At 38.7% G+C, this 144,179-nt stretch overlaps 5 protein-coding genes and 1 long non-coding RNA gene across 7 annotated transcripts in view; 5 read left to right on the forward strand and 1 right to left on the reverse strand.

Annotated features, from left to right (window-relative positions):
* The window catches only part of LOC308684841 (inhibitory synaptic factor 1), a gene marked incomplete at both ends in the record, with an annotated part of 7,073 nt that extends 6,987 nt beyond the window's left edge, over window positions 1–86 (forward strand). The window contains one exon of the mRNA XM_081356173.1: window positions 1–86. This exon is cut by the window's left edge and continues 484 nt beyond it. Within this exon, the coding sequence (XP_081212299.1) occupies window positions 1–86 (86 nt within the window).
* A 13,818-nt stretch (window positions 87–13,904) lies between these two features.
* Window positions 13,905–26,365, forward strand: ubl7a (ubiquitin-like 7a (bone marrow stromal cell-derived)). The gene is made up of 10 exons (XM_081355954.1): window positions 13,905–14,307; window positions 15,946–16,065; window positions 16,255–16,337; window positions 16,451–16,535; window positions 16,618–16,675; window positions 17,901–18,034; window positions 18,153–18,202; window positions 18,283–18,459; window positions 19,490–19,600; window positions 25,330–26,365. The coding sequence occupies exons 1-10, from the start codon at window positions 14,124–14,126 to the stop codon at window positions 25,465–25,467; spliced, it is 1,140 nt and encodes a 379-aa protein (XP_081212080.1). The 5' UTR covers window positions 13,905–14,123; the 3' UTR covers window positions 25,468–26,365.
* A 1,098-nt stretch (window positions 26,366–27,463) lies between these two features.
* Window positions 27,464–32,960, forward strand: acot19 (acyl-CoA thioesterase 19; the record flags this gene model as incomplete). The annotated part of the gene is made up of 10 exons (XM_081355871.1): window positions 27,464–27,659; window positions 27,760–27,859; window positions 29,645–29,835; window positions 31,105–31,274; window positions 31,528–31,647; window positions 31,749–31,831; window positions 31,939–32,032; window positions 32,134–32,214; window positions 32,314–32,455; window positions 32,836–32,960. The coding sequence occupies 10 exons, from the start codon at window positions 27,464–27,466 to the stop codon at window positions 32,958–32,960; spliced, it is 1,302 nt and encodes a 433-aa protein (XP_081211997.1).
* Window positions 32,961–43,130: 10,170 nt separating this feature from the next.
* lamb4 (laminin, beta 4) lies at window positions 43,131–76,115 on the forward strand. 2 transcript variants are annotated; one of them, XM_081356325.1, is made up of 36 exons: window positions 43,131–43,238; window positions 43,357–43,436; window positions 45,810–45,857; window positions 46,833–46,990; window positions 48,899–49,034; window positions 49,125–49,198; window positions 49,303–49,491; window positions 49,592–49,673; window positions 50,275–50,489; window positions 52,211–52,331; window positions 52,458–52,646; window positions 52,789–52,944; window positions 53,541–53,653; window positions 53,747–53,826; window positions 53,921–54,053; window positions 55,376–55,672; window positions 55,763–55,948; window positions 56,046–56,155; window positions 56,456–56,576; window positions 56,693–56,870; window positions 56,964–57,107; window positions 57,421–57,652; window positions 57,741–57,898; window positions 58,048–58,272; window positions 64,261–64,478; window positions 64,588–64,684; window positions 64,761–65,115; window positions 65,284–65,441; window positions 65,592–65,791; window positions 65,881–66,066; window positions 66,274–66,418; window positions 72,848–73,055; window positions 73,176–73,311; window positions 73,587–73,757; window positions 73,929–74,082; window positions 74,174–76,115. In XM_081356325.1, exons 3-36 carry the CDS (start codon window positions 45,818–45,820, stop codon window positions 74,311–74,313), a joined length of 5,505 nt encoding a protein of 1,834 aa, XP_081212451.1. In that variant the 5' UTR covers window positions 43,131–43,238; window positions 43,357–43,436; window positions 45,810–45,817; the 3' UTR covers window positions 74,314–76,115. The 2 variants fall into 2 exon arrangements, with proteins under 2 accessions (XP_081212451.1, XP_081212452.1); XM_081356326.1 differs by having other exon boundaries at window positions 49,592–49,655.
* On the reverse strand, window positions 55,366–77,766 carry LOC308684952. The gene is made up of 7 exons (XR_014029404.1): window positions 77,663–77,766; window positions 72,840–72,919; window positions 58,034–58,189; window positions 57,766–57,956; window positions 57,413–57,643; window positions 56,286–56,320; window positions 55,366–56,148 (listed from the first exon to the last, which is right to left on the reverse strand). It is a non-coding gene; the product is annotated as an uncharacterized lncRNA (long non-coding RNA).
* lamb1a (laminin, beta 1a) lies at window positions 77,018–119,597 on the forward strand. Its single transcript, XM_081356328.1, has 34 exons — window positions 77,018–77,053; window positions 77,669–77,884; window positions 78,627–78,799; window positions 79,976–80,114; window positions 83,317–83,390; window positions 84,940–85,128; window positions 85,217–85,280; window positions 85,410–85,612; window positions 87,933–88,053; window positions 92,257–92,445; window positions 93,264–93,440; window positions 93,560–93,672; window positions 94,563–94,642; window positions 95,441–95,576; window positions 95,659–95,817; window positions 96,015–96,142; window positions 98,259–98,379; window positions 98,464–98,671; window positions 100,961–101,104; window positions 102,597–102,828; window positions 102,902–103,065; window positions 103,826–104,050; window positions 105,776–105,993; window positions 106,092–106,188; window positions 111,540–111,909; window positions 112,021–112,205; window positions 112,896–113,137; window positions 113,515–113,721; window positions 114,226–114,370; window positions 114,463–114,670; window positions 117,276–117,417; window positions 117,529–117,705; window positions 117,795–117,954; window positions 118,988–119,597. Exons 2-34 carry the CDS (start codon window positions 77,857–77,859, stop codon window positions 119,125–119,127), a joined length of 5,358 nt encoding a protein of 1,785 aa, XP_081212454.1. The 5' UTR covers window positions 77,018–77,053; window positions 77,669–77,856; the 3' UTR covers window positions 119,128–119,597.
* Window positions 119,598–144,179: the final 24,582 nt, after the last annotated feature.

The following is a 144,179-nucleotide window of genomic DNA, read 5'->3' on the forward strand; positions in this document are numbered from 1 at the left end:
CGCAAACTGTTTCTGATAAAAGCACACAAACTCCCTTCCCATACATTCCAGCCAAGCAGAGAGCTTCAAGTGACTACAAGAACTAAAACTTCTGCAAGTATCCCAAAAAATGTAAAAGAATTCACCAAAAAAATAAACGTCTGTTTTTTTTTTTTTTTTGCTGTTCCGAAACCATATGACTTTCTTTGTTCTGTGAAACACAGGAGGTGAAATTTAATTTCTTGATATAATACTTTTTTTTTTTTTAAAGAGAACTATGTGAAGCTTGACAAAAAAAAGTCACCATATGACTTTTTCAAAATCTTCTGAATATATACTACTGGTCAAAAGTTTGAAATAATTAAGATTATTTTTAAATGTTTTTGAAAGTAGTATGTTATGCTCTCCAAAGCTGCATTTATATGATGAAAAATACAGTGAAACTGTAATCATGTGAAATTGTCACGATTCCCTGTGTCTGTTTCATGGAATCCTATTTTGATATTCTGTTGTCTTGCTGTGCCTGTGTTCTCTTCCCGGGATTCTTTGATTAATAGGAAATTTAAAAAACAGCATTTATTTGAAATTTAAATATTTAGTACCGTTATAAATGTATTTACTGTCACCTTATAATCCATTTAATGAGTTTTTGCTGAAGAGTATTCATTTCGTCTTCTTTTTTTAATCTTACTTACCCCGAACCTTTGAATGGCAGTGTGTCATAGTTCCCATAAAAATATTAAACAGCAAAAATGGTTTTCATATTAATAGGATTTCTTGAGCAGCAAATCAGCATTAGAATGATTTCTGAAGGATCATGTGAAGACTTAGACTGGATGCTGAAAATTCGGCTTTACCATCACAGGAATAAATTACATTTGAAAATATATTAAAATAGAAAACAGTTATTTTAATTCTAGTAATATTTCACAACATTACTGTTTTTTTACTGTATTTTTGTTCAAATAAATGCAGCCTTGGTAAGCAGAAGAGACTTCTTCAGAAACATAAAAAGCTGTTAAAAACAGTAATTGTACCAGTCTTTTGACTGGTAGTGTATTTGTTAGGTTTGAGATCAAAAGTTTAGTTAAAAAAAAAAAAAAAAAAAAATCTTAGCACTGGCGCTCATTGGTTCATTCATAAGAGAAATAGCCATTTCTGATTCATTTTTTTGTTTGATCTTTTTATCCAGTCTGAATGATTCCTTCATGAACTACTTTTATAATATTTAAAAGATACTTTCATGGTGCCTATTAAAGCTTTGGTCCACATTTATTGTAATTAATGGCAAAGAGTGATCAGCACGTCAATCAAAATATGTCCTTTGTTTTTAACAGAAGAATGAAAGTCATTGGAATGGCATGAGGGTGAGTAATAGTTTAAGTTAGTTTGAAAGGATTTTGAACTGTGCGATCTGTCGATACTTATGATAATGAATTACTGTCATTGAAAAACCTCTGTTCTCATGCAGTTTGCAGAAAACAATTTAAACATTGTTTTGATTCATTATGGAGGCATTATGCCAATATCGAAACAATCATGCATCTCGGCAGAACATTAACACCACTCCAAAGCCCCCTAATGAGTGAGAATTGGTTTCGGTCACACCCACACTGCGCAGTAGCCTAAATAGACACAGTTAAATTAAGCGAGTGGTACACTTCCCCAAAGAATTACTGGGAAATAAATAATGTGCTTTATATTAGGCTGTTTTTTTTTCTGAAAAAAAAAAAGAGTACATTATTAATAAAATGATGAATAAAACTTTCTGGCAGATGCTTCATTCCGCATCATCTTCCTCTCAGCAGGATATCAATTAATAAGCAACTGTTTTTCCTGTAATGTATGCACAAATTTACCATAGTAACTATGGCTCTGACAACAAAACTGCTGCATTAGCCATTGTCACAAAAAAAGAGAAATGACCAAAATGACAGAAAAGCTTTTTACGGTGTTTAAAGAGGATCCATTTATTAATGGTGGTTGCTAAAGTTCATATTTGCATATAAGGCTCATATAGGATCATTACTGCCATAATTAGGGTTAATGATTCGAACAATCCTCTAACTGTATTACATTTTGCTGTGCGGCTCATACTGCACTGTTTGTGCTATAGACATGAATGATATCTTCTGTGGCTTATTGAGGAAAAGTGTGTTATTACAATTCTACGTGATTAGACTTATGATTTTTGCCTTGTGGAACATAAAACTGGTAAAAAATATTCTTAGACTTGTTAAATTTAGAGACCAGAATATCATATTTTATGACCAGAATGAGCTTTTTGTGCCAGTAGGAAACCACTTGGAAACATTCTGAAAACGTAACGTTCCGCCAAGGTTCTCTCAAAGTTATGAGCAAACATTCTTCCAGTAACGGCGCTGATATATTTTTAGACATGCCAGTGCAAGTTGCGTTCAGTTAAAACCACTCAAACATGCATTGTAGTCTAATGATAATAATAAATTGAATTTGTTACATGCATATAGCGCTTTTCTCTGCACTCAAAGCACTTTACATGGAAGGGGGAATCTCCTCAACAACCACCAATGTGCAGAATCCACTAGGATAATGAGGAGACAGTGATGAAGCCAATCAGTCAATATGGGGATGATTAGGAGGCCATGATGGGAAGAGGGCAATGGGCAAATTTGGCCAGGATGCCGGGGTTACACCCCTACTCTTTTTTTGAAGGACATCCTGGGATTTTTAATGACCACAGAGAGTCAGGACCTCGGTTTAACCTCTCATCCGAAGGACGGTGCTCTTTGACAGTATAGAGTGTTAGGACCCACACAGACCACAGGGTGACCCTCACTGTTACCCTCACTAACACCTCTTCCAGCAGCAACCTAGTTTTCCCAGGAGGTCTCCCATCCAGGTACTGACCAGGCTCAACCCTGCTTAGCTTCAGTGGGCAACCAGTTTTGGGCTACAGGGTGAAATGGCTGGAGTCTAGGACTAGGCTTAAGCCTTGTCTGTTAAACCGGGGGTATGTATAATATTTACGGAAGCATCTGAAGTAACGCAGCAGACTGACTGAATTGCATCAATAAGCTCTTGGTTTAGTTGACAGACTCTAATCCTCCAGACAGTGGTGTAGCGGATGGGCACGCACTGCAGGGGTAACCGCATTAAACTCCTGCCAACCCTCCCAACATCCCCCCGGAACGAGATTTCTACCGGAACACGATTTGTACCAAGGGAGGCCACTGCCTTAGTTTTGACATAATGTGATAATGCTGACATTTACACTGGCTTACATTTTAAGAGAGAGAACATTATGTGAATAAAAATGACAAACTCTTCAAGAACGTTTCCTAAAAGGACGTCTTTGTGTGGATCAGTCCGTGTTGTGCATGTCAAATAAAATCACTGGTAATAAATAAATGTAATTTATGATGTTTTTTTGTAACAGTATTTATTCATTATTTATATATTAAAGAAACCATTATGTTATTCATGATTAAATAGTGTCGTATTATAATGGAAACTATTTTTACCGTTATTTATGCGAGGCAAAATAGTAAGAATGAAGGATCCTGAAATTCACAGCATTTCAACACCACGACCCTTTCCCAAATGGCACACTTTGTCATGAAACAGAAGGATTCACACAGGTAAAGTTATCAACAGGTTTATTTGCAGAAGTATATGATTGTAACGATGGAAGCAGGTGAGTAACTGATGAATATAGTGTTCAGGATGGATATCTGGATGAGTGATGGTCTTATCTGTTGCAGGTTCTGAAATGGAGATCGAGGCAGAGGACTGAGGACTAAGTGTTCTGGTAGGTATCGTGCAGGTAAGGAGTCCGGTAAGGAGTCAGGTAAGGAGTCAGGTAAGGAGTCAGGTAAGGAGTCAGGTAAGGAGTCAGGTAAGGAGTCAGGTAAGGAGTCAGGTAAGGATTCAGGTAAGGAGTCAGGTAAGGAGTCAGGTAAGGAGTCAGGTAAGGAGTCAGGTAAGGAGTCCGGTAAGGAGTCAGGTAAGGAGTCAGGTAAGGAGTCAGGTAAGGAGTCAGGTAAGGAGTCAGGTAAGGAGTCAGGTAAGGAGTCAGGTAAGGAGTCAGGTAAGGAGTCAGGTAAGTGTTCTTTGAGGGAACAACGAGACCAGACCATGATTAACTGCAGAGGGAAGAGTTATATAGTGCTGGAAGATGATCAGTGACGATTGGTGACAGGTGATGGTGATCTGTGATTGGGAAGTGCATTCAGGTGAGGGTCAGGGAGGATGATGGGAAATGTAGTGAGGAGGTGGTGACTAGCTGGTGACCGTGACCCACTTCATAAGCACTTATGGTCTTGTGGACTTACAATGGTCCGTTAAGCCCATGAGATCGTTGGGTGTCCAATTTGTCATTTTAGGTTTCAGAAGGGTGCTCGTGAGCGCCCCCTTTGCGGTCAATATGTGCCCTCGATGCTCACTTTTGCTGAGCCTCCACTGAACCTAGCTCAATAGCAGACTTCTTCCCGACAGTCAAAGCGGTATTTAAGCGCCATATTGCGCGTTGCACTTTCTCCCATTCATAGTAATATGAATGCACCGTCTTTATATATCTAAAGAAAATTTACAACCCACTAGCTACATTTTGCCTTAAGAACAACTGGTGCAACTGGATCAAGAAGAGGTAGTTAGGTAGTCCTAGTGTGGCTTTCGAATGGCCTCACTAGAAATGGAAACGGCTTCGGCTTTGTATACTTCCGCATTCTGCAACAGTCTGTGCATTGTCCACGTGATGTCCAATTTTTGTCTCCATGTGGACGGTGCGCGTACAGCAGCGTATGCACAAGGTGAATGTTGAGACCACAGTTGTGATGTACCGTGCAGTAGTCGAAGACTAATGAGTGCGGAAAGAGCGATACAAAACAACACGCTGTTCCAAGAACAGTAAACAAACCAGCATTTCATTCTCCATAATTTTTTGGTTCTTTGGTTAGGGTCTTTTGGTTTTTGGTTATCCATTTGTTTTGTTTTTTGTTCTAAACTTTGCATGCAATGGCGGATCCGCTAATTTTCTTTCTTCTATCCTTCAGTGCTCCCCTCTGACATCTGGTAGAGTATTGAAAAGCAATTGTATTGCGCATGTGTCAAACTCGTCCATCCGCGCTCGAGTATACTTTGAAAGACAGAGCGGAATTCTGAAAATGAAGTACACCTGGGCCTTTAGCAAAAGATTTTTTAGAACATAGTTTTATTTGCTGGGAACAGCACAGCAGAATACTAAAAAGCACTCCGAATATTTAACAACCAAAGAACAACGCCTACGCAACTACCACTCACATTTTCTTTAGGAAATTTATAAATCTGATTATATATTTACAGCTACTAATAACTCCTTTTGTGTTCTACTGAAGAAAGAAATAAAAGTTTCAAAAGACATGGCGGAGTAAATTTAGATTTTTGGGCGTACTGTCCCTTTAAGCTTCATTTTGTAAGGATAAAATGCCCAGCAGTGTCTGTAATCATAAGTGTAGACAGTATAGCGGGTCAGACGGAGGAAATTAATTAAGAGACAAGACTCACTGCCTATAGTGTCAAACACATTAGCCGTGGCGTATCTGAACTTTGACATTTCGGGCCCATTCCTTCAAAATACCTCACAAGGCCGTGATCTGAGTTCATCTGTCAGTGTGAGTGAGGTAATTTAATTGGAGTCTCAATCATAAAGCTTTACCTCGGGCCCATTTCAACTGGAGACGGCTGTTATGCAATCATCTATAATAAAAATCCAATCTTAAACTGCCTTCAAGGACCGCTGTGCAGTTCTTTTTATGGAATACCTTTTAATCCTTTATACAAGTAGAGACCAATTAAAACTAAGGAAAACACGAAGTTGAAGATTAGAGTTTAGAGGAATAGTCAAAAATGAAATTGTTGTCATCTACCACTATATAAAAAAAGTAATATTATTTTGATTCATATGGTAACATCGAAATGAACTAGAATTAATATTATTTTATGAATAAATAAATAATTATTAATATTACGTAATAAGACAGAATCAAACTGACTATTTACACCAGTGTCATTTTAGTATCGTTGATATACTATAATAGTTTTTGTTGATATTTTTCATTCGATTTTTTTTAATTAGTTAAAGTTTTAGTAATTATGTTGTTTTTTTGTAATTTTTTATTAGTTTTTGTTTTGTTTAAATGTCTATATAGTTTTTATAAAGTTTTGTATGGAGCCCCGCACATGACATGAAAAAGAAAAGAAAAAAAAGAAAAGAAAAAAAAGTACTAATTTACAACCAGATTTACTATTTAAGGGAATGAAATAGTAAATTGTGCGCACAAATTATTAAATCGAGGGATCGAATTAGTTTATCGTGCGCACAATTTAAATATTTTTTTCCTGTATGTCATGTGCGGAGATCCGTAGTTTTGGTATATTTAGCTTTAGTTATTTTTGTACTTCAACTTAAACTAAACGAAAATGAGAAATGTTGCTTTGGTAACTAGCTGAAATAAAGTTTAAGTTTAAGATTTTTACATTTATTTATTATTATTATGTCACGGTTATGCTTAGTTTCTTAGTGTTTTAGTTTGGTTCTCCTTGTTTCCTGATTCCCTGTGGTTTAATTCCTTGTTAATTTCCTGATTAGCTTCTTTGTATATATTCTCCCTGTTTTGTTCAGTTCATTGTCCGGTATCGTCTATGTTTAAGTGGTTCTTGAGGCGAGCAGGGCGTGGCAGAGAGCTGTGGGAACGGTGCGGGGCCGGTGGTGCGAGTGCTAATGAGCGTCACCGGAACGCTACACCAGTCTGGAGTCTCACAGAGAGGCTCCAGAGGAGTGATGACAGTGCAAGACGATAGAGGACCAGGTCTGGATTTGATGTTGATGTTGTTGTTTTGTTTTCATTTATACCGCAGTCGTCCGTGAGGTTCTGCTGCTTTAGTTTCCTCTTTTTCTTGCATGTCAACAAAGTTTGGATTAAAGTTTGTTGAATATTTGCCAGTTCCTGCCTCCTCCTTCTCTTATCAACATACTTTGTTACATTGGTTGCGAAACCCAGGAGGAAGGAGGAACGCGCTGTCAAAGAGCCCTCGCCACTGTGGGAAATCCGTGGTGCCATCGAGCATGGCTGAGCAGAGTCTGCCACCATGGATGCTTGAGGCAGTGGGCTTGAGAGACTTAGGCTGCGTCTCATTTCTCTGTCTTACCCCTTACTCTTACCCCTTCCCCTCGGTTTTGCATGTTCATGTGAGGGGAAGTGGTGTCCCAATTCTCATTTTGATTAAGGGCTAGGGCCAAGGCGTAGGGCTACATAGCCCTTGAAACGAAGTCTGCGGAGGACCACACTTGAAAGAGAGGGGTAGGAATTTCTCAGAAGTGAGTCGCACAAATGTATGTATTTTCAGCAGTTTAATGACACTCGTGTTTTATGATACCTTTAATAAAACGTTCAAGCGGTTTTAATTGTAATGTTTTTGCTTTGAATCACTAGTTAACCGCCAGCTAGCAGCTATGCGCTATTTGCCGATTGCTAATGTTTTGCTTATGGTGTCGCCGGCGCCGCCGTTAAATACAATGAAACAATGTCTTTGACTGATGGCACACAAGCGTGCAAAGATAAAGGGAGACCAGGCAATCGATATCACAACCCGAGACGACGGCATCTTCGTTTGTTTATGTCAACGCGTATCGCCTCTGTTGACGTAGCAGCCAGCTAGCGGAAAGGGAAGATGACGCGAACGGTAATCGAGTAGTGTGTCATTTCTTAGAGAAACGTTCTTCCCCCTACCCCCCTTCACTCGGTATCGAAGGGCAAGGGGAAGACGCAGACAAAGGGGTAGGGGAAGGGGAAGGGGTAAGACAGAGAAATGAGATTGGCCCTAACTGGGGGATGGACCACCTGGTTTATCGAGGGGCGGCTGTCATCCGAGAAGGAGCAGAAGAGTCTCTGCCGTTTGGCTGCCGTCCGCCATTATGGGGAAGAGCAGGGAACAGGGGAGGAGCATGCCAGTTCCCTGAAGCCGGAGGAGCCGTCGCCGTCTACCAGATGGTGGTTGGCCGTCCACCAAGGGCTATCCAGCACCACCACCACCACCAGGGGAACCGGACCAATATATTTTTTCTCTCTCTCTCTCTCTCTCTCTCTCTCATCTCTCTTCATCTTTCCATCTCCTTTTCTCTTGCGTCATCTGTTCTTACCGTTAGGTGCTGCGGCCTAGTAGGGGCAAGCAGGGCGAGGCCGAGAGCCGTGGGAACGGAGCAATCTCGAGTCTCACGGAGGAGCTCGGGAAGGATAAAAGGAGTAGTGACGACAGTTCAAGACGAGAGAGGACCAGGCCTGGACTTTGTGTTGTTGTTTTGTTTTAATTTATGCGGAAGTGAGGTTCTGCCACTTTACTTTCGTTTTTTTGTTACGTTTTACTTCCCGCCACTTTCTTCCCTTATAAACAAACTTCGTTACAGTTGTGTTTACTTAATCTCCTACAGTCTCCTGTGTTTTTCCATTGTGGATTTAATGAAGACTGTTTCTGTTGGATACTCCTTTGTTTCATCATGCCCTCTCTATAGCCACAGCCATAACATGGCTATTAATAAGTAATGAATTTTGTTTAAAAAAAATATATATTTTATGATTATAACCCTGGTTTACTCCATTCAAATGATTTTTTAAGGTTCAGATCAGACAGAAAAAAGTAGCTGCACTGTTTCACAATGTTGCACACTGCTTACAGAATCTTCCCTTTTAAACCAAAAGATATAATAACCAGCCCCCTGTTCATGCTGTTCTCATCACATTTCTTTTCACTGGGGATCCTTTCTCCTGATACTGGATTATTGTAGTTGCTATTAAAATGGTTACACTCAATAGTTTGATTATATTCAGTAGACTGTGGAAGTTGTGACCTGCCTGCACAGTGGCTCATGTGCCTGAAACTGTTTGTGCTGAGAATTACCTGGTGAGAGTCTGTGACAGAACACAGAACTCCACTAGTCAGTCATTTATGAATACATACTGACATGATGTAAACATCTACACTTATATTGACCTTATCTAGGTCATGGGAAAAATCATAGTGAACTGTTTTACAGAATATAAGTTACAATTCGACGTTAGGCTCAGTAATAGTTAAAGTCGACAAGAAATGGAAATTAATTTTCTAAAAGCATGTTTGGTAACATTCACTACTTGGCTACTAGGCTTAAGATATATAACGAGTTTAGATAAAAAGGTTCTCAACCTGAAGACGTTACTGTGGCTAAACCCATTAATAGATAATGTACTTCCTTGAAAATAAATTCCAGCACAGCGCTACAACAAGATGATGATGCTTTACAATGAACTCTGTTAAAAATGGCTGTTAAATATGATCTGTTCAATAAAATACCTTACTTACCAGTTGAGTAATAAAAATGCCATCTCTGTGTCTTTTACAACATTTCAAATCCCTCATTTCTCACAGTCTCGGTAAAGGCCTAGCCAATGTTGATTCTTGTTTTATTACGAGCTAAGGATAAGAAGCCTTTTGCTCTCCGTGGAAAAGCCCCTGCAGCGGAGTGACGGCACTGACAGCACTGCAGAAAACGGCGCTTTTCCCCTGCGGACATCCGGCAAATGTGTTTGATCAAATTTCACGTCTAAAAAAACGTATTTCGGAGGCGTTTATTACACAATGTCGTGCCATGAATGTGGCACATGCAGGGCTTTCCTTTCCTGCACTCCTAGGAGGAGTGTATTGCCTTCCTGGGCCGTGCTCATGCTGAAGCCGCGCTCATCAATGCGGTCTGCTCTCGCTATGCTTGTGGGCAGCTTTATTTTAAGAAAGTGACCCCATCTCTTGTGCTCTGCCATTCGATTCCCGTCAGGAGCTTGAGAGGAGTTAACGGCTGAGTCGTGGGGCAGAGCAGATGGGAGTAAGTGAGCTCACACAAGTCCATATCCCGTATACATCCCTCTCCCCACAGCAAGGATTCCCTAGGTGCTTTTCTCCCACGAAGACCAGCACCCTCGTCTGCTGCAAGCGGTTTGGTCTCTTTCTCGGGATTTCGAGGAGGAATTTTCTAATGACACTATGTCATTGGCAGCTTCTGATGCAGAGGAGTGGTCGAACTCCATGGAGGACTTTGCCCCCTGTTGCCTAAGGAGCTAGGTGATGTCATGCCTGGTCTGGACACCTAACTTATTTGTGTCCTGACCAAGGCTGATGAAGAGCTTGACTTGGAGTGGTTGGCCTCTTGTCAGCCGCCTGGGGGCCCCACAGAGAACTGTTCTGTTCTTTCCCGAAGTTCATGATGAACTGATCAAGGCTAAGGGGAGCTTCCCCCCTGGAGGAGGCCACCGCAGTGCATCTCTGCCCGCCCAAGGTTGTTCACCCCTCTCACCCGTACAGGGCCTTAGCAGCCAGAGCCTACTCCGTGACTGGTCAAGCAAGATCCGCTCTCCACTCAATGGCGATCCTTCAAGTGTTTCAAGCCTCCACACTATGGATGAGTCTGGCCCAAACCCTGCTGCTTTCAAGGAGCTGCTCAGTGCAAGTGACCTTGCCTTGTGCGCTACTAAGACAACGGCCCAGACGATCGCCTGTGTGATGGCCAGTTTGGTGGTTCTCGAGTGCCACTTATGGTTAAATTTAACGGAGATCTAGGACATGGACAAAACAGTTTCTCCCACGGGCCTGTTTGGCTCCTCTGTAGACGGCATCGCCAAACACACTGTGGCAGCCCAGAAGTGATCGCAAATTATGCACCACTTTTGAAACTTGTCAAAACGATTTGGTTCCGCTGCTTTGAGCCGCTAGAGGTCCTTGTCAACAAAGCAGCCTGTCAAGCCTGTCTGGCAGAGCAGAGCCTGAAGTCAGACAGCACCCCTGTAGTGCCAAAGCTACCCTTTCCTGTAAGCACCAGGGTCCCTGCCTAAAAAATTAACTTTGGACCCTGAGTCACAACCGAAGCATTCCTGATGCTTCAGGTGTGAAGAAGGGAAGCAAGAGTCCCGCCATGGCTGGACCACCTCCCAAGAAGTCTTGTTCTTGACCCCTAGCCCCCTGTTCAGTTCCAGGCAATGCGGACGCTTTTATAGCGAATTGAGAAATAGAAAACAAACACCTTCACAAAAGAGCTCTCCTCCTCTTCACCTGCTCTCTGGCAGCACGAGCGTCGGTCCCCCGCCCCCAGTGTTAATGATGATAATTGTGGCATCACTGGCACCACATGATATTAAGCTTGTTTTATCAGGATAATGATACTCCATTAGTTGTGTCCCAGTCACTAATCTCTTCATGCACATGGGGCTAAACTGGGACAAAAGTTTTAATGGGGTTGCATGTAATCAAACCCATTAGCCTCTCCTTCATTCATTGAATTTCCTGATTGACACATAATGTTCATTTTTTCCATAATGATCCCTTAATGCTGGTTTCCAGCCCCTTCAGAATGCTTATATTCAATTCTCATCAGAACTCTGCAGACAAGGTCTTGAGCCTAATTAATCAAATTAAAGAATCCATTCCTCAGCCTCTCCATTAATTAAGCTGTACTGTGTGATGTGAATATAAAGTGACCTTACTGGAAGAGACTCCATCAACCATCAAATCACAAACACGCTGCACGATACACATACTCTCATGTTTCTCTACAGTACTGTGACTGAGAAAAGGGCTATACTTCAAAGCAACCCAAAAAATAAATTCTGCCATTTCTAACTGACCTGTATGCCTTCTTTTCTTATAAAACACAACAGGTCTGCAATTATAATAAATGACAACTGAAGCTTTCAAGCTTCAAAAAGAATGCGGAAGTTCCTCCTGAGTTCTTCCTTTTTGTCCAACATAATTATTTTTTAAAGAGTTGAAATAGAGTATAGCCACACCGGAGGACATGTAGCCATTAGCCTGTTAGTTTTTAGCAAAAATGTAAAAGATTTCTCTCTCCTGCTACAAAAGGGACATCTAATTTCCACTTCAAAATGACCAGAGTCTGAGCGGTCATGGTGGTAGTTTGGAAGCGGACACTGTTACTCTAATCTACACCGCACAGACTTTCAGACTTGTCTTGATCTTTAAACAAGCCCAATGTACCCTTTGTAGCTGAGCCATGTTCCACTGGGTCTGGCTGAACGGGGCGTCTCTTTGCAGGGTGTGAAATGTCTGGACTCTTCCTCTATCCCTGTCATAACTGGTGTGTCCTGATTCCCTCAGGCGCTGTCAGGCGTGCAACACTGAGTGGAAGAGCTCAGCGAAGACTGGCGCTCTCTGAGAAGCGTATCCAGCCAAGAGACCATCTGTCATAGCGAATAACTGCGTGACAGCACAAATACAGTCCTTCCTCACTAAAACCCTGACTAGCACTGAAAACTGATGGATATGAGGGCTTGGAATGAAAAGAACTGATCCAAACAAAACAGTTCATGTCATAGTGGACAGGACTGAGTGAATATAAAGCAAACAACCATAGATTCACCGAAAGGCCAATCATTTGGATGGAAAGTTGTTGTATATCATGTCTAGGTGATCCAAATTGCTAATTTATCATTATTAGCAGACTGATTATCTCAATTTACCAACGGATTAGTTAGTTAGCTAGTTAGCATGGTCTAGTTTGCCCCTAGTGGTATATGCCGTAACTACACCCATGCTAAAGATGTAATAATGAGTGAAAATGGCAGAATTTAAATCACATACAGCAGGGATCAGCAACTCCGGTCCTGGAGGGCCACTGTCCTGCAGAGTTTAGCTTCAGCCCTGATAAAAACTCACCTGCCTGTATCTATCTAGTAATCCTGAAAACACTGATTGCCTTGTTCAGGTGTGTTTAATTAGGGTTGGAGCTAAACTCTGCAGGACAGTGGCCCTCCAGGACCGGAGTTGCTGATCCCTGCCATACAGTATTTACCTGGGATTCATGTGTTAAAGGTGGTATCGGTGATTTCAGGCCCAAATCGATTGTTTGGCTAAACCATTTGTTTTTGTGTGCAGATCTCAGAGCCTAGGCTGCCAACAGAGACGCGTTTTTTTTGACGCCATGCTTATTGGGCGGGCAGCTAGCGGATCATTAGGAAAGATTAGATGAATGAGATAAAAAAATTTTTGGGCCTGAAATCACTGATACCACCTTTAACAGGGAAGGGGAAATTAAATGCTAACCGCTAACGTTAAATTTGTACCCTGTATATCGTCTTTGGCAAGCTGGTTTGAGCAAAGACCAGCTAGCCTAAATGTGTTTTTTTTTTAACTGCTTGCGCATTATAAAGTCAACATGATTTATTCATTCAACTTTCAAATCATATCACGTATAAGTGAATCAGAAAATAAACAACAACAGCAAAAAATGGGGAAAAATAATATTATTAAAAATTATATTTGATATTATTAGCATTTACAAGTAAGTAGCTTTAAAAATTATTTCACTGAAAGTATTATTTTTTTATTACTATTTTCAATAAGCCTGGTTGCAGGCAGTGTTATTATATCATTGAGATACTATTATTGTTGTTTTATTACTATTTTAAATATTTTTAAATATTAATTAATTTTATAATATTATATTAATAAAGTATTTTTTTTTCATTTTATTTTACTTAACGTTTTAGTAATTTTGTTGTGTGTTTTTGTCATTTTTATTATTTTTACATGTCTATATAGTTTGTATTTTTAATTTCAGTTCATTTATTTCAATTATTTTTGAAAAACATATTTAGTTATTTTACTACATCTAGCTAAACTAAATGTAAATGAGAAATGTTGCCTTGCCAAATAGCTGAAATAAAATAAATTTATATATATATATATATCAGTTATCGTTTATTTAATTTTCTTTCAAGTTAAAAAAAATTATGTTTTTAGTTTAACAAATAAAAAAATAAAAAAACCCTGGTTGTGGGTTCTCTGAGAGATACACTTTGCTGTTTTTTTTTTTTACTTGTCTTGCTGTGATTCAGAAGTACACTGCCCCCTCTGTTCATAAGATAGTCCTACAGTCTGTGAACACACCAGGAAAACTACGATTCCCAGAACCACGATCTTTCCTGCATGACGTCATGTTGCACGGATGAAAACAATCGCTGATGATTCTATTTATTTCAATACAAAAGACAGATTGCGTTTATAAGAGTGATAGATATATTATTCGACTTTGTGCCAAATAAGAAAGCACTTCACCTGCGTGCAGCTGTAATACGTGTATTAGATCAATGGCGTCATCAGAGTGGCGTCTGTGTTTGAAGCTGGTGGATCAACCATCTCTTCCCAAGTCGGTGCTGCAGTTTCCAGAGACTGAACCTGGAGATGTTCCTCCCGGCGGTTATCGGGTCTCCACTCTCAAGCAGTTGGTGTCAGCACAGATCCCAGATGCCATACCAGATCCTGAGCTCATAGGTAACATATAATACACGCATAAGACTCATTCATAATATTGGGTGGCACAGTACGGCAGTATTAAGACTGTTACATTTCACATTATTACATGTTTAATTAACTAGTAAAAAAGAATAGAGCCCATAATGTTATAATTTGATGTGGACCTCAAAGTCAAATTAAAACCATTAAAAGTTATTACTATTTGGGTTTCATTTTGAGCTGTAAGCCCGTTGCAAGCATGTATTCCTGTAGACTAAATAGTAGTAATGCTTATTTTATATTATATTGGATTTTTATTTATATTAATCCATAGTGAATCAATTTCATTAACTATAGTTCCCTATTTGTTTCACTATAGTAACTATCTTAATAGTCACCAGTATCTATTCCAGTCACCTGTTCATGACACACTGTCTATCCCGATTGTTAGAAGTAACATTTCTCATCACTAAATAATAGTTTTTTTTTGCTTGTCATATGTAATGACTATTGAGAATGGCTACTTTATAGTTTATTTAATTAAAAATCTTACTAGTGAGTGCAATCTTACGGTTTAATAGTATGCAGAGAAATCACACAATCACTTTTTTATCAAGACTAACTATGTGAAATTACACATATTATCAATAACACACATAACATCAAATAAAGGACACATTATCTTAGGTTTGTATCCAAAGTCTATTAGAGAATTATATGTATTTGTCTATAACAGGGAGGAAATTTGTCATTAGCTTAAAAAGTTTCTGTAGTATACAATACAATACAACCACACCTGCCAATGGCCGGTGACATCAGAAAATTTACTGTCCATAATTTTTTTTTTATTTTTTTTACTGGTCATGAAAATATTTTAGCAAAAACAGGCTGTAATGACACTAACATTTTAGACGCCAGTGAAAATTCACAATTCTCTATTTCAATTTCGATACCACAGCTAAAACTACTAGCCTAACTAATAATATTAAAGACAAGTAAACAGTCAGTAATAATAAAATAAAAACAAATAATCAAATTACAAGCAAAAACACAACTAAATACAATATAACAAAGATACAAAAGAAATAAACAGTGCATTTCAGGGTTCTCAGGACGGTCTTTTTCAGGTACAGACATTTACTAAAGTAGTCAAATGTAAAATAACACTGCATAGTCTTCACTGTATAAATTAAACATCCTTATTAATTAATCCTTATTAAAGTTACAAAAGTTTATTCAACCAAGAGCAGTGAGTGATTTTTTTTCTTTATCCTTTGTTGTTTGATTAACATTAAAAACAGACCGCAGCAGGAATATTAGGCTACTGTCACTTTAAGAGCGAATGCACAATCTAATATACTGACAATGTTACACATGCGTGCCCTTTCTCAACTGTTTATGTTCACTTAAGACATAACTAACTATGTTTACTAGGATACTTGCTATTTTTTGACATCATTTTGTGTGAATTCGTCTGCTCAAGTGCAAGTAACGAAATGAGCTCTATTTTGAGTCTTCTTGTCAAGGCTTAAACTTTCGTGACATTGAAGCGCTGGCCTGTCAGCTGTCCGTTCACGTTTGTTCACGTTCATGCATTGTTAGAATTCATAAAAATGTTACCGACCATAAACCCTAGATGAATCTTGACAAGAGTTTTCCCATTATCTCCAATGACAGAATTAGTGTACTGTGGTAGAAAGCTAAAGGATGACTTGACTCTGGAGTCCTATGGGATTCAGTCTGGATCCACTGTGCACATCCTGAGAAGGTCATGGCCGGAACCTGTGATCCATCCCGGTGAGTCGATGCAGTTATTTGTTCTTCTGTTGAACACAAAAGGAGACGTCTGGCAGAATGTTCACGCTGTTCTTTTCCATATAAGTGAAAATATGTAAAGACAGAAACTGTCAAGCTCCAAAAAAGACAAAAAGCAACATAAAAGTTCCATAAACACGGTCCAATATTTATTCCTCTGTTCTTCGATAGAGCCAGTGGACAAGGCTGCAGCTGCGAGGGAATTTCGAGTCTTGCAAGCAGCTCTTCACACCAGCACTGCATACAGAGATTCGGTAGGTTGAATAGGCGGTAGTGAGTGGCATACCGATTCAGGAATGGCTATGAGTGTGTGTTGATGGTTCTGGATGCTTGGGTACTTTTTCACGCAGTTCTTCACCCATTCCAGGTGTTTAAGATGCTAAACAACAAGGAATCCCTCGACCAGATCATCGTGGCAACTCCTGGGCTGAGCAGCGATCCTGTGGCTCTTGGTACGTTCAGAAGCAGAAATGATTTGTGATGTGAGGCGCGTTAAAAACTTACAGTACTTCTGTTTATTGACTACATTTTCAGGGGTTCTTCAAGACAAAGACCTCTTCATACAGTTCACTGACCCAAGCATGCTTGACACGTGAGTGAGCCTCATTACAGTAACAATGAAATCGCTGCTTTTTCTTTACGAACTGCCCCAAATCATCCATAAAAATACTAATAAATGATTATTATTATTAATAGTAGTAGTATTAATATTAATAATAAGAAAAAAGTAAATCAATAATATTAAATGTAATTAATAATGATGATGATGATAATAGTAATGGTGATAGTAATAAAACAACTACACAAATAATAATAAATCAATTATGTTATTATTAACTATTTAGTATAAATATAATAATTATTGTTATTATTATTATTATTTATTATTATTATTATTATTGATAATACAATAATAATAAATAATTACTTTTATATGTTATTATTGTTAATAATAAAACAACAATAATGTAATAATAATTATTAATATTAATATTTATTATTTATTTAATCATATTTATTATAATAATATAAATTATGCTTTATTATACATTTTATTATTAATTATATTTATAGTAATAATAATAATAATAGTATTTATTATTATAATATTTATAATAATTAATAATAATTATATAATTAATATTTAAAAACTGTTATTAATTAACTCATCAATATTAATACAACAATTTGTATTACTCTTAATAATAATATTAATATAAATCAACAATGTTATTCATATAATAATATAATAATCAATCAATAATATTATCATTAATCATGTTATTATTATATGAATAATAATAATAATTATTATAAAACAATATTAATATAATAATTATTAAAAGCAGCAGCATTATATTAATAATAATAATAAATTAATACTGTTATATGCAATTTATTATAGTAAATAATAATAATAATAATAATAATAATAAAACAACAATAATAAATCAATAATGTTATTAATTAATTGATAATATAATAATAATAATTAACTTAAAATATAATATTATTGTTATAAAACTGTCATTTTTAAAAATAAATTAATTTAGGTGGAATTTATATTTGTATATAAAACAGATTTCAAGCATTTAAGCATAAGCAGGCAAGTTTGTAAACTTTTTTTGACTGGCAGTGATTGTCTTTATAATATTTAATCTTTCCTTTTTGGCTTATGTCACATTTCAGAAGTAAAAGGGATTGTAAATGCCTTGATGTTGAACATGTGGTTTAACCGCCTCAAAATGTGACATTTGAATCATATGCCGCACTTTGGGTTAAAGAAAGTTATACCACCATCTTAACTGTCCCAGCAGTTTGGCCAATTCCCACCCGGCACTGGTAAATGCCATCATCCTGGTGTTGCACTCGGTGGCTGGCAGCGTGCCGCCCCAGCAGAGCGCCAGCTCCTCCAGAAATGTGTCTTCTAGCTCTTACAGTGACATGCCAGGTGGGTGTCCATTTAAACACAATTTAAGTGAAAAATTGCCCACCATTAACATAATGTGACAGGTCATTTTGGCGAGCCAAAGCAGATTTAATGCTTGGACCTTTTTTTTAATCTACAGGAGGTTTCCTCTTTGAAGGCATGTCTGATGATGAGGAAGATTTCCAGTCGGTTTGTTATGATTTACTGTTCTTCATTAAGAGTATGTGCATTTGCGATATTGGATCCTAAGCCTGCTTTATCATCTGTAGGTGAATCGTGGTGGGCTGTCCACTCTTGCGAGTGGTTTTGCCGGCATGAGGCCAGCTACTCTCGGTTACAATGGAGCTGTCGGCCCCAGACCAATCACTCAAAGTGAGCTGGCCACAGCTTTAGCCCTCGCCAGCACCCCCGAGAGCAGTGCTGTTACACCAACTACTGGAAACCAGGTACAGTGCACTTCAATAGACTATACATACCATTATAGGGTTTCTAAGTATATATACATAAGTATATAAGTATACATTTGAGGTTAGTAAGATTTTTTTATGTTTTTGAAAGAAGTCTCTTCTGCTCACCAAGGCTGCTTTTGTTTGATCGAAAATACAGTATTAACAGAAATATTGTAAATATTATTACAATTGAAAATAACTGTTTTCTGTTTGAATGTGTTTTAAAATGCAATTTATTCCTGTGATGACAAAGCTGGATATTCAGCATCATTACTCCAGTCTTCAGTGTCACATGATCATTCAGAAATCAGTCTAATGTGGTGATTTGCTGCTCAACATTTACTATTATTATCATTGTTGAAAACAATAATATGCTGCTTCATATTATAAGAACAGCTTTTATTTGTACTAGAAATCTTTTGTAATATTATACATTTATTTACTGTTACTTACTGTTACATCCTTGCTGAATAAAATGATTAATTTCTGTTAATCTTAAAAAAATTCATTTAATACACTGTTAAATGTAATCTTTAGCAGATCAAAAAATAAATATATATTTTTTTTACTGTTTTATTTTTGTGATGCACAAATTCTCTTGTAGTTTTTTAGAATTTTTATTTTTAATTTATTTAGACAAAGTGGTATAGAAATGAAAAAAAAAAAAATATATATTTTAATATATAAACTAATGGATAATTGTTGGAATTTTAATTGAAGTTTGTTGTGTTTGTGTTTTGTTTGTATAAAAGCTTATTTCTGCCACAGAAAAAATAAAAAGGTTTCGAGTAATTGTGAGGTTATACCTTGCAATTCAGACTTTATAACTCACAATTGCATCAGAAATGTGGGATAGAAACTTATAATAGCAAGTCTGAATTGCAAGTGGAAAAAGACAGAATTGTGAGATAAAAAGTCGCAATTACCTTTTAATTTTTAATTTATTTATTTTATTTTAAACATGTTTCCATATGTTTGAGATTTGCACACATTAATAAAAGAGCAAACACGTCTTTGTCTGTGACAGGGTCCCTCTTCAGGAGTGTCCCCTATTCCTGCAGGCACTCCTATAACAAACGACCTGTTTAACCAGGCACTGCAGCAGGCCCTGCAGGTCTCCAGCATGTCCAGCTTACATGTGAGTAACCACCAGAGATCCAGTGCCAATTTAGACCAGCATCATTATTACAGCACTTCAAACATCTAAAATAGAGATGTTCAAACAGTGTTGGGGGAAGTTACTTTTAAAAGTAATGCGTTACAATATGGTGTTACTCCCTAAAAAAGTAACTAATTGCGTTTTATGGAAAGTAATGCGCTATGTTACTGTTGCGTTATTTTTTCTTACCTGGTCTGGGCCTGCTTGTTTTACAAAAGTTCTATTTTTGGCAAATGTTAAGGCCCTTTCACACCAAAAGTGAACTGAATAAGCCTCAGGCTGAAGGAAAAGCAAATTCACACCTGAACAGTAGAGAGTGCTGCTCAAACAAACCTTTCAGCTGTGCTGCCGTTCTGAAACGCAGAAAGAAAGTTCAACACTCTGGCTGCATTTGAAACCGTATACTCACTGATTAGGTACTTAATTTCAATAAGATCTTAACGAGCACTAAAAGAATAGTTCCCTTTCATGGAGAAATGAGATCTCCGCAGAGAGACCAATCTGTGCGGTCATTAAAAATGCGGACTCTCTGTGGTCATTAAACAAATGTCTCACAAATGTCTCATTCCCAAAGAAGTAAACCAAAAGGTAATAAAGTTCCTTAGAGTTTAGAGATAACTTGCACACAGAGGAGGGTGAGTCTTCCAGGCAAATGGCATTCTGCTCCCAAAAGTTGTAAACTCTGAATGCAAATTCCCGTTGTTAGCAGATGTTTTCATGTGAAAGAAGTGTCTATATAAAGAAATGCAACGAGGCTCAAGGCGATTCTGTAACTCAGATCAGCCCATAATGTTGAAGGATCTCAAAGACTTCAGCATTATGTATTTTTCAAAATGTTGGGTTTAACCTACATCTTTTACTCTTTATCTCTGAGCATTTTATGTTATTGTATTGATTATCTTTGAACTGATTATGAAATTGGCATGATACATTTACCTGACATAATAAATTGTTACATTTGATTTTATTCTGAATTGCTCTGAAATTATTTTCTCAAGTAGATTAAGTGAAGTCTTATATTTCTACAAATCTGCGTCCAGGGTTAAGAACATACTAGATCCTAGTTTAGATGGAGCATGAGGCACATCTAGCGGGATTATAGATTCCCGACTAACTGCCACCCGGAAATGGCTGCTATGCTTTCCTGGGCCGCCGCGTGCGTCGGGCTCGAGTGGAACCTTCAACCGTGTCCCGAACCCTCACGGCTGGATGATTGGTTTCTTGGGGCGGCCCGTGCTGGTTCTCAGCGCCCCGGCCCACTGCCTTTCTTCCTGGAAGTGCATGATGAGGTGAGTAGGTCGTGGACGGCACCTCTAAATGCCCGATACCCCCTTCACCACCCTCGACGGAGGAGCAGCTAAGCGGTACACGGACATCCCACCAGTGGAGTGGTCTGTTGCGATGCAGCTGTGTCCTAAGACCACTAACACTTGGCGGAGTAATCCGCGTCTCCCCTCCCGAGCCTGCAAGTTCTCGTCTGCTCTCACAAGAAGGGCTTACAGAGCTTGTGGAGAAGCTGCTTCTGCCCTGCACGCCATGGCGCTCCTGCAAGTCTACCAGGCCAAGGCGCTCATGGAAATGCACGAGTGTGGTCTCGACCCAGGTCATATGCAGGAACTGCGCACAGTGACGGACCTTGCCTTAAGAGCCACGAAAGTCCCTGGATCGAGCGATGTCCACCATGGTGGTCCAGGAACGCCATTCTCTGGCTGAACCTGGCAGATATGCGGGAGGCTGACAAAAATCAGTTCCTTAACTCCCCTATCTCCCAGGTCGGCCTCGTCGGCAACGCCGTTGAGAATTTTGCCCAACAGTTTTTGGCGGCCCAGAAGCAGACGGAGGCTATCAAACACATCCTGCTCTGACGGCCAGCTGCTGCCTTCACCCAGCCGTCAGTCGCAACTCCTCCATCTGCTCGTCGCTGAGGGCACCCTCCTGCCACCGTCTTTTTGTTCCAGCCAGCGGTACCCAGTCAAGCCTTCCCACGCATCCTCTGTCCACCCGTGGAGCCAGGTGAGTGTTGCACCGCACACCCAGACCCCACTCCGAGCCGCCCCAGTGCCTCTCGGGTCAGGTCCCTGTCCTCCACCTCGCTGTCCCTCCTCGGGTACGTCTGTGGTTCCGTTGGTCCAGCTGGTATGGTCTCTCTGAGCCTGGCTAGCACTCCCCAGACCTTCCTGCTGGTTCATCCGCACCATCAGACTTGGCTATGCGATTCAGTTCACCCCGGCACCTTCCCAAGTTCAGGGGCATTCAGTTCACCACAGTGATGGCCACTGGTGCTCCTGTCTTACGGGCAGAGATCGAAGTCCTACTGGCAAAGGACGCGATCGAGCTGGTCCCTCCAGCCGATATGAAGGCAGGGTTCTACAGCTCCTACTTCATTGTACCCAAGGAAAGAGGGAACGGAGACGTTCGTCCCGTCGCCATGTTGTTGTACCATCGCTGTAGACGGCCGGGTCCCTGGCTCGGCTCCTTAGCGAAAACTAAAGTTGCGTTGCACCTTCTGCTCATTATATACCCGCGCTGTGTGATAGAAGCAGCTGGCGCAATTATCGCATGCCAATGTGCATTGGCTCGTTTAGTTTCTCTCGAAGTAGATTGGTCTCTCTGCGAAGATCCCATTTCTGTCGGATCCCTCGGACGAAAGTCTTCGTTCCCTCTTTCAGGGAACGTAGGTTACCATACATAACCGAGACGGTACTATATAGCCTGAAAGCGTGAAGTATGAATGCGATGTTGACGTTATCATGTGACCTACAACGTTATCACAAGCGCAACAACTCAAGTCAATAATTTGATCCTTTAAAACTCAAAATTGATCACCAAAATGACATATTTAAATGTTTTTTCCTTGAAAATTTTTTCTTCATGCCTTAAAATAGCTTGAATGTAACTCTACACCCTTGACTCATTTAGTATACGCGGTTCTATGAATATGCAAATTAGCCCCGCCTCCACTCACTCACACCAGCTCAGAGATCCACTCGCTGATGATCACACGTTGACCTGATTGGTTACAAGGTAGTTTGTGGCGTCAGAAACACCTGCGATTTTGAGACAGTCTTTGGTTCACTGCAGTTTTAAGGAGAAAATACTTTTTGTCTTTTTGCAATGATTTCAAGAAGACACAGGAATCTTTCCTCCCTTTCCTTTGTCTCCCTCTCTCTTCTTTCCTCTCTCTCACTTGCTTCCTGGTGCCATCTGTCTTCTCTTCCTCTGGCTTCACGTTCTCGTCCCTTCTCTCTCTCATTCTCTTTGTTTCTCCTTCTCCTCCATTTCTCTCCTTCTCTTCCCGCTTCCCTCTCCTCCACACCTCTGATCACATCCTCAATGTCTTTTGGTCTTTTTCTAGATGCTCTCGCTGGCTGTGGGCTCACTGAGGATGAAGAGACCACAGCAACATCGGGGCCAGATGAGGCAATAAGGGCAGGTGGAGTGATGGAGGGTCTTATCCATGGCACTATACCATTTCCAGGATTCTGCTGTGGCTCTTCATCCTCAGTGCTCACTCCAGTCTGCCTGCCTTTCCTGTACGATGTTATATAGACATTTAGTAAGCGTCTTTAATATGTTTATGGTTTATATAAATCCACTTTGGAGATGTGCGTGTCCTTACTGGAGCTCCCCTGTTAGCTATACACAATAAAATGTGTTTTTACAGCAAAATCACAACTATACTATTTAGCATCTTTACACCTTCAACAATTCAACGGTTTACTCTACAGTAGTTCAACAAATGCTATTTTAACATAAGGCACCGTGTTTACTCACATTTAAAAACACCCGCTTCCCTGATCTCTGCGATGTTCGATTATGATGTAGGCTATCCTCTCCCGTGGCCTCCTGGGAAGGCTGGGATAGAAAAGTATCCATCAATGAGTGCTTCAGAATCTGGGCCATCTCGGTAATTCTCGCCTACTGTTTTATGAATACTGAGAATTCGGACATACTATTCGTTCGCCTACTGCTTTTTGCTTACTATATAGTAGGGAAGTATGCGGTTTCGAACACAGCCTCTTCAGCAATAAAAACAACAAAATGAAACACAAATGTGATGTTTAACTAAAATCATTTTTGCTTTTTTGTATGGTTGAAATTGATCATCAAAGGTCAGCAGCAAAGACATTGGTTAATAAAGTGAGATTACATATATAAAGTGTATTTGTGCTATTTAGCATTTTTATTCATTGCAGGTTTGTGTAATATTCTTAGTTTACATTTTTGTGTTTTTTATCAAATTTGAGGAAGCCTGAATCTGTTTTTGTGCAAGTGAGATGAGTAAATGCCTGCTCACATTTAGACTAAAACTACAATAACATCAAGTTCACACACAATGACTCTGCATTGAAATCGTTGATTTCTCACAACATGGAGACAGAAAGGCTGTCAGTCAATACATGAGAGTAACTTGTGTTACTTATTTAAAAAAGTAACTCTGATATTTTGTTGTACATTTAAAATGAATGCATTACTTTACTAGTTACTTGAAAAAAGTAATCTGATTATTACTATTGTTACCCCCAAAACTGCTTCCAAAGACTGCCAGCACAGCTTGTTTTGCACACATCTTCTATGCATTAAGGTCCGAACACAATATGATTGAATCTTTTTGAAAGATTTAGATCGTGTTCACACTTGCCAGGTTTGGTTTGATTAAAATGATCTCTGGTGCGATTGCTGTGTAAAGGTCCATACACACCGGGACGAATATCGGCGCGCGTTATTCGCCAGTGTTTCTCAACGCGTTTTTTGTGTTCACACCCAAGCGATTTTCGCTGACGATGAGCCGAGTGAACATGCAAATTCATTCCCTGACATTAGATGGCGCTTAATACCACTCCATAACAGTTCTCTTTTATCAAGATTTTTGTAGTCGCTTTCGCGTTTGTCATAGTTCTTTTTGTTCCGACACCAACGAGAGCAGCAGCTCTACATTCATCTTGCCTTGCATCTTCCTCGTCTTATTTCTTCCCGGCAGTGTTTAGACGCTACTCGGCGTATATCTTCTTCGCCGTTACGTATGTGTGCTCGGCAAGACCGTTTTGTGTTTGAGCGCCCCCAAGTTGTGTTTTACTGTAACTTCAGAAGCTCCAGACACGTGAGCCAAAGCGCCAATCTCATTGGTCGGATAGTTTTTGACGCGGCGCGTCAAACCAAAAAAACGAACCTAAGGCGTTTTTTAAAAAATGACGCTTTTACGCGTGGCGTTTTTCGCGCCGGTGTGCACACTCACATTGGCGCCCTTTGTTTAGTTACGAGGCGTTAAACGTCGGCGAATATCGCGCGCGAAATTCGTCCTGGTGTGAACAGGCCTTTAGTGCGGTTCATTTGAATAAGTGTGAACGTTGCAATGATATTTTGACTCCTTTATACATTTTATAAGCTCTTCACAAGCTCACAGCTGGTCAAAATACCATCATATGTACGCACATACAACAAGAGCATTTATCGCAGCATTCAGCATTGTTTTGGATGTTTGGCAAGTAAAAAAAAAAAAAAAACATCATAAAAGCCATTTTTTTGTTTTGTATATTTAGGTTCGGTCTTAAAAATCACAGTGTGAATGCTGAGCGAACCAGGACTGAATCATGTATCATTTTCTGTTTTGGTCCGGATCAAAAAAAACAAGTGAACCAAACTACAAGTGTGAACACACAAAGTGATGTTGCTGATTCTGGAGTGACTCTCTTTCATTCTGTGTGTAGAATCAGTGGCAGTCGCAGCTCCAGCAGCTGCGGGACATGGGCATCCGTGATGAGGAGCTCATCCTGAGAGCCCTGCAGGCCACGGGCGGAGACATCCAAGCGGCCCTGGAGCTCATATTCGCTGGAGGTGCACCATGAGTCAGTTCACTGAAGAAACATTAGTATGATGTCACAACCAAGGCTCCCTGCATTCCAAGGCAGATTTACCACTACATATTCAATATTTTAACTACCTATTTGATAGTGTGATTTATCTTTAACTTATATTTAAGTTGTATTTGTCAATATGTACATTGAAAGCGGTGCTATCAGCTGTTTTAAAGAGTAGTTACTGTATTTGTGGAAGCTGGTTTCCGCCACGAAAAAATAAAATAAAAAAATAATTGATAATTCGAATTGAACATTTATAAAAACAGAAAAAGACATTTCTCTCACAGTTGTGAATTTTTATCTCACAATTCTGACTTTTTTCTTCGCAGTTGTGGGTTTATATCTCACAAACTCAAAATTGCGAGATATAAACTTGCAATTGCAAGAAAAACGTCAGAATTATATCTATTTTCTGAGGGAAAAAAGTCTCAAGAAAAAAAGTTGAGGGCCTATGCTACAATTGATCACATTTGTACATTCCTACTGTGTTAACTGTTTATATGTGTTTGTTCTATTATCCTGGCAAATATTGATAACTAAAAGCTACCATTTGCCTGTTCAGACAATCCTTGTTATGTTTTGTTTTGTCATTTATTAAAATGTTCCATGAATACCATAAAATTGGTTTCACTGTAGTTGTCTGTTAGGGTGAAAGTCTATTTTCTAAATGCATCTTAATGATCTTATTGTGAATGATTCATCCATGTTTCATTTTATTTATTTTTTTATTTTTTTGGGAAATTGTAATTTTTTATTAAAATTAATGGAAGCCCATTTCTTCCACATAAGAAAAATCATTAAAAAATCATTTGAAAAAATCATGCTCCTGTAAATCATAATAATGACATGAGAAGATGTAATTTATGAGATAAAAGTCAAAATTATGAGATAAAAAAACTAGATTATGACATACTATGACAAAAAATTGTATGACAGAAAGTAATCATTTAGATTTTTTATTTTTATCTCATTATGTTGGCATGAGTCTCATAATTATGACTTAGTATGTCAATTTCGACTTTATTTCATAATTTCGACATTTGTCATAATTGTGACTTGGTATGCCATTATTTCGACTTTTAATGTCATAATTAAGATTTGCTAAAGTATGTTTTTTTTAGCTTCCATAAAAATGTCATATCTTCCGAGAATGATTGACTTTGTGATGGTAAATGTGACAGTTTTTTGATAACATTTTAACTGTTTACTGACTGATAGACAAAGATCAGTGGAAAGTAGCACACAAATCAACAATAAAATAAATATCAATAAAAAATAAGTACATTTTTAAAGTACAAATTATGAATATTGTAGTATAAATAAAACATACTTTCAATATTTGAAAGAAAAGCAGTGATAGTTGCATTGAACTGTATCAGTGAACAGAATATCAATCCATCTTTCATGATTACACCTGTTATTTTATTCCTAGTAAAATGTGTTTTTCTAACCAATTATACCACAAATTGCAGAAAAAAAATAAAATAAGAAAAATCTCAATAAATCCCAAAAATCACCATAATAATACAATTTATATAAATATTATTCAGTTAAGAAACGTGTTGTCAATTATTTGAGTTTAATTTATTTGTTTTAGGTGGTAGGCCTAACAGTAGCCTAAATAATAAACAATTTCCCCATGACAAAACTTATAAATGAATTTCCCTTTTTTTTCCTATACAGACCTTATTATATTGTACATCTTAGGTCAGTGTTCTAAAATTAGTTTTTTATGATAGATATCCTGTCACTTTGGTCAAACTCTCTAGCCTATACAAGGCATTTATCATCAATCTCAATAACCGTTTATGTTTTTATGGGCTTAATGTTTATCGAAGAACCTCAGAACAAACCATATATGGAGTTGTCTGTGTGGACTGGTACCCTATAGGACAATAACCAGGTTAAACGTCTTATAAAAGCCTTGTCACAGTTTGTGTTCAGACATATTTAGCGACTCCAGTTTCAACTTTAAAGGTATAAAATGGCCAAGACAGATTCGAGTCCTTTACTTTCTATTCATCCTTCAACTTGCTTGGTTGATGAAAAATTTGAGGTGGAAGTTCAGCACTTGCCTGCCGATTCCAAGATCACTCTTCACGCGCTGATTCACTCTGACGATGGAGACGACTGGGAAGCGTTCGGCCACTACACCAGTGACTCTTCAGGGACCGTTAAGGGTACAGTACTTCATTTTAAACTCACATACAAATACACGTTTGTGTCTTTTGACGCATTTTTTTTTAATCATAATGGCTTCACTGAATTATTATTACTCAGTTTCCAGAGATAAAAGTCTTGGTGGGACATTTGAGGGAGTTGAAGCCATGGCTCTGCTGTGGAGTATGAGACCTGTTCCTGAAAGTAAACCAGGTCGCCTGTAAGTAAATAAAGAGAAAGATAAAGAGATAAACAACTGCACTACCTTTTTATTGCACGAGTGAACTCATTATTTAAAGGGACAGTTCACCATAAAATGAAAATTCATTGTTTCATTGTTTAGTCCCCAAATGTCGTTCCAAAAACTATGCTATTATTTATTTATTTTTTTCTGAGGAAAAACAAAATGAGAATTGTGTCATAAAGATTACATTTATTGAATTTTCTCTGGAGAAATCCATCCATTAAAATAGGAATCCACGTGTTTTGGAATTTCATGTGCGGCAAATGATTTCCCCTCGCAGATTTTTCAACAGGTTCACCATGTTGACCAACAGAAAGATGTTTGGTTTGAAAGTGACCTCTGTGTGAGCCGTGTGTATCGGATGTAGGCCAGTTAGAGCTTTGCAGGTAAACCTTACTCACCTGGCCTCAAGAGGTACGCTAGTGACTGAGGTCTTAAGCGTCCTTGTTAGTGCGCACACCTCCCACGCCAGAGATCCAATCCCGCTCAAAGCGGGTCGATTATGATGGTTTGTCACGTCACATGTCCATAGGCTGAAGCTATGCAGTCTTTACCGGAAACAGAAATGATTAGTTCACCTAAGTTGCGTCCCAAATGACGCACTAAATGAACAAACTATGTGCGTTGTAAGGAGGTTTGGGAATTATTAACTAATTTCTGTATCCAATATGGCCGTCACGTGACAAAGGAACGAACGACTCAGACCCGAAGATTAAAGGTGCGTCCCAATTTGCGTACTTATGCACTATTCTATGTTTGTTTTTAGTATAAATAGTGCGAGTAGTGTTCACACTTAAAATTCCACATAGAATAAGTACACTTTAAATATCCGGATGATGCACTTAACTCTTTCCCCACCACCGTTTTTGAAAAAAAAGTTGCCAGCCATGGCCAGCATTTTTGATGATTTTCATGCTGTTTAATGTTGATGATTGCGTTTTTTACATATGCATCTTCGTATGTATGATATCGCTTGTTTCTGCTTCTTCTTTGCCTGTGTATTGATCAGGAGATTCAGTACTCTTTCAGAAGATATGTCATAGCGCCCCCTACCATATAACAGTGAAAACATGGACAGCCGAAATTTTTTGTCAATTTCCGTCAATGGCGGGGAAAAATTTAATTAACGGAAAAATCAAAGTGTTGAATGCTGGACACTTCATGCACTCGACTGTCGCAGCTTTAATTATGTAGCGAAGGGGGAGGGGCTATCAGACAAAATAACAATTTATAGACTACACGGATGAGTACATAGTGCATAAGTACATAGTGCAAAAGTGCATAGTGTATAGTGCGTCATTTGGGACGCAACTTAGGTGAACTAATCATTTCTGTTTCATGTACAGACTGCATAGCCTTAGCCTATGGGCCTGTGACGTGACAAAAGGATGAACAAATCGAACCCGAAGACTCGAGAAGTGTATTAATAATTGATCAAATCACTTTCTGAGACAACTCGCTGTTCATGAGTGATATTAAAGATTAGTTGAAAATTAACGAATTGTTCACCGACACTATAGAGGATCACATTAGCGAAAAAAAAAAAAAAAAAGAAGTGTATTGTCTAATAGTGAAGCGGTGTATGAAGCACACCTCAAACACAAGCCAAACAGCTTTCTGATAATGAATCAACGCTGTGAATTTGCGACGAAATTGAATCTGCGCTCGGAAATGACATGAATATCTATGGAAATGACTGGATTTCGCCCGTGTAAATGTGCCGTAAAAGCTCATTTAGTGTATCCTGATTTGAATTGACAGATTTAAGAAGAAAAATGTCCAGACACCAGTTAAAGTGGTGTTTTCTGTGCATGAAGGACACCTTGCTAAGGGCTTCAAGCATCGCACACCCCTCACATCAGCTACCGCTGAACGCTGGTATTTGGCTCCTGATGTCCGGAGGGTTGAAGTCGCAGAGCGCGGGATAAAGGGGACACTCTTCATTCCTCCAGGTATGGATTAATGATTAGATGTCGTCTTTGCCCACATATTGGTCTATCATTCATTAGTATATATTATAGGCTAATTGAATTGTGATAATTGAAATCATTTTTATTTATCTTTAATTATAATACTATCAATTAGCCTGGCAAGCCAGACCTACATCAAGATGTTAGGTCTGGAAACTCACCATAGACACGGCTCATTCCGAGGGGCGGGATAAACGGCTGTCTTTCAAATTCCCTCTGCACGCAATAGGACAGCGCTTCAACCAACCAGAGCGTTTTCCCAACAGCGGAGATTAGTTGATAGATTCAACTTTTGCCATATCTGGCCGGCAAAATGACGAACACATCTTCCTTTTTTCAAGAATGATTTAAGTGCCGTTCTTTGCTCTTTTCTCAAAGAAAAACTTAACTCCAAGTCCTCCAGAGTCGCGGCCAAAGCCGATTCGAAAGAACGTTGTTCTCCATCAGCAGCCGTCATTCTTTGTTTTCAAGTGGCAGCCGTCGCAACTCTGTCGTCATATGTTAAGCCCGCCCCCGCCTACTCTATACACGACGTGATTGGCCTGACCCAATTTAGGTTTTTGCAGCTAGAAGGTCTATTGAGAGTTGCTAGACCCCCCTGGCTGCGAAATACATTTTGCTGCCGCTAGGGTGCGTCTAGATTTCTAGGCTAACTTTCAATATAAAATAATAATAAAATAAAAATGATAATATAAAACAAAAATAAGCTACATATAATAATGCACAAAATTGTTAATTTAATATTTTATATATTTATTTATTTTATCAAATTAATTTACACAGCCATTCAAATGTTTTGGTCAGTAAATTTTTTTAGCAATGAAGCATTAAATTGATCAAACGTGATAGTAAAGAACTTTCTATTCATCAAAGAATCCTGACATTTTTCTTTTTATCACAGTTTCCACAAAAATAATAAACAGCTGTTTTCAACATAATAATACAGATTATTACAACATTACAATAAGAAGAATAGTTATTTTATCTCGCGTATTAAATCGTATTAATTTTAACGAACTGACAGCATGCGGTCAGAATATAAGTTATGTTTAAATACACCTCAGTGCTATGAAGGATTCAATCCAAGTCATACAGAAACAGCACATGAAATATGTATTTTTCTTGTGCCACGAGAGATGCACTTATTTTAAAACCGACCTACCCTGTAACCTTGTACATCATTGTACATTCTGTCTACATTTATAGAGGCTTAAGGGACTTCATTTATATGCATGTGTGTTTGTAATGCAGGTTCTGGACCCTTTCCTGCTGTCCTGGACCTTTTGGGCGGGCAGGGGGGTCGTGTTGAGTATCATTCAGCGCTCCTGGCTTCCCACGGCTATGTCTCACTGGCCCTGGAATACATCGGGCTCCTGAATGCTGCAGGAAAACTACAGCACATGGACAACACCTACTTTGAGGTACATGTGTGCTACAAAACAAATAAAATATATATTTATGGTGCTTTTTGTGTATACGCAAATGCTGCATTAAATTGTTCAGAAGTGACTGTTTGTACTTTGTACTTATCAATGGATTAAAATGAATCTTACATCTAATTTGTTCATTAATTTTACATTTCATACAATTGTATTCATGCATTACGGAGGGTAAGAAGGTATATACTGTAATATACACCTTGAAAGTATTTAAAGCATGTCAAATCATTTTCAGACTGCCTTTACATTGCTAAAAAAACACCCTAAAGTTTGTCCTGACAAAGTAGCTGTGATGGGGATGTCATTTGGGGTCCCTGTAACTCTGGGTTTGACGGCATACTCAGAAATCATGGAGGTGAATACGTCTTAAGTTCTCATTTACATCAATGCATTCTAGATTTGATGCAAATTCAGTGATGCAATGTGTTTAATTTGCTTTCTGTTCTTAACTCTCAGCCCAAGTGTGTGGTTTGTGTGAGTGGGAGTCACATAATGCCGCTCAAAGGATCTTTGGCGGATGTCTATGCAGCACTGCAACAGTAAGAAACACAATTTTCCCATTACAGGCACGATTAGGATGCATTACGTTATACCAAATGTATGCTAATGATTAACTGTTAACAATTGTCATTCTGTCAATGCCAAGGAACGTAGAAAAAATCCGCTATGATGACAAGATGAGAATAATTTGGCGGGATCTGTTGTTGCCAATACCAGTTGACCCTTCCAAGAAAGTTGAGGTATGAAAATGATTCAATCGCTGGGAAAATGGTATAGAAAATGCAATTTTTTTACTATAAAGTAGTATGTGCTTAACAGCGGTGGGTTTTGTTTTCACCAGATGGGCAAAATCAAATGTCCTGTTTTATTGATCGCTGGTGAGGATGATCAAAACTGGCCAGCATCAGAATCTGCAGCGGATGTGAGTCGATAAGTTTCGTACATTCAAATGTTTGTCTTTAGCACGTTCATTTAATCTCAGGTCAGTCATGATGCTCAGATCTAATGGCCTCCTCCGCAGATGAAGAGGATGATGGAGAAGGCTGGGAACGCTCATCTCCTAACTGTTCTCTCGTACCCTGGAACGGGTCATCTTATTGAACCGCCCTACAGCCCCCACGTCCGTTTCAGTGACTTCAAGTTACTGGAGGCAAAAACCAAAGGTTAAAGTCTGAAACATCAATAAAACAGTTCACTGAGTTTGAGCTATCTAGCCCTTGTATTATGGTCAATTCTGGGTCAGATCATTATTTTCTGTGTTGAAAGTACTTTGCAGACAGACAGACAGACAAATAGATAGATAGATAGACAGATAGACAGACAGACAGATAGATATATAGACAGACAGAATGATAGAAAGATAGACAGATAGATAGATAGATAGATAGATAGATAGATAGACAGACAGATAGACAGACAGACAGACAGACAGACAGATAGATAGATAGATAGATAGATAGATAGATAGATAGATGTGTGTGTGTGTGTGTGTGTGTGTGTGTTGTATTTGAGGATGTTGAAGTGACTGGTGTGTGTATTGCAGTGATGATTCTTTGGGGAGGAGAGACGGCGCCTCACAGTCGAGCTCAGGAGGAGTCCTGGCAGAAAACACTCGCTTTCCTAGAGGAGCATCTCTGTGACAGCAGCAGAGAACTTACACCATGCTAATCATCATATGTGTGTGTGTGTGTATACATATATATCTCCATTGTGGAGATTGTTCAATAATTACTAGAAATTAAAATAACATATTACACTTATGCTAATATATAAACCTTGGAATGGTTTATATGGAAAATAAGCTGCTAATCATAAAATTAAAGCACAATTTATTAAACAAAATAATTTATCTTTACATTTAGACAACTTATTGAAGAACTTTGTAAGTATAATTTACAAAGAGCACTGAAGTATAAAAATAATAATAATAATTTCTCATTTTTTACATTTTCAGTTAATCAAAGTTCCATTACAACAGATGTAACAAGTTATATGATGGTGCAATTAAAAATGCCAACACCTAGCATACTCTTCGGTTTCAGTTATTTGTTAGTTGAGCTTAATCATGGACTGGCAATCGAGCATCTCAGTAATTAAAGACATGTTCAGAAATACACTGGCCTCTGAATTCCACTCATGCACGGATGCCAAGGCTCCTTTCCAGCCTCTACACCAGTCAGAAAGTGTGCTGTCTCGGTGGGCTTCTTCATCAAAACATCAGGGAAATCAATGAAATGTTTATGTGTTTTTATTTATTTCATTTTTGTCTAACTTCAATTGATAAGTTCTGTGATTTCTTCTTTTGATACCAAAAAAACTGTCACAAACTCTCGCTGTGACGAGGATCAAAGCATGATGTGTGAAGCTGCTGCCAGCTCCAGACAGGCCTGCCAGAACATCTTACACGAGCAAATCTGGATCCTCGGCATTAGCTATTTCACTTCGTGGAGCTATTGATGTTGATGCCAAACAGTGATGATAACATTTGTCTCGTTTGTTAACGTCCAGAATGAGATTGATATCAGGAGTGACAATTCTCATAATCACAGCTGTGCTTTTGTAGTGTGTTCTTCTTCAAAAGTAAATAAATAAAGAAAACCAACACAATGATTTTTCTTTTCTTCCATAAATATCAGGTTGGGGCCGCATTGGCTGGTTTTTATTGCACCAGTCTGTCACGTATTTTCAGTGTTAGGCGTAATTACAAAGTAGCCTACATAAGTTACGTCATCAGATTACTTTTTTCAAGTAATTAGAAAAAGCAACGATTACTTTTAAATGTACAGCAAAATATCTGAGTTACTTTTTCAAATAATGTTTTCCCATGTATTGACTGACAGCCTTCTGTCCCCATGAGAGGAATCGTGAGTAAGTGCAGAGGCGTTGTGTGTGAACTTGATGTTATTGCAGTTTTAGACTAAATGTGAGCAGGCATTTACTCACCTCACTTGCACAAAAACATTCAGTATTCCTCAAAACTATTAAAACAGCGAAAATGCAAACTCAGAATATTATACAAACTTGCAATAATGAAAACATAAAACACATATACTTTATGCATTTAATCTAACCGATATCTTTGCTGCTGACCTTTTATGGTCCAATTCAACTATGCTAATAAGCAAAAATTACAGTATTAAATATCACATTTGAGTTTCTTTTTTTTTTTTATTTTTTTTTTATTACTGAAGTAAGAGTGTGCTTAAACACACGTGTGTTGAACTCTCCTCTCCTTCATCGCAGAACAGCGGAAAGGTTTGTTTGAGTGGCGCCCTCTACTGTACAGACGTGTATTTGCATTTCCTTCAGCCTGAGGCTTATTCATATCACTGGTGTGAAAGGGCCTTTAGATTTGTCAAACTTTTTTGTTATTAAAAAACAAACAAGCAAGCGCAGTTCAGGTGAGAAAAAGTAACACAAAAGTAATGTAACGCATTACTTTCCATACACAGTAACTAAGTAACGCAATTAGTTGCTTTTTTGGGAGTATCACAAAACGCAGTATACTTTTAAAAGTATCTTTCCCCAACACTGCGTATTTTAAATATTATACATTTAAATTACAATATTTGTTTGTATATTACCATTTTACTATTTTTTTTGCATTAGATGTTTCATTTCATAACTATTTTATTGTTTCAATTTAATTCAGTAGCTTCTGTATTAAAGATTTTAAGATTTATACAAAAATGGGATTTAAAAAATAAAAATACCAGAGAAATTCACTGGAGTAAAAATGTGACAACTAGCCCTAGTCTCATAACAGTAAAAAAATAAAATAAAATAAAATCAATAAATACAATTTGATTATTTTTAAAGTATTTTTATTATATCAAAATGAGCATTTTTAATTTAATGTAATGCATTTTAATAACATTATATTTATCAAAATATTATTTTAATCATATGAAGCAGACCGAGGAATGCTGAGAACAATACACTGTAAAAAAATTCTTTACACGAACTTAAAATAATTTAAGCAATTTCAACTTTTTAACCCTTGTGTGGTGTTCACAACCCAATTACTCCTGTGGTGTTCCCGGTCAAAAATGACCGGACTATAAAAAATAACTTATAAATCACTTGTTATGCAATATTATCACCCAATATCGGATTCAATCTTTTTGTCCACTTGTTCTCTTTCAGTTAGGACTGGTTTTATATTTCTATTTGCATCTGATTAATTGTAGGCCTCATTTATTTGATAGTAGGCATCTAATTTTTTGAGTAAAAAAAACATTATTTTTGAATAATTTTAGAAATATTAAATGAAATCTAAAGAAAATTGGCACTGTTGATCACACTAGTCTACTTTAATATTTCACCAGGAATTTTGTTTTGAAAAACTTTTATTTTGTACAAAATGGCACATTGTCACACTTGTGGTGTTCCCGGTCAAAAATGACCGGACTACAAAAAATAGCTTATAAATCACTCATTATGCAATATTATCACCCAATATTGGATTCAATCTTTTTGTCTACTTGTTCTCTTTCAGTTATGACTGGTTTTATATTTCTATTTGCATCTGATTAATTGTAGGCCTCATTTATTTGATAGTAGGCATCTCATTTTTTGAGTTAAAAAAACATTATTTTTGAATAATTTTGGAAATATTAAATGAAATCTGAAGAAAATTGGCACTGTTAAACACACCAGTCTACTTTAATATTTCACCAGGAATTTTGTTTTTAAAAACTTTTATTTTGTACAAAATGGCACATTGTCACACTTGTGGTGTTCCCGGTCAAAAATGACCGGACTACAAAAAATAGCTTATAAATCACTCATTATGCAATATTATCACCCAATATTGGATTCAATCTTTTTGTCCACTTGTTCTCTTTCAGTTAGGACTGGTTTTATATTTCTATTTGCATCTGATTAATTGTAGGCCTCATTTATTTGATAGTAGGCATCTCATTTTTTGAGTAAAAAAAACATTATTTTTGAATAATTTTGGAAATATTAAATGAAATCTAAAGAAAATTGGCACTGTTGATCACACTAGTCTACTTTAATATTTCACCAGGAATTTTGTTTTGAAAAACTTTTATTTTGTACAAAATGGCACATTGTCACACTTGTGGTGTTCCCGGTCAAAAATGACCGGACTACAAAAAATAGCTTATAAATCACTCATTATGCAATATTATCACCCAATATTGGATTCAATCTTTTTGTCCACTTGTTCTCTTCCAATTATGACTGGTTTTATATTTCTATTTGCATCTGATTAATTGTAGGCCTCATTTATTTGATAGTAGGCATCTCATTTTTTGAGTAAAAAAAACATTATTTTTTAAATAATTTTGGAAAAATAAAATAAAATCTGAAGAAAATTGGCATTGATGATCACACTAGTCTACTTTAATTTTTCACCAGGAATTGTGTTTTAAAAAACTTTTATTTTGTACAAAATAGCACAGAGTTACACTTGTGTTGTTCCACTGGGCCATTGAGGGCCACTGTTTCAATTGGCCATTGAAAGTGAATGGGAGAGACATGTGTTAGAAGTCCACGAGGAATATCTTTACATCTGAGTGATGGATTATGGTGAGTTTGGGCTCTTTTAAATCTTAACAATCTCATGTAAATAATGATGTGCCATTTTCCACAATTTATGCATGCTTCATTGAGTTATGAGTTAAAACGCGACATAAGTGCTAGGCTACAACTATATTCAAGGCTCTGTGAGCGCATGTGGGGGTTTGTGTGTTACAACTCAATTAGGAATATCTTTAGATCTGAGTGATGGATTATGCTGAGTTTGGGCTCTTTTTAATAGTGATAGTCTGCTGAAAATAATGATGTACAGTTTTCTACGAACTGTGCATGCTTCGTGAAGTTATGAGCGAAAACCAAACGCGAGTGCTTCATGAGTATATACTTGGCTAGGTGCGTCTGTGGTATTTTCTGTGTTAGAACGCCATGAGGAATATCTTTAGATCTGATTGATGGAATATATTGAGTTTGGGCTCTTTTTAATCGTGAGCTCCTGCTGTAAATAACGATGTGCTATTTTTCATGATCAATATAATTTTCATGAAAATACGAGTAAAAAGGCCAAGTCTAAGCTACCTTGATTGGCTACGTGAGTCTGTGCGTCTGTGATATTTTTTTGTGTTAGAACTCCATGAGGAATATCTTTAGTTCTGAGTGATGGATTATGTTGAGTTTGAACTCATTTTAATTGTAAGCATCTGCTGTAAATAATGATGTGTCATTTTCCACAATCGGAGCATGTTTCATGAAGTTACGATCGGAAATGTGTCTAAAATTAAGCATCCATACATGGTTTACACATGGGTCTCTTGAAGGGCTTCTTTTAGAAAAACCTCGCTCAAGTTTAGTAAAAAAGCCTGAAACAATTATGCTTGTTGTATTCTACTCATTGAGACCTTTCAAATGACATATGACACAGGACTATCAGAGCTGTATGATGTATTTGACATATTGCTGAATGTAATACAAAAAAGTAGTTTATAAATTATGATTTTTTTTATTTTTATTTATCAGCAAATAACTCAGCACTACTTAGGAGTTTATCAAATTGGCTACATTCATTGTAAATGTCAGACTCTAAGCTTTCAAATGACACCTATTTTAAGTTGATCAAGGTAATAGTTTTGAAAAATATTATGATTATTTATTTCGCAGCTAGGTGGCGCCTGCGGGGGGTACACTCAGTTTTAGAGGGATAACTCAGCAGATGTTAGGAGTTGATCAAAGTGATTAGATCCATTAAAAAGCTGAGATTCTAAGCTTTAAAATGATACATATTTTGTGTTGTTCCATTCATTGGTTGCATTGGTCTCTCCCATTCACTTTCAATGGCCCATTGAAACAATGGCCCACAATGGCCCTCAATGGCCCAGTGGAACACCACAAGTGTAACTCTGTGCCATATTGTACAAAATAAAAGTTTTTCAAAACACAATTCCTGGTGAAAAATTAAAGTAGACTAGTGTGATCAACAGTGGCAATTTTCTTCAAATTTTTTTTTTTTTCCCCTAAATTATTCAAAAATAATGTTTTTTTTACTCAAAAATTGAGATGCCTTCTCTCAAATAAATGAGGCCTACAATTAATCAGATGCAAATAGAAATATAAAACCAGTCCTAATTGAAAGAGAACAAGTGGACAAAAAGATTGAATCCAATATTGGGTGATAATATTGCATAATGATTGATTTATAAGCTATTTTTTGTAGTCCGGTCATTTTTGACCGGGAACACCACAAGTGTGACAATGTGCCATTTTGTACAAAATAAAAGTTTTTCAAAACAAAATTCCTGGTTAAATATTAAAGTAGACTAGTGTGATCAACAGTGGCAATTTTCTTCAGAATTTATTTAAAATTTCCAAAATTATTCAAAAATAATGTTTTTTTTACTCAAAAAATTAGATGCCTACTCTCAAATAAATGAGGCCTACGATTAATCAGATGCAAATAGAAATATAAAACCAGTCCTAATTGAAAGAGAACAAGTTGACAAAAAGATTGAATCCAATATCGGGTGATAATATAGCATAACAACTGATTTATAAGCTATTTTTTGTAGTCCGGTCATTTTTGACCGGGAACACCACAAGAGTGACAAGGTGACAAAACTCCCCCTAAAAAATTAATAAAATTGTCACAAAACATTTCAGAAGTAGTTATACCATTTGTGAATAAAGTCACTAAGTTTCAGTACAAAGCGATAACATTAACTAGTATTTTCAGGAAAAAGAAAATCTTCTCCGGGTCAAAATGACCCGAACACCATAAAATAAGTTATACGTGATTCAACTTGATTTTTTTTATCAAAAATCATTGAAAGTTTTTAAGCTGAAATAGGTGGAAATTGTTTACAGTGTAAATCTACGTGTTTACAACACTAAGCATATTATTGTTTTTTCCTCCAACTTGATTAATGTTTACAGTCAAATGCATTTATCAGATATTTTTCTTTCTTGTCTTTTAGCAGTGAATTTTTCTTTAACTAAAGATTAGACACATCCCGCAGTCTTCATACTCGCATGTTTTGATTTGCTAAGGAAGTGTGAGCTGGTAATCCAAAGTGCTTTTGTATTAAAAAAGATGAGAGAATCATGTCTCATAAAATATCTAAAACCTTTTAACTTATTCCAGACGGCATCTTCAAATAATTGACTAACTGCAAGATGGCAAACAAACAACAAAGCGGCGATTAAGACTAATAAACTCACTGCAAGTCGGATATGTAATCTGATGTTGTGGTGATTTGCATTTAAGCAAATTTGCGGTGTAGCCCTGGTCAACAATACCTTATTGCTTTGAATATATATCTATACATATAATAAATTGAATAGGACAAATCAGTGCCTTTATTTAATACCTCAACTGCCATTCCAAATATGGCAGAGTTGCTTAAGATTTGCTGCAAAGATTTTTGATTGGTACATTTGCATTTTGTCTGGGTCTGTAAACGTCTACAGATGCCAAAAACACCCTCAAGGTGATGAGCGAGGAGAGAGAGAGAGAGAGAGAGAGAGAGAGAGAGAGAGAGAGAGAGAGAGAGAGAGAGAGAGAGAGAGAGAGAGAGAGAGAGAGAGAGAGAGAGAGAGAGAGAGAGAGAGAGAGAGAGAGAGAGAGAGAGAGAGAGAGAGAGAGAGAGAGAGAGAGAGAGAGAGAGAGAGAGAGAGAGAGAGAGAGAGAGAGAGTGTATTACACTGTCTTACATTGGTATGAGAGGTTGGTATGTGGTTGCTAACCACAGCTGTTGACTTTGAGATCATAAAAATCTTTTAAAAAGTTTAAAAATTTATTTCTGATTTGTAGCCAAGATGCGTTGTGTTTATCAGTATCGGTACACAGCCACTGGCGTAAATTTTATTCGGGTAATAATTTGTAGCAATAAAGAAGATGATGTTCGAGAGATTCTTGTCCTAAATGTGCCTTAAAACTGCGTTTACCCCTATAAAGAAATGTTACTTTTTGATTGATATGTTTAAAGTTATGTACACAGATGAAGACACATAGCTGTGGGAAATAGGTATTTCTAATGGCATCTGTAACCAAAAATGTTTGCAGCAATCCATGCAAAATAAGTTAAAAGTTCATAACTGCTTTAAAAAAAAACATTTTTATAAATGTTATTTATAAAATAAAATAAATACATATATATTTTTTTATAAATACTCTTTGTATCAAGTAAACTGTTCAAGTGCCTTTCATGGGATTTTGTTGCGTTTGCAAATAATATGACTTAGGAGAAAAAGTTTGAAAAGGACACCAAATAGTGGTTTTCTCTTGCCCTGGGCTGACCTTTAACCTTTAAGAAAATTCTTGTCTTCCGTTACAGACACTTTTAAAAGCACAATAAAAAACTGAAAGGGCTTATTTGTTGAAATTTAATATAAATTTAAATAGGCATGAAAGTGTCATATGTCTATGTACAAATGTCCATTAGTCCATTAGTCCAAATTCTTCTTATTAAAAATTGTAATTTAAAATGTAATTATAAATATCTTTACTGTTAATAGAAATCTGAACATTGGATAAAGCAGGTTCATAATTCTATTGTTGATATTTTAGAGTTAAAGGTTTTTACAGAGGATTTTAGATAGGCTATCTGTTTTTATCACCCCATAAATAAATAAAAATAGCCAGAAAAAATAAACATTTTCGTCATATATTTAGGAATTAAATATTGTAAAAGTCAGTAGAATGTTATACACACCCTTCTGTAAAAAAAAGAAGAAGAAAAAGAAATCCATTTTGTATATTTTCACTAGTCTAAAAGAAAAAAACTTTAAAAAAAACATCTGGATTTGCCTGTAGTGTCTTGCCTTTTCTTTCTACAAATTTGGCAGTTTATGCCATTTTTTTGCATAGTAAAATAAAACCTGTAGCAGTAGTTTGCCTTGAATTTTGTCAGATAATCAAGTTTAGTGTTTTGTTCTTCCCTCATATTTAATAAAATATTGTCGTCATATTTTGATGGTTTAATCAAACCTCTAGGGCCATTAAAAACAAATATCCCCTCCATGTCAGGTTTGGTGTGTTCTAGTCAAAACACACGAGGAAGTACTAATTCTACCAAGTTTTTAATGATTAAACCAAAATGCAGGAGAACACACAGAAATACAAAAGAGCATGAACACACTCAAAGTAAAGACGACACCGAACAACGAACAGAAGGAACTAAGGGCTTAAATAAACGGTAGATAATCAACAGAACATGAAACAGGTGCGTAACTCAAATCAGTAACCAAGGTAACTTGCAATGACAGGGAACACAGGCAAACAGGAACAGAACAAATCCAAACTGAGGGTATGTTTACACGACAACGATGTTCTAAACACGAAAACGTTTTTCCTTTGTGTTTTTCGTGTACAGACAACAACTTATCAAAATGGTCACCGTTCACAAGGATCTGCGAAAACGACCAAAAATGCTATATTATAGGGCTGGGTAAAAAATTCTCATTTTTACGAAACAATATCGATTCTTAAATCCCAAGAATCGATTAGTCATCCTGTTTTCAGTTGATGAATGAATGGAACATTGTTGCTCGCATCCCATCCAATAAATCGCAATAATTTGAGCTTTGTTATTATTGATATGAAACAAAGTCTCAGATTTCAAATTACGTCCATTTTCTTACGAAATTCAAAAACATAATTACCGTTTTGGCGCTGTGGCGTGAGATCGCGCAGCTCAGCAGCGAGGAGCGCACATGATCTTCTCTTCCGCCTTAATAATACCAGTTACAGCGCGAATTAACATGAATGAGCATCTGAAAGTGTGTTAAAAGATAGAGTGCAACTTATCGAAGTCCGTATCATGTGACATGGAATCGCTCAATAAGTGTTTCAACTGTGGAAAGACGTTAAACAATGACATGTAACGTCACATTTACCTCAGAAAAACCATATCCAGTGACCATAAACTCGTTAGTCAGCTAGAAAAATTAACTCTACACTGTAAAACCCAACAAGTTAACTCAACTCAAACCGATTGAGGAAACTGATTGCGGCAAACCATTTACTTATATTTAACTTTAACTTATATATATATATATATATTGAGTCATCAATATGTCAATAGTTTGCGGCCCCCAAACGCCGCTGTCATGTAAATGAACAACCAAACCACATAAAAGTTTTCAGTATAGGCCTATTTAGTTGAAAATGGTGTTGTGTAAACGACCCCTAAAACACAATCAAACTAATCACTTTTGGCCGCTACTGTTTATACATATTGTTTATATTCAGCTAAATTAAATCTTTACATCTATATAACACTATTTTTGTATTATTTGTTGCTTAGGACACCAAGTTAGACAGCCACTGAAAATAGGTGCATGAAACTACCAAGCGTTTTATCTAAAGCATTTGCATTTTTCCCAGTGAATGATTTTTACAATGATTTTTGGTAGATGTCCTGAATTATTAATCAAGTTCTCACTAGCCTGTATCATTCAGCATAATACGTTCCCAAACATTCATTGCATTCTTTCTTCCGAAGAACTGCATTGTTAGTAGACACACCTTCTAAAGCAGTAGTAGACTATAAAGCATTAATCTAAGCAAGTAAACTCATGTTGCTTCAGATTCAGCTTCTGGTCAAGCACATTTCTATAGTCTGATGTGAAGAGAGTGTGTCCTGCAATGAATCTACCATCTCATACAGAATGCTGTATTCTGTACATGACAAGCATAAATCAGCTTTCAATGCAACATAATCCCTTTTTTCTCACACAGCCTTGGGGCTTTTCTTCCTTCTCTCTCTCTCACACACACACACGGGAGCTCAGGTGTGTCTTTACAAGCTTCAACTTTCAGAGTTATTGCTGCACAATCCATGACTGGCAGCTACAGGAACGCGCGTACCCACAAGCCCGAGACCACAACACGGTGAGATTATCAGCAGAAGACCCCGTCGAATCAACTTTAAACTATCCGTCCTGGTCAGTGTAAGTGAGATTGTGGAATCGTTGAGTCATTTTTTTGTGTAACCAGCTGTGCTGCAGTTTTAAGAATAATACAATGAGGTGTAAAGTTAAAGTCAGCGCTTTGAATTGTTCTCTATAGAATATTGGACTATGATGGATCTTCGGTAGAAGTTCATTCAAGTCTTCAACCACATGCTATTTGTCTTCAAATCTGCTAAGGTATGTGTAAATATTCTGTTACAGCTGATGTAATGATTTCTTTAGTATACTTTTTGGTAACCATTGTGGGATGCACTGTTATTTTAGTATCATTCAAATACTATTGTAGTTTTTATTCAAATTTTAAATTAGTTTTTATTTTCCATTGTACCTTTTTGTGTAATTTTTATTGTTAATGGGCAATTTTTTTATGTTAGCAACTTTTATTTTATAATTTATTTTATTGCATTTTAAAACTATGGAAGCTTGTTTCCGCCACAAAAAAAAAAAAGATAATTGCGACTTTTTATCTCACAATTGTGAGTTTACATCTCGCAATTCTGACTTTATTTCTCAGAATTGCGAGATATAAAGTCAGAATTGCGTGAAATAAAGTCGCAATTGCGTGTTTTAAAGTCAGAATTGGGAGATATAAAGTCAGAATTGCATGATATAAAGTCGCAATTGCGTGTTATAAAGTCAGAATTGTGAGATATAAACTATTCTAAGGTAAAAAAAAAAGTCTGTCTTTTTTTTCTTTAGAATTGGACTTTATATCTCAGAATTCTGAGAAAAGATGTCAGAATTGCGAGATATAAACTCGCAATTATGTGTTATAAAGTCAGAATTGCGTGATAAGTCAGAATTCTGAGATATAAAGTCAGAATTGCGTGATATAAAGTCGCAATTGCAAGAAAAAAAGTCAGAATTCTGACTTTATAAGACGCAATTGCGACTTTATATCACGCAATTCTGACTTTATATCTCAGAATTCTGACTTTATTTCACGCAATTCGGACTTCATATCTCGCAATTCTGAGAAATAAAGTCAGAATTGCGAGATGTAAACTCGCAATTGTGAGATAAAAAGTCACAATTATCTTTTAAAATGTTTTATTCAGTGGTGGAAACAAGCTTTATAAAACAGTAAGTAATTAGTTATATTTTTACACTATAATTTAGTTGTATTTTAAAATGTAGTTTTATGTTTAGTAAGTTTATTTAAATTTTTTTATAATTTAGTTGTTTTGATGTTTTAGTAAATAACATTTATTTTACTTAATATAGTAATTTAGTTTTTACTTAAAAGAAAAATCAGCAAAATTACTGTAGTGGCCAAAAGTGATGTCCGGCCTAAGAAAACTGACATCTTCACCCTTTATTCAAATATTATTTAAATATGATTTTTGTAAAGCATATTGTAGTTGTGCTTTGAATCAATTGTTTTATTTGTGATAACGCAGTAAAACATGCCAAATTGTGTGGACATCATTTTTGGACAGGAAATTATGAACATGCAAAAACAAGAGAGAACCAACAAAATATTAATAACTGATTATGTTGTAGTAAATGTATGCTTTTTCCTGTCAGCTTTTTGTTTTTCTATGCATTTTTTTTTTTTTTTGCATAGTAAAATAAAATCTGTAGCTATAGTTTGCCTTTTTTGCCAAATAATTTTAGTCAGATTAATACCTTAACCAAGTTAAGTTTTGTTCTTCCATCATATTTAAAAAATATAAAATATTTTCCTCATATTTTGATGGTTTATTTATTTATTTAGTAGGGACATTAAAAACAATTATCCCCTCCGGACATCACTTTTTGTATGTCTGAAAAATAAAAAGTGAAAAAACATGTATTGAAAAGAAAACTGAGGGATAAACTGTCCTGTCCAGATAAAATAAGTAACATTATATTAAATTTGAGCACAATTTGATTGACTTTACTGTAGTACCATCTAGTCTGATGGCAGGACGTAGTTGCATGGCAATTACATAAATGTCCAATTTTTCCTGTTGTTGCAGGATCTTCTGTGTTACTTTGGCTAAAAGCAAACTAAGGCTTGAATGATTATCTTGTTGTTGCATGTTTTAAATTGCTGTTTCGTCACACACAAGACTTGAACAGCAGCCCTCCTGTAAGTTTGGGCTGTAGTCGAATAAATACATTGTGGCTTTCTTGAATGAAGTTTGACTTTGTGGTGAATGATCTACTCTGTTAAAAAGACTCTTTGTTGTGTGTCATAGATCTACTGATAGAAAAATGCTCAAATTACAGGCTCATCTCACACTACTGTAGTCAATGAATGTCTTTTAGAGCAGTGGTTCTTAAATGGTTTTGCTTCAGGAATTAGATTTTATATTAAACATTAAGTGGACTCCCAACAGAGTCCCAAAATTGAAAGTGCTGAGAGCCTGTAAGTCATAGGTGTCCAGCTGATTGCTTATACTTGAAATTTACTCCTTTTAGACACCTTGCTTTAAACCAGTAGCAAACCTTGAGGCAAGGGCTTTGTTTATTGAGACATATTTCTCACATTGATTTTGTATCACATTCCTCCTCCATTCATTCATCCATCTTTTCTCTCCCCTCGTGCACCCATCTGTCCTATAGGCCCAGCAATGCAGATCCGATGGGAGACATCAGTGTTCCTGCTTCTCTGTAAGTCTGCTCATGTCTTTGACATTGCTGGAAGCTGACAGTGAAATTACCCTATATGAGGCCAATCATATAGGAAACGTGTGATCACTTGCCAACTTTGGATTGAAAATCTGCTATAATACTGTACTTCACATGTAAACTTTTTGTCTTTCAAGTTTCGTTTTTATTTTTGAAACTTTTTGAGCTGCAGTCTAGTTTCGAGAGAGAAATGAGGGATTATGTCCTTATATAATTATTTATAATTAGTATATATATTATAATTATGTGCTGTAGAGTTGACGTATTTTTGCAGGCCAAATTTTCGAATTCCACAAATTTTGTACAATTATCCAACGGAAAAAGCCACCTAGAAAAATCCTATTGGGATTTTGTTGAAGGAACCAGGGTGATGCTAACTTCTGCAAACAAAAATACTTGTTTATTGAATAGTTCACTATATTTTAAACAAGAGCACTCTTTCTCATGTGATATTGCTTAAATATAATCGCTATCAACTTAAGACGATGGGTGCTTTCTAAACACAAGAACTTTGAAAACATATCTTTTGCATCAAATCAGTGGTTCAAAGTCATGTGATTTCAGCAAATGAGGCTTCGTTACTTCTTGAAACGTTTCAGAATTCCAATAGTTCACGCTAGATGACAATTGGTTTGTCATTATATGTTTGGTCTGTACTCTCATTGGATTTATAGCTTCATGGCCAACAGATGTTTTGGTCCCTTTTACTGGGGAGAAGTATATATTTTACATGTGTATATCTGCTAAGCTTATTTGTTTATAGTGCACACTAGCATAGAGAGGTCATCAAAGTGAACATACATTGACTAAAATAGTTAATTTAATGGGAGGGGCATTCTAATTGAGCATTTGATTGGACACAAATGTACAGGACGAGTCATCAATATGCAGCTAACTTCATTACTTGAGGTTTAGTTAATGTGAAATCTGAAATAACTGAGCATTTGTGATTTATAGTGATAGCAGCTCCAGTCCGCCTCCAGGATGAATGTGTGGGGAATTCGTGTTATCCTAACCTCGGTGACCTCATGGTGGGCCGTGCCGCCCAACTCACTGCTTCTTCAACCTGTGGCCTCTACAGGCCGCAAAACTATTGTATCCTGGGATACCTGGAGGTCAGTTGTAAAAATTGCAACACTTCAAGGGGTCTGAATGTCAGTGAGGGGCAAGTGTTTTAAAAAAATGTATGTCTTCAGAGTATTAAACCAGAAATGAAAATAGAGTTGCTTGCTCCCAGAACATCGCTTGTTGTGTTTTGCAGGGAAAGATTCTCTGGGATTTGGTACTACACTTCACTTTGAAACTTGGAAAAATACTTTGAAAATTGTCTTTAAAACCTGACGAAAATACATTACCCTCTGGAATCTGAGTACAGTGAAGCAGTATTTGCATAACGTCTTCCCAATCCAAACTACCCAGAATACAGTTCCATCCCAAAATAGTCCCTTTTCAGCACCCACACTAAGATAAAAGAGACATGCTTTTTCCCTTTTTTTTTTCAGTGTGGATTGACAGCACTCTGGCCAACCCTTTGGCTAATACATACTACAGACAAGTTCTGATGTGCCTTCCTGAGCTGTCATATAGGTCATTACCTCTTCTCTGCCACAAGACTAATTTATGCCCATATTCCCCTTTCCTCCCGCCCCATACCTTCAGCCTTGTCTATACAGGTGATAAAGCTGGTATGTGGGTGTGTCATTTAGCACTCATTTTGTATATTTACAGTACTTTTCTTGGCCTGAAGAGACCACCGCAATGGTGCTTCCAATAACAGGCAATATAAATAAAAGGAAGCTGCAAAAAACACTGAATGCATTTCGGTTGGTTTCTCAGGTGTTAAAATTAGATTATTAATGTGATGGACAGCTCTTGTTCGTACATGCCCGCAACTCAGACGTACCCCTTGCATATCCCCCCTCATTGTCCCTACAATATTCTGCCTTACTTCAGAAAATGCTTTTGAATTTTTGCCAGGAGACACTAATTATATAGAATAATACATTACTGTGTAGGAGCTTCTGCGACTTACTCCCAGCTGTATGAAGGAATAATTCACTTGGAAAATCCTATCTTTATTTGTTCATTTTCTCATGTTGTTCCAAACCCATAGAAGTTTCTTTTTTCAATGGAAGACAAAAGGTGATTTTTTTTCTTCTTCTGAAGAAGAACATCCTGGTGGGTCTTTCCCATAAAATGAAATTGAATGAGGATGGTGTCTGTCAAGCTCCAAAGAACCCCATAAAAGTAGTTTATAAGACTCTAAGCGCTATATTCCAATTCTTCTGAAACTTTTCACTGGTTTTGTGTGAAGAATAGTATGAAATGTAAGTCATTAATCACTGAAAATCTTGCCATCCGCCCTTACTGTCCTTGGCGAGTTCATGAGGGAAGTAGTCATGTTCATTCTCAATCAGATCTTTTCAATAAATCAGTTGATCCTGTTTACTAATTGATCTGGGGTGTGCCAAATATAGAAGATCTGTCATTTACCTTGTCATTCATAACATAGTCCAACTGTTTCCAGAAACCATAGTTCCAACATCCAAACATCATCGCAAATTTGTGTGATTGACCTGTGGTTAGAAGCATAGTTTCTTGTTAGTATGGCATGTGGACTTTTCCACAGATCATTCCTTTGAGCAAAATAATCGGTATCTTTCATTCCATACATTTCCACACAGTTTCACCACTTGATAGACATCATTAATAACAGTTATATTTTTTAACCAATGGGATGTGCAACAAAGTTACTATGGTTTTGGGAAATAGTTGTGACTAGCAACTTAATTTCTCTAACAATGCATCGTTTTATGGTAGTTGAACAGCGAGTTACATTGCTGTACGAGAAACGCACCGCTGAATTATTCATTTATGAATCTGATTCAGTTCTCAAGTTCAGCAGGCATAACATCCCAATGGAAAACTGGTGAACAACCACTTAAATTTCGTTGTTCAACACACTAAAATTGTTACATATTGCCATTTAATAGATTCTATTGCACTTTATCTAAACAATTTAGAATGATCGCAAGTGCTTCACCTGTGACTCCAGGAGCCCCTACAATCTCCTCCGCAATCCCAACAGCCACCGCATAGAGAACATCATCACCACCTTCCAACCCGAACGCAAGATGAGGTGGTGGCAGTCTGAGAATGGTGTGTAACGTCTTCGCATGAAGTCAATGGACTCTTTGTCATTAAATCCTTGTTGGTATCCTGAATTTAGACTTAATTTTAAAATCCTAGGTTTGCATGAAGTCAGCATTCAGTTGGATCTGGAAGCAATGTTTCAGTTTAGTCATTTGATATTGACATTCAAGGTACATTCAGCTCTTCCCATATGACAAATCTTATTCAAATAATTGAATTAATTGATATTTGGCATGTGATTGAGCGAACTATTTGATAACACGCTCTCAAACAGAGTTTCCGACCTGCTGCCATGTTGGTTGAGAGGTCAAAAGACTTCGGGAGAACCTGGAAGGTTTTCCGTTACTTCGCAGAGGACTGTGCCAACTCATTCCCCGGCGTCTCTGAGGAGCCAGCAGACAGTCTTGATGACCTCATCTGTGACAGTCGCTACTCTGGGGCAGAGCCATCCTCCGATGGAGAGGTACAGTACCAGAGCAATCCTGAAGTAATCCAACCTCTTCAATGACTTACATTTAACATACATTCATTTCAGGTTAATTCTTACTGTGCTTTCCATCCAGGTGGTGTTAAAAGCCTTGGATCCAAGTTTTGACATCCATGATCCATACGACTCTACTATACAAGGTTCATGTCTCATTGAAGGTGTTGTTTGTTTTAGAAATAACACAGTAATTTAGATGTCAAGCCAGGATGATGCCTAAAGGCATGTCCAACAAGTGAAGGGCCTTGATATCTAGATGATGAGCTCATAGTGTGCTAGACACATTTAAAATTTACACTGTTTAAACATGTCATATCATAGTCTGTTTCACTGGTTCTCACCTGGGCTTTTTTCAGGACCCAGATTAATTAGAGATGCAGTTATATTAAAATAGTATCAATAAGCCAAAAATTATAATGGCCGATAATCGACATGGCCGATATTAAAATTCCATATTTTGTCTAAATTAAAAATAACAACTAAAACTAAAAGCTACAAAATAATTTAGATGTCAAAACTTTATAGTGTACAGTAAAAAGAAAATGCATATTAATTTTGAGGTTTGCTAAAGATTAAAGAGAATTAATAAAATATGTATTTTTTTAAACTAACTTTAAGTGAGGAAATCTAAACATAAAAATAGAGGAAATGAGCTGCACAATTAAATATCCAATACTGATAAGTGAAAAAATTGTAATATTGGCCAATAACAGATAAAGTGCCGTTATATCATTAATATCAGTTACTTCTTATGGTCCTCAGAGCTGATCACCCTGACGAACCTGCGAGTAAACTTTACCCGTTTGATCACCCTGGGCGACACGTTGCTCACGCGACGGAGGAGGAACCCACAGGATAAGTATTATTATGCCCTCTATGAGATGGTCGTTCGGGGAACCTGCTTCTGCAATGGCCATGCCAGTCAGTGCGTTCCCGTGGATGGCACACGTGGAGACACCTTCAGTGAGCCTGGCATGGTGAGCATACTCCTGCAAGAAAGAAAAATCACATATGAGATCTCCTTAATGTCTGAACTGTTTCTCCTAGACAGCAGTGGTTTAAATGGAGATTAATGGAGGCATTACTTTTCTTGAGACCCCATATAGTCTCTCATGTATCTTCTTGACACTTTCAGAATGTCTCATACTGTGCTCAGATAGCACAGTCATGAAAAGTATATATGAACTCAAACATACAAAAATGCTGTATAAAATACCACAATAACTTTATCTCTCCTAAACAGTGAGATGTAACACTCACCCATTACTTGTAAATGAAATCCATCCTCCGATCCTTTCTGACGAAATGTTCAATGACCTCCTCATGCAGTTGTGTGTCCCGCTTAAGATGAATGAGCAGCTCCTTCTCTATGGAAATAGATGCCAGTGCAGAGAGTCATGTTTGTCCAGTTGTATTCCATGAATACGTTTTGATGCGCTTAAGAGCTGAGAAAGATTGCTCAACTGATGCGGTGGACACTAGTAGAGTCACGATCAAGCATGTGAGGGCATAAAGCTGTGACATGCTGACTGCAAGCCAGTGCTGTGTGTAGCTGTCTGTAGTGTGCGCACACGTCTGTTCGGCCTCTGCCTGCGCTCGGCTGTCCCGCAGCCTCTGCTGTCCTCTCATAGATGGCATCAAATTATCCACGCTCATCTTCAAGAATCTGGCAAAAATCTGCAATTCTGGACAGACTGAATTGCACATCTAAGCTCTTATTTTGCAGTATTCCGAAGAGCACATCAGCGAAGTCAAAAATGTCGAGCTTTTCAATTGTGACAAGTGTCCTGATGCACAATGTACCGTTTCACGGTCAAAATCCTCTGCGTGATCGAGGATGTGCTGGAAAAGCCTGACCAACTCAGCTCTTTTGTCATGGACCGTGCCCACCAACCTGGAGTTAAAGTTGCATCTCACCCGAGAGACCCGTGGCAGCCACCTCTCGCAAAACTCATCCAGCAGTTTTGTGCGCTTGGGAGAACGTGTAAAAAATGCAGACAATCCACCCAGATTCACAAAAAAAATCTTGCAATCCTTAATTTTTGATGCTCCCTGAGACATCACAAGATTTAATGTGTGTGCATAACAGTGCACAAAAAGAGCCCGAGGAATGTCTTCTTTTACCCGCGCATGCACTCCATTAAGTCTGGATGCCATTACAGCGGCTCCGTCATAACACTGTGCCACTAACTTTGTTTTGCAATCGTAGCTTCCCAACACTTAAGTACTGAAGCTGCTAGATCATGAGCTCGTTTTTTTCCTGTGACATCCTCAAACTTTAAAAATCTTTCTTTTACTCCGATGTCAGTAACATACCGGAGTACAAATGACAGCTGTGCAGCGTTGCTGCAATCGGTGGTCTCATCCACCATAACTGCGACAAACTTGGTGTTGGTAATCTCTTTTTTGATGGAATCATTTAGCACCTCAGCAACAGCATTTATGAGATCGTTCGGAATTTTCCCCGATGTTCCCATAAAAACGGTGGCCGTGGCAAGGTGGTGTCGCAAGTCAGCATCGTATTCTGATAGCAGAGACAGTAACTTCAAGTAATTACCTCGATTCTGCGACTCATTCCCCTGAAAGACCATTCTTGCTGTCCCAAAAAGATGACACAATCAATGAGGTGCTTCCACATGCTTTATAATAATTGTGTCTGTTTTTTTATGACCCTGATATTCACCTCTTTTTGCTCAAGGTGCACGGTAGATGTGTTTGCCAACACAACACCGTAGGGTACAACTGTGAGCTCTGTCAAGACTTCTACCATGACGCCCCCTGGAGGCCAGGGGGAAAAACAGACTCAGATGTTTGCAGAAGTAAGCATACTCAGCCAGACTATTGATAAAGATTAGATAATAATAAATAAAATCTTAGCACACACATCAAAACACACTGGGAGTAGCAATAAAAAGCCATATGTAACTCCTCTTTTAATGTTTCAGGATGTAACTGTCATGGCCATTCAGAGAAGTGTCACTTTGACCTAGCACGCTATCTGGCCACTGGTGGGGTTAGTGGTGGTGTGTGTGATGACTGCAGGAATAACCGTGTAGGATCTCAGTGTGAGCTGTGTGGGCCGTATTACTACCAGGACCCTCAACGTTCTGTGGACGACCCCAACGCCTGTATACGTGAGTGAAAAAATCCTCTAGACTTACAAATAATTTATTCCACTGTATGTTTTACATTGTTGACCTCTAAAGTAATACTTCAGGAAGAGATGCTACTAAGAGGTTTCTAAAATGTCTCTATTTTGTTCTATTCTATGCCCAGCTTGTGAATGTGATCCTGATGGCTCAGTGGACCGTGGTGCGTGTGATCCAGTGACTGGCCAGTGTGTGTGTAAACAGAATGTTGAAGGAGAACGCTGTGACCGCTGCAAGTTTGGGTTCTACGGGTTCAACCGGGACGACCCTGGCGGCTGTCAGTGTAAGTGTTCATTCAACCACAAAATGGAACTTTACAGAGACATTTCATACTCAATAGCGTGAAAAACTGAGTTTGAATAGCTAAAAGTCGGACTTACGGTTAAGTCCATCCATCTAATCTGGTGTCAAGCATACCTGCTGCAAAATCAAGTAAACCAACATGAATTCCAAGTTGGTCCAGGCTTGTTAGAGCTGGTCTAGCTGGTGGACCATCATAGTCAAGTCACATTTATTTATAGCGCTTTATACAATACAGATTGTTTCAAAGCAGCTTTACAGTAAATAACAGGAAAATTATGAGTTCTCCTCTGGCCAGTGAACAAACATTGTGTGATTATGATTCAGATCGGGATAGCATAGTCATGCTGTTCTCAAGCAAAACTGGTATAGCCAGTTACCAGAACCTCATACTGGTCCCAGCATGCAAAACTTACCTTATGCTGGTGACCAGCAATGATGGATTTTTCAGCAGGGATGTAAGGTCACAAGGTCAGGAGTTTTGAATATCTGAAAGTCTTTGTATTCACCTACTTACAAAATGTATGCATTCACCTAAGCTTTTATCATGTCTTTCTTCATTTATGTGTACATATCCAGTGTGCAGGTGTAATTTCATGGGAACGATACGCACGGACAACCCTTGTGATCAGACCACAGGAAGGTGTATTTGTGAGCACTTTGCTTACGGCCCACAGTGTGACCAGTGTCTGGTGAGCTGAACCTCTCCATCAGACCACAGCGTCTAAACTAAATAATTTACACTTGAAAATTTTAATGTTCTACAATGATTTCCAATTTCCTAGCCAGGTTACTGGGGTCTGGGAAACACAGTCTATGGCTGCTTACCTTGTGACTGTGACGTTGGAGGGGCCCTGAGATCTGAGTAAGATTCTCAGCAAACCACTTACCTCTGCAGCAAACCACATACCTCTAATTAATTGTTTACAAGACAGTATATGCATATACTGTTTACACAGATGTTCCTCTGTGGATGGCCAGTGTGAATGCAGGCCTAACATGGTGGGCCACAAATGTAGTGATCCAGCCCCTGGATATTTCCTGGCTCCTCTTGATTTCTATATTTATGAGGCTGAGAATGCAGTGCCTCTGGTGAGAGATTGTGATTGGCTGGATGTGATTTCTGTACTAATTTATATTCTATATTTGCGGTCACACTAGACTTTGAGCATGCAAAGTTTCTATGGACACTAAAATGGTCACAATATGCCATTTTTAAACACATAATTCAACATATACTACATCTAAAGTATAAAGTGAAGTACAATCTACTTCACTTAATTGCAACGCCACAATCCAACAAATTTAAAGTTTGCATTCTTTTAATTCAGCTAATTAACCGGTGTAACCCCGGTGTCCTGGCCACATTCCACACATTGGCCCTTACCAATCATGGCCTCCTAATAATCCCCTTACATTGAATTGGCTCTATCACTCTCTCTCCTCTCTCCACCTATAGCTGGCGTGTGGTGAGCGCACTGGCGCCGTTGTTCTGTGGCTGCCGTCGCATCATCCAAGTGGATGCTGCACACTGGTGGTGGTTGAGGAGAGACCCCTGATATGATTGTAAAGCGCTTTGGGTGTACAGTAGTACATATGAAAGCGCTATATAAATGCCTCATTCTATTCTATTCTATTCTAATATGTCATGCCATGACATGTGATGTCTTTTGGTCACACGTCTTCATATCATATGAATTCACAGGGAAGAGTTCAACACACTTGGAATTTAAAACAACCAAATTCGCATGAGCTTACATTTCCTGTCTCCCACATTTGGATACATACACTGAAAAAAAATATTCGTTGAATTTAATCAATTTTTATATGGTAAGTGGTTGCACACAATTGATTTAAGCTACATTTAAACAAATGCATTAAGTTGAACTAAAATTTAATAAGTTAAACTTAATACATTTGTTTAAATGTAGCTAAAATCAATAGTGTGTAACCACTTAACATAAAAAAAAATATTAAATTCAACAATAATTTTTTTTTCAGTGTATGAATGGAAGTCAAAGGAATGAAAAGTGTTGTGTGACCGCAACTTTATTCAATTCATAAGAATTAAGAGACCCCATGAATGTGTCAAGGTCAAAAAATCTCATAAAATAAAGATAATTTTACCTTTGTATGGCAAGTTTAGTTAAGGCTAAAACATACATTTATTTAGGTATTTATAATTCATGTTATTTTTATAAATATTTTTACCTTGAAAATATATTTTAAAACTTTTTTTTTTAATAGGTGTGCACTTGTATTTGGTATAAGGAAAATATGTTATTACTTTTTCCTTCTTGTTACACCACATTATAATTTTACAGTCATTAAAATTTTTAATTTTATATTTAAACATTTTAAGGTGATTTAACAGAAAAAAATTAAATACTTCAGCTTTCATTTTCTGCTTCCAGTCGGCAAATTCTCCATTTATTCAGGCCCCAACAACAGTCTACCTTCCAGAACAGATACCTGAACGACCAGCCAAGCTCCCTCTATGTCCCTTTGGTCCGAAACCCTCCCCAATACCTAATAAAGAACCTGAACCCCAAACGGTGAAGCCAACTTCGACCCCATACAACCCCCATGTCACCTTGCCCGTCTGTGAACACTACTTCAGAGAGAGGGGTTATGACTTCAAGATTAGTAATGGAAGGGTTGTGGTGTACAAACCTGAGAAACGGAAAAGACGAAGACGAAGACAAGGCCAGGTGAAGCTTGAAATGACAGATAAACAAACTGTCCAAGTTATAATGCTATAGAATTGAATCTGATTGTCTTACTTGGTTGTTCCCATGCAGAGGACAATCCCCTTTGAACCAGGCTCATCTCTACAGATCATCCTGCGAGAACGTGTCTCAGATCAGTCTGTCACTTGGACTGGACCAGGTTTTGTCCGAGTTCAGGATGGGGAAGGACTCAGATTTACTGTCAGCAATATACCAGCAGCTCTTGATTACTATGTAGTTATCCGCTATGAACCAGAGGTCAGCCAGTCCTTTCAATCAATATTTGAATATCAACGTTTGTTTGAAATGTTTTGGTCTATTTCACATTTATGTATTCTAAAATTTATCTTTGCAGTCCACCGAGGATTGGACAGCTATTGTGAACGTTGTCCCACTTGGATCAGGGGATGGACGTTGTCAGAATGACCCATCCGACAAAGTGTTTACTCTTTCAGGCTCTGGAAGGTGAGAAGATTTTTGTTGGGTTTATTTTTTAATGTATATAACACATATATTATTAGGTTTCTGTCGACTGATAGTTTACTAAGGTTATATTTCACTCAAAAATTAGTTTACTTACACATAGTTTACTTACCCTCACAATGTCCCAAACATATGAAATTCTTTCTTCTGTAGAATGGAAAAGAAGACATTTTTAAGTGTTTAAAAAATATTTTTTTGGAATCCAACTTTCATACTCCTCTATGTACTATGTTTGTACTATTCTTAACCATAAATACCAAATAACATTTTTAATATATACAGGACAGCCACTCTGGATCTACCAGTGTGCCTCAATGATGGTAGTAATTACTATGTGGACGTCGCTTTTAGAAAGCAGCACAAAGCAGGCCCTCAGACCAGCTCATACATCCTGATTGACTCTGTAAGATTTCAACCAATCCAAATCATTCAAAATGATAAAATAAAAAACTACAAAACAAATTGCTTTTGTTTCGTATATTTACCATACTTATTTACCCCTATTAACTTTCACCATAGCTGGGCCTCATTCCCAAAGTGGACTCCCTCCCAAACGTCTGTTCGCAGTCACATCTATCTCAGTTTCAGCAATACCGCTGTATTGAGTTGGGAGCACAGGCAGGAGAGCAAACCCCATCTGAAGTATGTGAGAAGCATATTGGAAGCATGTCTGCCTTTATTCACAATGGTGCAGTTGGTGAGTATTATCTAAAGGTACACCACTGATATACACAAGATTCAAATTCCATGTTACTATATGTATACAATGTGTATCTGTATAAATCAACAGCTTGCAACTGTCATCAAGTTGGAGCGTTTAGTTCATCATGCAGTAAATTCGGTGGACAGTGTCAATGCAAACCTAATGTTATTGGCCGTTGCTGTGATTCCTGTGCTCCTGTGATGTACAGGCTTGGACCCAATGGCTGCTCACGTAAGCCATATTCTCTCATGTCATCTCAGGCATATTGTGACAATCTATATTTCAAAGTTGACATGAAATAATCTGACTTAAATTGCTACTGTCCTGATATTATGAGTTCAACAATTCTCTTAAAATATCAGATATTTTGATCTTTTATGACATGGTATAATTCAGGTTTAGTTTTAGATCATTTAAACTTATTTTGAAAATAAACATTTCAAATCCATATGAAATGTGAAAACAAACAAAACATTTTTAAGAACATGGCACTTGTGCTAAATTTTTTATCTTGGACATTCGTATTTTTCATTGACCTTTTTAGCATGTGACTGTGATCCATCTGGCTCTACCGCTGAACTGTGTGACGAGACAACTGGTCAGTGCCCGTGTCGAGATGGTGTAACTGGCCGTCGATGTGATAAATGTTACCCTGGATACTATGGGTTTCCCCTGTGTAGACAATGCCAATGCAACAGGTTGGCTGACATCTGTGACCCCATCACTGGAGACTGTTTGTACTGCAGGGAACACTCCACGGGACCAAACTGTGAAAGGTAAGGGAGGATTTGAGATCAAATTGTTTCAATCAAAATAAATAATATTCACTGGAATTTAGATGCTAATGGTCTTTTTCTGTCCCAGCTGTAAAGATGGTTATGTTGGTGACCCTGTCTCTGGGCAGCCATGTGAGCCATGCTTATGTCCAGATGTGGATGGAAGTGGACGTTTCTTTGCCATTTCCTGCAACAAGGATCCGTACTCCGGAGCCCCAAACTGTGAATGTCTGCCTGGACATACAGGTCCTTGTTCACGTTCATTCATAGCATTTCCGAGACCATCAAAGAGTCTTCCAGTAACCTGTTTGATGTAACGCACAGTTAGGGAACTAAAGATACAACACTGTTTAAAAAAATCACTTATTTTATAAATCTTACCCTTTCTCTTGCAGGCCAACACTGTGACTCCTGCGCTCCTGGTTATTACGGTGACCTGAGGTTGCCAGGTGGCCGATGCGAGGAGTGCTGTTGCAACAATAACATTGATTCTCGAGATGGTGATGCATGTGATGCTGTGACTGGCGAGTGTTTGCGCTGCATACACAACACAGAAGGGCCGCGATGTCAGAGCTGCAAAATTGGATACTATGGAAATGCACTTGCTCAAGACTGCAAAGGTAAAGGTTTTGAAATGTTTTAAACTCAAATGACAGTCATCGAAAATCAATGTGGCCCTTTCAGTTTTTCAAATAAATTGTCAAAGGGTAAAAACGCTTAATGTGCTCAAACCAAGTAGAACCAAATTTCTTATGTTTCCCTTTCTACAAGCAAAACATGACACTGCAAAAGGGAAAGACAATGTGATTAAACTTTTTATCCCATTCATAACTGATGAAGAGAAAACTGTTAATGTGGCCCAGAATATAAACATACACATTTTAATGTTTATGTCTTGATGAAATGAAAGTAGCAATAAATATTTTCTTCCGTATTGTGATGTACATCCACATGTAAGGGATAATTCAAATTAAAAGGTAAGACGGGATTTAGTAGGTGTGTATTTGGTTATAGATTGGATTTTGAATTGTGGGCACTGCATCCAAAAATGAATGCGAGCTCAGGGAACGGCAACTGGCGGCCCGCGGGCCAAAACTGGCCCGCCAGCAATATTTTCTGGCCCGCCGGATTATTATGGAAGTCCTAAATGCTGCACAAAACTCTTCCAATACTTGAGAAAAGCCGTAGTCGCGCGGCGATTTCACCGCCGCATACTGTGTGAAACACACATAGGGAATCATGCGGCGCGGGATTACATTTTAAAGTATAACTGTACGTTCAAACTGGACGCGAATAGCGCGTCAAATTCGCGCCTGCCACGTCTAGTTACGCTTGACCACTTTGTGTCCATTCGCGCGTCAAAAGACTGTAGCGGTCAGAACTCTGGTGTACTTTGGACGGAGCGGGCGGTCTGACTGACAATAGCCCATTCCAACACCTTTTGACAGCGTATCCGCACTTAATTCGGACCTGTAGGCTACACCTAGCTCTGAGGAGCTGTTTGGTACTGAAACCATTGTCAGCCAACAACATTCTTTTTTTGCAACAGGGTTTTTCCTGCATAGACAATTATGAGGCGGCCGCCTCCGTCAAATTTCGTGCCGCCTCCGCCTCTCGACAAAACTCGGACAGACAGACAGTCACGTGCTCATACACTTTTTCCACTGTGACGGTTCTGTTGCGGTTCCCGCTTTTTCCACTGTGACGGTTCTGTTGCGGTTCCCGCTTGTGTCCATAGTGCTGCACGGATCATAATCCGCGGGCCGAGCGGGCCAAGTAATAACAACATTCCATTCAATCAAAGGTGGAAGACAGATAAATCATTATAATGTGTTGAGTGTAATAAAGACACGGAACTCCCATCATGGTAACTTACCTAATGTACGGACGGTAACAGCGCTGTTGAGGTTCGCGCCGTTATTTATAACATATTAATTATAATATATTAGTTATATAGGCTACACACGACCAGAGTTCCGTTTTCCTGAATGCCATCACGATTGAAACCGAGATATTGATTTCATAACAGTTAAACAAATAGTTAAAATTAAGTTACTTACATTTTTAGACGCAATGACTGTTTTTGTTCTGTTTCAGCAGCGAAAATAGTTCCAAACAATAGAAACATAGAGCATCTCACAGCAACACGCATCTATGATTCATTACTGAATGATTCAGCGTTTTGAACTAATCACTCGAGTCAAAGATTCAATTACCCATTATTAAACCGCCTCATTCTGAATAAATCAGCCGTTTGAACGAATCGTTTAAATGAATGACTCAATGACTCGCTCATTAAGACGGCCGCCTGCCGCCTCCTACTGGCGGTTTAGTTTCATAAAGTAGCATTCTTTTCAACATTCCTTAAAAAATATTTAAACAATCTCTTAATCTCATTTAATACAGTTATAATTTTTCAATGTAAATTATTTAATTTGATTGGTAACAGCCTAGTGTCTTATTATTTTAATTGAATGTATTGATAAAATGTAAGCATTTGAAATGAAATTTAGAGCATACATTAAATAAAATTAGGGGAAAATGCTCTTTATAAAAGGTACAAAAATTATTCCGATAAGAGTGTTTTCAAAAATGAAACATTGACAATTTAAGTTTAAAGGGAGTAAAGCCTCTGTTTAGGCTATAAAGGAAATGTAATTTTGCCAAAAGAACTTTTAATTTAAATAAATGTTAATTTTAAATCAGCCTACTTCAGTGTGATATGTTACCATATTATCATGCTTAATTGAATAATTGTAATGTGATGATCAGATGCAGATATCTAAATCAAAGAATATGGGTGGTTGGCGGGTGGATTATTATTCATTTTTAACAACAGATTCGAGTGACTCAAAGTGCACCAGATTAAGGAATTTATCTTTAAAATGTACAAAATTTTCTCCCGGGGGGGCATGCCCCCGGACCCCCCTAGTGTTACGATTTTACCACCTCCGCCTCATTTTGAGCCAGGAAAAACCCTGTGCAAGGATGTTTGAAATAGTTCGGCAGAAAATAGCCTACTTCATTTGTCAGTAGGGCAATATGATTTTCGTTTAGGTTGCTTAGAAATTTGAGTGATAGGCTGCTTTTGTCCTATTTAATTTATGTTATTTATATTTCATAATTTTTTTCTTTGGCATTTTTTTCTCTGCTGACAGTAGGCCTACAATGTTAAAATAGCGTAATATTTATATTGACAGACCTCCTTAAACCTTAGGTGTGTATGTGTGTGTCCCGAATAAATAATAATAATAAAAAAGGAATAAAGTTCCAAAGTCGGACTGTAAGCGAATGAGGCATGATTCACACCTTTATTAAAATGGCTGTAATCTGTTACCACAATAGTACTTGATCTGTTTTAAATTATTTCCTTGATATATGCTTAAGGTGTTAAATTCAAAATAAAAAATCAAAATTAAAATTAGTCTAATCCAGTAATAAATTTTTTCTATTTTTGATCTGAGTACAATCAGAAAACCCGTCGTTATTTGTTTTTTCATTTTAGTTCAGGAAATAAATAATGGAAAAACAAGTAGTTTTTCATCTTTTTATTTTTGGTTTTAATTTGAAAAAACGATTGAACGAATGATCCACGGACAGTGACGGACCCATCATATTCTGCGATTATAGGCCTATATAAGAGTATTTAATTTGTATCCATAGGCCTACTCTGTGTAGCTGGCCCGCCACCTACTGGCAAAAAAAAATATTGGCCCTCGGCCAAAGTTACTTGCCGACCCCTGTTGTAGTTGATTGCAGAGATGTGAGTTTTGAGTGGACTAAATTACTGGCATATGTCACACATATGTAAAAGAAAAAGAAAGTTGTTTTGACCATAAGATCAAGTTATGACATGCTGATTAACCATTACAAGGTCAAAAAATACAAATTTATAACATGCATTTACAAAATAGATGGGGTGAAAATGCGTTTCTTTCTATGGGGGACAAAATGCTTAAAGTCCCTCTGTGGTGGAAATCCAGCTTTTAATATTGTTTGTATGTCTATGTGGTGTTTTAATATGCTTTAAGCCAAACCATGTGCAAATTCATGTCAGCACCATTGCTGAGTATTTCCTCCTTAAAACTGCAGTGTGAACCAAATACAGTCTCAAAAACGCGGTTTGAAATCGCTGGCGTTTCTGACGTCACAAACGTTGACCTGTAACCAATCAGGTCAACGTGTGATCGTCAACAAATTGATCTATCAGCTGTGTGTGTGATTGGAGGCGGGGCTAATTTGCATATACTAAATCCAGCAAGGGTGTAGAGCAGTGGTCTTCACTATTTTTTTTATGAGAGCCAAATTGATTGGACAAAGTCAGTGGGAGAGCCATTTTTAAAGAATAAAAAATGACATCTAGTCATAAACACTATGTCTGCTTATCAATCTATCACCCCTGAACAGTCAATATGCAATGCAATAAATACAAAAGGGTGAAAAAAAATACTCTTTATGATTTACCAGTCAAATTTGTAACTGAGACAAGATGATTTCCCTTAATGACAAAAAAAGGAGGATTTCCAGAATATATTCATCCCAGAATGAACTTAAGTTATTTTTTTCTACATTAGCCCATCATGTATCTCACCATCCAAGAGCACATGCAACGTTAAGAGCTGGAAAGACCACCATAACTGGCAACTCTGCAGAGACTGGATATGTTTACATAAACAACTTTTGTTTCAATCGGACTGAATTCATTCTGATTGATGAATCTGAATGTATTGTAGTTTACATGAAAGCTAAACATCGTGATGTGATACATGATCGGGTGATGTGCACGTTTATAAGTCAAAATATTAAAATCGGAATATATTTTTTTGACATGCGCACACTGCACAAATATAGTTTCACGCTGTTGTCGCTTAATAACCTTTCTCCTACATTGTAGGGGTGGGAATCACCAGAGGCACCACGATACGATATTATCCCGATACTTAGGTCACGATACGATATTATTGCGATTTTAAACATATTGCGATATTCTGCAATATATCGCAATTTATTACCTTTTTCCAACTTCAAATTATGTCCGCAAAGGAAAACTGTCAACATCTGTTTGTTCATGTCACATCAATTTTATTGCCGCAAAATGTGATTGTCAAGCGGACTAACTAAAAAACACTTACATGAACCTGTGATAACGTGCAAACTGGGTGCCGGTGAGGTGAGAAGTTCGAGCTCGGCCAGATTCGGCTCAAAGTCGTTCATCTTTGGATGCGGCGCCGCGCGCGTTGTTACAAAATCTGCCATGCACACCGCCAGGCGAAATGGGCCCTTGCGCATCCAACGCGCGCGACCGCCCACACCGCAATGACGTAATTTTTGCCGCGCGCACCTTCGCGCTCGTGCGGATGTGTCGAGTATAAATCAGGCATTAGCGTGCTCCTTTGTGCTGTGACGATGTCTCCAGCCGTCGAGAAGACTTTCTTTCTCTGATGCTGCCATGTTTATTTTATCTACGTCCTCCTGCACGCTGACAGCAGAGTGCTGACAGTCAACCCGACAGTCACCCCGCTGACCTCACCAGAAAACAAACAGCACCATCTAGTGGACTGAATGAGCAATTGATTTTTAGCATTCTACTACCAAAGTTAAATTCTCATGTGTAATTTAAATAATAAAAGATCGATACTTGGCGCCCGTGTATCGATACAGTATTGCCACAGAAAATATCGCGATACTATGCTGTATCGATTTTTTCCCCCACCCCTACTACATTGGTTTTTTATTTGTTTTAAAATGCAGAATTAATATTTATCCAATTCTGGTCATAATTTGGAGACTATGAACATATGAACCATTGTGTCGTGCTGTTTGTATTTATCACGCAGTACAAATGCCCCAAACCAGTCGTCTGTGGATGAGAATTTGAAACAAGGACTGGTGAGCCGTTGTCCTGCTTCACTTCACAGATGTTGAGTGAAAGGAGAATTATAGAATGACAGGCTACTCATTTATATGACACTTTATTCATCAGGAAAACAGCTCGTTCAGCGCGTCATATGTCATCCTTTCAGTTTCGGTTTTCATCGATCGAGTTTGTAATGGGTTACGTTATAGCCCTACTTGTTTTTAATGTTTTTATGAAATATCTGTAGTGACTGCATGATCATATTACCATATTTTTTACCACTATGCGAGCCACAAATTAAAGCTTGGCGAGCTGCATGAGGTTCGCGAGCCGCACAATGAGCTGGTGTAGAGTTACATGTAGAGTTACATTCAGCTGGACTAACTTCAGCTGGAAAATAACTTTATTAAAGAACCGCTATAAAGCCAAAACAATCTCTGTTACCTTAAATTATACGTTTATCTCTGTAAAGCTGCTTTGAAACAATCTACATTGTTAAAAGCGCTATATAAATGAAGATGACTTGACATTCAAGCTATTTTAAAACAATTTTTGTTCAAAGAAAAAACATTTAAATATGTAATTTTGGTGATCAAAGATGAGTTTTAAGGGTCAAAAGTATTGACTACAGGGGGACTTCAACAAATTACAAATTTTGGCATCAGATATTTATTCTTGAGTCTTTCATATTTTAACATGGCACTAAAACGCCTTCATAAACAACATTGGTCTTGTTTTTATTGTATACTAGAGTGTTCTTGTGACCGGAGAGGCACAGATGACAAAAAGTGTCCAGCTGGAAGCCCCTGTTTCTGTGACCAGGAAACCGGCGAGTGCCCATGTCGCAAAGGTGTCAAAGGAGCCCTTTGTAATGAGTGTGTGGATGGATACTGGAATCTGGATGGGGAGTCTGGGTGCGAGCCTTGCAACTGTGACCCAGAACATGCTCTCAACTACGTCTGTGAAAAGGTCAATACTGTATTTTGTGTTAATATAATAATTCATACAATAAATTCACTTTTCACAATAAGTGTCTTATCACAAAGGGCTTCAACTCCTTCACTTAATGTCCTCCCAGATCACAGGCCAGTGTTTCTGCCAGTCAGAGTATGGAGGCAGAAAATGTGATGAGTGTGGGCCCAATCACTTTGGAAACCCAGATATACAGTGCATATGTAAGCTATTATATGCAGTTTATTTTCTTCCAAGTGACTGTCTGCTGACTAAAACAAAATCTCATCCTTCCTTTAGCTTGTGACTGTAACATGGAGGGCACCATTTTTCCAGCTTGCGACACTTACACCGGTGAGTGTTTGTGTAAGCCAGGGGTGACAGGGCTTTTCTGTGATGAATGTGCCCCGGGTCACAACACCAACTTTCCTGCCTGTGAACCCTGCCATGCCTGCTTCCACCTCTGGGAGAAAATCGTCTCAGATATTAGACAAGATGCTGAGAGGATAGAAACTATGATGCCTTGCCCTGAAGACTATCGGTCTCCATCTGATCTACAACACTTACAGAATTTGTTGGAGAAGTTGCAGAGTCTTCTTAACATGACTGCTCAGGATGAGCTTGAAAAACTAGAGAAGCTCTTGGCACGCATTAGGTATTGCAATGTCTTTACACAATTTAATTAACATAATACAATATTTCTAGGTCAATAATATGATGCTCATTTTATTTTAAAACTATTAATTTATTAAAATATACTGTATCCAGTAATCTTTCTACAATGAAAGCCAATATCTTGCATGGTATTCAACTAACTCCTTAGGAATGAAACGGAGACAATTGACCCACACATAATCATTATTGATCCAACCGTACTTCTCAACACTGACATCGACAACATCCGCCTTGAGTTCAATAGGCTGTTGAAGAATCTCAGAGAGAAGGCAAAAGAAGTTCCAGTGACAGACGTAAAAGCTAATGGTTTGTGTGTGAAAAGTGTTAAATCTCAATGAATACCACCATTAGTTGTTATGGCTGAATCATACTGTCATTTATGAACAATATCATTATAACACTTCAGTTTGGCCTTTAAAGTCATTACTATGTAACTATTGTGTGTAATTTCTTCAGATATTTTGAATAAGATCAAAAAGCTCTATGACGAATTCACTGACAGCGTGAAGAAAGTGGAAGCGGCTAAAAAGACCCAAGAAGCCTCCAGGAAGACAAGAGAGAATGCCACATTGGAACTTGCAAAGTGTCGCATAGGAGAAATGGATAAGCTGGAAAGGAAAGTGAAAGCTCTGAGCGTTGCCAAACTCAATGAGGAGGTGAATGAAGAGTAAAACTGTGGTTTTGTAAAAAAAAAAAAAAAGAAAAAAAGAAAGAAAAATCACAGTGACAAATCTTTCTGCCGTAGGTCTGTGGGGCTCCAGGTGATGTAGAATGTGAGAAAGCAAAATGTGGTGGAGCTTTGTGTGGGGTGTGCGGGGGGCCGGCCTGTATGGGGAGTTTACCCATCAGCCTCAATGCCTCCAAACTGGCAGAGGTGACCGAGAAGAACATCACTGCTCTGCGCAGTAAACTCAAAGAAGATGAGGCAAAGGCATGTCAAAAACTTACCAGGACATTCATATTCTTGCGTACTCTTATTTATAATTTTTGAATACATTTACTTTACGGTTTTGTAGTTCAAATTTTCCATATTAGGGTATCCAGAGGAACTTAAGTTGTTCTTCAGGAGCCACAATATTTTTCTTATCATTTTATCTTTAACTTGAAGACCTCATTCTGTTTTCTTTTCCATTTACAGCTCATGAACACCTCAAAAATGACTAATTACATCAGAGATCAAGCAGAGGAGCTGATGAATAAAATTAATCAGACTAAGAACAAATATGAGAAGGAAAAGACTGACACCAAGAACCTCATAGAGAAGCTCAAGGACTACCTAAGAGGTACTTCATGTAACAAATTCACTTGCTTGCTTCTGTTAAAAGCTAGCCTGGTCTTTGATCATATCCAGTCAAGAAAAGTAATTGGGTAGTTATTTTATCATATACCCACCTCAGGTCATTCTCAGACAAATCAGAAGTAGTATCTTCATTTTGTGGAGGGCAGAAGCAAAAGCAGAGCTCCAAGCTTCTCTTTTTCATTCTACAAAAGTAGACAGTAGCTGCGTTTCCATTACCCTTCAAATTGTGCAAATTGAAATTGCGAATTGAAAATACACTCAATGGAAACGCATCAATTTCGCAAAAACTCCCATTTATAGCAAAAAAGTTTTTACGCTCACATGAGGTGGTTTTTCCGGCAATTCGAAAAAGAAATATTTCGCAAAACTGCAATGGAAACAGTTTTTGCGCATTTACAGGTCACCTGACGTAGACGACGCGGTGTGTTTGGACAGAATAAGAGACGGAGTTCTTTATTGAATTCATAAAAGACAAAAGAATTACAGGAATACTGGATTCTAAACCTTCATATATGCCACTCACAGACACAGTATAAGGAGCTTTCCTTGTCATTAATGCTTGGATAACACGCCTACGTTTCCTTCCATTAATAATAATAAGGTCTAGTGCGGTACGTGGCTGTGATATATATAAACTTACCACCGTCCGCCGTCATTACGCAATAGTTTATTATCGATATTTAGAAAAAAATCTCAAAAGTTTTGCGCAAATCTTTAATGGAAACGCGGCTACTGACAAGTGTCAATGACAAAAGTATCATTGATATTCCTTGATCATGTGAATTGAGGAATTTAACTTACCCTCAAATCTTATTCACACTTGTGCTAACCTAGTGTTTTACAAAACATCTTTTCCTAATTCAATACAATAAATATTTTAATATGAATGAACGGTTGTTAATGCATCTGTTTAGACCGACACAAACGCAATGTTTTTTTAACATCCAATAATCTCCATGCTGGGCCTGTGGTGTTCTGATCTTTTTTCAATCACACTGAAAAACAGATTAGAGTTTTTGGTCACATGCTCAGATCCGCTGCTGTTACATAAAGCTATGACTTGGTGACTCTCATGAACACACTATTTTGTTAAGCAGCAATGAGGAGAAATAATCCGGCTTTTTTTTCCTCTTTACTCTTATATTCGGTATCACAGTAGTGAATAAAAATATCTGAATGACTGTTTGAAAACATGTAAATACGGTTCGACTTTCATTTTTCACCATGACAGTGGGTATCAGAAACGTCTCGGTTACATATGGTAACTCTCGTTCCATGAAGGAGGGAACAGAAAAGTACGTTGTGACAGACGAATAGAAATCTCACTAGAGAGGCCAATCTACTTTGAGTGAAACTAAACGAGCCAATGCACATTGGCATGCAATCTTTTGCAACAGCTGCTCTGCCACGCAACACAGGTATATAACGAGCAGCAGGTGCGATTGCTCTTCAGTTTTTTGCTGAGGAGCCGAGCCGGTGACCTGGCTGCCCCAGCGGGCCGCAGCAGATGTGGCTACGGGACGTATGTCTCCATTCCCTCCTTCAGGGAACAAGGGTTACCATATGTAACCGAGACATTCCCTATCAGTCGGTCACTCTCTACGTACATCGTAACCAACGGATAGGAATCCACAGCTAGAGTTCTCAATGGGCCTGAAAATTACAACCCGACCCGAACCGGCCTGTGGCTTTTAAAGCCCGGACCCGATGTAACCCGACACTTCAACGTGAATTATCTGCCCGAACCCGACCCGCGGCCCGACGATAATTTTTTTCTTTCTCTCATACACATATTATCATGACCAGCAGACGGAAATTCAAATCAACCTTTAATTTTCACGCCTTTTAACAATACAAACAACTTTCCAGACCTCTGATTTTCCCACTCCTGTACTAGCGACGGTGAATTCACCTGCGGCAAGTTTACTTTTCACCAACTCCATCTTCTTCTCCAGGCTAAAGGCGTGCACGCAGCAGCGTCAGGTCTGCCCCCGCCCCTCTCCATGATGCACGTTGCACGCATCAGCCAGACTTTCTTAACGGTGAACAGCAGCGATGATTAATAAATGTTTTTTTTGTTTGTTTTGTTTTTCACTGAGCAGAAAAGATTAAGCCCGAGGTCCGACCCGACCCGAGTCATTTGCTTATATTTTCGGCGAGTCCCGTCGGGTTTGTCGGGCCGACCCGACCCGTTGAGAACTCTATCCACAGCTGCTGACCCCATCCAGCGCCCTGTGCAAGCTGATTTCCCCTTCTTGCCTGGAAGGACATTAGGAGAAGTCTTACACAGAGTGTATCTGTTACTGTTGTTGCTGATAAGCCATACAGTGAGATTTTTGGATAACACTGGGAAAGCGTACCCTTTCTGTTAGGAAGGGAAACGCTGCGGATCCCACATTCTTCCCCGAAGGAGTTGTGTGGAGATATATATGGACTAACCCAAAGCTCAAATCTGTGGTTTATTGATAAAGATAGCGCCTATTTAAAAAATGTACCTGACATTTTCGGAGTTGTGAGATCCATGTGATCACCGGGCGCTCAGCGCTCATGTATCCCACCTGGAACAGCCTTACCTCGGCTAGTGCTTCTAACGTTTGCCGCAGGCTCTGATGTCTCTAGTCTAGTTGTTAAACATGAGATATAATTTGTCTTGTGTATATCTAATGGGTGATCTTTGTCTCATTAATCTATAATTTCTTCCCTGTCAAATAGTTTTGGCTGAGGGCAAAGTGAAGTTTCATAACTTTATATATTTAGGCTATTTAACGAGCGCCTTTTACGTTGTAGCTTTTTATACCTTTTAGGCTACTTATACTTTTATAAAAGCTATTATTGATCAATAAAACTGATTTTTTTATTTTATATAGCCTATGTAAGAATATTTTAAAATATAAAATATTTTAATATACATTCTCTGTACTATTTGCATTGCACTGTAGTTGAACCATATCATATGTATTATCATAAAGAATCCATCAGTTATTTTTGTTATTGCTAAAATCGGGTCATGCTTTTTCCACAATAAGAAAACTTTATTTCATTGAATGTGAAACTTAAATTATATCTTAGTATGGGGGTCTTCACAATTCTTATCCAAGAATAAAAAGCCAAATGCATGACAAGCCTGAGGTTTGACAATTCCTTATTATAAAAGTACTTTATAAGTCTAACTATCGAGATTTTAAATGACTAGAGATTTTAAATGACTTTTTGTTCACCACGTACAAACCACTGAAATAGGTTGATAAATCTAAACATTATTTTTGTTTTTAATCCAGAGAGGCCACAGCTCACCCGTTTACTTGCATTTGATTACAGCGTAGTCTTGCCCTCAGCAATATGGCGGAGGTGTTGACGTATCGCAGCAACGTTCCAAAGCTGGCAATAGGGCGTCTATGTATTTATTATGTCTATGGTGGTAAGTACCTCTGGGGGTAAGTCACCTAGAACCTCCGCGTCCCGTCTAGGGAACACACATGGAGTTGGAGGTCTAGGAACCATGCAGGAGGAGCAGACTGAGGTGCCGCAGACAATGGGGTGGAGGCAGCTGACCTCCGTGGAAGGATGGGATTAATTACCTCAGTCTGCTTTTTTACAGCCGAGAACTGCTGGGCGAAGTTCTTGACCACGTTAAGGAGTTAAGAAACCTGACTTTGCCTCCCTCATGTCAGCAAGACACAGCCAGAGATGGCATTCCTGGACCACCATTGTGGACATCGCACGACCCACGACCGCACGGTCACCTTCGTCGCATGAAGTGCGAGGTCCGTCGTGGCATGAAGTTCCTGAAGAACTTTGGGGTTCATGACCACCCTCGTGCAGGTCCTTCAGTGCCTTGGCCTGATGGACCTGCAACAACGCCATAGCGTGTATGGCAGAGGCAGCTTCCCCACATGCCTTGTAAGCCTTGCCGGTTAAGTCCGACGAGTACTTACAGGCCCGGGAAGGGAGACACAGTTGCATGGCAACGGCCCGCTCCACTAGCCGTCCCATCATCAAGGGTGGTGAGGAAGGGAGGAGCCTCCTGGACGGTTTCTGGCAGTGAAAGGTACCGTCCACAACCCAGTGAGCTCCTTATGCTGCCCCTGGAAGAAAGGCACCGGGGTGGGTTGCTGAGAACCAGTGCGCGCGCCACCCCGAGATACCAATCGTCCAGCCTTGAGGGCTCGGGACACGGTGGAGGGTTCCATACGAGCCCGATCCTGTTGGCGGCCCAGGAAAGCATGGCCATCAACCCCGGGTCCGACTCGGGCACCGCTGTCACGTCTGACCCACCCTCCAATGCAGCGATCGACATCTGTTCATCATGGGGAGCGCTGAAGGAAACGACTGGTACACACCTCGTGGATGGTCAAGCATCCAGGTAACGGATAATTCAGGTAACGACTGCATCCAGAAACACAATTAAAAAGACGCGCAATACCCCTGTAAGCTCTTTTAAGGACTGCTCTCTCTGGTGCTGAAGCATGCAGGGGAACGGTCGCAGCGAACATGAACAAGAATGTGCACCTGTTGTGCACGGTCTCTCTCGCTGGCAATCTTACCAGCCATAAGAACAGCCTTTCAGCGCTCTCACGGCTCACCTTACCAGCTGTAAAAACAGCTTTTTTGTTTAGCTCAATAAAAAAAAAAAAAAAAAAAAGATAGAGAGAGAGAGAGAAAGAAATTCACCACGCTGCGACGCTATATCGCCCGCACCAGACTGGAGAGGTCCCGTTGAGAGCTTGTTTGTTCTCGTAATTCTCTTCTTTCAGTAGAGTACACAGCATCGAAGTGTAATCGCTCCTGTAATCGCACTTGCTGCTTGTTATACCCGCGCTGCATGGCAGAGCAGCTGTTGCAATTGACTGCATGCCAATGTGCATTGGCTCGTTTAGTTTCACTCTAAGTAGATTGGCCTCTCTAGCGAGATTCTTATTCATCGGTCGTGACTAGGGGTGGGGGGAAAATTCGATTCTTAGATGAATCGCGATTCGGGACGTGGACGATTCTGAATCGATTCACAAATGTCAAAAAACGATTTTCTAAAAAAAAAAAATTCTAATAACGTAACATTGACGGAACGCAAAAGGCGGAACTCTGAAGCGGATGTGCACGTGCGCGGACAGTCTGTGGCGTGCACATAACAGAGACGCGCACATAACGGACGCATGATGGCTAAGCGCCAAATGTGCAATGCCAGTCACAAAAAGTTACATTTTGACGGTAAGTAACTCTCTGCAGATGTTCATTCACTTTCTTTGTATAAGCTGTTTTTGATTGTGGTATACAGCAAACATTTCAAGTCATAACTCTTTATTATTTAGTTGTGTAGCCTACTATAAGTCAAGAGCGACTTGTATTCAGAATATGCAGTCCACAAGCATTATACGTTATGATAGCTTCTGGTACATAATTCTATATTTTTGAACGAAAACTGTTTGTGAATTTGCTACAGCAAAATGTTTTTTTTTTTGTATGAAGGATTATATTGCTAATTGGAAATAACAAGAGGATGTTGGTTAGAAGTCTATTATTAAATGCTACTATGCTAGAGATTCAGAATATGCTGAAGTTTGTATTAATTTACTACAAGTATGCTGCTAGTACAAGCACACATTTCTTTTCCTGTTGGTTCTCAGCAATGTTGGGACATATCCTGGCAAATGTAACCTTACAGTTGACTTGCCAAATCACTTCCATTTGTTTTATTAATAAAATTAATATAGGAAGTATTAGAAGTAAGTTCGTTATGGGTCATCATAAATACTTTGCTTTAAAAGTACCAAGTAAAAACATTTTTTCAATGTTTTTGATAAAAGGCACTTCCCTGAGAATTGAACTTAATAAATGTGAAAAAGACACTTTAATGTCTGTCATTATGTTTGTCATTCTGTATAGCAAAGCAGATGAGAGTAGATCATGACCAGAAACCTGATTAGAAGTCATTATGAATAAAATCGAATTGTTTTGAATCGAAAATCTTTTTGAATCGAAAATCGATTTTGTTTCGAATCGTGGCCTCAAGAATCGGAATCGAATCGAATCGTGAGATGGTAAAAGATTCCCACCCCTAGTCGTGACGTACGTCGATAGTGACCGACTGATAGGGAACAGAAAGTTGTGCACTGCTGCCTTTTGTGTACCGCTGTAATTCTGCTTTACCATTAGAGCCACCTACTGTTAGAGATTAAATTTGCGTTCTTATTTAGCCCATCAGCAAATATTTTCACATTAGTCTGAACAGACAAAACACGTGAAAATCGATCCAAATTTCTGTGCTAAAAACAGCTTCATTCTGTCAAATGTCTCCAGAACATTTGGTGTGGCAAGAGGAATTTTAAGATGAAACGACTACTTAAGTTTACATATACAATAAAATGAAAATGTAAATTGTAAAATGTAAATTTAGTTGAGTGTTGTACCTCAACAGATGAGATGGTGAGGCCAGAAGACATCGAGAAACTGGCCAATGCTGTGTTGTCCATTCAGCTACCCAAGTCCCCTGATGAGATCAAGGACATGATTGAGAACATAAAGAAGATCTTGGCAAACATCACAGACTTCAACGATGATCTAGAGCACTTAGAAAAACAAGCCAAAATTGCAGAAGACCTGAAAGAGAAGGCCAAAGAAATCTTGTGAGGCTGTAGTAATGAATTCTGTCTCACATCTGTAGTTTAAACTATTTCAGTGTGCTTTATAAAGCTAAACCTGTCGTCACCAGCATCACTAATCATGTTTGGTTGTTGTATAACCAGGAACAGAACCAAGGCAATTGATGTAAGGGAGATAGAGAAAGTACTGAATGATACAGAAGAGCTCAATGACAAGATAGCCAATGATCTGGATGAGGCTGATGAAAACAATTACGCTATCCGTGGCAAAGTTAATGAGGTAATGATTTATTTTGCTATACAATGCATGCATGTTTAAGGAATCTTTCAATGAGTGATTCTGTCATTCACTCACTTCCATGTCATTTAGACCTGTATGGTGTAATTTCTCCACGCATTATGAAGTCAGACATGTGGTCCACACCATTTTATTTTCAGTGATCTATCCCTTTAAAATGAATATGAAATTATAGTTTATTTTGCTCTCAGTGTTATCACCTATTTTATCACCAATATACTGCTTAATAACAATATTTTCTCATCAATGTAAATTAGACTGAACCTAAACTGAAAAACATTGAGGACAATTTGAATTCGACTCGAGCCAAAAAGTTACTGGATGAAATCCAGGCCTTGAAGAATAAGACAGAGATGAACAGAGCTCAGGGGAAGGAGGCCAAAGATGCTGCCAATGCAGCTCTCGCCAGTGCCAAAGATGTCAACGATGTAAGTCTTACAAGTACATATATTTTATGTAAATATGCAGTATGTCGGATGTACAAACATAGTTACTGTTTAAAAGTATAATAGTAGTAACTGGAAAGATGTTGCAGCTGCCTTTATTTAGCTAACCTTAACCAGTTCTGTTAAGAGTTGATTGCTTTTCTACATTTACAGGATCTTGAGGAACTGAAAGAGCAGTTTGAAAAATTAAAACTGAATAGCACAAACCAGAATGTTAATGAAGAGGTTAATGAACGTCTAAAGAACATCACAATGGAGGCAGAGACGCTGGCTAAATATGTGGAAGATAAAATGAAGAACATTGAAGGTACAATATCAAAACAGAGCAGTATACATCTGGATTTAATGGTATGACGGATTTCGATATGTGAAATGTTTCTTTATCCTTGGTGTTTCAGACTTGGAGAAAAGGATTCTGGATGCAACTGAAAAAAGAGAGGAAAGGATGAAAGATTTGGAGGCACTCCAGAAGGAGGCAGATTATTTGAAGAACTTTATTGTTGACAAAGTGGAAAAATATGGTCTGTGCTCCACTTAAGCCTGCAAGGGTTTCCCATCCTCAAAATTAGAGGAAGCATTTTTAGTGTTTGCCATGGGAGAATGCTGAAGGTTGCAGGACAAAACTGCCTCGGACTAGGATTATGGGATAAATGCAGCTCTTTTATCTTGATCATTTAAGACAGGGTTCCTCAAATCCGGTCCTGGAGCGCCACTGTGGTGCAGAGTTTTGCTCAAACACTCATCAAACTCACATACCTGCAATTTTCTTGTAACTCTGAAGAGCTTGACTAGCTTGTTCAGGTGTGTTTGATCAGGGTTGGAACTAAACTCTGCAGGGCAGTGGCCCTCCGGGACCGGATTTGAGGAACCCTGATTTAAGGATTTGCCGAATCTGGTGCTACAAACCAGGAATGCTTTATGGTTCTGTCCATTTTTTAATCTGATGTTTTTCTTTAAGTATTTTCTTTAAAGTATATTTTTTTTTGCAAATTATGGACAGTCCTGTGTTTGACAATGTCATATAGGGAATGTACAACCCTGACTGTCCACTAGAGGACGCAAGAGTAAAATTAAAAATGCCAACTACATTACACAAACCATGCAGCATTGTTTCCTGCACTGCTTGAATCTACAGTGGCACAGCAAAACAAATTATAATTTACTCAAGTTATGAGTTTGTTGAATTGAATGAGATTGCATTGACCTGGATTACCTTGCTCCTTTTACTTCATCCTGCATTAAGAACTTAGGTGTTTTCTGGGATCAGAACCTCAAATTATTTGAAAAACAAATAAATGCGGTGATTAGTTCCTGTTTCTTCCAGCTACGTCTTCTCTCTAAGATTAAATCCTCTCTGTCTGAGAAAACCTTAGAGATTGCTATCCATGCGCTCATTACATCTAATTTGGATTACTGCAACTCTCTTTACTATGGCATGACCAAATACTCTATTGCTCGTCTCCAATTAGTACAAAATGCCGCTGCAAAGTTCCTCAAAAGAAAACGTAAATTTGATCACATTTCTCCAATTTTGAAATCGCTGCATTGGCTACCTGTGCATTTTAGAATTGAGTTTAAAATTCTTCTCTTTGTTTTTAAATCCTTAAATATTCTAGCACCGAGCTATTTGTCTGAGCTACTCTGTCCACACAATCCCATACGAAATCTGAGGTCTGGTGATAAGGGACTTTTATCTGTCCCCAGATCACAATTAAAGAATAGAGGAGATAGAGCCTTTGCTATTGCCGGCCCTAGGCTGTGGAACAGCCTTCCGGTCTACATCAGATCGGCGCAGTCTTTAATTGTTTTTAAATCTTCTCTTAAAACCTACTTTTTTTCTTTAGCTTTTAATTCATTGTGAGCTTCTATCATGAACGTGTGGTTTTGCCCTGGTCTTTGGTCAGCCATGTTTTTAAATGTGCTATATAAATAAGAACAAACTTGAAACTTGAATTGAATGAGATAAATAATGACAAAAATAATGACGACAAAACCTATTTTTCAAGTGAGTTGTCCTCACTGAGTAACAATGATTCTTATGAGCCAGGTTTTAAAATTAATCATTCAAAAAGACTCATGAATTTAACGTTTGATTTAGACTTGACGAATCAGAGATGCATATTCAATTACTGATTGATTCAGATTAGCTTAGTCTGAGCTATTTAAGCATATTCCTACGCTTCCTCCAACAGTTCAAATGCTTTTAAGTATTTCCATTGTTTTTGGTTCATGTTTAAGTAATTAAAACCTCTATAGATTAAAAATCTACTTCAGCATTACTTCCAGAGTTCATCTCTACATCTGCTCCATGCGCAATAAGATAAGTCAGTCAAGTTTAGACGCCTGCTGCTTGTGGAATGTGTTTGTTTGTCTCTCGCAGGAGGTGGAGGGTCTGTGCTTTTGTCCTGCGGTGTTAATAGCCTCTCTGTTTACTGTTGAATTGCAAAACCAAAGGTAAAGGCCCACTGATGTTATTTCATTGATCTGTCTGAGTGGATCTTCCCCCATTTTTAGCTACTTAAGTGTTGTTGAGACATTTTATCTGAGATAATTTCATCTTCACTTGTTTTTAAGCAATAAAAAAATGAAATGGTGCAGTTGTTACCTTATAGTTATTTCTACCTGAACTGATTCTTAAAAATGACTTTTAGGAGTAACCTGTAGTCAGGTTAATTCAGATATATTAAATAGTGTTTTTTTTTTTTTTACTTGAATAAAACTAGTTAATTTAGGTGTTACAACCTGAAGTAATTTTTTTTAGTTACCTGACTGAACGTTTTTTTTTTCTGGTGTAGGTCAGAAAGTCTGTTGAAGGGGTAAACTGTGTCTTTCTGGTTTCCGAAGGATCTACAGATATTGTGTCACCTCACCTAATCTCTTCCTGAAGTTTACAAAGAGAAAACAAAGAAAAACGCTATGTGAATTGGTTACAGGATGTAGGGTAAAATGACCTAAAGGAATCAAATGTGCTTTGGTGAACATGCCCTCCATATACATAACTGACCACTTTTTATTGCCTTAGGAATACATTGATAATCAAAAGCTCTGGGTTACTTCTTAATGTCTAAAATTACAGAGTATTGTTTTTCTCTGCCTTGTCATTTGGATTATTTCACTAATTTAGCTCATCCGAGACAACAATTAGTTTTACATGAACCTCCTGCTCTTTGACTCACCTTTAAACTGTCTAATTACTAAGGAATCCTCCCTTATTTAAGGCCATTTCACTGATCACTCCCATTTCACATGCCAGTTCATTTCAGCATTCATCATTGAAAGTAAGAATAGCTGTTAACATAATTGTTGTTAAGACTTTGCAATTATTATTGAGAGATTGTGGGAACATTTTATAGGCCATTTTATTTTAATCTTTTAATAATGCAAAAACTGATGAGTGTTTTTGTTTTTATCTTAACACTAACAAAAAGTACCATTGTGCTACCATGATTTTCTGGGACATGTAGTCTACTATATTAATAACTTGGAGTACCATGCTAATACCGTGGTGCATGAATATAGCACATGATATAGGCTAATTAAACATGGTAAGCCACAGTAGGTACATTACGGTAAATATCTTACATTTTGTTGGTATTTCAAATATTGAAATACAAATGGAAAAATATTTGCCTGTACGGCAAAAAATATGACTATATTACTCTTTTTTTTTTTTTGTCACAAACCCAAACAATTCCACCCGAGGGTAAATCTTTGCCGAGTCCATACCGTTTCAAATCTCACAAAAGGCAGGTTTTCCTCAGTGTATGCAAATGCTTACAATCAGTGTTTGTCATTTGACGTGTACATACATTAGTCTACTTAGACTTACACTTATAGTACTCTTTTAATTCGTTTTATCTCTTTTTGTCCGACCGTTGCTTGCTTACCTCAAGACCACCTTCATGAATTCAATGGGGGAGGGCGCGAATTGACGCATGCGCAGAAGATTAGCGGCGGAGGAGAAAAAGTTTCTCGCAGTTCCAGCTGCAGTAGCAGACATCAGCTCAGTCTGCATTGATCATCAGACTCAGTTCAAAACCAGGATTACTGCTCACACAGGCTGAAGAAAGAATCTAGAAACATGCTGTTACAGCTCGCAGCCCTTCTAAGTAAGTTTCATTTTAATTTGGTTGAGGCAAAGTCACATGAGGTTTTCCCAATTTTAACTGCCACAAAGCATGGGTTCTCAAACTTAAAGCAGTTATATTTTTGCAATTTATTTACTTAAAGTAATTTTACAAAATATATGTATACACCTTTGCACGTTCACCTGTGATGTATGTTTTGTTTTTATTACACTTAAATTAACTTTTTTTTTCCATTTAGGCTACTTTTTTAATTAATATAATTGTATAATTAAATTTAAATTTAATTTCAACTAACTGCTATACAACCAGTTGAATCATATTTAGAAAGCATATAGGCCAATTTATATTTATGTGGATATGGGGTTTTCAAAAGGGGGTTTTCGCAGAAGAACCATTTTGTGGTCCCTTAAATAACTTTTAACTGAACCATTCTTAAAAGAACCATGTTTTTTCTTAGTGTGAACAACATTTTAATAATCTGAAGAATAATTTCCAATATAAAGAATCTTTTTTTTGCAATGGCAAGATTCCATGGATGTTAAAGGTTATTCATGGACATAAATGCCATAAAGATCCTTTATTTTTTCGTGTATGTATGTTAAAATGGCACATTTAGCAGCCTGGCTGATATGTTGGTCTAACATCACTCACTCTTTTGAGCTTTTCTAAAACTTAAAGGACCTTGAAAATACAAGCAAACAAAGTCCATATGATATTTCGTTTCATTAGTACAAATGCATATAAAAGTTTTTCTTCCACAAAGTTCTAGGGGCATGGGCTCTTGCGGATGTGCCTGAGCTGGGAGATGTTTGCACAGAGGGGAGCTGTTATCCTGCCACAGGAGATCTTCTCATTGGAAGAGCTGACCAACTCTCGGCCACCTCAACATGCGGACTCCATAAACCTGAGCCCTTTTGTATCGTCAGTCATTTGCAGGTAACCTATGTGCTGCATCTCAAAACCCTTTTGGATAAATGCAGATGTTTTGCTATTAAAAGTCTCAGAAACATTGACTTTGAATGATGAGCTAACATCATTCCAAAGTGGTGGAAATTATAAGGACTTAATTTTTCAGGTTGCAAAGATAAGCATTAATTTAATGTTAATGTCATGATGTCAATTGAAATATGTTCATTCGAAATTACAACTGCACCCCTGATAATTATAGTTCAATACCACAATTGAGAATTTATGTGTTTTATTTCTCCCAACACCCCTCGGGGCTTTTATCTGGAACATCTTCAGAAAGAGCTTTATTGCAGTCCTGTTATTTCATGTGGGTGTTTTTGGAACATGAAGTTATGTTTGTCTGTAGAGATTTGTTTCAGGACCTGTGACCTTTGAATGTCTAGACGACTTCTTTCTAGACAAAATGTCTTAAAATGTTTTACGTAGGACCATTGAAAATGTTATGAGGGTCTTCTGAATCTTCAAAACGGCTACCTGCAGGTTTATAGAGGTTCATTGATGCTATGTTTGAGTTATAATCACTCATGTTACAACATAACAGAGAAAATTGCTTCTAAGTCTTGTCTTGAGACCAAAAATTTGCTTTAAACCATTGTATCAGTTCTTTTGATCACCAGTCTTCAGTTTACCTTCATCTCTTCACGTTTAATCATTTAGAGCTAGGTGGTGTCATCAAAGACAAACCTTTGCAGTGCAATATTTTGAGTTAGAGCTCATGGCATGCATACAGTCATTAAAATGGTGGTGGTGGTGATGTCATCCTTCCCTCGTGAGGTCAAATGGCGGTTATGAGGTGGAAGTAGACAGGAAATCATTTTAATGTGCTGGCCACAATTACAACTCCATATATGTCCAAACTCCAAGCTAATTCCCATCAAGAGAACTAAATTGCTTTAATAGGTTTTTAATGAAGAGAAAAATGTCCCAAAGCAACTCTTAACATCTGGAGAGCACATGAAACCAATGCTTTCTGTAGGTCATCAGACTTTGAAAAAGCTGTGTAATGTAAATCAGACCAAGTGGGTTGACTTGCTTTGGTATCTCGGAGACCTTTACAGTCAGTCATTCATTTCATTTGGAGAACTTCTTGTGTCACAAGAATGCAATTGACATTATCTGGTTTTCCCACCCCCTCTATCACAGGAAGAGAAGAAGTGCTTTGTGTGCGATTCCAGGGAGACCTACGATGAGAGTATGCACCAAGTAACCAGCCACGGAATTGAAAATGTTGTGACTACGTTTGCTCCGAACCGCCTCAAGACTTGGTGGCAGTCGGAAAATGGTGAGTTGAGCTGTGACTCCAAACAAGACAATTGCTCATCTTTTTTCCTTTTCAGTACCAATGTTCAGTACCATTTGAAGTGTTTGCTCAGTCAAGAGGGGCTTTCGCACCGGATAGTTCTAGGAACTTAGTTCTAGGAACTAACCACCAGGGTGGTTCCACGAAAACTAATGGTTCCCGTTAAAGTAACCCGTTGCATTCGCACCGCCAGTAGGAACTCTGAAGTGACGTAAGCCGCGCTCGTTCTTGTGACTTTTATTTTGACAGCGCGGGCGGCGGACCTTTATTTTGAGAACGCCACAGTCTGAGCAAACAAACAGTGCTTGCATTCTCCGTGTTATTAGATAGAACTATTATACATAAAAGTAGACCGTATATGAAAAGTTATAAGCGTATGCCATGTGGTTGATATCCAGTGTTGCTAGCTGAGCAGAAATGCATGATCATGTTTCGCTTGGTCCCTTCAAAGTTGCGTTGGATTTTCTCCTTATCGTAAAGGTTAAGAGGCCCATCAATCACTTTTTTCCATGTTCGTAGAGTTAGTTTCTGGAGTAAATATATAGGCTATAATCTGTGTGTTTACATGGCTTTTTTTTTGTTTAAATGGCAGGTGCTGGTGTTTCACGTGCTTTCGGACAATCCGCTAACATTAACGTCACAGATAGTTCCTATTGTGCTGGTTTAGACCCTACTCTGAAGTAGGAGCTAAATTAGTTGGTAAAAAATAACTCCAAAAGAGTTCCTACACCTAAAATTTTTCCTAGTTCGTGCGGTGCGAACACGCCGACATCCGGGTACTTCCGCTAATAGTTCTAGGAACTATTAAAAGGTTCCTCCGTTGAGAAAGCCCCTAAAGTATGAAAGACTGCACTATCTGTATAGTTCTCATAGGAACTTAGGAAGGCAGTGAAACACTTATTATAGGGAACTCTCTCTCATTAGTGTGTCCTTTAGTTCCCCTATAATCAGACCAATGGAGGCACTAACAACTTCAAAGCAGTTGTGTAATTGCTGACCAGTTAAGGTGATGACCCGTCTTTAAAGTGTGGAATGACAACTCTTTTTCCCTTGGGAAAGAGTTTTCTTCCTGCTGATAGTGTTGAAAGAATATTTAATTCAAAAATGTTATACTGGTTTGAAACAGAATGAGATAAATGGCAACATTTTTTAAAAAAGTATCAAATTTATTCTTATAATGTACTAGTACATAAATAAATATATATATATATATATATAGTCAACTAAATCAAAGTCATCTGACTGAACCAATATACAGAAAAAACATAAAAAAGAGGAAAGACACTCAACAGACCAGTAATTCAATAAGTCTCTTAAAGGTGCAGTGTGTGATTTTTAGCAACATTTAGTGGTGAGGTTGCGAATCGTAAGCAACAGAAGTTACGGTGGCCGGCAGGAAAAGATGTCGTCGTCTGAGACAGCAGAGAGTAGCCAATTAAGCAATGAGGTTTCTTTACAAAGACGAAGTAAGAAATTAGGTTTACTTAAAGGGATAGTTCACCCAAAAATGAAAATTAGCTCATGATTTACTCACCCTGAAGCCATCCTAGGTGTATATGACATTCTTCTTTCAGACGAATACAATCTGAGTTATATTAAAAAATGTCCAGGCTCGTCCAAGCTTGATAATGGGAGTGAATGGCTGTTTGTTTTTGGAAACATCTATTCATGATTAAAGTGCTCTACTACATGGCTCTGCGGGGGTTAATAAAGGTCTTCTGAAGTAAAGTGAAGTGAAGCGATGCGTTCGTGCAAGAAAAATATCCATATTTAAAAATGTATCGACTAAACATACACACACAAAAACAGTTTTCAAAATCATATTCAACATGAATACATTGGGTACATTTCTAAGATCTTTTACACATAATACGCATGCGCATGACGTCACCATTTTCACAGATTAGCGTTTTAGTAGTTTACACTGAGACTATAGCCTATAATTTTCAGAAACCTGCACTTTGAAACCCGTTTTCAAAAGTTTACATTTTTAGGCCCCCGAATCATTGTCGTGTAAATGAAAGGCCAAAACGCATAATTTTTTTTTTTCATTATTAGTTGAAAACAATGTTGTGTAAACAGCCCCTAAGACAAGTATATTTTACCTGGGAATGCTCCCATTATATACGCCCAATGAAGCCACTCAGATGAGTTATGAAACAACTTTAGCCAAAAAGAAAGGTTCCGCTGTTTCAAGCTGTTAGAATGTACAGTTTCTACAAGCCATATGTTCCTCAATTACATGAACAGACAGCGGAAATGGAAATCCAGAGATTTACTGGTTATTGCAGTGGAGGACTGTGAAATGTAGCGGGACAGGAAACAAGGGACCATGAATGCAACCAGAGAAGCCTGTGAATGCATGGTTTAGGAGAGAGTATGTAGGAGGACAGAGAAATACTTACCCATGAGAGATAAAGCTGCCAACTGGACCAAAGGCCTGAGAATACCGGGGGGAAACTCCTATTTAATTAAAGATATGACTCTGTTTATTCTTATATTTGATGTGTGTAGACCCTCAAAGCACTTTACCAATAAAAAAGCAGTGTAAGTATAGAGCAGCAGAGTTCTGAAGTACTATTAGAGCAATTGTGCATTGCTTTCTAATGAGTACAAGCTGCAGATGTTCCTGGTGAAATTGTGTAATTTGTACTGAAACTAAGTATAACTCCTATTTTTTTTATTTTTTTTAGTAACTCCAAAACAGAGCTTCAAATTAGTGAACCAACTTTAGGAAGCTGATGAGGAGAGCTAATAAGCATGACCTCAGACTTTAGAAAAATTTAGGTCATCCATATTTTTATCTCAAAAATGCAGTGTGAGAGAAAAGAAACATTTTGACCATGCAGGTTTAGAGTGGATATACTGTAAATCTGAGTATTGTCTGTGTAAAATTGATAATTAAGCCTGAGCAATCAAAAAGGAAATATGCTAAAATAAATACTAAAAAGTAAGGGGCCTATAATTGAACCCTGAGGGACACCAGCAGGGAAAGAGCAAATCTCAGACCCGAAACCACTTTAAAAACTGGAAAGAATGGAAATGTTCTTCATGGAACCATAGAGGCCAATAAAGAAGTTTTTAGAGTGATATCTGGCAGTTAACAAATGGAAGTGCATTAATAATTGTGGAGAAATACAACCCTTTGACTGGACTCTTTCTTGATGTCTTTCCTCTTTCTCAGGCCTGGAGAACGTCACAATCCAGTTGAACCTTGAGGCAGAGTTCCACTTCACCCACCTCATCATGACCTTTAAAGTAAGTGCTTAGGGGACGCAGGCAGTTGGTGATGTGCGTTTAGGGGGAAGGTGTCGCCACAGCCCCAGGCTGAGGCGAGATTTGAGGTCGTTAAGAGAGAATGTGGGAAGGTAAGGGGGGGTTGATGTGGATTTTGCTGGCAGGAGGGGAAGTGTTGCTTAGTGTGTGGGAGCCGTGGGAGGTCTGGGATAAACCCAGCTGTGCAGCCGACTGAGACCGATGGAATGCTTCAGCTAAAGATTACATTTCGGCATGATCTCACTTCAGCAATATAGTTAAAAGATATCAGAGAGCACAGATTAAATGACTGGCTTCAAGAGAACAATAGTGCTCATGTGATGTTCATTGCAGAGATTGTTGTGAAATGGCTCTGAACAAGACACAAGTCACTGTTTTTTTTTATATAATATAAAATAATATCATATCATATATAATAGATAATAATATCCAATTCCATGTTTCTAACAGTACAATGTCTTGCCTTTTAACATTATATCTTAAAAAATCAAACCAAAAACAACAAATAAACAGCAAATTATTACAAATGATGAAACTAGTGATAATATCAGGGTCATTATTGTTAACTAAAACCATAAAATACATTTTGTTACTTAAAATAAGTGTTTAATTTAAAAAAAAATTAAATATAAAAGCATACTTGTTTTAGTTCAGCTTATTTTGGTTTAGTTTTACTTGAAGTACCAAAATAACTAAAACAAATAAACTAATAACTAATAAAAATAACAAACACACGACAAAATTACTAAAACTTGAACAATTTTTTTTAAAATTAGATTATAATCTAATTCAAAACATTAACAAAAACTAAAATAGTATATCAATCATTATAAAACAACAATAATATATCACTTCCATATTGGTCAATATTATTTTTCTGGTTAATTTAATAGCACTTAAATGTAATCCTTATCCAATTTAAAATAATTATCCATTTTTAAATGATGCATTGTATTGAGATATCTAAATTTACTTGTAGCATTTAAAATGACTTATTTTAACTTTACTGTAATTTTTAATGTCATCCATTTATTAGTTATTGGGCATAACATGAATTTAATTATCAGCTTATTGTATAGGTCAGAATTTTTATATCAGTGATTCCGTAAAAAAAAAAATTATAATAAATGTCACGTGTTGGCAAGATTTAGTGAGATGGAAACTTCAAAGATGCACTTTAATACACGGTAATGTTCATGCTAATCAAATACAAAGTAGTTACAAAATGGGTAACAATTTTAAGGTGACGTAGTTACATGTTGCATGGACTTACTATCGTAATACCTAATAAATTATGCATAATTACAATCAACTAACCCTAACCGTAACCCTAAGTACATGCCGTTAATTAATATTACTCAATACTAATTTGTGTAAATACCCTGTAACAGCTTCACCTTAAAATAAAGTATAAACAAAAAATAAGTATAGATATTATGTAAGGATCAATCCTGGTGATACGGGATATCATCAATATTGGAAGTATTGATCCCAAGCTTGCAATGTCCTATTCTGCTCTCTCTCTCTATAGACATTTCGACCGGCTGCCATGGTGATCGAGCGTTCTTCGGATTTTGGCAAGACTTGGCAAGTGTATCGTTATTTTGCTTATGACTGCGAATCCTCCTTCCCCTTCATCTCTCAAGGACCCATGACCAAAGTGGATGATGTTATCTGCGATTCTCGCTACTCTGACATTGAACCCTCAACTGAGGGCGAGGTGAGCGTCTGGAAATTTACTGCACGTCTGGTGAATGCTTCCTTAAATACTGGATTTTTCATTGACTCTGTTCCTTTTGGTTCTGAAGGTCATCTTTAGGGTTTTGGATCCAGTCTTCAGGATTGATGATCCCTACAGCCCCAGAATCCAAAGTAAGGACACAAATGAAACACAAGCAGTGACCTTTTCTTAAAAAAAACATACATCTTTATCGTTAAGACCAAACAAATGGTTGTATTTCTAACTTCTTGCTTTCTATAATTTACGTTTCCCTACTATAGACATGTTAAAGATCACTAATCTGAGAGTGAAGTTCACCAGGCTGCACACTCTCGGGGACAACCTTCTGGACTCACGTATAGAGATCAAGGAGAAGTACTACTACTCAATCTACGACATGGTGGTCAGAGGAAACTGTTTTTGCTATGGACACGCATCTGAATGCGCCCCCGTCGATGGAGCTGAAGAGGCCATGGAGGGCATGGTATGTAGTTTTATCAAGCTATGCAAAAGCCATTTGTTATTGTAATTTAAAGCACCACTATTTTGCTATTTTAAAGGCTCCTAGTTTTGTTTTAAATGTCTCCTACAATAGGTTTACATGCACCCAAGGTCAAAAACTCTTTAATTTTCTCATAAAATACATTGTAGCATCAACTCTTTTCTCAGAGTGTCTGAAACGGTTCAATAAAGGATTCTGTCTCTCTAAACCCCTTCTGTCTGAGAGCTTACTCTGCTTTAATAGGTCAGATAGCCCAGTCTGTGATCGGTCTACTCTGCTTTGATTGGTCAGATGGCCCAGTCTGTTGTGATTGGTCTACTCTGGTTTGATTGGTCAGATGGCCCAGTCTGTTGTGATTGGTCTACTCTGCTTTGATTGGTCAGATGGCCCAGTCTGTTGTGATTGGTCTACTCTGCTTTGATTGGTCAGATGGCCCAGTCTGTTGTGATTGGTCTACTCTGGTTTGATTGGTCAGATGGCCCAGTCTGTTGTGATTGGTCTACTCTGCTTTGATTGGTCAGATGGCCCAGTCTGTTGTGATTGGTCTACTCTGCTTTGATTGGTCAGATGGCCCATTCTGTTGTGATTGGTCTACTCTGCTTTGATTGCTCAGATGGCCCAGTCTGTTGTGATTGGTCTACTCTGCTCTGATTGGTCAGATGCCTCTTACATAGCGTGTCAGAAAAGAAAAACCCATTATCATATCTGAATTTCAGCTCTGGATCTTCCTCAGCGTTTGATACACAGCGATACGAACAGTAACAATGGCGTCGGTTTTGTCATATATAAATTTGAGCTCCAGTCCTCATCTTTTGGAAGTGCATGGAAACAGCATCTTCTCGACATGACAACATGAACCAAAATCTTCAAGTCTCAACTACAACAGTGTTTTGAGGGTCAAAGTACATGTTTTTCGCGGGCAGCCAATGGAGACCATAGATAGACTGACATTATACAAATTTGTTTCAAACCTACGCAGATTGGAGCTGGAAGTAAAACTGGAATTCCTGAAGACTCGTTTCAGGCTGTTCAGAAATGGTTCTTTCTTTTGTGGGACAATAATTCCACTTATCTGCCCTTCGATCTTTGAAACTTTGCAAAACTTTTACATTCACAAACAGCTATATTACACACTACATGAAAGGTATTATCCTAAAAAGCATAATATCCAGGGGCGCGTTAAGTAAGTTATTAGTATTTTTTTATATAGTTCACTATTATTAGTTTTAGATAAAATTATATTTATATATTGTAATATTTATATTACTTATTGTTATATTTAATTTATACTAATTGTGTTTTTGACTATTTTCAGTGCATTACTCCCAGCTCCATTTAACACTTTTTATCACATCACAAATGGCAAGAAATTATGAAAATGTAATTATATGATAATGAATAGGAAATAAATACAGCAAATTTAAACTAGTTTTTGATTTATGCCAAATGTAAATGCAGCAGACATTTTTGTGGCTTTTTTAATCCTGGTTTGAATAAAACATCTCACACACATGTGTCACGGAAAGAAATCTTTTGAACTTCCATCACAGTCTGCTGCTAATTCAGTCTGGATCTGTTTCACGTTAGTATGAAAGTATGTGGACCGCCTCATGGTTTCATTATTGAATTGTTTACAGCGCAAATAATCATGTGGCAGAGAAAATGCACGCAGAGGGTCTTGTCGAGTGTCTTGTTTACAAACCTTTTTTGGTTTTTCATTTTTGTTTGTAGTATGTGTTTTTAGTGTTTTATAGCAATGATTTTTAGAGACAAAAACTAAATACACCCAAAGGAACAAGGTTCCTGTTTAGTCTGCTGTCTCCTCTGTTTGCACTTTGTCTGAAATGCGTCTCAGTCTGTAGCTGCCCTTACAAAAGTAATGAACTGAAAATACATCAAGATCTCAATCTCGGGACATTTTTTTGCATTGAAGTGACCCTAGATTTTCTCCAGGTACGAAGCAGTTCTATGAAAACTCACATAGACTGTGTCTAGATCTGCGTATGTTCCAGAGCTGGAGTTTGTTTAATATAGACCAGATGCATCCAGTATAAACATCTCCTGTTGCCATCTGGTTTAGGGACGGATTTGTATGTTCTGAGCAACTGCATCTTTTAAGTTTTTATTGTAAGAAGAAGCTTTTCAGGGTCTGAGTTAGAAGTTGGCTCTCTCCAAATTTTCATCTTCTCTTCTGTTTATATTTTTTTTGGTGCTTTTAAACATCCAAATAGAATCAGTTTGATTAGAATTATTTTGAGTGTTTTGTTATCGGTTATCATTATTATGTCTGCTTTTGCCGTAGGTCCATGGCCATTGTATGTGTAATCATAACACCATGGGTCTGAACTGTGAGCGCTGTCAGGAGTTTTACCATGACCTGCCTTGGAGGCCCGCCGAGGGACGTAACACCAACGCCTGTAAAAGTATGATGTTATGCTACATTATATCATGGGCTAATGAAATCGTGCACATTTTTTGTCAGGATCTATTAATTTATCTAAAAATTACTTTCTATGACACAACAAGGTTAGTTCAGGTTATACTACAGGGCCGTTGAATGCTTGAATCTGATTGGTTGACGAACGTTCTAAGGTGTGCATTATTTTCAGGGAAACGCACAGCTAAAGTAGTTCCAGGCAGGTCTTGACCGCATTACAGTTCCATATCACTTCGCGTAGTTAACGGTAATAACGGAAAATAGGATACAATTCATAACAAGAAAAAAACATTTAGCCGCATGAGCTTGATCTGGAATTTTCAATGTCTAGCTTCACAATCAATGGAAACATGCAGTTTAATTTGAACAAATAAAGTATATTCCTATCTATAATCAATAGAAAATTAAACTGAATATAGGCTAAATAAATGGATAATCCTGCAGCACGGATTATTATTGCAGATAATATAACAAATAAATAATTATTGATAGGCCTACTTGTTAAAAGGGCTTTGTGTTTCATTTATTTGGCTAGTCTGTCATCTGTCAATAATAGGAAAAAAAAAAAAGAATGAATTCGAATTAATTAAAAGGAATTGAATTAATAAATAAATAATAATATTGACGCACATGCTTTTCTGTCTCATTATTGCAACATCTCTCTCTCTAATAACTGCATTAATAACTGGGGACACACTTTAAGGCCGGTTATGAATGTAATTTGATACGTATGACTGATCATGCCCAAACGCGTGTTCAGCGCGTTCAGTCTGTGTTCAGAGTCGGTGTTTAAAATCTGCTGCAGTCGATGAAAACAGTCAGAGAATGTGTCAGCTAGTCGTGTGTCCCCAGCATTAGTCTGCTATCAGTGGCTCAAACCTCCGTTACTAACTCTAAAATGACGTTTTGGAATTAGCAACGGAGGCATTGGTTTAGATGCGTAAGAAATTAGTCCTACATACAAGAGCGTTTTAATGACAAAAACTTTACAAACGTCTTGAAATACATAATCTGAACAATGTTTCGAGGTGTGGTAACTGTAGTATAAGCGGATCGCTTCGCGTCGTGACCGCATTACCACCTCGGGTGTGCATTATTTTTCTAATAATTCAACGGCCTGTCGTCAATTATTCCTTACTTATACAATGTAATGTGGTTTAAACCCAAAAACTTAATATTTATGAGTTATCAATGAATATATATATATATATATATATATATATATATATATATATATATATATATATATATATATATATACAATACTGTGCAAAAGTCTTAGGCATGTTAATATGGCCCCCATTATAGTTTTTAAACAACAATGTTGTAGTTCTTTGTTGTTGTTTAAAAGCTGTTGTTTAAAAACAGTGTTGTTTAAAAGCTATAATGCAGTAAAATTTGTACAACAAAGAACTACAACATTGTTGTTTAAAAACTATAATGCAGTGAAATTTGTACAACAAAGTACTACAACAGTGTTGTTTAAAAACTATAATGCAGTGAAATTTGTGCAACAAAGAACTACAACAATGTTGTTTAAAAACTATAATGCAGTAAAATTTGTACAACAAAGAACTACAACAGTGTTGTTTAAAAACTATAATGCAGTAAAAATTTGTGCAACAAAGAACTACAACAATGTTGTTTAAAAACTATAATGCAGTAAAATTTGTACAACAAAGAACTACAACAGTGTTGTTTAAAAACTATAATGCAGTAAAATTTTTACAACAAAGAACTACAACAGTGTTGTTTAAAAACTATAATGCAGTAAAAATTTGTGCAACAAAGAACTACAACAATGTTGTTTAAAAACCATAATGCAGTAAAATTTGTACAACAAATAACTACAACAGTGTTGTTTAAAAACTATAATGCAGTAAAATTTTTACAACAAAGAACTACAACAAATTTGTTTAAAAACCATAATGCAGTAAAATATGTACAACAAAGAACTACAACAGTGTTTAAAAACTATAATGCAGTAAAATTTTTACAACAAAGAACTACAACAGTGTTGTTTAAAAACTATAATGCAGTAAAAATTTGTGCAACAAAGAACTACAACAATGTTGTTTAAAAACCATAATGCAGTAAAATTTTACAACAAAGAACTACAACAGTGTTTAAAAACTATAATGCAGTAAAATTTGTGCAACAAAGAACTACAACAATGTTGTTTAAAAACTATAATGCAGTAAAATTTGTACAACAAAGAACTACAACAGTGTTGTTTAAAAACTATAATGCAGTGAAATTTGTGCAACAAAGAACTACAACAATGTTGTTTAAAAACTATAATGCAGTAAAATTTGTACAACAAAGAACTACAACAATGTTGTTTAAAAACTATAATGCAGTAAAATTTGTACAACAAAGAACTACAACAAATTTGTTTAAAAACCATAATGCAGTAAAATTTGTACAACAAAGAACTACAACAGTGTTGTTTAAAAACTATAATGCAGTAAAAATTTGTGCAACAAAGAACTACAACAATGTTGTTTAAAAACCACAATGCAGTAAAATTTGTACAACAAAGAACTACAACAGTGTTGTTTAAAAACTATAATGCAGTAAAATTTGTGCAACAAAGAACTACAACAATGTTGTTTAAAAACCATAATGCAGTAAAATTTGTACAACAAAGAACTACAACAGTGTTGTTTAAAAACTATAATGCAGTAAAATTTTTACAACAAAGAACTACAACAAATTTGTTTAAAAACCATAATGCAGTAAAATTTGTACAACAAAGAACTACAACAGTGTTGTTTAAAAACTATAATGCAGTAAAATTTTTACAACAAAGAACTACAACAGTGTTGTTTAAAAACTATAATGCAGTAAAAATTTGTGCAACAAAGAACTACAACAATGTTGTTTAAAAACCATAATGCAGTAAAATTTTACAACAAAGAACTACAACAGTGTTTAAAAACTATAATGCAGTAAAATTTGTGCAACAAAGAACTACAACAATGTTGTTTAAATACTATAATGCAGTAAAATTTGTACAACAAAGAACTACAACAGTGTTGTTTAAAAACTATAATGCAGTGAAATTTGTGCAACAAAGAACTACAACAATGTTGTTTAAAAACTATAATGCAGTAAAATTTGTACAACAAAGAACTACAACAATGTTGTTTAAAAACTATAATGCAGTAAAATTTGTACAACAAAGAAATACAAAAATGTTGTTTAAAAAGCATAATGCAGTAAAATTTGTACAACAAAGAACTACAACAAATTTGTTTAAAAACCATAATGCAGTAAAATTTGTACAACAAAGAACTACAACAGTGTTGTTTAAAAACTATAATGCAGTAAAAATTTGTGCAACAAAGAACTACAACAATGTTGTTTAAAAACCACAATGCAGTAAAATTTGTACAACAAAGAACTACAACAGTGTTGTTTAAAAACTATAATGCAGTAAAATTTGTGCAACAAAGAACTACAACAATGTTGTTTAAAAACTATAATGCAGTAAAATTTGTACAACAAAGAACTACAACAGTGTTGTTTAAAAACTATAATGCAGTAAAATTTGTACAACAAAGAACTACAACATTGTTGTTTAAAAACTATAATGCAGTGAAAATTTGCGCAACAAAGAACTACAACAGTGTTGTTTAAAAGCTATAATGCAGTAAAATTTGTGCAACAAAGAACTACAACATTGTTGTTTAAAAGCTATAATGCAGTAAAATTTGCGCAACAAAGAACTACAACAGTGTTGTTTAAAAGCTATAATGCAGTAAAATTTGCGCAACAAAGAACTACAACAGTGTTGTTTAAAAGCTATAATGCAGTAAAATTTTTACAACAAAGAACTACAACAGTGTTGTTTAAAAACTATAATGCAGTAAAATTTTTACAACAAAGAACTACAACAGTGTTGTTTAAAAACTATAATGCAGTAAAATTTGTGCAACAAAGAACTACAACAGTGTTGTTTAAAAACTATAATGCAGTAAAATTTGTGCAACAAAGAACTACAACAGTGTTGTTTAAAAGCTATAATGCAGTAAAATTTGTGCAACAATGTTGTAGTTCTTTGTTGTACAAATTTTACTGCATTATAGTTTTTAAACAGCGTTGTTATAGTTTGTTGCACAAGTGTTACTCTGCTATCTACCATTATCTGCATTATCTCATTAACATTTTCTTGCTTCTTTTACAGAGTGCAACTGCAATCATCACTCTGATTCCTGTCATTTCGACATGGCCGTGTTTCAGGCCTCGGGTAACGTGAGCGGTGGTGTGTGCGACGGCTGCGAGCACAACACCATGGGTCACAAGTGCGAGCAGTGCAAGCCATTCTTCTACCAACATCCGGAGAAAGACATCCGCGACCCCAACATCTGCGAGCGTACGTGTCCCCTCTCATTTCCTCTCCTATCATGTCCTCTGAGCTCCCCCCCCATTCATACAGCTACTTCCCCTCTACCTGTCTGGTCTAGTTTGGGATGTGATTCTGGTCCAGCTGTTTCTTTGTTTGTCTCTGCTTGTGGAGATTTGGGGAGTTGAAACACCTGGGCTTTGAAGTAGTCCATCACCACAGAGCTCCGCCCTTTTTCAAAGCACACGGGTCTAAGGTTTCACATTCCTCTTTTGTTGCGGTGACTGAGGTTTTTAGTTTGAATCCTTTGACCACAAAGCAGAAATGCAGTGTCAAATTACATTTTTAACATTTCAAATTGCATGAATTATCATTGTTTAATGCATTATGACCAAACATGAATTAAAAAAAATACACCACCTGTCAAAAGTTTGGAATACCTTTTAAAAGAAGTCTCTTTTGCTCATCAAAGCTGCATTTATTTGATCAAAAATACAGTATTGTGAAATTTTAATAATACTTTTTGAAATTACTGTTTGTGAAATAACTGTTTTCTATTTGAATATATTGTAAAACTCAATATATTCAGTGTCACATTAATGTTAACAAACTAAATTTTATTATGTGGTACCAATAGATTGTTGTGCTGATGGGGAGCTTTGTAATAGACAGTTTTATTACTTTTGAAAAACTGTACTATTATATATAATGAGATGCAGCTAATTAAAATGTTCTTGTGCCTGCATTGATATACCATAAGATCTAGCATGGCTTTGTTTGTTAGTTTTCCCAGCTGTCTACAGTTCCTACCATTGTCTTTAAGTATGCTGTCTGAATTTCTTTTCCAGCCTGTAACTGTGATCCGGTCGGCTCTCTGAACGGTGGAGTTTGTGATCCGCTGACAGACGTGTCTCTCGGGCTGATTTCGGGTCAGTGCCGCTGTAAGCCTAATGTGGAAGGAGAGCGCTGTGACCAGTGCAAACAGGGCCATTACGGACTCAGCGACGACCCTCTGGGATGCCAGCGTAAGTCGATGCCTCACACAATAAAGCGACTAATCAGTCTAAATCCAAATCATTTGTCAATGTGAAAATAAGGTCTTCACGACTGTAAAGAAAGCTATTCTTGTGTTGTTGTTACCCAGCATGCACATGCAATGCTTTGGGGACAGTTCCAGGTGGAAGCCCATGCGATACAGACTCAGGAAACTGCTATTGTAAACGTCTGGTTACCGGAAGGAATTGTGACCAGTGTCTGGTGGGTGTTCTGCTTATTTATGAGTCAATTCATATGTCTATAAAAGTATAAATTATTTTATTTTAAAAACGTAATATTTTACTTTTATGGTAAGTAATGTGACACTTGCAATAAAGCAATAAGCACCAAGAAGCCCTGACTTACAGTGAACAGATAATTATTGTTAGACATGACACGGAGCAGCTTCAAAGTATAAAAATATTTACTTTAATATTTGGACGTAGTGGTGCAGTAATACTGATGTAATGAGGTCACAGGTGTATGTTTGTAGAGTAATTTACAACGGCTTTGAATACGGACCGGATTAAACAATCTGAATCAAGGACCGGAACTGCCCGTATACAAAAGTTTTTGCCAGTGCTTTGATTTGATTGGCTGGTCATTCATTATAATAGCTCTTTTGCTCATGTAATATTGCTTAAAGGTGCAGTAAGCTATTTCAGAAAAACGCTGTTGAAAGTGGATCAGACCAAGCACCAAAACTCACTTGTTGCTAATCAGCAGTAAGGGGCGTGTCCACTCATGAGGGGGGAGGGGCCTGTGCTGCATGTTCATGAATTTGTGGGCGGAGCTATCAAGATAGGGGTGTGATCCTTTTGGGTAGGGGCCTTTATATGTTATTATATTTATACGTTAAATTTGTTTTGGTGATTTCAAATATTAACAGTGATTCTCAGAAAATGCTTACAGCACCTTTAATTTTTTTATTCTATTATTATTGCATTAAATATATAATTTTTTTATTTTTTACAGATTTCCATCATTTTGTTGTGCAAAAATGTGATCTCTTGCCTAGTTTAAGAACTGCTGTTTACATTTTTCTTCTTGTGAGGTCTGTCTGTTGAAATGGTCTTTTAACAAGGCTCTCTCTTTCTCTCTCTCTCTCATAGCCTCAGCACTGGGGTCTCAGTAACGATATGGATGGCTGCAGACCATGTGATTGTGATCATGGTGGTGCAATCAACAACCAGTGAGTAAAACTACTCCTTCTGTATGAAGTTCTACTTTCTGCCTTTACTGTCTTAAATACGATTGGTTATTGATTGGATTATGTAGTTAACGTTACTTTTAAATTGTTCTTAACTAATCGCTTTTTGCGAAATGTTTTTAAACGTATTTTTGCCCGTATTTTACTACTCTGCAAACTGTGCAGCTCAGACTGAAATTATTATATTTTTTCAGAATTTATATAGCATGCCCAGGAAGTGTCGTAATGTGGTGTTTATTTTATTAATCAATTTCTTGGTTACACAGTTCTGTATTGTCATATTCAGTTGAATGTTCTTATTGAATGTGAATAAATTAATTTACTTTACAAGTAATTCTGTGACTTTCCATACTTTTTTTGATGTGAAAGGATGTGAGAGGTCTTAAATTACATTCATAATGGTCTTTAAAAGTACAGAAACAACTCACATATTCTTCAGAAAAACTTACTTTTTACTCCTATTGCACTGTCCTTCTAACAAGTGGTATCAGCCTGTTGAGAAACTACTGGCAGGAGGCCTGAAAAAGCAATGAAAAAGAATGTTTCTTAGTCCCAGATTAAGCCCTGAACTGGCAATATCGTCCAATAAGAAACCCCCATTTACATAAATTACAAAGGCAGGCTTTAACCGCAGTCCAACAATCAGTTGGGTGCCGTTCCTCACAGGTTTTGTATCTTGACTATGTGTGCGTGTGTCAGCGTGGAATATTTCCTCCTGAGCTATTTTTCTCAAGACCATTCAGACGAACCATCTAAACCTCTTAACCTCTCATTTCCCAGTTGTTCTCCTGAAACGGGCCAGTGTCAGTGTCGCGAGCACATGTTTGGCAGGCGCTGCGACCAGGTGGAATCTGGTTTTTACTTCATCGCTCTGGACCACTACACTTATGAAGCAGAGGACGCCAAATTTGGACCAGTAGGTGTCTTCATTATTCCCATTTATCAAAGTCCTCGTTTGACTCAGTGGTTGACCCAATTATCTCTCCGTCTCTCTGCAGGGTGTGACCGTTGTCCCGAGAACACACCCTCAGGACAGATCCCCTACTTGGACTGGCATTGGTTTTGTGAATGTTCCTGAAGGTGCCTATCTTGAATTCAGCATTGACAACATTCCCTACTCTATGGAGTATGACATCATCATCCGATATGAACCTCAGGTGACTTCCTCTACTAATCTTTAGAGTCAAATGTCAATATGAGTATTACACAGTGTAATTAATATGACCCAAATGTAGTTCTAACTGAAGCCAGCTGGGACATGTTTCATCAGTCCTCTCTTGAGTTCAAGGGTAAGCAGGCATCTTCAGCAGACATACATCATTACATCATCTTTTTGCCCTTTCATGGTCTGTAGCTGCCAGAGCAGTGGGAAGAAGTGTTGATGACTGTCATCAGGCCTCGCGTCATTACCGCCGACAGCCGCTGTGCCAACACAATGCCCGATGATGACAACCAGATGGTGTCTCTGCATCCTGGATCCAGGTATGTGCTATGCTTGAAATCACATACTGTTTGAGTAGGTTCACTTGAGTTGAGTTTACTTTGCGACTGTTAAAAAAGTACATTCTATATAGTGTGAATTTGGAGAGTATGAATGAAATTCATTCGCCATGTTGTTACTGTCATGTGACCTATGGCGTCAGTTGCGTCGCTTTCACTTCCATTCACAAATCCTGTCCCGTGGCCTCATGGGATAGTAAAGTGTCCATGGAATGTGCACTTCAGAATCTCGACAGAAGTAGTAGGTCATCAAGGTACTTTTCGCCATCTATTATTTGGACATACTACCCTGTTGGTGTAGTTTTTTCACATACTATATAGTAGGGAAGTATTCGATTTCTGATGCATCATGAGAGAAGAAAGAAAAAACACCTGATGCACATTCGCTTTCATCACCACAACAATAATGACAGACCAGCTCTGTGCTGCATAACTAGTGTGCTTCCTACATAGGAAGTATTTCAAGTCATAATACTGTAGATTTGCTCCTGATGCAAAGGCTGCAGGGTTATTATGGTTAACTTCAACTAAAATTATTAAAAACACTTTTGGTAATTGAAATAAAGCCAAAACAAAATAAATATATTAGATGAAAACTTGGAAATGTTGCTTTGACAGCTAACTGAAATAAGTTTAAGCTGAAGCACTAAAATTACTAACTGAAAATAAACAGAAGCTAAACCTGAATTAAAACTGAAAAAAAATAAAATAAATTCAGCCTAAATAGTAATATTAACAAAAAAAAAAAAAAATACAAATTGACAACTGAAAATATAAAATAAAAGCTTATTAAAAATACACATTAATAACTATACTAGTATAGACCTTATGTAGTCCAGCCCCCTTTTCAGCGCTCTGCTCGTTGTCTTTTGACTTCCGGTCTGTATTTTCACAGCGATCTTGCGTATTTATGAATGAACGGCTTGTTTTAAAATCTTCCCGGTCTACTGACATTTGTTTAGACATCTGCTTTAAACATTACAATCCTCATGATAACTTTCATTAACTTTACATTAAGTAAATCCACTTCAAAAGCTAATTACTCCTGGATAGCAACGCCATTGAAATATACATAGCGACCGCAAAAACAGAAGTACAAAGACAATATTCTAAAGATGGCGGCACCCTCGTTTCTCTGGCGCATAAGGTCTATATAAACAATAATAAAATAACACTGAAAGGATGTTGCTAATGGTAATGAGCAACATTAAGGCAGCATCTCATTGTTGTCACGGGTGGTTGCAGGAAGGCAGACGAAGACTAAGATTACAGTTTCAACACAAAGTTTTAATGATTACAGGCAGAGCAACATACACTATAAACATAAACATGAAGAACTTAAGTAGTGACTTAAACAAAATTATTAATCAAACACAGTTGAACTCAACTAACTAATAATGACAGTGACCATGGCAACTAGGAAGTGCGGGAATACAAAGGAAAACAGGAACTGAGGAAAAACAAACTAAAAGTCAATGAACTGAGTGAAACTGAACATAAATGTGACGCATGTATCCTTTACATAGAATGCATTTCCACAAATCCATAGAAATGCTGATTATAGATATATTTATTTAATACAAAACCTAATAATAAATAAACAAAAAATAGTTACATCTAATTAAAACTCAAGATTTATGTGCAATAATTTTTTATGCTTATTTAAGGATCACGCTGTTAGCTTAGCAACATGCTAATGTAAAACTCCCTTGAAATCAATTGTGAGCTGAGTCTGTTTGTGTAACACAGAGTTCCTTGCCTGTGTAGAACATTCCAGATCAGTCATTATGAGGTGTCACTTCAGTTAGGGTGCTGCTTCAAGGTGCAATCCCATTGGTGAAATTTAGGCAAAAAAAAGTTTTATTGTCTGTTGTCAAGTGTAGTGTATGTAGTGCAGCTCACAAAGAAGTCACTTTCAAACCAAATGCAGCACATTCACGTGACCAACTTCTGCGAAATCTGCATGGAGAAATCTCCTATTGAAATTACTTGCTTTTGACCATGATAATATGCCGAACAATGTTAACTGTGTATAGAAGGCAGCTCACCAATGTCTTTGAGTGTTGAGAAATTGAATTCTCTTGGTTTTACCCATCAGGTATGTGGTGCTGCCCAGGCCTGTGTGTTTTGAAGAGGGCTTGAACTACACCGTGCGCTTGAGTCTGTCTCTATACTCGGCTCTCAGCGATATGCAGTCGCCATACACGCTCATCGACTCGGTAAGCTTTACCCTCAAAACAGAAAGGCTCAATTGCATTGGAATCCTCAAATGCTGATCGTTCGATTTCAATCCTTGCCCTCAGATCGTCCTCATGCCACACTGCAAAAACCTGGATATTTTCTCTGGCTCTGGATCAGAGGCTGGGGATTTGGTGACCAACAGCGCCTGGGAAACCTTCCAGCGTTACCGCTGTTTGGAGAACAGCCAAGCTGTGGTGAAAACCCCCATGACCGACATCTGCAGAAATTACATCTTCAGTGTGTCGGCTCTTCTGCACCAGGGAGTTAAAGGTACACAATCTACACAAATTCAAATTATTAGTTATGTTTGCTAAGAATTTCCCTCAGAAAATAAAAAAAATCTAGTTCTACACTAAAAAAGTTGCTGCCTTGAACATTTAAGTTGATTGTACTTAAAAATGTAAGTAATTTCAACTTAAATTACATAAAACTGACTTGAAATGAGTTGAATCTTGTATAACTTTTAAAAAAAGTTCAAAGTTCTTTTTTGTAAATGTAAAAACAAATGTTGTCATAACTTATTTATCATAATTTTTTACACTGTATAATCAAATGTGGCATTTCGACTTGATCTGTTGTTTAAAGTGCACACACGTACAGATGCTCACTCTGTCATCATCGCATGAGATTGGCTCCATTCTCTAACCACATAAGCATCCCCTTTTCCCTTTATGATAGACGTGCCAGTCTTCATTCTGTCATCATTCATTCAGCTTTCATTTTCCTCCGTCAGCAGAGGTGCTTTCCTGCCTCATGTCAGAGCTTGTAACGGGGCCTCAGGCGTAATTATACTGCCTTGCATGCTTCCTGTCTGAGACTTTACAATTTCATCGACTGTCAGGGCAAGAAGAAAAGCAAAAGACATGGCTAGAGGCATAAATCAGAACAAAAGCTTTGCTGACTATAAATATCGGTGTGAAAACGTTCACCTCCACATGACAAAATCAAACATATCAAAACACAGTACTACTAGAAAAATGTGTTCGTCATACTTTAAGATGCTTTGAAACTGTAACTTGTCAAGCTTCATGCGATACTTAATGTAAAAACTACAGTCAAACTCCTTTCTAGGAAAAGTAAGCTACAGTTCAAGGCTACAGATACAGATAATAGAGACATTGAAGCTATTTAAAGAGACAATCTTTTTAAATATATAACCGATCTGATAATAAATCTGATGATATAATTTAACTAGAGCAGTATATTACACAGAATGGCAAATTAATGGTAGTTTTTGAATAAACAGTATCAAGTATGGCGACTACATTAAACTTGAATAGACAAATTTACACCAATTGTAGCAAATAAAACTGTTTTAATATTGTCTGTGATTTATATTTAGCAGGAAAATGGTCTTATAGTTGGTGAGATCAATTAATTCAGATAAAAAAAAAAAAAAATGAAAATGAAAACAAATTTATTTTTAAACCTAGAAGTTTAATTGTGTTTTACTTTTTGTACCAAACATGTAATCTACCTGGCAAAAATGATAAAAAAAATTCAGAAATGTTGTTTTTTCTGAAAAAAAGAAGAAAAAAATGCATGCAAAATACATAAATCCAGAGATATATCGCATATCATCAAAAGATCATAAAACATTGAGATTATTTTATACCGTCTGACATTCTAGAAGGCGTTTGTGCCTTAATTTGCTGGACTGTAAAGCTCCACTTGGCATAAAAGCCATCGACTTTGCATCTTCTGGCACTACAAGTGCAGCTTGTTACTAGAAAAGCTATACTATTTTTGAAGCAAAAATACTGTCCCCCTTATATGAAAAAGTGGTTACATTTGTGGTGTTGCTACTTTTCTCCTCAGTGTCTCATTATTACTGCTATAGCAAACCTCTAGTACTGAAGCTTGGTTTAAAGAACTAGAAAAAAAATCTTACAGATTCTTTTGGCCTGCACCAGTGACTTCTCTCTTCTTTCATGGTGTCATGACATGCCAAGTCACTAAACAAGCATTTTTATGCAGGCTATTTTAACTCAGAGCCTCTGAGGTGTCGAGTTTAACTTCGGTCACCATGATTTTGCCAAGTAAGACATGTTCCTGGTTTAACATATTTTGTTGATCCTGGAACAACATTCCTGTCTGAAAATGTAGTCCTAACCCTATCCCTACCCATAACTTATCCCTAAAATCAGAGGGAAATGATAGGTGAATAACACTGAAGAAGCACCTAACCCTGGTTGTAAGCCTTTACTTGACATCAACTGTAAACCTTTCCCTCATATTTGATTGGTTGATTGGAATGTTGTTCCTGGATCCAAGGATTTTGATCCCTGATCATGTTCTACTTTGTAAACCCATGTTCACCTTTAACTTTGGTGAATTATCTCAGTGTGATTTATGAGGTGTGCACATCCACCAGAGAGAATGGATAACAAAACTAATATCCAATAAAAAAAAAAACTTAAATATCAGAAAAGAATGATTGGTCGATCTCAAGAATGCAGAGAAAATATGGATAACTCAGTGAAAAGGAAAATTAAGCTCAAACAGATTAATTCAATTCTGTTAATATTGCTAATATTGAATATATTTCTCTTCTCTCAGCCTGCCAGTGTGACCCGCAGGGCTCTCTCAGCACTGTTTGTGACCCCAGCGGTGGGCAGTGCCAGTGTCGCCCCAACGTGGTTGGCAGGAACTGCGACAAGTGCGCCCCGTCTACCTTCCTATTTGGGCCGCAAGGCTGCAGGCGTAAGTACAACTTGCCAGGGGACTCTTTTTCACAAAAACTTTGCTATATTTACAATGTTAAACTATTTCGATATGTATCAATACTGAAATATCTGAAACAGTTCCAATACTCCTTTTCTGCAGTATCGATACACTGATACCATCTGCACATTCTCCCTCTCTCTTCCCTCTGATGGCGAATTGACACACCTGTCACTCATTCGTCTCATTCGCTCTGGCTTGAATATTGCTTGTATTAAGCATAATTTTAGTAATTCCCACAGGTTTCGCGCTCACAGCATAAGCACACACACCACTGACCTATATAAGTGGCGCTCTCATAAAGCCGTCTCTCAAACAGCTCGCGAGTACCAAATTTACTTCTTTTTTGTGGCTTATTGCGCTTAAACGGTCAAATACATTCAAAATTATGTCAAAATGCCAGTCTTGCCGAGTATTCAGGTAAATGCAGTCAGTTTTGGAACGTAAATAGTTGAGAGAAAACGCATGCTGTGTAACAGTATATTGGATCAGTGCATAAACTCTTAAAGTGACAGCAGCCTAATAAACCTCGCTGCTCTTTATTGAATAACATTTGTAACTTTAATTGTAAGCATGAAAGGGATAGTTCACCCAAAAATGAAAATTCTGTCAGTAATTACTCACCCTCATGTTGTTCCAACCCCGTAAGACCTTCGTTCATCTTCGGAACACAAATTAAGATATTGTTGATTAAATCTGAGTGCTGGATCACTCCTCCATAGGCTTCTAAGGGACTGAAACTTGCTGGCCCAGAAAATGTATTAAAGAGATCGTTAATATAGTCCAAGTGACTCCAGTGGCTCAATCTTAAGTTTATAAAGCGACGAGAATACTTTTTGTGCGCAAAAACAAACAAAAATAACGACTTTATTCCACTTTTCATTTCCTTCTCTCTGGGCCTCGAGTCTTTTCACGTAGTGTTTAAGCGTAGCGCGTCTGTGTTGCACGCGCTACGCTTAAACACTACGTGAAAAGAATTTTTACAACGAAAACTATCCAGTGTTATTTTACATTTGATTACTTTTATTTCTGTAGTATTTCATACCTGAATACTACTGTTACCTGAAAAACTTAAAGCCATGTTTATTTCATTTGTCTCTTTATTCTGTTGTATTTATTTGTGCTATCGTTTGCAATTTGTTTATTTGTTCTTATTTTATTACTGACTGTTTACTTGTCTTGTAAATGTATTTCAGTGATTCACATAAAGCTTCCCTGTGCTGTGTAAGCTATAACAACAAAATTACCCAAATTATCAAATAATTATGATATAATAACAAATTATCTGTATGGCGGTATATATGGCAGTTTTCCCCATGGTATCAAAAAAGGTATCGGATATCAATATTTTTCAAGGTATCGTATCAAAATCAGTATCGTGACAACATTAGTCTTTAATATAGATTGCACCATGTATAGACGATTCCTAAAATGTCTTTCACAAGTGTAATTCTGTTCTCTTGTTATTTAGCATGTGATTGCAGTCCTGAAGGGTCTGTCCACTCTTTCTGCCACGAGGCCACGGGTCAGTGTGAATGTATTCCCGGAGCGTATGGGCGGCAGTGTGAGCGCTGTCTCCCGGGACACTGGGGTTTCCCTAACTGTCGCCCCTGCACTTGCAACGGCCACGCTGAGCAGTGTGACCCGCACACCGGACAGTGTCTGTCCTGCAGGGACCACACCACTGGCCACAACTGCGAGAGGTTAGTTACTGTTTTCTTTGTTCAACGTTATAGGTTGAAATAAAGGCTTTTACTCATCAAATCACTTCCGCAGGTGTTTGAACGGCTACTATGGTGACCCTGTCCTGGGCTCTGGAGACCACTGCCGCCCCTGCATGTGTCCCGACGGTCCCGGCAGCGGCCGACAGTTCTCCGGCGCTTGTTATAAGAGTCTCGATTCCAACCAGGTGTTCTGTGTCTGCAACCAGGGACATAAAGGTAAACACCACACATCTTACTTGATTTATAACCGCATCTGTCATCATGACACACGCTAGAACTTGTCATATAAGTTTAGAATCTTCCAGATTTTTTATGTTTTTGAAAGAAGTCTCTTCTGCTCACTCAGGCTGCATTTATTTAATCAAGAACACAGTTAAACTGTAACATTGTGAAATATTATTACCATTTAAAATAACTGATGATAATATGAAATGTTTCTTGAGCAACAAATCATTATATTAGAATGATTTCTGAAGGATCATGTGACACTGAAGACCGAGTAATGATGCTGAAAATACAGCTTTGATCACAGGAATTAATTACATTTTAAAATATATGCAAATAGAAAACAGTTATTTTAAAATGTAATTTATTCCTGTAATCAAAGCTGTATTTTCAGCATCATTACTTAAGTAAAAGGCTTAAATGTTATTACATTTTAAAATATATGCAAATAGAAAACCGTTATTTTAAATTGTAAAATATTTTACAATAATATTATTTTTACTGTATTTCTGGTCAAATAAATGCAGACTTGATTAGCATGAGATTTCCTTTGATTTAAAAAAAAAAAAGATTCCAACCTTTTGTAACGTCGTAGTGTATGTGGAAGAATATATATATATATATATATATATATATATATATATATATATATATATATTTGTCTTGAAATATGTTTTTTTTTTTTTATCTTGCAAGATGTAATTTTTTTGTAGTGAAAGCTGTAATTTAACACATCTCATGTCGCCCATAGGTGCCAGGTGTGAAGAATGCGCCCCTGGTTATTACGGAAACCCTCACGAAGTGGGCGGAGAATGCCGCTCCTGTCAGTGCAATAACAACATTGACATGCAGGACCCGGGGTCCTGTGACGCCCGCACGGGCACCTGTCTCAAATGCCTGTACCACACGGAGGGCGAGGACTGCAACCGTTGCAAGCTTGGTTATTACGGCAATGCACTGACCCAGAGTTGCAGAAGTAAGTTTTTGAAGAAGTCAGGTTCAGTACTGAACATTTCCAAAAAATATGATCCAAACATTTTATTACATATTTTTGGCATTTAAAATTGAGTTATTCAGTGATATAGATATTTTGGGTGATACCAATTATTATTGCCATTACAATGCCTGATTAATACATATTTTTATTTTAAACATGAAATTGTACAATTGAAAAGTTTAGTTTTTGAAATCTAGTTTAACTCTTTCCTCGCCAGCCTTTTTTTTTATTTTTTGTTTTAAAGGTGAACTAAGTAACTTTTTTACCTTAACTGAACAGCTTCGGAGTCATTGGAATGGTTATATTACTTATTTCGGGTTGAATGGTGGTCGTTTTGCACCCCCCTGGTGCCCGTGAGCGGAAAATTCGCACTTGCAACTTTGAGACGGCGGGCCGCCGGCAGCCGCGGCAGGAAGTATCGCGTGATATCGGGTCTCGCGATGTAAACAATTGCTTTACAGCCAAAATAAATCTGCTCAAATACTGTCATTATTGCGCTCCCTCACGCTGTCCAAACCCGAATGAAGAAGACGTTTTAAAGAATGTCCCATCTGCTTTGATGTCGTTGATCTATAGCCTCTGGTGTCTGAGAATCACCAAAGAGTTTTTACAACAGTGTTGTCAAATATCTATTCCGAAGCTGTGGGGGGAGCTCTAGAGAGAAACCTGCGAGCAAAAAGCGAGAATACAGCGAAGAAATCCCGAAGCTACTGAGTGCTGCTTTAAGTTGCCAGTCAGTGTCAACTTAAAAATTTTCACAAAAGTTTTATGGCCCCAGAATATTTAGTTGTATGAATATCTGAACATACAGCTTTTTTTTCTTTTGTTTTATGCTGAAAGCTTCATGTCTAATAAAAAAAAAAAAATAAAATCAACAAAAAGCTGAGAAAATCGTATTTTTGTCAAAGACTTTGTCCAGAACAGATTCAAAACGATGATCAAAACACAGATGGAGTAGATTGCTTCGAGTCCATCAACACCTACACAGTCGTTAAACCTTCCTGGGTCGACATTTCATTCTGTAACGTTAGGCAGTTTTGATTTATAAGCTGTTTAATATTTGATGATTTCTTCTATTAGAGATGGTCTAATTATTGGGAGATACGTGGCTCTACCATTGGAGAAAGCATAAAGGCTAACTTGGATCATGTGTGCCTGGATAACCAATCACATTACAGCCTTGACGTTATTGAAGTTGTGCGACAGTCAATCACTGTTTCCGGATCCAGTAATACCTGTAGTGCAAATGTCTGTGACTTCTCTTATAAAACAACATTTTATTCCGGCGTAAACTCTATAAGTAGATCAATCCAAAACTAATGTTTAAGAGCAAACATGTTGAAGATTAGTTGATAGGCCTCTCCTCCATTGACGTCTCCTTCCCTTAGCCTGCTAACGCTGTGTTACGCTTTTTTCTGCTAAGGTTCCAGGCTTGCCTTCAAGTGTCTTTGGATCTATCGCTTGTTTCTGCTTCTTCTTCGTCTGTTTTGATCCGCACATTCTGTACTCTTTCAGAAGATGTTTAATAGCGCCCCCTACCGTATGCCGGAAAATTACATCAGTGACGGGGAAAGAGTTAAAGGCTTTTTTACTAGTATATAAAAAACAATTAAAAGGTCATTTAAAATTGTGCATCTTGTGTAAGTATGGATTTGATTCTTGGCCCCTGAGTTTTCAAAAATGTTGTCCTCTTCTTTCTCACAGAGTGTGTTTGTAATAATATGGGCACTGCTAAGGAGACGTGCCCTTCTCAGGGGGACTGCAACTGTGACTTAAACAGCGGACAGTGCCAATGTCTTCCCAACGTGGTGGGCCAGCACTGCGATCAGTGCGCTCCGGACACTTGGAACATGGCCAGCGGGAAAGGCTGCGAGGCCTGCGACTGCGACCTCAACCATTCCTTCGGCTCCTCCTGCAATGAGGTTAGACCATATTCACAGCCATCGCATGTTTGGGATAGTAACAAAGTACACATTTTCAGTTGGATTCATTTGTGTTTTTTTTATCCTCTGTGCTTTAGATGATGGGCCAGTGCTCTTGTAAACCTGGGTTTGGTGGCAGAACCTGCCGAGAGTGTAGAGAACTGTTCTGGGGGAACCCTGAGGTCAGATGCCACGGTGAGTTCAGAAAATAATGAAAAATATTAATGCATTAAATTACCCAGTGAATTATGGTAATCTTTTATAATATTTGCAGTGCATTTAACTTTAATAATGGGACGTATTTCTCCAGGAAATAATATATTATGGGGCATTATTTTGTTAATTTTATTTTGAAAATATTTATAAAATTAGGCTATTATATGAATGATTTAAAAATGATTTATATTATTATTTAACTTATATTATATTATAAACCATTTCAAAAGTTTAGGGTCTAAGATTTTTGATTCACTTTTATTCAATTAATCAAAAGTGTCAGTAAGAACATTTATAATGCTCCTCTGTGTATTATTGGTTTTAATATTATTTATATCATTATTTGTTTTAATTTTTAGTATATTATTTCCACTATCATCTCAAAAGTTTGGGTTCATAAGACTTTTGAAAGAATTTCATACTTTTTTTCAGCAAGGATGCATTAAATTGACTAAAAAGTGACAAATACATTTACATGCATGCTATTTAAACTTTCTGTTCATCAACGAATCTTGAAAAAAATGTATCACGGTTTCTACAAAAATATTAAGCGTACTAAATATTAAAAATAACACAAGTGTTTTCAATATTGCTGATGATAATAATAAATGTTTCTTGAGCATTAAATAAGCATATTAGAATGATTATTGAAGGATCATGTGACACTGAAGCCTGGAGTAATGATGCTGAAAATTCAGCTTTATTAAAAAAATATTAAAATAGAAAAACTATTTTAAAATGTAATAATATTTTATAATATTTTTGATCGAATAAATGCAACCTCGGTGAACATAAGAGACTTCTTTCAAAAACGATAAGAAATCTTACCCCAATTCGCCCTCAAAGTTTTGAATGATTAAAAATATACTGTATATTATTGAAGTTTATATTGTAATTAATATATTTTTCCCCCACCCATGTAGTCTCGGTTATAACAGTAGTCTGTACTTTTTATCTTCAGAATGATTAAATAAATTTAGTTTAAAAGAAAGTAAACCTTAAATTTTAATTATCACTGCTGTGCTGAACATTAAACAAACCCAAAGAACACAACTAAACACATTTTGCTGACAATGGAAACACGCCAATGGTGAGCTCTGCCAAAACTCTAAACCATAAAAACTGTAGGCAACCCAGTTTTGTAGGAATGTGTAGCAGAATGGAAAAGCCCTCGTCCCACTCTGATTCGCCCCAGATGTGCGTGACCATGACAAGCTCGTGGGGGGATCTGTCGAAGCCTCGCAATATCCTCTCTACTCCCACAATGCACCTTTGTATTCGTGGGCTTTCCCCTTATGGGTGTCTGCCGCAGTACCCCTTCACAGAAAAGAGTTTTTGTCCTCTCTCTGACTGTGTTTGTGGCTGTGCAGAACATATCTTTGAAAATCTATTTGAACTTTTCTGGTGCTTTAATGGAAAGTGCTTTTGACGGGGTTAGATTCTCACTGAGCGTCTACTATCTACTGATCTCCTTCAAGATGGTTGTGAAGCTTTTCATTAGAACTTCTAATCTCTGCTCATTTAACAGCTCATAATCAAGGATGATGTATGTCAAATATGACACCATCAGCATTTCCAATAAGTTGTCGAAAGAGATTTTCAGTGAATAACATTTTGGTCTGTTTCACAGAAATCCGCACAAGCCATATAAACAGTTTTATGCTACGTTTTTGGAATGACACAAAGGAAATTAAATGCAGATTTATTTATTTTTTGCTAAAACTAGTACTTTATTTACCCATTTTTATTTACCCATCTTCAGCGGAGCAGGTTTTGGACTCTCTTTGAGCAGAAAAGGCGGTTTGCTAACCAAGATTTTTTCCACCCCCACACTCCTCCGTTTGTTTAAAGAGTCCGGATGGAGCAGGAAGCCCCCTGTGTTCCTCTAAGATCCAGTTACCCCTCTATAACCCTTCTGTTGACTCGCCCTCAACATGCTCTTCCCTTTCCCAACACAGGACTGAGCGTCTGTTCAGTTTGAGCTGTGCTTTGTGTGGTTTCCTCTTAAATACTAGTTTGATAATCTTGTGAAATCCCAAGCTTTGAGCTTTGTCCAACCACATGTGATGTGTTTAGAGATTTTGTAGGTTGTAGTTTATCTTGTACATTTTGTCTCTGGTTTGCTCTTCAATCAAGAATTCTGATCGGTTATGGCACTTCAGTTTTAGAGTTTTTAAGTTCAGACTAGTGGATAAGCTTTTTAGTATAGCTTTTAAAGGTGATATGCATGTATGTATGTATGTGTATACAGATATATTATGGAAACAAAAACTCGCGATTCATGATGGTTTTGAATTGCTTGAAATATGATTTGAATCACTTCAAAAAAGGAAGATACAGTTGTATACTGCGACATGTGCAGTGCAAGTCTGTTATATAAACTACATAAAATTATAATTGTGTGCTTGGGACATGGCCTTTATTGGTAAGACTTTTGTTTTTGTAATCAGGCTCTCAAAAGTTATGTAAAATTTGGATTTGGATTTAGATTTATCGGCCAATATATCAGGTATCGGCTTTCAAATATAAAGAATTATCAGTTATCGTATCGGCCAATTTTCCTATCGGTGCATCCCTAAGTAAAACAATTTTGGGAACATTTTCCTTGAATGCCATTTAAACTCTAAAAGCCCTTGTGAAAGGAATGATACATTTACAATTATTCATTTTGCAGACGCTTTTAATCGAAGCGACTTTCAAAGGAGGAATACAGCAAGCGATTCATTGTGAAGAGGCAAAAAACACAAGAAGTGATAAAAATACAAAGTTTCAGACTTTTCTTCATAAGAAAGAATAGGAAGGGATTAAAGGAGAGTGAAAGCAAAGCATAGATTTTTTTTTTTAGCTGGATAGCTTTCCTCCCATGCATTTTTACAATAACCTTATCTGCATGGCGATGAAAAACAGATGTAAGGGATACATACCTTCGTTCATCGGATAGCCATGTAAAACTATATCTGTGAATAAAAACCTACTGACAGTTAGATTAGAATTGCAGGTCTTTAGTTGGTTTGAGATTTAATTCATTGACAGAAAAAGGATATTGCTCATGCAGCGGGAGCTGGCCTCGTGGCTGGTTACTGTTTACACTACTCTGGCAAATACATCACTAACCCAGAAGTTGGTACGCTTTTAAAGGCATAATTTCCGAGAGCTTGTTAACACCGTCATGAATGTTTAACAGCAGTAAAACGGACTTTGTTAATAGGGTGGTCTAGGCTGGGAGACTGTGGTTCCTCTTCTCGACTGGCGTGTGAGATGTTAAAGATTTACATCCCCATGCCTTAGCCATGTACGACTGTGTAAAGTAAACGATTGCGGAGTACACAAGCGCATTGCATTCAATCTTCAAGAAGCATGTTTATTTTAGGCCTACTTTAAAAGGGTTAATTTAATTCTCAAGCCAGGTTTTAAACAATAAAATGCAGATGTGTTCCTAGACAGTAAAAGCACGTCGTAGTGTTTTTGTCTGTTCTAAGAGTGTAAATTGCTACAAAATCACCATCACAAAAACTCCTATGCCAGTCGCCGTCTCCAGGGGTCACATTCACGGTATTGTCCCAACAAGATACACCCCTGGTGCCGCCTGAGGCCCCCTGGATAATGGCAGGGATTAACCTCCGAGATAATTCCCTATCTCTAGTACCTTGTATGCATTAGTGCCCTTAGGTGAAGGAGTCTTTTCCCGTGGAATGTGTGTGTAATCACTACACACTGGAATGCGTTTTAAGTAAATGAACAGTCCCAGACAGGGTCCCCATTCAAGTATTGTATGTGTCACATGTATTGTCCTGAATTCCTGGTTACTTATCTACCCAGAAAGACACGGGCTCTGTTCCAACTCCTAATGAGCTACCAGTACCAACCTATCTAGGTAGCATCATTTTCTTGCCCTCTGATGCCAGATTGGCACTACAAAGCTGTACAACTTAAAGTATGGTACCAGAATTGACGCAAGATTTATGGACACATTTTTAGAAGATGAAAAGTTATTTTTAAACAAATTAATGTTTTAGGAAAGTTTTAGAATGAGGAAAATGTCCATTTAGGGTTTTATGAGTACAATAATTGAATATTACCAAAAGTAAAAAAATAAAAATAATACACTGACTAATTCAGACAAGAAATAATGATTTTCAGATATATAAGACACTTTTTACAGAAAATATTATATTTTTTATGGCCTGTAACATCTTGTTATACATGACAACGAGTAACAAATAATTAAAATAATTCAAAATATAACCATTTGAAAAAATAATGACTTTGGAAAGCAAACGTTATTAACTAGGTTTTGGAAGAGCGCTAAATGGTTATTTTGATAATTGAATAAAAAAAAATAGAAACGGGTTTCAGATTCTTGTGAATCTAAAAAGAGATTTTTTTGGGTGAAATAGGTCTTGATGAAGGTTAACAAGGTTGTTATACCTCTTAGAATGTTCTGTGGATGAGTGTGTTTGTTTAAGGGCCTCACGTTAGGTCATTCCTGATGTGGTGTTTGCCAAGTGTCTCGTCTGTCATTGTGGGCAGTTACTGCCTTTTGTTCACCAAACACTCTGAAACAACGCTAGCAGTGCAGCACTAAAGTGGGCAAACAGTCTTTTCCTTCATGCTTCCACTCCCACCTCGATCACTCACTCTTTAAACTCCAGCCTAATAAGGTCACTGGAACTCAAAATTTGCAGCTGTTGATAGAAAATGCCAGTAAATGAGCTGCTGTCTTACAAATCTTGCACAGGTTTAACATTTCAATTCTTTCAGCCTTACAGATTTTTCTTTTTCTGATGTCGATCTCAATCTACATAAATCTGGCCAAGCTTTTACTAATTTATTATTTAACCAATGCAAAGCACACCACATCATTGTTGAATTCTTAAGTTTTTAACCAATGTTGTGTATATATATGTGTGTGTTTATATATATATATATATATAACACACACATTTACATTTGTTATACATGTAAAAAATACTAATTTGTAAATTAATTAAATTATATTTTTTAATTAATTATTTTTAAGTTAAACTTTTATTTTTATACTTTTGGTGTTCATTTTACTTTAAATTTAAGAAATTGTTATTTGCTTTTGTGATTTTTATTTTATTTTATTATTTATTATTTTTTGAATATTACTATTTAGGTTTAATTTAACGAGTTAGTAGTTATATTGCTTCAAATTAAACTAATTTTAGAATTTATTTAGTTTAAATCTTTCAGATAATATTTTTATTGTATTTAAGCTTTATTTCAATTACCAAAAATGTTTTTAATAGTTTTAAGCAATGATAATAACTGTACTTAAACCTCCGTGTTCCTGTGTATTTTCTCAGCATGTGACTGTGACCCGAGAGGCATCGCGGAGCAGCAGTGCAACAAGGCCACTGGTCACTGCGTGTGTGTGGAGGGTGTTTCCGGTCCCCGATGTGACACATGCGCTCGAGGCTACACGGGCGACTTCCCACAGTGCGAGCGATGCCATCAGTGCTTTGCCGAATGGGACGTAATTGTAGGCGACCTCACCAATCAGACCCACAGACTGGTCCAGAAGGTCAATACCATCAAAGCCACTGGCATTACTGGACCCTACCAGGCCACCATCAATAACGTTGAAAGCAGCGCCAACTCCATCCGCAACATCCTCGCCCAGAATCCAGCCACTCAGCCTCTAACGGAGATCCAGGGACTTCTCGAACAAGCTACGTAAGTTACATCCTTACTTAGGGATGTGGAAAGCAAGTGCAGATCCTTCTTATTAGTTCACATTGAGAGATCTTTGACTCTTCTCATAAGAATAATCCTCTTTCTCTAAAGTGCCTTGATGGCTGAAATGAACACCAACCTTAATCTGACCGAGGAGACCTTGTCCGAGATCTCATCTGACAACAACAGCACGGACACCAAACTGAACTCCCTCAAAGAAGAAGCTCAGAAACTAGAACAGACGGTGAAAGACCTGCAGAAACAGGTGGAGTTTGTGAAGAATTCAGACATTCGAGGTGAGTAACATAACATAAAAGGGGCCATATTTTAACGATCTAAGCGCATGGTCTAAAGCGCACGGCGCAAGTGCATTTACGGCGTGTCCGAATCCACTTTTGTTAGTTTAACGATGAGGAAAATGGTCGGCGCTCCCGGCGCATGGTCTAAAAGGGTTGTCCCTATTCTCTTAATGAGTAATGGGTGTGTTTTGGGCGTAACGTGCAAAAAAATAATCAGAGTTTCATCTCCCATTCCCTTTAAAAGCCAGTTGCTCTCGCGCCATGACGGATTCGCTATTTACATGGCTGAATTTGCAAGCGGAAAGACTGAACGTTTCTCTAGTGAGGGAATGGATCTGCTCGTGCGCGAAGTTAAAGCGTGCAAGCAGAACATCTATGGGACAAGCCCACCATACCTTTGTACACAATATTAATCTTTTACATTGTAATACTTTTATTTTTAATATGTGTCATGTTTGTGTGCTGCTGCGCATCCCTGTGTGTAATAAGCAGATTGTGCATGCGTTGTGGACCCGCCTATAGGAGCATATTACTAATGCGCACTTTAAATGACAAAAAAAAAAATACTGCACCATTGACTTTAGACCAGGTTTTAGTTGGTCAATGGCGCAGTCTATTTCAGTGTCCTCAAAATAGCTTTTCTTGACCAGGAAAATCCATCATTTCACCATCTTTTTCGGTCTACAGGGGCCAGAGCCAGCGTGAATCGATATTACGAGCAGTCCCAGAATGCAGAGGTCCGTGCCAATGCCTCCACCAGTGACCCATACAACCTGGTCAATCAGTCTGCCGTCCTGCGGACAGAAACGGAGGACTTGATGAACCAGACCAAAGAAGAGTTCAGTCAAAGGCAGGATGAGTTTTCGACGAAACTGGACAACCTGGCAGGACAACTAGAGACTCTGGACCTGTCTGAGCTTAGCGAGAAGGTAAAGCAGTCAACAGATTTATGATCATGATCTACGCCAAGAGCTTATCTAGTCACTTGACAGCACTGAAGTTTCAGTTAGCAAAAGTTTAGTTTTTAGAAACTAATCAAGTGCAAGAAAAACTATTTTGACATCACTTTAAAATTGCCTAGATATCCTTAGACTTTTGTTCCTGATTACACAAAATCTTAAACTTTGTATTATACTTCCCAAGGTGTACAATTACATTAAAAAAGTGATTGAATTTTCAGTTTTTTTGCTTGGGCCAATAAACAAACACCCACATTTGTAACCACCCAGAACACTCTAGCATCATGCCAGTGAGTTTTGCTCATTTAAAACCTAGTTTTACCGTTGTGATCTCTCCTCGGATACAGACATGTGGTAGTCCAGCTGGCTCTGAGAACTGTGCCGACTCTCCCTGTGGAGGCCTGAGCTGTGTGGACGGGAAAGGGAACAGGAAGTGTGGAGGAGAGGGATGTGATGGCCTCGCCACGCTTGCCCACAATGCCTGGCAGAAAGCCAAGGACTTTGACCTGGAGATTATCAGCGCCATGGAGGAAGTGGACAAGCTGTCCAAAATGGTGAGGTTTCTCAGCAGACACTGTATCTGCAATTGATATGATAAAGGATTTTGCAATAATTTTCCAGAGATGTTCTGCATTTACATTCTCTATTCGGATCTTTTCACTTGTCAATTGCTGAATGCATTTTGAAGACAGACATTGGAAAAAAAAAAATTTATTGTACGATTTGCAAGGATTTCTTCTTTAGGGATCCTTTCTTTAAAGACAGGCTTGTGATCATCTAATGAACACAGTGCTGGCCTTTTCTCTGAAACATGCAGCGCGTCAGACCATATAATTATATGATTTAGTAACATTTTGATGATCGCACTAATCCATTTCACATTCTCACCACCACACGTCAAAATTAATAAAAAAAATTCCCGGCAACTGGCGAGTAACACAGTAACAATGGCAAATTTGACTCTTGTTTCGCACTTCCCTGGCTAACATGCTAGTAGTGTCCTGCAGATGGTGGGATAAATCACATCCATGTAAAGAGTCCTTAATATGTTTGTTCAGGTGTCAGAGGCAAAGGTGAAAGCAGACGAAGCTAAGTTAAATGCTCAGGAGGTGCTGGCGAAGACCAATGAGACCAAAAAACGCGTGGACGGCAGCAACGAGGAGCTACGCCAACTCATCAAACAGATCCGAGACTTCCTCACTCGTAAGACACACTTAGCAAGTTTCCTTGAGCTAAGTTGCTTGGATGGTGAAAAGTGGCTTGAATTTCAACTCCTACTGTGTCTGTTTCTTCAGAAGATGGAGCGGACCTGGAAAGCATCGAGGCTGTGGCCAATGAAGTTCTGCAGATGCAGATGCCCACCACACCAGCCCAGCTGCAGAACCTGACAGCGGAGATCAGGGAGCGCGTGGGCAGCTTGACAGATGTGGAGGACATCCTTAACCAGAGCGCCAATGACATCATGAGAGCAGAAAGCTTGCTGGAACAAGCCCGCAAGGCCAGGTCTGAGATATATTCAATCCCTGAGAACAGATTGAGACATTTGAACAGGCACCTGTCACAAATCAGCTACACAAAAACCTTTTATTCTTCTACTACTTTTCTATGAGGTTTGCCATTTTTGCAACCTGATTATCAATATTTGCCATTTTGCATGCTAGGTTATTTTTTGTCGATTTTAATAGTTCTTATAACAAAAAAAATTGGATTTGTGCCTTAGTACTTTAAAAAGTAATGGGACATTAAAGCAGAGGTTCTCAACTTTTTTGACTCGAAGGCGCTTCATTGTCCAACATAATTTTCAATGCTCTCTCCCCTTTCCTACATTTTTTCATTAGAAAACTGGGATATTGCCATTTTAAATTCATTTTTTGATTTCGATTTATACAGCTACTATAAGTAAATCCAACCTTACTCGAATACATTCAGTACACTCACGCTAAGCAGTGTGTACTATATAGCAAATCTCAACCGCTTGATTGTTATATCATTGGAAAATGTTGGATAAATTATATTTAGTTCATATAGAACAACCTACATTTGCCTGCGTACATACAGTATGTTCACATAAAAGATTCTGCTATATATAATCTTGACTGCTTGGTTATTTATATCGTTGCAAAAAAGTAACTAGATTATCACCCAGCTCTTTATATAAAATTGGATATACATTATATTAAGCTTTATTTGCATATATACAGTACACTAATGTAAAGCGATATATACTATATAGCAAATCTCAACTCGCTGATTTTTTTAGAAAATTTAGCTACATTGTCGCCCAGCTCTGTATATAAAGTTGAATATATGATATCGAACTTCATCCGCATACATACAGCACACTCACGCAAAGCAGTATATCCTACTACACTCACCTAAAGGATTATTAGGAACACCATACTAACACTGTGTTTGACCCCCTTTCGCCTTCAGAACTGCCTTAATTCTACGTGGCATTGATTCAACAAGGTGCTGAAAGCATTCTTTAGAAATGTTGGCCCATATTGATAGGATAGCATCTTGCAGTCGATGGAGCTTTGTGGGATGCACATCCAGGGCACGAAGCTCCCGTTCCACCACATCCCAAAGATGCTCTATTGGGTTGAGATCTGGTGACTGTGGGGGCCATTTTAGTACAGTGAACTCATTGTCATGTTCAAGAAACCAATTTGAAATGATTCGAGCTTTGTGACATGGTGCATTATCCTGCTGGAAATAGCCATCAGAGGATGGGTACATGGTGGTCATAAAGGGATGGACATGGTCAAAAACAATGCTCAGGTAGGCCGTGGCATTTAAACGATGCCCAATTGGCACTAAGGGGCCTAAAGTGTGCTAAGAAAACATCCCCCACACCATTACACCACCACCACCAGCCTGCACAGTGGTAACAAGTCATGATGGATCCATGTTCTCATTCTGTTTACGCCAAATTCTGACTCTACCATCTGAATGTCTCAACAGAAATTGAGACTCATCAGACCAGGCAACATTTTTCCAGTCTTCCACTGTCCAATTTTGGTGAGCTCGTGCAAATTGTAGCCTCTTTTTCCTATTTGTAGTGGAGATGAGTGGTACCCGGTGGGGTCTTCTGCTGTTGTAGCCCATCCGCCTCAAGGTTGTGCGTGTTGTGGCTTCACAAATGCTTTGCTGCATACCTCGGTTGTAACGAGTGGTTATTTCAGTCAAAGTTGCTCTTCTATCAGCTTGAATCAGTCGGCCCATTCTCCTCTGACCTCTAGCATCAACAAGGCATTTTCGCCCACAGGACTGCCGCATACTGGATGTTCTTCCCTTTTCACACCATTCTTTGTAAACCCTAGAAATGGTTGTGCGTGAAAATCCCAGTAACTGAGCAGATTGTGAAATACTCAGACTGGCCCGTCTGGCACCAACAACCATGCCACGCTCAAAATTGCTTAAATCACCTTTCTTTCCCATTCTGACATTCAGTTTGGAGTTCAGGAGATTGTCTTGACCAGGACCACACCCCTAAATGCATTGGAGCAACTGCCATGTGATTGGTTGATTAGATAATTGCATTAATGAGAAATTGAACAGGTGTTCCTAATTATCCTTTAGGTGAGTGTATATTGCAAATCTCAACAACATGAATGATTGTATCTTTGCAAAGCATAAACTATATTATCACTTATCTCTAATCTGCTAAATGCAACTTTAAAGCATGTTGATATTAAGATATTATAATCATTAACAACATGATTGTCAGTAAAGCTGCTTTGAAACACTCTGTGTTGTGAAAAGAGCTACAGTATATAAATCAATTTGACTCGACTTGATTCCAGAAGTTTCTGTATGTTCTTCAATAAAACCAATAATCATTGAATGGGGAAAAATAAATATGATTTCATCTTGATTTTTTTGGGGTGTGTGTGTGTGTGTGGGGGGGGTAGTATTTAGTTAATTTATTACAATTTGTTCATTTCAATACATTTAGGTTATCATGCGACTCCTTTGAGTGTTTGTTGAGGCCCCCTAGTGAGCTCCTGATGCATCAATGTGTACCATATCTGTGGAATGTGGCAGTATTGCCACCTACTGCCCAGTTCATTGAACAACACGTTTGTTTGTTCTCTATTTTTCACAGGAAGGAGGCGTCAGATGTCAAAGACACAGCTGAGATGGTGAAGGAGGCCTTGCAGCAGGCTGAACGTGCTCAGAGTTCTGTAACCGAGGCCTTGAAACAGGCCACTGCTGACATCAAGGGAACACAAGACCTACTGGTCTCGGTAAGTCTACACTGGATTTTATCACCACTCAACAACTGAGTTCAAGACTTGTTTTAGACATGAACAATTTGCTGCTTTTGAATGAATCTAAATTACTCTTTTGTACAAAAGGTGGAGTCAGAGACATCCGACTCAGAGCTAAAACTGAGTAACGCCACCCGAAGGCTCCTGAAGCTGGAAAGCGATGTAGCTCTGCTGAAAGAAAAGGCTCTCAACACCTCTACAAGCGCCAACAGCACAGAGAAAGAGGCTGATAGCATTAACGCACTGGCCGAGCAGCTCAAAAAGGTGCCTGTAATATATGGACGTTACGTCATTTTTGGTATTAACTGTTTTGCGTTTGTAACCTCTTATGTTGTGGTCGACCGTTTATGCAGGATCTGGATTCAGAGCTGAAAGACAAGTACAGTACTGTTGAAGAGCTGATCACACAGAAGGCTGAAGGAGTGACAGAGGCCAAGAAAAGAGCAGACGAACTCCAAAAGGAAGCCAAAAATCTGTTGCTACAGGCCAGCGAGAAACTTCAGCTTCTGAAAAGTAAGTCGATAGCGCATTTCTAATTGCTAATTGCGAAGCAAATATTACAAATATATCCATGAAATAAGCGCAACTGCAACATCAGCTTTCACACATTTCACTGGGTAACAGAGCTGCGACTATAAACCTCAATGTTTAAAAAGTTTTAACCTAGAAATCACTTTAAAGGTGCATTGCGCAAGTCTCTGAGTTTTTGCAGAACTATGCCCCCTCTGGCGACAAGCGAAACTGCAACACTGCAACTGAACGCACATGACGTCACGCCCAGTCTCAAATTCCGATCCGAATCCCTCTTATTTATTTTACTGTACAGGATTATAGAGGCAATCGCAGTGATCAGAGAAGGGCTCATTCAGCCCATCAGGCAATTGTTTAAGCATGTATGGGTTAGAAAAACGGGTATTTTTAACATGAAATGTTGCGCAATGCACCTTTAAAGTAGCGATGCACTGAAAAATAACAATTCTGGGCTGAAACCCAAAATTCAGGATGCACTTGGGCGAAAACCGAAAGTTTATTTGATAATCAAATAATTAATCATTCATTTAATAATCAACACTAAAAAAAAAAGAGTTGTATAAACATTTAAAATCACATATTAGGCAGTTTTTATATCAACTTTTAATAATAGAATTATATTTCTTCTAATGAAGACATTACTAACAATAAAAATATAATGAATATGTAATTCAGTGCATCGAAACACTAATTGAGCGGATACAAAAGAATGCCAAAACGACATTTATTAAAATATAAAATCCACATAATTTAAAAATTGAGACTCCATTTTATATTAAAAGTAACAAAGCTTATTAAAAAACAGATTAACAAAACAGATGCTGAACACTGTCAAAACGCGACATGCTAATTAAACGTCACTGTTTCGGTCAAAATAATTTCGGCCAAAATCTAAAATCTTTGGTAGGCAAAATTTCGGTGCATCACTAGTTTAAAAAGAACTATCATACAACTGTTTTCAATTTAGATTTTAGTGTTCTCAATTAGGAAGAGCTAAACTTCTGTTGTTTTGCAGATCTTGAGAAGAGCTACGATGAAAATCAGAAGCTGCTGGAGGACAAGGCCAATGAGCTGGTGGATCTGGAGAAGGCTGTGAAAGAACTGCTTCAGGAGATCAGTCACAAAGTTACCGTCTACAGCACCTGTCTGTTTTAACGCTACTACTGGCTGCATTAGGAAAATAAATTATATTAACTTTTTTGTGAGTTTTACAACTGTTACAGCTACAACTTTACCCACACATTTATCTTTGTCACTGTATGGAAGGGTGTTGCACACTTTTGCGACCACAAGGGAATGTAATTTGGATTTTAAAATAAAAGAGTGAATGTAAGATATGCCCAACATAACTATGAGACTGCAATTACAATGACCTCATTGTTTCGATTTAGGATAAAAGTTGTTGAAATAAGAAGTAAAATAATGTAAATATGCCTCAAATTTTCTACTTTTCTGTCACAGATATCTGGATCAATTTATAAATGCCATGAAAAAGAAATCAGAATAAACTCAAGTTTATTACTTAATACTACAGTGTGAAATTGTGTCGTCGTTTTCATTCCCTCAACACATCCTTGAGTTTATAAAATACAATCTGAGCATTCTAATTAAACTTTATAAGATGGAAATAACAGTCGAGACTTATGTATTGTGGAAGAATCACTCCTTAATCCAAATTTTTTTTACTTGGTTTATGCTACTTGTTTTATTTCTGTAACAGTGGTATGGTGGACCTGGGTCATGGCCGTAGAGCGGAGATGGACCTGTACTGTGGCGATGTGGAGAATCATCAATGTCATTAAAATAACCAGATCATAAGAGCCATTTGCCCGTGAATCAGACCTCACTGGAAGCTCTATATATTTTTGAATCAGAATAAAGAGCCAGCTCAAGACTCAAAATAATTCTCCCTACATTAAATTTTGTAGGGGAATTTTCCACCGTTGCCTTTGGCTTGCTCACTGGGGGTCTTAATTGCATCGCCATCTTACCCCACTCAGCCCTAGTCAGCGACGACCCTGAGGGCTCTATCTTGCACCCAGCGCAATTGACTTTGTACACAGACGCATGTATCATTCCTATTTTTCACCCAACGCACAGCGGACTTTTCCCTGCACAGACGCATGTCGGTAAATTAGGGAGTGAACTTGCGCTCCCGGGGGGCGGTTCAGCGAAAAGAGCAGGCGTGTTCCGGCGCAAACGTTCCCTGGTGCTATTTTGCAGTTCCAGAAAACAATCCCGCCACAGACCAGGAAAAACCTAGTCTAAAGTCAGTGGCGCGTTTTCAGAGGCGCGTTCAGATGCTATTTTAAGGGCGCATGCTCGGCCATAATCAATAAAGAGTGTGCACAACGCACATACACTTTGCTTCTCTTATCTACACACAGAACCAGCAGTTGCCATTTTTGCAATCCATACATAACTACAAGGAAAAATATTCCACGTGAGGGAAATCATTGTGGTGCCCTTGAAAATGTGAAAAAAATAGGCATAAATCTAGCTTACACATTTACCAAAATTATTATACGCCCGTTTAACTGAACCTAATTTGGGTGGGTTTCTCCCATCCCCATACAATGTCACTTCTCTGTGTTTTTACGGCCCTGGCAAATCCGCCGTTATAATAGCAATCCGCCATGGAACAAGCACGCCTGCTCTTAAAGGGAATGTGAGATGATGCTCTGATTGGTTTATTTCACGTTACGCCCAAACCACACCTATGAGTAATGAAGCTACTTCAGACCAACTCGTTTTAGATTTGCGAGATCCGTCCACAAAGTTACTTGCGTTTCAGATCGTTAAAATAGGGCCCTGAATATACCTGTACTGTGGTCATGGCATTGAGATGGTCCTTTGGTCTGCTGTGGCACAAATGGAGGCCTTGGCTGTGAGCGCTGCACTGTAACGCACTGAGGACTGTCTGGGTTTGCCTCACACCGAGGGGTGCCTGGGTTTGTAATCTTAAATGCAATCTAAGTTGATTTTAATAAAAAGCATCTAGGCTTGGGTTTGGCTGTGACAGATCCGCAAAGAGCTTAGGTTGGAACAGGAACCTTAGGACCAGTGCCCGTGAGAGGAGGTGCATCCCAACTTGCTTACACACTACTCTGCCATTTTGTAATATAAATACTATTGAGTAATGTGTTCGCACTAAAAATTCCAGCAAGAAGTGCACTTCAAGTATCCGGATAATGCAAACTGAAAAAAGAAAGTGTGGAATGTAGGGCAATGAACTTTATGCAAGGCCGCTTCTGCATTTAGCCTCAGTGGCAACTTCCTGTCCAGTGCAGCGCAGTGTATGGAAATTGTGAGAAAACTAAGCAAAAAATGAAAGCTTGAGGAAGTGTTGAGGGTCTATCAGGCTCTGATGCTGAATGACAAAAATCAAGTTACTACATTGCCTTTTTAGGGCACTGTTGTCCTTAATGATTTCAGCAGCCATACAACTACAACCATAATTTACTAGATAGTGGAGGTAAAATCATCTGGATTTGTTGGGCATAAAATAATATTTAACTTACAATGCAAAAATGCATTATGTAAAATAATGAATAATGACTATATGAATATATTAATGACTTTAGCAACACATATTTATAAGTAAGAGATCAAGTACTAAATAAAATTATAAAAATTATAGAAAAATATGAAAATTGCTTTTGTTAACACTAAGGAACCAAAAACTGTATTTGTTTGATTACTGTGTAGCCTACTGTTAGTGGCAAGACGCACAGCACCACCTTGTGTCTGTACAATCATACTGCAAACTTCAACCGATATGTATTTCAATTGGTCCAGCCATGTAAAATTACAAGCAACAAACCTTTTGAATTGATGAGAAGTGATCTGAAAAATGTTTCTTTCTAACAGTGGATATTTGAAGCATAAATAGCAGTAAAAACAGGTACAAATCTAAATCAACATAATCCGAATATTACGGTTACTAAAGCAACTCGACTTCACTATTCTTCACTATTAATTCACTCACTAATAGTGAGAATTGTAGGCCTACAAAAAGAAACACATAAATATCCAAAACTGATATATCCTAATCGCCCACACACTTTATAGTCCTATTTAAAAAAAAATAAAAATAAAACAACAGGTGCAAAGATAACCTGTTATTTAGAGTAAAAACTTAGACATGGTGTGTGAAAAACCACAAAAAAATCAAGAGAACTGAATCTTTTTTTTTTTTGTTGTTGCTGGTGAAGCTGGAAGTTATTGATCTGTTATCCCACATGTGCTATACTACTTTTAAACAAAAAAAGAAAGTAGCCTATACTTCTCCAGTTATGGATGATAAAAATTTATTTGTTAAAGGGATAGTTCTCCCAAAACTGAAAATTCTGTCATCATTTAGCCTACTCACCCTATGTTGTTCCAAACCCGTAAGACTTTCGCTCATCTTCGGAACACAAATGAAGATATTTTTAATGAACTCTGAGAGATTTCTGTCCCTCCATTGACAGCTACACAACTACCACTTTGACACTTCAAAAAGTTCATGAAGAGAACGTAAAACTAATCCATATGAAGAATCGCATGCGCAGGGTAAGATTTGTGAAAGTGTACATAAGATTGCAAGCATAAATTAAGTTTGCATACGCAAGAGAAGATTGTAAAGGTGTAAATCGCCTTTAACGTGTAAGAACATTTTTTTTGAAGCATTTTACTGTTATTCGTTAGCCTGGCAAGCCAGACCTACATCAAGATGTTAGGTCTGGAAACTCACCATAGTCACGGCTCAATCCGAGGGGCGGGATAAACGGCTGTCTTTCAAATTCCCTCTGCACACAATAGGACAGCGCTTCAACCAACCAGAGCGTTTTCCCAACAGCGGAGCTTAGTTGATAGATTCAACCATAGATATCATATAAAGGCTAGATGTCTTAAGGCGGAGTCACTTCCGGCATCAATATCACTCTATACACAACGTGATTGGCCTGACCCAATCTGGGTTTTTGCAGCGAGAAGGTTTATTGAGAGTTGCTAGACTACCCTGGCTGCGAAATACATTTTGCTGCCGCTAGGGTGCGTCTAGATTTCTAGGCTAGTTATTCGTAAGAGTAATGCATGTATTGTGAAACTGCAGCTTCGTGCTAACGCAAAATAAATAGGATCTGTATTCTTCTGACTTCCATTTTTCCACACTTACACTTTTGGCACGTTTTTTTTTGCACAAATATGACCAAAGGCACTGCAAGCCTGTGAACAGCTATTTGCAACCAAAAACATCAGTCGGGAACTGCACAACAGATTATTTGTGTAAAATCAAACTTTGTGTAAATAATAAGCTGTTGCAAATGCCTAAATTACTTATTGTGTGCATCTTGTGTGCACTTACAATACAATACAATATTTCCATGCCTCTGGGTCTGTCTGCTATGGTGTTGGTTGTGATCCAGTCTATGGCGACCAGGAAGAGGATAGGGGAGATGATGCACCCTTGTCTCACTCCGGACTGCACAGGAAACCACTCAGAGAGGTGATTTCCCATAATAACACTACACTTAAAATGTTCATAGAATGTTTTTATGATTGAGATGATCTTTGATGGTATTCCATAGGAGTGCAGTATCTTCCAGAGGGTGTGTCGATGGACACTGTCGAAGGCCTTCCTGAAGTCCACGAAGTTGATGTAGAGGGGTGTATTCCATCCCAAGCACTGCTCTATGATGTTACGCTAAGCAAATATCTGGTCCATACATCCTCTTCCCTTCCTGAAGCCTACTTGCTCATGTCTAATCCTGGTGTCAATGGCTGTCTCCATGCGGTTGAGAAGGACTCTGCAGAACACCTTGCTTGGGATAGACAGAAGAGTAATTCCACGCCAGTTGTCACAGTTCTTAATGTTGCCTTTCTTGGGGACTTTGACAATGAGGCCTTTGGACAAATCTTCAGGGATGGTGTTACTGTTCCAGATGTTTTGGAATAGGTCCGTCAGCACTCTTGTTGATGTTAGAATGTCAACCTTGAGCATCTCGGCATGAATAGCATCTATGCCACATGCCTTGCCACTTTTCAGGGTTTGGATGGCAGCTTTAACTTCAGCAGAGTCAGGGGGGTTGATGTTGATTTCCAGGATACCATCTGTTGTTGTGATGTTGGTTGGTTGTTCAGGCTCAGGGAGGTTGAGTACTTCCTGGAAGTGTTGAACCCATCTGACTGCTTGTTCACTCTCTGATGTACAGATGTTGCCATTCTTGTCCCTAACATGGGTAGTTTGGTTTGTGCATCTGCTGCAGAGTCTTGTACACTGTGCCCAGTTTTCCATAGGCTGAAGCTTTCTCGGCGTCACTTGCCAGGTGTTCAACAAAGACCCTTTTGTCTTTTCTAGCACTCCTCTTCACCTCTCTGTCCTTGTTTTTATAGGACACCTAGGTTTTCTCGAGGAGTCGTTGGGACTTGGTGTTCAGCATCATTGCCTTCAGCTATTTCCTCTCTTCGATTTTCAGCCAAGTTGACCTGTGCAAACTTTAGAAATGAAGTTTTATTCACGGCCGGGAGATCACTGGCCACAACAACCAAGTGAGTCTCCTGCAAACACAGCAAAGCTTCAATTAACTCTGTTCAGAGAACATTTGGTCCCTCTCTAAAGAGAGTTAAAATAACTCTAAACAGAGTTAAAGTTAATGAGATACTTAAGTGATTAATTAAGTGATGATTGGGCATTAATGATGAACACCTGCTGTTAACAAGTTCTCAGCAGAGGAGGATTAAACAACTCCATAAACAGCATTACCAGCTTCACTTATTACTAACCAGGGGTGCGTTTCCTGAAAGCATCGTTGGCCAACTATGGTCGCAAGTTCATCGCAATGTCCACTGAACTCTATTGGTAACGACGGAACTTGCGACCATAGTTGGCCAACGATGTTTTCAGGAAACACACCCCAGACTGACTTTATTTCTGTCAGACGTCTACAGAAGGTCTTATTGAGAATTAACAGAGGTTTAGATGTTGATGATTTATTGAAAATGTATGATCACTGTTATAGTGATAAGTGTTTCCTTCAGTTGGGCAGTTTGACTTTTCTTGCAAGTTTGTGGTTTTTGTAACAGCTTTTACCAAAACACGTAATTTGTAACAAAGAAAGCCAAAAAAATGATCAGGTGATATTTTTAACAGCAGATAATTAAAAAATGCACTAATATCATCACTGTCCAAAAGTGGTCATTTGATGTTAATAGATTATATTCACTAACAATACTCTCTTGCCACAGATTGGACATTTTGAATTTTTTAAATACATATAGGGGATTTTTTTTTAAAACAAAGACATCAAGAATCAGCTTATAAATCTCAACAATGGTGACATGCTTCAATGCATGCGTCATCACAAGATCAGGTCGCAAGTGGGCAGCTGATTCGTCTGTTGCACAAGCTGAGAGCATGCTGAAGCTACGTGATGTCATTGGAGCACCATGCTCTGGAAGACAGGGCCTTGGAACCTCACATTTCCAACAGTGGAGGAAGGCAGGAACCAGTGAAAGAAGAGCCATGATCCAAGAGCAGGTACGGAACCTGGAAGAGGAAGGACGAAGATCAAGGGCAGTGGACCTAGCTTCTCAAGGGGCCTGGACCAGATGGGATCTTCCCAAGAGGAAGATTACCTGGGCGGACCTATGGAGACTGGAACCGTTCCGAATCTCCTTCCTGTTGAGGTCAGTGTATGACACACTTCCAACCCCAACAAACTTGCACAAGTGGGGCATGAGAGAGGACCCATTGTGCAAGCTTTGTGGGGAGAGGGGCACCATGGCACACATCCTGGCCGGGTGTAAAACAGCACTCACCCAGGGAAGGTACAGGTGGCGCCACGATAGGGTGCTCACGACACTCGCCAACACCTTAGAGCAGGAGAGGAAAAAGAAACGCCAGCCTCTTCGGAAAACAACTTCAATCCAGTTTGTAAGGGAGGGGGAAAAGCCACCAACCACAGCAACAACAAGAACCAGTCTGCTACAAAAGGCCCAATCATGGGAAATGAAGGTCGACCTGAGAGGAAGGCTGCAATTCCCCCAGTTTGTTCAGACAACCCTGAGGCCGGATGTGGTATTGTGGTCTGAAGAGGGAAAAAAGATCATCCTCATAGAACTTACAGTCCCATGGGAAGAGGGATGTGAACAGGCCTTTGAAAGAAAGAACGCCAAATACCAAGACCTGCTGCACGACTGCAGGGGGAAAGGATGGCAGGCTTGGCTGTTCCCGGCCGAGGTTGGCTGTAGAGGGTTCCCTGCTCAGTCAGTGTGGAGAATGCTAACAGCTATTGGAATAACAGGGAAGGAGAGAAAGGCAGCAGCTCGCAGGATGGGGGAGGCAGCGGAAAGAGCCTCTTGCTGGTTATGGAGCAAGAGGGAGGAGTTGAGCTGGAAGCCAGGAGGGGAAGATGGGCAGTGACTTGGCCACCACTGCCGACCCACCTTCGGGAGGGTGTTGCGGATAAGGGTCGAAACACCCAATGAACGAGGGGTACCGCCTGATGACATCAACCCCTCCTGGCCAAGGCTACATTCACTTAAGGTGAATGAAGGGGAGAAGCATTTTCGAATGTATTTGTAACTTAGAAACTCTGGGTAACCAGTGACTCCCAGGAAAGTCTGGGTGGCAACCGAGGAAGTTTGGTGACGCTGGAAAGACAGCTGACCTCCAGGAAAGACTGGCGTGGGTGTGTGAGGTTAGCAACCTCATCCACAGCACTCGCAAGAGGGCACCAACTCAAGCTACAGAAAGTATTACAGAGCAATACCCCCAGAGTCACCCGAGAGGGGGGGAGGATGAGAGACTCGTCAGGACAGACATAACGGTAACGGCCAGGAATGAAATACGGACACAGAGACGGCTCACCCAAACAACTTTAACCGGGAGGGCATTGGAAGTAAAGTGTCATTGCGGAAAGACCTGCAAGAATAAAAGAGGGCTTAAGATACACCAAAGCCGAACCAACTGTGGAAAAGAGGGGTCACAGGAGCAGCGCACAGCGGTAGCACCTGGTGAGACGCAGGAGAGTTCCAGGCAGGAAGCACCCCACAGTACTGGAGATCTCTCAGCACCTGTGTCACCTCAAGACCTCAGGAGGGACCCACCTGATGCCACCCCAGGGAGCCAACCCCACCCTGCGAGGGAACAGATCAAATGGCCCAAGATGAGCGATAACAAAGAGTGGTACCAACTAGACCAAGACCTCGACAAAGTGCTAGAAGCCACACTAGCAGGGACGGCTGAGCAGAAAGTCAATACTCTCACAACAATAACCTATAACCTGGCAAGGGAGCGCTTTGGAATTCAGGAGAAGAAAATCAACATCAAGTCCGCACATCAGCCAAACAGAAGAGAGAGGGAAATTCGTCGACTGAGGGGAGAAATCAAGATTCTCACCAAGCAGTTCAAAAGAGCCCTTGCTGATGAAAGGGAAGGCATCAAGGACCTGACGAGTCAACTCCGGGAGCGCCTCTGCAGACTCCGAAAAGCAGAAAGCACTCGGAAGAAGAGGAAGGATAGGGAGAACAAAAGATCCCAGTTCACCAAAGACCCCTTCAGATTCACCAGAACACTGTTGGGTGAAGCAAAATCTGGAAGGCTGACCAGCCCCAAAGGAGATGTGGAGGCGTTCTTGAGGGAGACCCACAATGACACCTCTAGAAACCAGGCCCTGGACGCCAACCCAAGCATCAGCAGTATAAAGATCCCAGAAAAAGAGCTCAACGTCAGTGAACCATCCTGGAGGGAAGTCCAAGAGGTGGTGAAGAAGGCCAGAACAGGGTCTGCCCCCGGCCCAAGCTGTATACCCTACAAGGTATATAAGAAATGCCCAATGCTTCTCCGGATGCTGTGGAAGCTGTTCCGGAGGATCTGGAGAAAAGGTATCATTCCATCAGGCTGGAAGAAGGCAGAGGGCTGTTTTGTGCCAAAGGAAGAGAACTCCTCAACCATTGACCAATTTAGAACAATCTCACTGCTAAGTGTAGAAGGCAAGATCTTCTTTTCTGTACTGGCCAAGAGGATGACCTCGTACATGACAGAGAATGGATACATCAACACTGCCATCCAGAAAGGTGGAATTCCAGGCTTCTCTGGATGCCTGGAACACATCGGAGTTCTCAGTCAGATGATCCGTGAGGCTAAAGCCAGCAAGGGCAACCTGACTGTTGTCTGGTTGGATTTGGCCAATGCCTATGGATCAATCCCGCACGCCCTCATCCATGCAGCATTAGACCACTACCACATCCCGCAGCACATCAAAAGAATGATCACCAGCTACTTTGGTGGAATCCAGCTACGATTCAAGACGGCCAATTTTACAACTCAGTGGCAAAACCTGGAAAAAGGTATCGTAACTGGCTGTACAATCTCTCCTATCCTATTCGTCATGGGAATGAACCTCCTAATAACAGCTGCGGAGAAGGAAGCACGGGGTCCAAAAATGGAGTCAGGCATCCGACAACCCCCAATAAGAGGTTACATGGACGACCTTACCGTGACGACCACAACCCACGTGGAGGCGAGGTGGGTGCTAACTGTTCTGGGCCACATGGTAACGTGGGCCAGAATGAAGTTTAAGCCAAAGAAATCCAGGAGTTTGGTGATCAGGAACGGGAAGTTGACCAACAGGTTCAAGATGCATGTGCAAGGGGAAGTGATTCCATCACTAGAGGAGAATCCAATCAAGTGCCTCGGAAAGTGGTTCGATGACTCACTTACTGACAGGAAAAATATAGCCAGTACGGAAAAGCAGATGGAGGAATGGCTGAGGAGGATCGAAAAATCAGGGCTCCCTGGAAAGTTTAAAGCTTGGCTCTATCAATACGGACTTTTGCCAAGACTCATGTGGTTGCTGACTGTGTATGAGGTCCCGATGACATGCGTTGAAGGAGTGGAGAGGAAGATCAATAAGTACCTCCGAAAGTGGTTGGGAATCCCTCCAAGCTTCACTTCAGTAGGCCTCTACATAAGATCAGGGCAGCTCCAACTTCCTCTGTCATCCGTAGTTGAGGAATTCAAAGTCGCAAAGTGCAGAGTCGTAATGACATATAGAGACTCACAGGATGAACAAGTCAGACATGCAGGCGTCATCACAAGATCAGGTCGCAAGTGGGCAGCTGATTCGTCTGTTGCACAAGCTGAGAGCATGCTGAAGCTACGTGATGTCATTGGAGCACCATGCTCTGGAAGACAGGGCCTTGGAACCTCACATTTCCAACAGTGGAGGAAGGCAGGAACCAGTGAAAGAAGAGCCATGATCCAAGAGCAGGTACGGAACCTGGAAGAGGAAGGACGAAGATCAAGGGCAGTGGACCTAGCTTCTCAAGGGGCCTGGACCAGATGGGATCTTCCCAAGAGGAAGATTACCTGGGCGGACCTATGGAGACTGGAACCGTTCCGAATCTCCTTCCTGTTGAGGTCAGTGTATGACACACTTCCAACCCCAACAAACTTGCACAAGTGGGGCATGAGAGAGGACCCATTGTGCAAGCTTTGTGGGGAGAGGGGCACCATGGCACACATCCTGGCCGGGTGTAAAACAGCACTCACCCAGGGAAGGTACAGGTGGCGCCACGATAGGGTGCTCACGACACTCGCCAACACCTTAGAGCAGGAGAGGAAAAAGAAACGCCAGCCTCTTCGGAAAACAACTTCAATCCAGTTTGTAAGGGAGGGGGAAAAGCCACCAACCACAGCAACAACAAGAACCAGTCTGCTACAAAAGGCCCAATCATGGGAAATGAAGGTCGACCTGAGAGGAAGGCTGCAATTCCCCCAGTTTGTTCAGACAACCCTGAGGCCGGATGTGGTATTGTGGTCTGAAGAGGGAAAAAAGATCATCCTCATAGAACTTACAGTCCCATGGGAAGAGGGATGTGAACAGGCCTTTGAAAGAAAGAACGCCAAATACCAAGACCTGCTGCACGACTGCAGGGGGAAAGGATGGCAGGCTTGGCTGTTCCCGGCCGAGGTTGGCTGTAGAGGGTTCCCTGCTCAGTCAGTGTGGAGAATGCTAACAGCTATTGGAATAACAGGGAAGGAGAGAAAGGCAGCAGCTCGCAGGATGGGGGAGGCAGCGGAAAGAGCCTCTTGCTGGTTATGGAGCAAGAGGGAGGAGTTGAGCTGGAAGCCAGGAGGGGAAGATGGGCAGTGACTTGGCCACCACTGCCGACCCACCTTCGGGAGGGTGTTGCGGATAAGGGTCGAAACACCCAATGAACGAGGGGTACCGCCTGATGACATCAACCCGTCCTGGCCAAGGCTACATTCACTTAAGGTGAATGAAGGGGAGAAGCATTTTCGAATGTATTTGTAACATGCTGGGAGCCACAATAGTATAAAATTCATGGCTCCCAGGATGCATTGCGGCATGAAACATGAAACATACAGGGGACTTTTTTTTTTTTTTTTTTAAACAAAGACATCAAGAATCAGCTTATGAATCTCAACAATGGTGACATGCTTCATGCTGCAATGCATGCTGGGAGCCACAATAGTATAAAACTCATGGCTCCCAGGATGCATTGCGGCATGAAACATGTCACCATTGTTGAGATTCATAAGCTGATTCTTGATATCTGTGTCTTAGAAAGAAAAATCCCCTATTATGTATTTAAAAAATTCAAAATGTCCAATCCGTGGCAAGAGAGTGTTGTTAGTGAATATAATCTATTAACATCAAATGACCACTTTTGGACAGTGATGATATAAGCGCATCACTCTATTTTTTGTTGTTGAAAACTAGATCACCTGAACATCTTTGCATCTGGCATTCTTCACAACAAATTACATGTTTTGGTAAAAGCTGTTACAAAAACCACAAACACTAAAAAAAAATAAGTTAGAGTCAAACTGCCCAACTAAAGGAAACACTCATCACGATAATGGTGATCATACATTTTCAATAAATCGTCAACATCTAAACCTCTGTTAATTCTCAATACAAACTTCTGTAAACGTATGACAGAAATAAAGTCAATCTGGTTAAAAATAAGTGAAGCTGGTAATGCTGTTTATGGAGTTGTTTAATCCTCCTCTGCTGAGAACTTGTTAACAGCAGGTGTTCATCATTAATGCCCAATCCTCACTTAATTAATCACTTAAGTATCTCATTAACTTTAACTCTGAGTTATTTTAACTCTCTGTAGAGAGGAACCAAATGTTCTCTGAACAGAGTTAATTTAACTCTGGGGATTTTGCTGTGCAGTTGAGTAAAAATCAATGTAACTCAAGTCTTCTTCACTGTGATTTGTTCTGGTCATTGGTTTGAAATGATCTAAGCTAGTCATATGACTGTTAGTTCTACTGTGTTAAGCACTTTTTGGTTAAGTATATGGCCTTTGACCTGAGCATCCTTAGTCTGCATTTCTCTGTACATTTAATGTTGAAAATACCCATTACATAAAATATTTCTATCACAACAGGCTTTCAGTAGTAAAAGTAAGTAAGTAAAATTTATTTGTATAGCACATTTCACAGATAAAAATCACAAAGTGCTTCACAACAAAAGGAGGAATACACAACATCTATAAATACATTACAATACATAATCAAAAATGAATAACAAAAGCAAAAAATTAAAACAGAAATACACATAAGACCGGCCTAACCACCCTACAGTCTAGCTAAAAGCCTCTTTAAATAGAAGAGTTTCCAACTGTGTTTTAAAATTTTCCACTGAATCCAAGCAGCGTATGGAAGGAGGCAATGTGTTCCACAGCCTAGGTGCCACAGCTTGAAACGAACGGTCCCCTCTAGTTTTAAAATGTGTGTGGGGGGCAACTAAAAATCTCTGACCTGTTGATCTCAGACTATGTGAGGACGTACACAGCTGTATCAGGTCAGAGATATAAGGGGGCGCCTGTCCTTGTAGGGCTCTAAAAGTAAGAACCAAAATTTTAAAGTGCATTCTAAATTGCACTGGTAACCAATGAAGTGAAGCTAAGACAGGTGTGATGTGTGCCCTTTTACTGGTGTGGGTTAAAAGTCTTGCAGCAGAATTCTGGACAGTCTGGAGGCGACAAAAATCTTTCTTAATAAGACAAATAAAAACTCAGTAGGCTTAAAAGTAGACTTAACTCAGTAGGCTTAAAAGAGCAGTACAACTGAATGTCGTCTGAATACAAATGATAAGAAACATCAGTAAACTGGCCAATTATCTGTCCTAGAGGCAGTATGTACAGAAGGATAGAATCGGTCCCAGGACAGAACCCTGAGGTACGCCACCCGATAAACCTGCAGTATGATCTGATTAAAAAAACACTAAAACTTCTACTGGAAAGGTAAGAGGAAAACCATTTTAAAGCTGATCCAGATATCCCTACTAGATCCTGAAGTTTATTAATCAAAATATTATGATCAAAAGTGTCAAAAGCAGATGTAAGGTCCAATAAAATGAACACTGTATGCTTCCCAGAATCAGCTGACATCAAAATATCACTCGAAACTTTAATTAGTGCAGTTTCCGTTGAATGTTTTTTTCGGAAACCTGGCTGATATTTGTCAAAAATATCATTTATCTCTAAGAAAGTAGTAAGCTGCTCTGCTACCACTTCTCTAAAATCTTAGCCATAAAAGGGAATTTAGATATAGGCCTATAATTCAAGGTTGCGATGGGTCTAAACTGGGCTTTTTAAGAACAGGTTCAACAATAGCATGTTTAAAAAAGTTAGGAACCACACTAGTTAAAAGAGGGGCCAATACTATCAAAAACCTGCTTAAACAGCATAGTCGGGAGAACGTCACTGTGACAAGAAGAAGGTTTCAACTCATCTAGCAGAGTGGTGACCTCATGTAATGTCACTAGATAAAGGAGAAACACGGATGGGAAAGAGCCAAAAGTACATGCCTTGATACAAGCAGGTGAAGGTAAGATACTAACTCTGATATCCCTAATCTTCTCAACAAAGAAGTTAAGGAATACATTACTGTCTGATGGAGAGAGCACTGCAATTGGAGGGATAGATGGCGAAACAATACACTGTTAAAAAAACCCCGTGAAATTTACGGTAAAAAACCGGCAGCTGTGGTTGCCAGTATTTTACCGTAAAAAATAAGGTAGCAACCTTTTATGTTTTACGGGATTTAAATTTACGGGCAAAAAAACACAATGTAAAAAAAACCCTGTGAAATTTACGGTAAAAAACGTTAGCTTGGTTGCCAGTATTTTACCGTAAAAAATATGGTAGCAACCTTACTTTGAAAAAAAAAAAAAAAAACCTTCAGCAGGATTTAAATGTGTGGTAAAAAAAAAACATCAGCTGTGGTTCCCAGTACTTCACCATAAAAAATACAGTAGGAACCTTTTAGTTTTCACGGGACAACCGTTATATTACATAATCGATATATGTTATCATTAAATTTCACTGAAGTATTAAAGGCTACTTTATATCTTTGCAATATACTGAAAACCATCATAATAACACAAATGGCAAAAAAGAAAATAAAACCACGATGATTTAAGTATACCATTAGTTATTCACAAATTGAGGTACATGGTAATATTGAGAAGGTGCACAGTGTCATACACACAAACACAAAACACCATCATGGTGACATACACACGTGACTCCAAATAATGCCATAAACACTCATTAAACAATATATGATGTAATATAAACCAAAAAAATATATTATAAACTGATAACAAAAACCAAGAAGAAACATAATTATTTAAATTAAATAGCATCAAATGTGAAGTGTCACACAGGGAATTCTGGGAATGTCCATTTAGAGAAACAACAGGAACAGAAAAAAGAGACGAGCAGAAACACAAGAACTACAACTGACTTCAGCCACAGCCTCAGATGAAATCAACTGAAGATAAAAAACATTAAATCTGTGAAGATCTCAGCAGAGGAGGATTAAACAACTCCACAAACAGCATTACCAGCTTCACTTATTACTAACCAGACTGACTTTATTTCTGACAGACGTCTACAGTTCTGTTTGAGAATTAACAGAGGTTTAGATGTTGATGATTTATTGTTTCATTTGAAGTCACCATGATGGAGATCAGTGACTGCTTTAGTTGGGGTTTTGACCCTTGACTTTCTAACTTTAGTTTTTCTCTGCCTGCTGTAACTCTGTGTTTATAAGACATGTTGATTATGGCTAGGAAATCAGAGAGAAAATGAATCGTGTGATGGCAGTTGTGAATCAATGATGGCACACACAGATATCACTGAACTCATTAAAATCCTTCTTTCTGACTTCGGTTTATGTTGTTGGTAAGTGAATCTGCATAAATGCCCAGATGTTTTGATATAATATAAAGGATTTCTTAAAAGTTGTTTAAAAAAAAAAAAACATTCTTTTAGGCACACACAGATGTCAAGATTCAGTCTATGCATCTCAACAATGGTGAGGAGCAGAATATTCAATTAGGAAAAGTAAATTACATAGACAATTCAGATCATCATTTATTCATACCGCAATGCATGATGGGAGCCATTAATGAGTTGTGATTGGTGGCAGCCACTGCAACATGCTTTATTATTGTCACCATTGTTGAGATTCACAGGCTGATTATTGATGTCTGTGTTTTAAATGAATTTATCTGAAAGTCTTTTGATCAGAACAATGTTTATTAAATATTTTGAATTATAAGTAAAGTACTGATAATCATAGACTGAAGAATCAAAAAACTGCTGCTAACAAGTTAAACCAAACTATCTCAGTAAGTTTCCTTTTTCAGATCACAGCATGATTAAGTCAAAACATAACCACCACTATAAGATAACATTTTACTTTGTTCATTTAACTGTTATAAATTAATAACAGCAAACAAATAACAGTAAATATTAAAGTAAACATATAATGGTCTAGAGCCCAACTAAAGCAAACACCCATCACCTTAATGGTAACTTACAATTTGTGATTTTCTTCTTCAGTGATTCTGGTTGTTAACATCAGGTGTCTTCAATAATGCTCAATCATCACTAAATTAATCACTTAATTATCTCCTCAGCCCTAAATGCTGCGTCATCTGAAAGCAGGTGATGGCGATTTACTACTGATCAAGGAACCGGCTTTACTGACGAGATGCGCATAACCATATCGCGATTTAAATCGCCCAGCCCTAATTGAGCCTCCAATCAATACTCATCAGTATCTCCCAGCATGCATTGCAGCAGGAATACATTATGCTGAATTGCCTTAGTATTTTCTTTTATTATTATATCTGCTTTTATTTTTGATGTTGTTTTTGTTGCAGTTTTTTAGTAGCTTGTTTTGTGATGTTCAGAGTTTTATCTGATTATTGTGTTGATTGTCACCGTTGTTGAGATTCATACGCTGAATCTTGATGTCTGTGTTGGTTTAAATCAAGCAGTAGTTTAAATCCTTTTTTCTACACCATGTATTTTTAAAGGTCTTCAGATTATCTGTTGCTTATTTACAGAAATATTATACTCAATAATATGAAATATTTATTTATAATATTATAATCAATATTATCACTTCATTCAAAGAGAGAGATAAGACTCTTTATGAGGTCAGTTAATCAGGCCACAATATGATGATTTTCTCATCATTAATCTGCCATCATCACCTGGTCACATTTTTTTCTCTGATTTTCATGCCATAACATTTGTGTTATATAACCACACTGTTAAGGCAGTCAGAGTAAATCTAAAGTTAAAAAGTCAGAGAGCCCAACTAAAGCAAACACTCGTCTCCATAATGGTAACTTCAAACTTTATCATTTTCAATAAAACATCAACGTCTAAACCTCTGGTAATTCTAAATAATTAGATTACAGGAAACCACAGCTGGCAGGTTTTTATTTTTTATTTTTTATATAAAAGTTCAGTTCAATGTTCAATGCCATAAACCCTAAAATATTACTACCGTATTTTACTGTATAAACTTTAGTTCAGTGCCGTAAAAGCAAAAACAATTCTACCGTATTTTTTACGGTAAAGTACTGGCAACCACAGCTGCCAGTTTTTTTCCGTAATATTTAGATCACTGCCGTAAAACCTAAAATATTACTACCGTATTTTTTACGGTAAATCGCTTTCAACCAGCTGCCAGTTTTTTACCGTAAACTTTAGTTCAATGCCGTAAAACATAAATATTTATACCGTATTTTTTACGGTAAAGTACTGGCAACCAGCTGGCAGTTTTTCACCGTAATTTTTAGTTCGATGATGTAAAACTTTGTAAAATTAGTAAACATTTGCTACCGTATTTTTTACGGTAAGGTACGGTAAATGCAACGCTAAGTTTTTTTTTTACAGTGTACTTCCAAAATCCGTACATTTAACAGTATATTAATGTAAAATTACATGAAATGTCCTGTGAGAGCTATTACAGTTTTTCACTGTATATAGTAAGGGTACATGCCGTTAAGGAATTAACGTTTTTTTTCCGTTGCTTTTTTACAGTTTTTTACTGTTAAAATTACGAACATTTTTAACAGTGTAGAATTGATGGTGTCAAACAAGAATTTGGGGTTTTTCTTATTAGAGTAGGGATGGGCAACTTCGGTCCTGGAGGGCCAATGTCCTACAGAGTTTAGCTCCAACCCTAATCAAACACACCTGAACAAGCTAATCGAGGTCCTCAGGATTACTAGAAAGTTACAGGCAGGTGATTTTTTTCAGGGTTGGAGCTAAACTCTGTAGGACAGTGGCCCTCTAGGACCGAAGTTGCCCATCCCTGTATTAGAGGATATTAGCAGGGAGAAGTATTTAGTTCTAGCACTTTTCAGAAGTTCATTTAGGGAAGCAGTTAATTCCCTAAGATAAAGCGTTTAGTTGTTTTCCATAAGCGCTCTATTTTCCGACGTTTACTTCTACAACTCTGGATAGATTTATTTATCCAGGGGCAAGGCTTTTTAAGAGAGACAATGTTTGATTTCACAGTTGCCACTTCATCTAAAATTGCTAAACAGTGGCTGTTAAAAGACTCAGCATACACATTTGCATCACTGCAACCCTTTAGCCGGCGTGGATCAAACAAAATAGAAAACTTCCCAGCAACATCCTGGTTAATAACTCTCCTTTGAGCCTTAATTCTCAGGGGCGGGTGGTCCCAAGGTAAGTTAACACAACTATGGTCACTCATATGTACATCCTCCACACACACATTTACTATCTCTAGACCTAACGAAAAAACAAGGTCCAGGGTGTGCCCCTTTAAATGTTTAGGTCCTGAGACATGTTACGTAAAATTAAAAGAGTCAGTAATGGATAGGAGATCTGTAGCTGCAATACATGAGATATCATCAATATGAAGATTAAAATCTCCAATAATTAAAACTTTCTCCAGCTTGATTATAGAGGATAAAAAGTCAGTAAAATCAGTAAGGAAGATGCCTGCAGGACCAGGAGGGCGGTAAATTAACACACAATAAAACATGTTAACAGACCCGACCTTAATCATCTGTGACTCAAAAGAGGAGAAGGTTTCAGAGTGAATTACTCTGCATAAGAATCTGTCATGATACACAACAGCAAGGCCGCCGCCTCGGCGTGCCGTTCGAGGTGTCCCAATCACAGAGCAGCCTGCAGGGCAGAGCTCATTTAAATGTACAGCTTCCTTATTTTTTTGCCAAGTTTCTGTAAGAAACATAAAATCCATCTTTTCCTTGGTGAACAAATCGTTGATGGCATGCGCCTTATTAGTGATGGAACGAGCATTTAACAGCGCTAAACGGAGCGATGATGACAGGCTGGCCTCCTTAATGGCAAGTTGTAGTGGCCGCAAACACCTGGTACAATCACGTGATTTCCAGCGGTGCCGTGCGGTCAATCGCTGGTCAGGCAGGTCGGTCACAGACTGCAATTTCATGCCGAACAAAGGAGACAGTATAATTCTGTCTCCACTTTTGGGAGTTTATTGAATTGCCTTTATTTCATATGTATAAGGAATGCATCAGTCAGGGAGAAATGACCTCTACGAAACAGGGAGTTATATCCCTTATACCCAAGTCAAGCAAGGACCCTTTATTACAGTTTAAATACTATAACCAGGCTTTTGAACTAAAATTTCAAAACCATAATGCCATTTATCAAAAAGCACACCCATTTCCCTAAACTATAAACACTATTCCCCTGTTTTGACACATGAGTTGGATTTGTTGAACTGTCACTCCAAAACTCTACACACAAATCCCTTCATTTCTCATTGCCTACATCATGTTGTCATGTATAAAGCACTAGCATTCAATATTGTTCACTTAAGTCAGCACAGATTCAGCTCAGTTAGCACACAATTACCCAAGTGGAAACACTAAGAGTCAATCAGAACTTTCAATAGATAGATAAAAGGGCCAGAGTCAGTTCATTGGGTTTTGGAGCAATGGATCCAGAAAGACATTAAGGAAGAGGTTGCGGACACTGGAGTGGTGGAGGAGGAGGAAGAAGAGGAAGGTGAAGGGGAAGAGCAAGGCCAAAGAGACAAGCAGTGCCACTCTAGTTGCCCATGTATTTGTATTTGTATATATGAGGGAGTCTGGGTAACGAGTACAGCCAAACACACTTGAGTCACTTCAACGTCGCCTCGATCATAAGAACCTTCCGGGAGAAAAACAGGTACAGTAGATGTACTTCAGACCAGGGGCGGACTTTACCATTAGGCAAAGGTCGGCAATTGCCTTGGGCCCCGAGCTACCTAGGGGCCCCCAAAATGCCCTATTATGCTTAAGTTTTTTATTTATTTTTTTTTTATATATTTCTAAAACTCAATTTGAGAAAAATGGCATCAATCATTAGTGTCGCAGACAGGAGCCCCCCCCCCCCCCGCCTCACTACATTGGACTATTCCATTATCTCACTTTTTTTTACTGCACATCTGCGAAAGTGACAAGGCTGTGCAAAAAGTCCGAAAAAGTGCGCGGCGCAAAAGATAAACAACACGCAGTAACAAAATAGAGCAATTGATGCCCTGAGCAAGACGAGTCTAAACGCGAAAATTTAAAGTTTCGAAGTTACCCAAGCGGCTCAAATAAAAGAAAAAAAGTGAAAAGACGCTGATAAGTATTTGGGAACGCTGCCAAAGATGACAAACTTTTTATGGCTACTGTTGGGGATACAGATCAGGAACAACAACGTCCAATGTACAGAAAAATCGTGAAGCAAAGAGGACACGGAGATCGACAGAAAAAACTGAGCAGTTTATGAATCATGATATTTAAAAAAATCTCAGCTCTCAGATTCTGTCAATTCTATTACGAAATTCAAACAATACCGTTTTGCCGTTTTACTGTAATGTGACATGACAGATTCCTATAACGGCACGTGAACTGATCATCTCTATCTAATAGTAAATAAACACAAATTAACAATGTTGAAAGATATAGGTATAACTTACCGAGATGTATATTCCTCATTCATAATATCGATCAATAAGTGTTTTTCAACCGCGGAAAGAGGTAAAACAGCTGGAGAACAATCGTCACATAACATTTACCTCAGGAAATCCATTTAATTGGCTAGAAAAAAAGAGCTATAGAGAGTATTTGGCTAAATATGTGTACTATATTACTTATTTTAACCTTAAATTATACCAGCTGAGAGGGCTTTTTTTTTTTTTTGAGAAAAAGTAACACCTGTCTTGTGAAACGTTACCTAGCCTAATATTTATCCAAATGAGTCAATATTGAATCAAATCACAAGAATTTAATCGAAATGGTGAAATTTGCCAAGCAAAAAAAACATAGCTTACCAGAAATTGCAGACATCCCAACCTGCACAAAGTCATTTCCGGGAGTCAAGAAATCTCCAACGGGGGGGGGGGGGGTATTCGGTTCGAGAAATCTCCAACGGGGGGGGGGGGGTATTCGGTTCTAATTAGTTCGGTTCGAGAAATCTCCAACGGGGGGGGGGGGGGGGGGGGGGGGGGGGTCTGATTAATTCGGCTCGAAAGTAGAGATAAAATCCCGAGGCACACACGCACACTAGCGCACACACGCAAGGTCTCTCGCTCCCTCTCTCTGCCGTGCGCGCGCTACGCTTGCGCGCTCTTGCTTCCGGGAGATTTTAACTGATTTGCGGGCATCAGGGAGCCGCTATCAATATGCGGGAGACTCCCGGAACTTCCGGGAGACTTGGGATGTCTGAAATTGTACCATGTAAACATTGTAACATGTTTCTGTTTAGGAGTAAAGAAGTGTAGCCTATGCAGGGTTTAAAGGGGACGTTTTTTTCTCCTCTCTAACCTTTACTTCCCCGTAGATTAGCTTTACCTGCCTATCCACCATTCAGTCGGTACATATTTTTTCTCGTTCTCTTTTAAAGATTGGATGGGTAGGGGCCCATAGCCTACCTTCGCCTTGGGCCCCCGATTTGCTAAATCCGCCACTGCTTCAGACTACTCTCTACTGTAACTTTTGAGTGCAGTACACTGTGCTGTTGCAACACATACACTGTAAAAAAATTCTAAACCTCCCAAATCAAAAATTTCAAGTGACCGATAACATCTACATTTTTCAATTGGCCCAAGTGAAATTCTGTAAATTATAAAATTAAATTTACAGATTTTTCCACAATGGCAACAGGTCAGCTCTTCAATGGGGTTAGCAACATTGGATTTTTTTTTCTGTAACTGTATACAGTAAATTCTTCTGTTGTTTTGTATGTAGATCACTGTATGTACAACTTTTTTTGTTGGTTGGGATGTACACTGTGTACATTGTTTTTGTGGGGAAAATAAAAGATATTTGTTACCGTGTATTTGTGTGTTCTGAGTATAAAAACAATATTCTCAAATATTTTACAACACACTTATGTATGTACTGTCTGTAGTAAGTGTAACGCTGAACAAAAAAAGGCCTAAATCATTATGATGAATGGAGAAGAAGTGTTCTCTTACGAGAGGTTCTCTCGTATTGCGTAAGTAGCTTACGCATCGGGAAAGTCTTCTTTCTTCGAGATCTGAAGCCAAAAAAAAAATTATCCTTAATTTTGTATTCATTGTCAACGCAGTGCAGCAGCCGACAGACCTAGGCAGGCTGTATAAGCGTGCTCATTGGCTGCTCGGCTGCAACTGCTTAAGCCTATCGGTGAGCGCTATGAACGCGGCAACCAATGAGGGCGCTTCGCGCCCTCCGCGCCCTTCTAACCGTCAGAATGGGCGTGGCCAGCGTGTATATATTCAGCGCTCACAGGCTAAATTTCTGATTTTCTTGTCTTCAGCGAAGCTCTTCGCATCGCTGGATCTGGAGAAGCCGCCGCCGTTGAAACCAGCGACCAGCAAGCCTAGGACAGCGCCTGAAGAAGCCGGCCGCCTTCGCCGCCTTCAGCCTTCCGTGCCTGCTACGCTATCCGGCGTCATATCCTTTTTCTCTGCTGTGTGTTCGCCTACTGCAACACACCCTCTTCTCTAAAAGAGCACGGGGCGTTTTTCTAAAAATGCCCCGTTTTTCTTGCGGCTCGTGCCACGCCGCGCTCAGCGACGGAGACCGCCATCTCATCTGCGCTCTCTGCCTGGGCCGCGATCACGCCGCCACCGCACTCTCCACGGGCGGCTGCCCCGAGTGCGAGGAACTTTCAATGTCGACCCTGCGGGCTCGGCTTGAAGTTTTCGATCAGCATGTCTCCCCGCCCGTCCCTGCTGGGCCGCGCAAGAAGAAGCGCCGCTCACAGCGACCGCCGGAGACCAACCTGGCGCACAGAATCTCGCCGGAGTCTCTCCCTCGAGCTTCTCCCTCGCCTTCCCCGCCCCCCCTCTCGGCCGCGCAGCCGCCGGCTCTCGCCCGCGCCTCCGCCGCTTCAGGGGATGAGGCGGATGATTGTGGTGAACACGCCGCGGACAGCTGTTCTCTCCTGGCCTCTGACAGTGAGGAATGGTCCACTGCCTCCTCGTCAGTCCAGGATTCAGGCCGATCTCGAGCGGGCGAGGACGCGGAGCTTTTACGCCTCCTCACGCTAGCTGTCGAACAGCTGGGCCTGGACTGGTCTTCCCCGGAAGAGCCAGCCCCGAACAGACTCGACGGCTGCTTCCTTCACCACCGCCGCCGACAGCCGGCGTCCAGAAATGCACCCTTCCTGCCGGAGCTTCACAGCGAGCTCTCGAAGTCGTGGAATGCTCCATTCTCCGCGAGAGTGTCTTCACATGCCTCATCGACGCTCTCACAAGTTGACGGCTCCGCTGAGAAGGGGTATAATTCCATCCCCCCTGTGGAGGAGGCGGTCGCAGCGCACCTTTGCCCGCCCTCTCGTTGGTGCTCAAAGGCTGCCCTCCCGTCCAAAGCATGCAGGACCACTTCAGCCCTCGTCGGCCGCGCTTTCGCCGCCGCGGGGCAGGCCGCATCAGCACTCCACTCTATGGCAGTACTGCAGGTTCTCCAGGCTAACCTCCTCCGTGATCTGGACGAGAAGCGCTCGGAGCCTGCTTCCCTTACGGATTTGAGGAGCGCGACGGACCTTTCCCTTCGCGCCACGAAATCCGCTGCCCAGGCCATTGGAAGGTGCATGGCCTCTTTGTCAGTTACAGAGAGGCATCTCTGGCTCACGCTCGCGGACATGAGGGAGTCTGAGCGCGCGGTGTTTCTCAACGCCCCCCTCTCCCCCACCGGCCTGTTCGGCCCAGCGGTTAGCGGGATCGTCGACCGCTTTTCGGAGGTGAAAAAGACTTCTGAGGCAATGAATTTGTTTCTGCCTCGACGCGCCAGACCCGCTGCACGCCGTCCTTCGGACCAGCCTGCACAAAGCTCTGCCCAGCGTCCAGCTCGACCTCCGTCCTCGCAGCGACGACAGGGCGGCCGCCCTCGCTCTCGCTCGACCAGCCGCGCTAGACCGCCTCCTCCCCGGGGACCCCGGCAGAGGATCGCAGTGAAGCCTGAGCCTCCAAAATCCTCCTAGCCCGAGGAGAGAAGCGACGATTAGGTCCCGCCGCGGCCGGACCGTCGTCAAAGCTTCAAGCTCTGTCAGTCCCCGTTGCCACGGTTACTGCAGACACTCATTTTGCAGCACACGAGCCGGTGAACTCACCCTCTCGCCTGCACACAACCGCCGTTTTCACGGCGACCCAGAGAAATCTCAAAGAGAGTATTATGCCTGGTCGCGCGCCTCGCGCTGTAAGTGTTTCAAATGCAGTAAATGTGCCCACTTATCTGTGTTCACCGCTGCACACAAGCACTGTAAACCCCGTGTCTCTCACAGAGCCCACTCGCATAAAGCTGGCACAAGCCGCTCGAGTGTCAAAAGTAGGTCATGTGTCCACCCCGCTGTGCCCACACCTACCCACTGCCCGCTCTGTTACACAACCCCTCCGTACCGGTCAGGTTATAAACACGGATGCTGTGCCCGCTTCTACGCGCTCACACATCCGCTCTCGTACTTCGCCCCTGACGCCGCCTTCGAGCGTCATGCTTCACACTGTATGTTCCCCGTCAAAGACCACCGGGACGCTGTGTGTAAAACGGCCGGTCACCGCTGTGAGCGACCCGCCGTATCTAAGCACCAAGAGCGCGCGCATCACGCCCGCCCCTCCGTTTCGAGCTCTCGAGCCCGCGATCAGTGGCGATCAGAGCCCGGAGGCTATTCTGCCCCTGGCCGCACACGCGAAAGCGTGGGAAGCTATTCCAGGCGCGTCAGAATGGGTGCTGAGCACAGTAAAACGAGGCTATACTCTGCAGTTCGCTCGCCGCCCTCCGCGCTTTCAAGCGCGCGTCGAGACCAGAGTGAATGGGGAAGTAGCACATCTACTTCGAGCAGAAATAGCCACACTTCTGTGCAAAAGGGCAATAGAACCGGTTTCCCCTTCCATGAGCGAGTCGGGCTTTTACAGCCGTTATTTCCTCGTTCCCAAGAAGGACGGAGCTCTCAGACCAATTTTAGATCTGAGACGTTTGAACAAGGCTCTTATGAAAAGACCGTTCAAAATGCTCACAACCAGACAAATCCTCGCGCAAATTCGCCCGAGGGACTGGTTTATATCTCTCGATCTGAAAGACGCATACTTTCAGATCCAGATTATACCCCGTCACAGGCCATTCTTGAGATTCGCCTTCGACGGTCAGGTATATCAGTACACCGTCCTGCCGTTCGGCCTGTCTTTGGCACCTCGCACATTTACGAAGTGCATGGACACGGCTCTCGCTCCCCTGAGGGGTCGGGGAATGCGAATTCTGAACTACTTGGACGACTGGCTGATCCTAGCACAGTCAGAGGCCGAACTCATCGCCCACAGAACAGTGCTTTTAAGCCATCTGGACAGCCTGGGGCTTACGGTCAACTGGACCAAGAGCTCGCTCGTGCCCAGTCAATCAACC

Source organism: Scardinius erythrophthalmus (genome assembly GCF_964197995.2).
Source record: "Scardinius erythrophthalmus genome assembly, chromosome: 24".
Lineage (NCBI taxonomy): Eukaryota > Metazoa > Chordata > Actinopteri > Cypriniformes > Leuciscidae > Scardinius > Scardinius erythrophthalmus.

Excerpts from the sequence above, each read along its gene's own strand:
- ubl7a (XM_081355954.1), top strand. The coding sequence starts at position 14,124 with ATGGCGTCATCAGAGTGGCGTCTGTGTTTGAAGCTGGTGGATCAACCA. Across the intron at positions 16,536-16,617 it reads CAGCGATCCTGTGGCTCTTG|GGGTTCTTCAAGACAAAGAC; the intron begins GTACGTTCAGAA and ends CTACATTTTCAG. Across the intron at positions 16,676-17,900 it reads GACCCAAGCATGCTTGACAC|TTTGGCCAATTCCCACCCGG; the intron begins GTGAGTGAGCCT and ends CTGTCCCAGCAG.
- lamb4 (XM_081356325.1), top strand. The coding sequence starts at position 45,818 with ATGCAGATCCGATGGGAGACATCAGTGTTCCTGCTTCTCT. Across the intron at positions 49,035-49,124 it reads GTGGTGGCAGTCTGAGAATG|GTTTGCATGAAGTCAGCATT; the intron begins GTGTGTAACGTC and ends TTAAAATCCTAG. Across the intron at positions 64,685-64,760 it reads CCCAGATATACAGTGCATAT|CTTGTGACTGTAACATGGAG; the intron begins GTAAGCTATTAT and ends TCCTTCCTTTAG.
- lamb1a (XM_081356328.1), top strand. The coding sequence starts at position 77,857 with ATGCTGTTACAGCTCGCAGCCCTTCTAA. Across the intron at positions 102,829-102,901 it reads ACTGGCCACAACTGCGAGAG|GTGTTTGAACGGCTACTATG; the intron begins GTTAGTTACTGT and ends TCACTTCCGCAG. Across the intron at positions 113,722-114,225 it reads TGGACAAGCTGTCCAAAATG|GTGTCAGAGGCAAAGGTGAA; the intron begins GTGAGGTTTCTC and ends ATGTTTGTTCAG.